The sequence below is a fragment of the Pollachius pollachius genome, assembly GCF_949987615.1.
Source record: "Pollachius pollachius genome assembly, chromosome: 8".
Classification (NCBI taxonomy): Eukaryota; Metazoa; Chordata; class Actinopteri; order Gadiformes; family Gadidae; genus Pollachius; species Pollachius pollachius.
This window is the reverse complement of record NC_136941.1, coordinates 21,882,893-22,016,323: the sequence shown is the minus strand read 5'-3', so window position 1 is coordinate 22,016,323 and position 133,431 is coordinate 21,882,893. Positions and strand designations below refer to the sequence as shown.

At 42.5% G+C, this 133,431-nt stretch overlaps 5 protein-coding genes across 14 annotated transcripts in view; 1 reads left to right on the top strand and 4 right to left on the bottom strand.

Moving 5' to 3' along the window:
- The window catches only part of p3h1 (prolyl 3-hydroxylase 1), a 25,480-nt gene extending 21,494 nt beyond the window's left edge, over positions 1-3,986 (bottom strand). The window contains exons 1-2 of the mRNA XM_079742411.1: positions 3,523-3,986; positions 1,867-2,019 (exon numbers count right to left, since the gene is read on the bottom strand). Coding sequence (XP_079598537.1) covers positions 1,867-2,019; positions 3,523-3,978 — 609 coding nt within the window. The 5' untranslated portion in view covers positions 3,979-3,986. The remainder of the gene's footprint in view (positions 1-1,866; positions 2,020-3,522) is intronic.
- A 21,448-nt stretch (positions 3,987-25,434) lies between these two features.
- LOC307079092 (C-C chemokine receptor type 3-like) lies at positions 25,435-27,116 on the bottom strand (the record flags this gene model as incomplete). Its single annotated transcript, XM_079741185.1, has 3 exons — positions 25,435-25,814; positions 25,998-26,242; positions 26,929-27,116. The coding sequence occupies 3 exons, from the start codon at positions 27,114-27,116 to the stop codon at positions 25,435-25,437; spliced, it is 813 nt and encodes a 270-aa protein (XP_079597311.1).
- Positions 27,117-31,529: 4,413 nt separating this feature from the next.
- On the bottom strand, positions 31,530-82,250 carry ift74 (intraflagellar transport 74). 2 transcript variants are annotated; one of them, XM_079741930.1, is made up of 20 exons: positions 82,182-82,250; positions 81,237-81,376; positions 77,556-77,697; positions 77,373-77,421; positions 68,052-68,150; positions 67,343-67,403; positions 67,026-67,085; positions 66,673-66,734; positions 66,418-66,556; positions 59,642-59,704; positions 58,740-58,883; positions 58,367-58,407; positions 50,871-50,950; positions 50,566-50,619; positions 41,158-41,255; positions 38,082-38,208; positions 37,590-37,753; positions 33,881-34,003; positions 33,024-33,084; positions 31,530-31,666 (listed from the first exon to the last, which is right to left on the bottom strand). In XM_079741930.1, the coding sequence occupies exons 2-20, from the start codon at positions 81,363-81,365 to the stop codon at positions 31,551-31,553; spliced, it is 1,812 nt and encodes a 603-aa protein (XP_079598056.1). In that variant the 5' UTR covers positions 81,366-81,376; positions 82,182-82,250; the 3' UTR covers positions 31,530-31,550. The 2 variants fall into 2 exon arrangements, with proteins under 2 accessions (XP_079598056.1, XP_079598055.1); XM_079741929.1 differs by having other exon boundaries at positions 82,096-82,232.
- A 12,438-nt stretch (positions 82,251-94,688) lies between these two features.
- On the top strand, positions 94,689-112,479 carry LOC307079530 (sodium- and chloride-dependent GABA transporter 2-like). Of its 5 annotated transcripts, XR_013812057.1 has the most exons (16): positions 104,226-104,274; positions 107,248-107,447; positions 107,716-107,850; positions 108,235-108,375; positions 108,542-108,623; positions 108,901-109,033; positions 109,121-109,255; positions 109,334-109,437; positions 110,061-110,185; positions 110,332-110,444; positions 110,530-110,667; positions 110,773-110,875; positions 110,981-111,081; positions 111,382-111,552; positions 111,959-112,074; positions 112,164-112,243. XR_013812057.1 is itself a non-coding variant. In XM_079741933.1 (15 exons), exons 2-15 carry the CDS (start codon positions 107,270-107,272, stop codon positions 112,296-112,298), a joined length of 1,794 nt encoding a protein of 597 aa, XP_079598059.1. In that variant the 5' UTR covers positions 94,689-94,764; positions 107,248-107,269; the 3' UTR covers positions 112,299-112,479. The 5 variants fall into 5 exon arrangements, 4 of the variants coding, with proteins under 4 accessions (XP_079598059.1, XP_079598057.1, XP_079598060.1 ...); XM_079741933.1 differs by lacking the exons at positions 104,226-104,274; positions 111,959-112,074 and adding an exon at positions 94,689-94,764 and having other exon boundaries at positions 112,164-112,479; XM_079741931.1 differs by lacking the exon at positions 111,959-112,074 and having other exon boundaries at positions 112,164-112,479.
- Positions 112,480-130,833: 18,354 nt separating this feature from the next.
- Positions 130,834-133,431, bottom strand: part of hemk2 (HemK methyltransferase 2, ETF1 glutamine and histone H4 lysine) — a 9,238-nt gene continuing 6,640 nt past the window's right edge. For 3 of the 5 annotated variants that reach the window (XM_079741946.1, XM_079741949.1, XM_079741948.1), the window contains 2 exons: positions 133,164-133,336; positions 131,071-131,198 (listed from right to left, as the gene is read on the bottom strand). In XM_079741946.1, coding sequence (XP_079598072.1) covers positions 133,179-133,336 — 158 coding nt within the window. In that variant the 3' untranslated portion in view covers positions 131,071-131,198; positions 133,164-133,178. Of the gene's footprint in view, positions 131,199-133,163; positions 133,337-133,431 lie in introns of all 5 variants that reach the window. The other 2 variants (XM_079741947.1, XM_079741950.1) reach the window with 1 other exon arrangement.

Sequence of the window (133,431 nt, the reverse complement as noted above, 5' to 3'; positions counted from 1 at the left end):
TCAAAATTCTATTGTAGCATGACAATTGCAGGTAACTGAGGTGGGAGAGAGGGGGGAGGTTGTAGGTGTTGTGCCATTAATGAATGCTACTACTGGTTATACTGCTGCTACATCTATGACATGTTTTTGATTTGAAATTCATTTAATTATATTATATAAGGTTCAATGCATTTGGGTTTGCCTTTCATATTCTTTTTTTAAATTCTTGCTATGTCAGCTGCCATTTGCCGCAATTTAAGTTCTGTCAGAAATAATTCACTTCATAGATTGAACCATTTATAGTTGTCTGGCCTTATGGTTACACTCTTTAAGGGTGCTACCTACTTTAGGAATCGAAGCATGGCATACCGATTTTGCAAACATTTGACAACAGGGAGCACAATATAATCCCCCCTAAAGGGTACATCAGATATGTCAACCCATTGGTGGTGGTGGGTGGAATCCAGCTCTGCACACTTAAAATGACAATCTCCAAAGACATTTTTTTAACCAACATGAATACGAATTGGTTGAGCCTATGGCCCCGATGAAAGCCCTAGCATAACTGAATGCTAAGTACTGGGTTTATCAGTCGAAAGTCCCTCCATGCAACAAATCAAAAGCGGTGCACGTTTAGTAATGCGTTTTCATCTTCCAGCAGTGGTGTTTCCACCAGAGAGGGTATGGCGGAGCTACTGCAACAGACTCTCTCTCTCGAGCTCAATTGTGTGTGTGCTGCCATACAGTGTTCACCATCGCTAGCGCCAGAGAGAACCAACAGAGATCTTCGAGACTGCCACTCTAACTTGGCAGAGAGTGTCAGTGTGAGGCGGACGGCCTTAAATCGACTGCTTATCAGTGTGTTTGAGGTGTCGCATGGCTAGAGTCTCCCGCCAGAACTAGCCACGCCCATTAAGTGAGCCTTTGCCAGTAATCAGCAATGCCTTCTTGAAATGTTAAAAACAATCAGCAAACAAAAACTTGCAAAAATTTGGGCTAATCTCAATGAAATAGTAAGCCTTTGAAACATCAATTAACATTGAATTATTAATTAATCCATAGACTTCTTTCTTACGTTTAAGGTTTGGCATATGCTCTAAAGCCCACATAAACTGCCCGACTCGGGCTGGGTGAGGCTGCACGCCTGTTGTGCATTGAGAAATCAGTGTGCACAGGTTCAACCAGCCATCACCACACATACTCAGGGAGAAATCCCCTGCATTGCAGTGGTCCCACCTCCTGCTCTGCATCACTATGCTCAACCCCTGCAATAAACCACTTCAAACATCCCCACCCTTGGTCCTGGGTCTGAAGGAGCCCTGTGAATGCCCCCTAGGGGGCGTGTAACAACAGAGGTGGTCTACTACTCAGAAGCAAAGGACAGGATAATAAGAGTTGTCTTTAGTTGTGGAAAAAGGTCAGTACACTGGTACAATTGGGCCGGGAGAAGGTAAAAGGGGGTTATTTAAAATGTATTTATTGTAATATAACTTATTTTACTTCATTTGACCTAATTTGATCCTTTTCTACTTATTGCACCGTGGGTCAGAGACAAACGCAATTTCAATTCCTCGATTTGTCTTGTAAATGGAATTGACAATAAAGCTGACTTTCACTTTGACTTTTGAAAAGGCATAATCAGGGAGAACAAGTAGGAATCCAAAACCAGGAACAGTAAATATCGCAAGTGGGAATGCTGGAACGTTTGACACAGAGGAATAAAGACAAACTGGCAAAGAAGGAGGGAACACACCAGGTGGCGTGTAGCAACAGACATTGTTGCAAGGAAATATAGGAAACCACATGCATCTTAAATGATCAAAGCAAACAACAGATTTTCATTTTGTCAATGTTGTGATTGGCCGGTGAGGGAGGGGTGGTCCGTACCATATGCGGCCTGGCTTCCAGGTCCTTGAAGTCCTCCTCTCGGACCCCCGCCATCATCTTGTAGTAGTCCAGGTTCTGCTTCATCTCCACGTGGTCTGGGTTGGCAAGGAAGAAGGTGTGGGCTGCCGCCACGGCCTTGTCCAGCTTGTTGATCTGTCACAGCAGGCAATGGACAGAGCTGTCACCTCCTTCATCATGCTGCCACCATTGAAAGAGAAACTTTTCTTTCATTTAAGGTGCCAGTGAAACATCAGCTTGTTGTGATTATTTGGTTATTGCTCGTTTAATGAAAACTGAATACAATTTTTATTTCCTATTGTTTTGATGCATATTTCTACATCACGTGTATAAGTGGGTCTACGTTATGAAGCATTATTATAAGTGGGTCTAATTTATAATGCATTATTATAAGTGAGTCGAAGTTATAAAGCATTATTATAAATGGGTCTGCGTTATGAAGTATTATTATAAGTGGGTCTAATGGTGTATTCCTGAATCCTCGGACGCCAGCCTTCCGAGTTGCATTTACGTCATTTCCGGTCTCTGAGCAATTATAACGACCCTGTTCGTCTTTGTGATTGTGTCATGAGATTGGCTTGTCGTTGTTTATTGTTAGCTACATTAGCCTCTTTAGCAAACCAGCCCGAAAACAGACAACACAACTTTACATTGTATTGCAAGCACAGCAAGACCGTGCAATGCATAAATTGATGACCGGAATAAAGTAGCAATGCAATCAAGTGTGTAAAAGCATTTAAAATCGACATTAAAATGACCAACGTGGTACAAAAACAAAGAAAATAAATATTTTTACGGGCGCAGCCATTTTCGTTGAGAGCGTCATCACTGCTCTCGGGCTACTCTCAGAATTCCGAGATGAAGACAAAAAGGGGGCGTGCCTCCGAGAAATGCCGCAAGAAAGCTGGGCGATATCCGACTTCCGACTCGGAAGGCTGGCGTCGGAGGATTCAGGAACACACCATAAGTTATAAGGGATTTTTATAAGTGGGTCTAAATTATAAAAAGTTGTTAGGCATTATTATACCCCTTCCAAAGCGATAACATGATATGTTGTGTTTGTCATGTTATTTATATTCATGTTATTTTCAAAGTAGTAGCAGTCAGTATGGCCATTGAAAAACACCCAATCATCCTTGCGGGAATAACAATACGCCTTTGATGACACTTTAAGACAACTCAAAGAAAACCAAAGACTATGACTTTTAGTGACGTGTCCCAAAATGTTGCTTCTTTGCGCACACAAGCACAGACAGAGACACAGACACACATACATGCACACGCACACACGCACACACAGTACGAGGGCCTTTGACTCCACCTTCAAGACGTGGCATGCTTCTCTACATTTGGGGGTTGTGGCATTTACAGTTCTACACACCACTTCTTAGAGCAATTGGGAGTTTGAATGAGATGACTGAAAGAACCAACAGAGGCATGATTAACGACTTTCTCCTCGTTTGGTTCATTGCACAAGACTTCTTGTTGGTATATTTATCCACTTTAAGCCCCTTAAACGTTAGGGATGCCCGTTATCCTGCAGTGATTTGATCTCAGTAAGTGAGGCTTGCTAAAATAGCAGGCAATGACTTCCACTATGTATATAATAACATTTGTACAGTACTTTAACAGGTCTACCTTAAAGTATGCGACTTGCAAATAGTTGTACGGCGTCCTTTTCTTGAACTCCAGTTTCACATCATCCCCGATTTTGTGCAGAGTCGCTGGGCCCAACTTCTCCGCCTCACAGGAATTCACGCAATCGGCTCGTTTTAAGATCTTCTGGAAGAAGACGAGGTCCTCCACGGATTCAGCTCCGGGTGTGGGATCACCCAGGCCCACCGTGGGTTCGCCGAAAGTGGTCTGGTTCGCACAGCTTATCCGACACTGTACTTTCGCCTTCCGGACAGCAGCGTTGTTCCTCAGCGCTTTCTCCATGTTGAGGATCACCGAGATCCAGTCGTTCTTGTAATATGCGTCCACCGCCGTGTCGAACAGAAAGTCATACGGCTCGGAGATAACCTGACTGCTGATCTCTGATATTATGCACAGTGGAATTAGACAACACGTTAAAAAGACATTGCGGCTCTCCATGGTGAGAGAGCGTGGAGCCTGGAAGCCGGTGGGGAGAGTAGTGGGCCGGCCCGGGACAGCAAACTGCTCTGGGTACAGGAGGTGGGGTTTAAACACGGAGGGCCTGGGGCCCCCTGCTCTGGGTACAGGAGTTGCGATTCAGACCGGGACGGAGGGCCTGGGGCCCCCTTATTAGGGGGGCCCTTATTATTAGGGAGTTTGTCTCCCATGAACCTTCTGCTGGACTGCTCGCAAGGGCGTAGGAACCGGGGGGGACGGAGGGGACGTGTCCCCTCCAATATTGGAGACAGGCGCATTTGTCCCACCTAAAAATTATACCGGGGGGAGAAAAATATTTTATTTTATTTTGAAAGCGCAACACAGCGTCTTGTCACTGCTTCTTAGTCTAAAAAACTGGATGATTGAGCGTGCAATTAAAGAATTGATTTGATATTTATCAGTTCATTACTGCCATTCAAAATGTGTTTTCCTTTACATTTACAAATGTATCTTTTTAGTAGAATAAAATATATTTGTGAATTTTTTCAGTGTAGTTAATTTATGACATATTTCTGTTCAAACCATTAACAGATCTGTCAGGTTTCCGATATGTGTCCCCCCCAATGTTAAACTCATTCCTAGGCCCCTGACTGCTCGCATTGGATTTATGTGATCCAAAACGAATAGATAGTTAAGGAATGGGTATTTTTAAATATTATATTATAAAATAAAAAATACATTTTAGTTAATATAAAGAAATATGTTTTTATATTAAAAATAAAATAATACTCATGGACTTCTGCAAAATATAACAAACTAATAACAATAATTACTAGAACTACAATAAATTACAGTTAGTTATTCATCTATTTTGTTTGTTTTATCAGAGCCATTTAGAGACCTCTAAACGGTGTTACCCTCTTGATTATCATTGATAGTATTAACTTGGTCCCTGTAGGTTTAAGTACACTAGTGGAAGGCTAATAATAATGTTATCTGTCTAAATGGCTCAGGTTTTAATTAATAAGAAAAAATCCAGAAAAAGTTAATCATACAAAGAAGCAGGTGCATGTATCTTGCTTCAGCGGAGAGGCAGTTTAATACACAAAACAGGATTATAAAGGCATTAATATGCTTTCTCCGGTTTTCTGTAAGCCTATACCATATCATGTCTTTGTTGAGTTTCCCAAAAGGAATGGCACATCCCGTTTTCAATGTCATTGTAAGACTTTTACTAACCTATTATAATTTATTTGTAGGCCTACTGATGATAGATCTATGGAAGCCCATTCCCGCCAGTAAAAAAAAAAAAATTAATAAATTAAAATAAAAAAAAATAAAAAAATCCCCATTGTAAGTCATAATTATGAGATAAAAAGTCGAAATTATGAGATAAAAAGTCGAAATTATGAGATAAAAAAGTCATAATAGTGAGATACTTTCTCACAGCAGACGTAGTAGCAGCTCTTAAGCCTAGGGAAATGGATTGTGAGTACATTGAGGACTTCTTTAAACGTGGCTTTACAACTGATGAAATACTTACTTTGCTTGCTGAATCACATGGGATTGTACTAAGCAAACGCACCCTTGAAAGGATTTTAAGCAAGAAGCAGCTCTGGCGGAGAAAGAATAAAACGGATGTGGCTGAGGTGGCAACCTTCATTGAACAGCAACTAGAAACATCTGTTCAGTGCCATGGTTACAGGTGGATGCATCAAAAATGTTGGTTACATGGAATTGTGACTGACAGAGAAACAGTTTGAATATTGCTACAGTTATTGGATGGTGAAGGTGTTGATCTGAGGTCAAGAAACAGACTGCGAAGACGTGTTTACCACAGCTGTGGTCCAAACTATGTTTGGCACATCGATGGCTATGACAAGCTTAAGCCATTTGGAATTGCTATCAGCGGAGGCATTGATGGGTTTTCCAGGAAGATGATATGGCTTGAAGCTTATAAAACAAACAGTGACCCAAAGATCATCGCTGGCTACTTTATGGATGCTGTGATCAATGCTGGTGGGTGCCCTGCCAGACTCAGACTGGATTTAGGAACAGAGAATGGCCATATGGCTGAAATGCAACGGTTTATGCATTTTCCTGCTAACCAATCTGAAACAGACAGTGTAACCTTTGGTCCAAGCACTGGAAACCAGCGAATTGAACGATGGTGGCTGACCTTGCGAAGTGAATGTGTCCAGTTTTGGATGGACCTATTTGACAAACTGAGAGCAGACGGCTACTTCTCAGACAACTTCTTGGACAAGTCTTTGATCCAGTTCTGCTTTCTTCAAACAATACAGGTAGTTCACACATTATGAGATAAAGAAGGGAGCTAATAATATTTTTAAGAGCCACAAATGATCATATGTATAAAAGTTATTGCCTATGTTCTGTGCAGAGAAAGAGTAATACTTATGTTATTGTTTCTGGTTAGCAATAATAATGTGGGTTGAGGTATTCCAAGTAGCAGTAGGCATAATTTTAATATGTAGGCCTACCTGTGTAAAAAATGGCATGACATAATGATGTAACAGCCCCTTTACATTTTGATAGCTGTGAAATATAAAATGTATTGCACTGCTGCAATTTTATTTTTGTGCCAACCCACCATGTTATGATCAGAAGACAAATCGCACTGTCAGGACTAATTGACTTAGACAGTAATCACCAATGCCTACTATTTATATAAACTGTATATGATTTGCCTATAGAAAGAGCTTAATGAGGTTGTATCGACCTGGAACAACCACAGAATCCGTCGAGTCCACAACTCACGATCACCCCATGGACGTCCCTCCATATTGCATGCTGTCCCTCACCTGTACGGTGGCAGAGACTGCTTGCACCATCTGGACCTGGCGAGGGTTCAAGTCTGCCTTGAAGAGTGTGCCTTCAAGGACTTCCCATGTGATGAAGATATGTTCCATAGCTGTGTTGAACTGATGTCAGAATATAATCTGACATTAACAAATGATGTGTTTGAAACAGTTAACCTGTATATTGAACTCAGACAGCTGATCAACAATGAACTAGATCTAGATCATTAACTTCTATTTCCCGTTTCATTCAAGGACGAACTGAAATACTGAATGTAAACAAACAAATCACTGTTTTCTTAACATTGAATGTCTAAGAATTGAGTAAAAATGCAAAATCCACACATGTAATAACTTAATACATTTATTCAAATGTTTAAACAAACACAGTATACAAAACTGCATGTTTCTGCTTCAACTGCAATTTAATTTAACAGCAGGGAGATTTGAAAGTAACCCATCTTTAGGCTGTTGTTTGAATGTTTTTGAAATGCCAAACTGTATTTTGGTGAATAAAAACAACAGAACCTGAATGGAGTAAGACAAAATATGCTTACAACGTAAAATTAAAAAGAGAAAACGTAAATGATTACAAGGTTGGACTACTATGTGACATGTACTTGTTTTGTTGTAAACAAAATAATCAAATACACTTTCAATCAACCTATGTTGAGATTAAGGTGCTGAAATAACATTCTGAACTTAAATTCAGTAAGAAAATTACTGACAGTTTATCTTTTTTGTTGCTTAGGTAAAGTTTTTCAAACTACTTAAACAATTACAGCGCATTTTTCAAAACAGCATTTTGAACATGACGGGTAAAGAAATACAATTTTAAAACAAATGCAAGTTAGCAGACTCAAAAGCAATTTATTTTGACCTTTGATCATTTAGTACTGTGCACTAAATATTGAGTGTATCTGATGTAAAGGGGTGTTTTCTTAGAAAGAACTGTGAAGCTGGTTGTTGTCTTTTAGATTCCAAAAGTCCTATACATTACAATGTGATCCATTTAATAACCATATGTTTGAAAAAAGATAATTTAGACTCAGGTTATTGGTGAAGTCTAGCAATATAAACAATAAAGTATTCACAGTAATTGTTCTGCATTTAAACATACCACTTAAAAACACATGTTGACCATCTAAAAAAATAAAGTCAACAAAACAAAAGTGGCAAAAGCAGCAGAAAAATGTGGACAGTACATTAAAGCTGTGACAGGTTAAACAGTTGTAGCTGTAGTACTTCCTTCATAAGCCAAAAGTCTAAAATCTTACAAAGCCTAAACATGAACATCTAATGGCAGTCCAGTTCCTTTTAGCTGAAATCTTTGTACCTTAGACAATGTCCATTACCCACACGTTGCTCTCTAATACTTTGTTCATTTCATGTCGAAAATCTGGGTAGTTGTCGTAACTGACTGGCAACTCCAAGTAACAGCCACATGTATGAGCAATTGGTCTTCTCTGAAATCCCTGAACTTGTGTGAAACTGACAGTGATGCTCTTTCCTGTGAACAAGTCTGACCCAGTGCAAAATCTGAGGAAAAATGAGAGGTGCTGGATGTCTGACTCCCTAAGGTATGCACTTACATACTTGACCATTTGTTTCTCCAGGGCATTCTGGGTACTAGGGTAGGTAATTGATTTTGCGATCTTTCGTGATGTTGGTTGTAGTTCTTCATACACTGCTGCAATCCCTTTCAGCTCTGACCTAACAGGTGCAAGGATGTTGCTTCACTGTTCAATGACAAAGGCGGGCTCTTGAATCAGTTTTTGGTGAGCAAGCTCCCTCAAGATTTGCTCAATGTTATCTGCTGCTGGAAGCCTCCGGCAGTTGTGGATATCCATGATGTCCAACAATTCTTCTTGGTCCACACTTTCAAAATCTGAACAACAAGACTCAAAGATCACTCGCTCAGACTCTGAGACATACTTGAGAAAGTTGTCCACAAGATCACTCTCCACAAAGCCCAAAACAGCTTGCTCCAGAAGTACAGGTGCAAGTTTTACAGGAAGGTACTTCTCTTTTTGCCAGCCAAATGTAATAATTCGGCCTACACTCTCCCATTCTTGTTGACCAAAATCATGACGTAGGTATGGCACTTTGAAGCAATTTCCCAGAGTGCACTGTTCATAAAAGTCATTCCAGAATTCTGACAGTACATCCCTCAAAACACCTCCATCATCCACTGCATTTTCAAACTTTCCATCGGGAAGAATAACTCTAAAGCTCTAGTCATCCTTCAGGATACTTTGCTCAGAAAACACTTGAATAAGTTCTCTAAGAATCTGTCCACGATGAAGAACAATAATTTTCTTCACTCTCTCTCTTTGATTGGCTTGTTCCTGCAACATGTTCATGGAAGGAGGCAGGAGTGATTCAGTAGACAGTGCCTGAGAGAGAGGCAAGGTGTCGTCAAGACTGGAGTACTCCATCCCAGAAAAGCTCTCTGTGTCGAAAGTTACAATGTCGCTGTCTTCTAACGCACAAACCTGAAGTAATGTTTCACCTTCTGGCAAACTACATGTATCAGTTTGGTCGACTGTGGTGGTGGAAAGAAGGGAAACACTTTGACTGCTTGCATTTGGAAATACTGTGCTGTTTCCAACAAAGATGATATCTGCAGTACTTATCTCTACAGCGTCTGTTGCAGACGTGTCTGGAGAGTAGCCATAGATATCAGGTCTGTCGTGTGTCGTTTCACCTTCAGTTGCATCACTGTTGTCATCCTCCAGATTTATGTCACTGGTATTTTTTCTTTTCTTGGTTGTTAAATAGAAACGTAAGACAGGTAACTTTGTCTTCTCATATAGTTCCCCGACTGTGATACCACCATCCAATGAATGCTTCTGGAAGTCTGTTAAATCAATGTCAAAATCAGCAAGGCTCCCCTCTGGATTTTTCCCATCTGGAAAAAACAACCTCAGAGCCTTTTCAATCAAGTTCTGTTTTTTACTGTCTTTTGTGACACTCTCTTTTCTGGTTCCCCCACCCTTTTTGCTGCGTACCTGCACAAATTCTCCTTCTCTGAAATGCATCCATCCCAACTCAATTTTTCTCTGACTTTTCTTAGCGTTCTTTGGAGGTGTTTGATGCTCTCTCTCAGACACGTGATCACCTTTGTTTTTTGAGAGCCTTCCTCTGAGACGCTCAAAGATTTTTGACTTGCGCCTGCTGGGTTCTTTTTCCTTTCGTCTGCAGAATCCAAAAACTGCCAGCCGATCACCATAGGATGGCAGATACTCTCCTAGCTGGTCATCTGTCATCAAGTGTATGACACTGGAATCAATCTAAAATAAAGTAAAATAAAGAAAATATTTCATGAATTTTTAGGAAATTAAAACAATGAACAACCTGCATATACAGCACCAGATATTATTTACAAAGCTCTTCCAAACGGTTTTTTAATGTTCATGTGTGATTTGTCAAAATTAAGTATTTCCTATATTTACTACCTTCTCCTGTTCCATTCGCTGTATGTCTTCCTCTGGCACATGCCGGGATCTTAAGTAATCACTTAGCTCATCCATTGTTTGACTGTTCAGAAAACCTCTGCTTCCCTGTTGAATATCTAATATTCAACAATATCTAATATAATCTAAACTTTAATATTACTTAAATAAATTAAATACAGCTGATCTGTACACAATAATCTTTCGTCACAGGCAATTTCATGTTTTAATAGAAAACAAAGACAAAACCTGTTAGTGTGCTCTAAATTCTTCACCTATGAAGAATGGCTCTTGGTTTTCTGATTTTCTAAAGCTACCCATACTGGTAATAATGGAAACAGAGCATTGAATTATTAGGTAGGCTACATTTCAAACTGTCTAAATATGTTTGAGACTGTAATAGAGTGGTCTTTTGTTGCCACCTTGTGAATGGTATAATTAGCTTGAATGAAGCTTTGTTGTTTTTTATTTAACCTGTATTTATACTTGTAATCTCATTGAGACAGGGGTCTCATTCTCAAGAGAGAACTATTTGACAACAGTACAACATTAAGTTACAGACAGACAGGACATTAAGGTTTGACAGTGTTTTGGGGGGGCTGACATTTTTGAATACATAACTACAGCGTCACCGTGTAAACTAGCAAAGCCTTACCCCGTGGAGACTATGACATAACGGCTCCCCACCACTGAATTTATTTTACAGTCTATGCTCAACACATGCGTATTATGAGTATTATTGTGAGTAGCAGATTACCAAACTGTGTCTCTGACAAGGTGCACAGTGTTTTCACTCCTCCATCACTGTGATCAGCGGAGATGGATTGTTTGTTTACATGTGTCAAATAGCAGCGGAAGAGCTACCCGCTAATTTTTTGATTGGCGGCAGGCTGCGTCCACAAAGACTACTCCCCCATACGTCAGACACGCCCTCGCCCATCCGTCGACGGAGGTAGTATGCAAGAGGCGTGACTACGGAGACCCATCGAGCATTCTCAGTTCTCCGTCGGGATGTCAGATACGCAATGCAATTCGCCTCCCGATCGATCTTATATGTTGACTATTAACCATGCAATTGAAATAATATTGTCTAATATTATTTGGTGTTTTATTAGTCCTTAATGTGCAAAGTAAACAATGTACAAAGTAAATAAGGTGCAAGTCAAACCGGGAAAAGTGATTCCGGAAATGATTTTGTTAGAGGACCAATCACAGCCCTTGCCGTCTCCGTCCGTCTCCGTTGCCTCGACGGATAGTCAAAAAATATTGGATTCGCACGTAGGCTCTACGTCAACGGAGAGGGCTCTGTGTCTACAGCACATTACGTAGTATAACCAGACGCATGCAGACCTGTACTGACACTGTTTTTAATATTGGTGTGAACGTAGCCTACTAAATAAATAGCTGGCCTACATTTTCAAAGCTACAGGAACAGCAGTGTGCGAAATACGGGGGGGTCTGGGGGGGGCTCGACCCCCCCGATTGACCCATGAGCCCCCCTGAAAGCCTCAAAAGCAAAATTTGAGGGGGGTCTCAAATTTTGTAAAAAAATAATATATATATATATATAATATATATATTAATGGTCACTTAAATGTTTTATGCTCACCATGTCCAGTATTCAGAATTCAAAACATTTTCTATTTTTTGCCGAGCGGAGCCAGCCAGTCCTGTGCTCTATGCAAATTAGCCATGCGCGCCAAACAGCGTAAAGACTAGTATAACTGTAGAGTTATACTAAAAATGGCTAGCAAGCAAAAGCGCTTGAATGTATCACCCACACAATTTGGATTCACATCCACGGTTAGACGAATGTGCTTTGTGTAGGCCTATGTGTTCAATACGTAGGCCTATCTGTCTGATCATATTTGCTGTAGATGGATGGTTAAATAATGTCATACGATCGGTTATACACTGCAGGCTCTCATTTGCAAGTGCACGGATTGCGTGCCAGTCTCCGATTAATTCAGCGGCATTTATTCAGTTGATTGCTCTGTAAATGCACCAGATTGGTGCCAATTATTGTCGTGTCTGCATTGTAATGCACAACTTTGCCTCTTGTTATAAAACAACGTGTATCCAAACAACTTTAGCCAATGCAACCTCCTATGTCAGTGTTGCTATGAATACTATGTTGGATTATGAAAAAGTGTTAGTGTGTGCGTGAGCGATGTCATGTAGACTATAGACTGATTGTCTTGGCTTGCATTCATGAAATATTGTACTGATAGGCCTACTGCATATTGACAACATTTAGATCGGTATTGCGCAAAAATCGGGAGATGGGGACCCCCCCGAATATGGACGGGTATTTCGCACACTGAGGAACAGAGATCTAATATGTTTAGTTGTAACGGTGTACTTATTGAAAGACTTTAACAAAAGTAACCATAGCTGTAATTCTTACCTTATTCAGGGTTGCTTGTCTTTTGCATGGTTGGGGATGCCAGCGATGATGGTGACGATGAAGGGACCCTTGAAAACAGCTCACCTAGAGCGCATGCGCACTTCCTATCTCATAATTTCGACTTTTTATCTCATAATTTTGACTGTTTTATCTCATTATTATGACTTTTTATCTCATTATTATGACTTTTTATCTCATAATTTCGATTTCGATTTATTTTTTTTACTGGCGGGAATGGGCTTCCATAAGAAAGTTCCATAAATAAGTTCATGGGCCCACGAAATAAAAAAAACATATACTATAGGTAACCAAAATTTGGGTTACCTAATAGGGTAACCAAATTAACCCTAATTGGGTAACCTATAGTTAATATACTTCAATATGGACTTCAATTAAAAAAATAATAATACTATTATTCAATGTTTTTTTTTATATATATATTTGCGCCCAGAAGTTGACCTTACTTCTTGTAAACGACTGTATTATGAAAGATGCCTGCACTGGCCTTAAAAAAAAAGTATTTTGTACAAATACATTGATCTATTTTCAACTGTAACTCATAGCACGGTGATTGAAAGCTAGCTTTGTTTTTTGACAGATTTAAATAGCAATCTGAAACACCCCAGCCACTGTGACAATCCCTCCTACCTTTTGAGAATATCCCAACCCAACCTCCAGTTTTATGGAGACTGATCGTGGCCTTAATCGGCCTTTAACTGTCCTGAGTGACAGTGATTAGACTCTTGGGCTGGGTGAGGCTGCACACTTGTTGTGCACATGGCACAAAGCCATCACCACACACACTCTGGGAGATCTCCTGCATGGCAGCATGGAATACCGCCTTCATGTATCATTCAGTACGCTGATGTGCACCGCTTAATCCGATTAAAGCCATAGTTCGCCTATCCTCCTCAATCGGACAACTGCAATTGACAGAGTATACATGGTGTTGAGAAAATTGATACATTGGCCGAAGCATTTCATGCAATAGGTGGCGCTGTACCCATTCCAACTAAAAGAGCAAACGGCTGACCTCTTAACGTCACTAGCAACAACAAACTGACTCACTTCTGGTCTATGTCATTTCTCCGACGCTCCGTTGTTCCGACCTCTCGGTCGTATGCGGCAGCCGCCGGAGGAGGCAACAATTTACAACAATTAAAAATATAAAAAATTGTTACAACAAACTACATTGGCACAACACCAGCTTCCTCCATCCTGTTTGCCACCTTTTTAAATAAATTGCCGTTTCTCGTTTCTGACGGCGACAACAACACAACTATCGTCTCCTTATACTTCCGGCTCACGGCCCCGGTAAAACATCTTGAGCATGTGCAGAACGCAAAATCCAATTTAAAGTATACATGCATGCTTAATGCGACTATCAATCGAATAATCTAGGGGTCTTAATACGACTATGAGTAACCCGATTCGATTCTAGTCAGACTAAGGTGCATACATGCATTTTAGTAATCCAATCATACTCGGATTAAGCCAATAACTTGATTTTGAATTATCAAATTAGTGTCATGTAAATGCACTGGTGACTTCTAACTCGACATGAACCGGTTTCAAACACCACCACCCTGTGTCCCTGTTCTGGAGGAGCGCAGTAAAAGCCACCTTAATGTAGTGGCGCAGACACCTTGGTTGACATGTAGCAGTGAATATTTTACATTAAACTTTAGGCCTTATGTCAACTCCAGCGATTGGGAGATGGCTTGGTAAATGGTCATCAACATGTCTTGCACTTTTGTCCTCAATAAGCAAAGTTTGGGGTATTTTGTTATTGCTATAGGGAACAATTCTGGTGACATGTTTATCATATTTTAACCGGTGAAACCTGTCCTTTCTGGACCCCCTGCTTTGGTTTTTCCAATGGATATTACAATTTTGGTTTGATTCTTGCAACGTATCTTTGTGTTTTTGATTTGCCTTTGTAGTTGTTGCCTTTTAACGCTTGTGGTATGATTAGGGGCTCGTGTGTGTTTCCCGGACAAACCAACTGTCTGGTCAAGCCAGGGAATCCAAAACTAACCCTCGGTAAATCCAGTGTCGTAAAAAAAACGAGCTATGCCCAACCGATCTCGGAGTTCGAGGACCCAAGGCCCAGTAGTCACCACAGAACCAGATAGATCCATCTGTCTTGTGAATGAGTACGATAAGACTAGAGCAGCCACTGTGCGACTCTTCTACTACCCAAATATCCAGCAGAGATTCAAGTTCTTCCTGAAAAGCATTGCATTTATGTTCCGGGAAAATTATGGAGGCTCCAGTTTCTATCCAGAGGTCCATAAGCGAGGTGTGTCCCGGAAGCAAAGAGAAAATGTCAGCAAACTGCTACTGCAACTCAGCGATCTCGGCTCTCTGACGAGGAGAAAGATGTCTCTCACAGTGGACCGTGGTCGGTTGCTTTGATTCTGTACCCTCCGGTCCAGCTCATTGTCCTGGATTACTGAGGTCACCAGTCGGGCACACACATCATTAACCCCCCCCCCCCGTCGGAACACGTAATCTCATAGTCAACATACCGACCCATCCAGACCACAAAGTCTGTCGTCATGTAGATCAGTGCCGGACAATAACAGCTTTTGTGAGACCAAACTTGAAGAGCCTATTGACCGTTATGTACAATTTACAGACAACAGACAATACTAAACAAAAAACAGACTAACATGTATAACTGATTGAGCCCAAAAAGGTCCCTCTGCTAAGAGTCTAGACCAAGGAGGAGTGGTTGGTGCGTACTTTCTAGATCTGTACAAGGCCTTTGATACTGTCAATGAAAACAAACTGTTTCACAAACTTGGTAAATACAATCATTCATCACACACCCAAAACTGGATAAAATCATACCTTATGACTGTCACCAATCTGTGTGTGTAAACAATACATTTTCTCAATTTAAAGCATGCCCACTGGGTGTACCAGAACGATAAATCTTGGGAGTGCAAAACTAATTCATAGACTGAATTAGTTTTGCACTCATTTATATCCGGCACCCCGGAACCTTTGTGCCTATACCTGTGTACGCCACCGGGGGGCTTTACAGTTCGCTCTGCACCGGAATGTATCGTTCTATACTTTGGCTGTTATGCCGTGAGATGGTTTTCAGTAAAGACCTAAGCTGAGTTCAACGTGTAAGTGCTTTATTGCCCTCGGGTTACCACACTTTTGGCGACGAGGATTAAAACATAGATGACTGCGTAACGTCTAGCTAGTGTTGGAGAAGAAGTTCCGTGTAGTTTTAGCTTGAAGCATGGCTACTGCTACGGTCGGAACGCTCAGTGAATTCGTCGAGCTGGATGGTGACTGGATTGAATATGTCGAGAGACTTGAGCACTTTTTCCTGGCGAATCCTGGCATTGAGGAGGAGGAAAGGCAAAGATCGAATCTCCTCAGTGTGTGCGGTGCCAAGACGTACAAGTTGATATGCAACTTAGCAACGCCATGAAAGCCAGGCGACTTAACATTCAAAGAGTTGGATACGCTGGTGAAAGAGCATCACAACCCCAAGCCGTCAGTGATTGTTCAGCGCTTCAAGTTCCACACACATTCACACAAAGCGGGAGTTTCAGTTGCTGCGTTCGTGGCGGAGCCGAGATAACTGTCGAATATTGTGAGTTTGGACCGGTGCTTGACGACATGCTACGGGACAGGTTAGTCTGTGGTATCAACGATGACAGCATACAGCGCCGATTGCTAGGTGAAGTCACACTAACTTTCAAGAAGGCGCTGGAGATTGCTCATGCAATGGAAACGGCAGCTATCAACTCTAGAGACATTCAAGCAGCTAACGCCAGTGTGCCACAGAGCGCCGTTCACCGAAGCCGACGTCAGTTGAGTGTTACCAGTGTGGGGGAGCGCATCTTGCTAATAACTGTGGTTTTAAAGATGCCGCTTGCCATAACTGCCAGAAAAAGGGGTACATAGCCAAGAAGTGCAGAGGTGCTAAAAAGCCATCGTTCAGTCAAAACCCCAAATTAAAACGCATCATCTGCAAAGTGAAGGACCAGAGGAGCAGTGTTCATTCATCATGTTTAATTTTGACCTCAGTAAACCCCGGGCAGCCCCGATCTGCGCAACGCTTCAAATAAATGGAAAAGAGATGACAATGGAGGTGGACACGGGTGCCTCAGTTTCGGTGATAAGTCATACCACCTACTGCAGGTTGTGGAAAAGCGCTTGCTTTAAGAAAGCCTGACATCAGACTGAGACAATACACTGGTGAGTGCATTCCTCTACTTGGAGCTATAGAAGTAGACGTGATGTATGAAGGCCAGTCGGCTAAAGTGAAGCTGATAGTGGTAGACGGGGAGGGACCGAGTCTGATTGGACGGGACCTCCTAAAGAAAATCTGCCTCAATTGGGGGGATATCATGCCCATGAGAGTGGTTGGAGACATCCTATCAAAGTATGCAGACATTTTTAGGGATGAGCTTGGCACCCTCCGCGGCACAACAGTGAAGTTGACCGTGGACCCCAACGCAAAGCAACGTTTTTGTAAACCACGCACTGCCACTGCCATGTGCCATATGCTATGAAGGCTAAGGTGGAAGCGGAGTTGGATAGGCTGCAGCGGTCAGGTGTTATTGAACCTGTGTTCTCTGACTGGGCAGCCCCGATTGTGCCTGTGCTGAAAGAGGATGGTGAGGTGCGGGTATGTGTTGATTACAAAATGACAATTAACCAAGCCTCACAACTTGACACTAGCCCCTGCCACGAGTTGAGGATTTGTTCGCCATACTGGCAGGAGGACAAACATTTACAAAACTGGACATGAGTCACGTGTACCAACAGCTGCTGCTGGACGAGGACTCTAAACAATAAGTGACCTTCAACACCCACAAGGGACTGTTCAAGTACAACCGCCTGGTTTTCGGCGTTGCGTCCAACCCGGCCATTTTTCAACGCACTATGAACAATCTCCTGCAGAACATTCCCCATGTTGCTGTCTACTTAGACGACATTTGGTGACAGGTAAAACAGAAGAGGAGCATCTGCAAAACCTCGACCAGGTGCTAAAGAGAATGAAGGAGGCCGGGCTGCGTTTAAAGTGCAGTAAATGCGTTTTCCAGGCTCCAAGCGTCACCTACCTGGGTCACAGGATTTCAGCTCAGGGTCTTTCCCCCATGACAGAGAAGAAGAGGGCGATAAAGGAGGCTCCTTCATGAGAATGGGAATTATGGGAAGTTCTTGCCTGAACTCGCCACTGTGCTCGCTCCCCTCTATCAGCTGCTGCACAAAGACTGTTCCATGAATTGGCAGCAAGCTCAAGAGACAGCTTTCCAGCAGGTAAAAGAGCTGTTGCACTCAGCAACACTACTCGTGCACTTTGACCCAGACAAGGAAGTTGTCCTTTCACATTGTATGGAGGACAGAGATGAAAAGCCTATTGGGTACGTGTCTCGCACTCTCACATCAGCAGAAAATGGTTACTCTTAGCAAGAGAAAGAGGGGCTAGCTGTAGTTTTTGTTGTGAAACGGTTCCGGCAGTACCTGTATGGTCGGCCATTAACCATTTTTACAGACCATAAGCCCTTGCTGGGCCTGTTTAGTGAGACTAAAGGTATTTCACCCATGGCGTAAGCGAGAGTGCAGCGCTGGGCATTAACTTTGTCAGCTATCAGTATCACATTGTGTATAAAGCAGGAAGTGAAAATGCAAATGCAGATGCGTTCAGCCGTCTTCCCCTCCCAGAGTCACTGAGCCAAACTAACCTACTTCCAGAGACTGTGTTTTTGTTAGCAAGACTGTCTGACTCTCCGGGGACAGCAAAGCAAATCAAACAGTGGACTGAAAGAGACCCGGCACTGTCACAAGTAAAGCTATGGCTGTTGCAGTGCTGGCCAGTAACAGCTGAGCAGGAGGAGCTCAAGCCCTATGTCAAGCGTCAGCTGGAGCTGAGTGTGCTGGATGGCTGTATCCTCTGGGGCTCAAGGGTGATTTTTCCACCTGCGGGACGGGCTCAGATAATTGAAGTACTGCATGAAGCTCACCCCGGGGTCTCAAGGATGAAGAGCCTCGCCAGGTCGTTTGTGTGGTGTCCTGGGATGGACGGTGTTTTGGAAGAAAAGGTAAAAGCATGTTCACAGTGTCCAAGTTTTCACAGTGGATGGAACCAAAAAGTGAGACGGGACCAACATGCTAGAGAGCGGCTTTTACAGCAGGGGGACTGTGTGTATGTCAAGAACTTTGCCAACGGCTCACCGTGGCTGCCAGGAGTTACCCACCGCCAGTCTGGTCCAGTTTCTTTTGTGGTTGACTTGTTGGATGGCAGGCAGGTTTGCAGGCACCAAGATCACGTGCGTGTCCGCACTGATGCAGAGGGGGAGGGGTCTCGGAGTGTCTCGGACAAGGACAGTGTGAGCAGCTCTATGGACTGTGTGTCACCTGTGGGCATTGATGGACTGTTGCTGCCCCCTGATGGACTGTCTGAACAAACTGCCTCACCTGCCCCTGCCACTGCCCTAATTCCTCACAGTGGAGCACAGTCTGTTACCCAGTCTGTGGACTCTAATTTTTCACTAAGAAGGTCAGAGAGGAAACAGAAGCCTCCAGAGAGACTGAACTGTTAAACTTAAAAAAATGTGTGTTGTGCTATACAGGTTGTTGTTGTTGCCTGATGTGAGAAAGAGAAATGTTGTGCAATACCGGATTTTGTGGATTGCCTGTTGCTAAAATTGTGAAGGTGAAATGTGAATTTAAGTTGGTTAAAGTGCAATATTATTTCTGTACTTTTATAAGGGGACATATATGCAAAGTCAGTTTGTTTGCTTAAACGTATTATAAGTGTTTACTTAAAGGGGAAGAAGTGTTATAGACTGAATTACTGTTGCACTGATTTATATTCGGCACCCCGGAACCCGGAATCATTCTATACTTTGGCTGTTATGCCGTGAGATGGTTTTCAGTAAAGACCCTAACAGAGTTCAACATGTGCGTACTTTATTGCCCTCGGGTTACCACATATATAAATAACCTGCCTTCAATGTCTGATGATATCAGCATAATAATGTATGCGGACGACACTGTTATATAGACTCATGGTAAGAGCGCTACAGAGGTTGCCAAGAAATTAACAAAGGCAATGCAAAAGGTTGCTGTCTGGTCAAACAACTCATGCCTCACCTTCAACTTAGAAAAAACTGTAAAATATTGCCCCGACATCTCAATAAATGGGCAAACAATTAACAATGTGGATAAATTTGCGTACTTAGGCGTTACCCTTGACCCAACTCTTAGCTTTAAAAACATTAATCTTGTTGTACAAGATTAATGTCTTATTGTGCACTGTCCCTGTCTTGAAATAAATAAATTACAATTACAATTCATAAAATCGAAATTCATTCAGAAAATACTAAATACAACTTTACAGCAACAATATACTTAAAACCTATTTCATCAGGTACATGCAGTAACCATTGAACTTACAAACACAAATAAACAGTTGGTCATTGCAAAACACTGCTTTTACGTATTATTTGGTGAATGATAAATGGACTGCATTTATATAGCGGTTTTATCCAACACGCTTTAAAATATTGCCTGACATTCACCAATTCATGCACACATACACACGCTGACGATGGAGTCAACCATTCAGCTTGCCGGGAGCAGTTAGGGTTAGGGGCCTTGCTCATGGACACCTCGACACCCAGCTAGGAGCCGTGGATCGAACTAGCAACCTTGTGGTTACCAGCAAACCCGCTCTACCTCCTGAGTTAGGGGTTTTCATTATTTGTAAAAAAAACCCTAACCTAATGGTTTAGTCCATAAAGTGTCACGCCTGATGCCTGTTTTCATCCCCACCCATGAGTGCGTACCCCCTTAAGACAAGCGTATTGGTAAGTATACTTCCGCAGGTTGTCTAATATCGCATACAGGGTAAATGCTGACATACACCGGATGCAGGATGTGAAGTTACAACAACAATAACATGGTCCTACAACAAGGCGAGCACGGTGGCCATGGCCTAATGGATGTATCATAGTAAATATTGTTTGATTTCGTATGCCATATCTCACAATAAGTTTGGTCGAGGTTAGACTCGAACCAGCGACCCTGTAACGTGAGCGTTTGGCTGAACCCAAGTGCACAGACTGGCGATGAGCGTGGAACAGTGTCAATCGTTTATTCGGATTCAGGATCGGCAGGCAGAATAGTCAGACAGGCGGGGAACAGGAGCAGGCAGGATAGTCAAACAGGCGAGGATCAGGAACCGGCAGAAGAGTCAGGCAGTCAGGAATCGCGGGAAGGCACTGTGAAACACAAGAGACAATCTGGCAGGGAATGTTTGGGAGGAAAGGACTGATATAGGGGAAACACAGGTGAAGGTGGTTGGGTTAATTGGGAGTGATCAGGGTGGCAGGCAGGTGAATGAGAAAACCAGGGGCGGATCATGACAGACCCCATGGTAAAGTGGCCGACGCTGTACTGCTACAATTCATGGAAGTAAGTATATTGCCATGGGCAGATTATCCTATATTTTGAGAATGAGTAGTCTTCCATACGTGGCAGATAAAGTGAGCTAGGTAGGTCTGGTAAAATGGCTTATTACCTGGTTTACCAGAAGTAAACATATAAAAAGCAGAATAGTGTCTTCAGGATCAGGACAAAGGCATGGAGAACCTCAACCAAGAGGTAGCCATGATGTTTGTGAGACACTGTAATGAACCTTCCTTGTGGGTTGCATTCAAAATCAAGCTAGCTGACAGCTAGACGGCTAAAGAGGTCCAAGAAAGATTGGCGAATACCACAGGCAGAGGAAGTCCAGGCCCAGCAAACCTGCAGCGGAACGCTCTGCCAGACAAGCAGTTGCTACAGTGAGCATTGGTACGCACAAGATAGATGGATAGTGGGTCAACCCCAGGGAAGTGCGGAACTTGCAGCATTGATGCGATGGCTGAGATGCTCAGTAAGGTATTGGGTTGTTTAACTGCCCCTGCAAGACCTCCTGCCTTTCGGGTTACAACCCCTCAAACCAGAGGAGATGAGTCTCAGCAGTTCTCATGGTACTATAGCCCATTGTCAGCTACAGCGCCTGTGTTTCCTTTGTCACCAGTCAGGACACATGAAACATGAGTGCCCTAACACAGCCTCCCCTACAGCATGGCCTGCCCCTTCCACCACTCCGCAAAAAAAAAATTGACGGCCGACATATTAAGATGTAGTTTAGTGTGGGCCTTAAAGGAAATCCCCTCAGTGATTTACTGTTGGTATAAGTCAGTCTGAGAGAGTCACTGCATTTGAAGAGAAGTTTGTTTTACACACATATTGTTGTTAATGGATATGAAACAGCGAACGGCATGTTAGAGACAGGTTCAATGGTATGTTCTGTGTGTGAGGCTGTAGAACAGAAGAACATTGTCACTGGCATCCTCGACAATGATGTTCAGCAAGACTTGGATATTGTTCTGATCGGATGTGGAGGGAAGAGAGTCCATCCAAAGAGACTTTGTGATCTGCAGCTTGAAGCGTATGGAAGTACAGTGAACGTGTGATGAACTTCTTGCCATGCTCGCTGACATCCATCGGTTGAAAGATGAGGCTGTGCCCAGCATCATAGGAACGGTCAAACTCAACCAAGTTGTGACACTCTTGAGAGGAAAACCTGGTTTGAGGAAAGCTCTTGGAGAAATCACGTGGTCCCCCGGGCTGCAATGTGGGGGTTGAGCCGACAAAGTCTAATTAAATCCCAAGAAGGGTTCTTGTTGGCAGAGTGGTGACTCCTCTGTGGTGAGATTGGTGGGTCCCTATGAAGGTCATAAACCCCACTGATAAGCAAAAGTGAAATGCTAAATTGGCAGATGTGTACCCATGTCTGGCTGTTGAGGAATTCCAGCCTGGTGAGCTTTCATGTTTTAAGTCCAAGAGGCAACATATCACAGAAGAACAAAAAACAGATCTGTCTGACATGGCAGAAGCCCTAAGAGAACGTGGCTTGAGTGACTTGGATCTAAATTTGTGTGAAGTGTCAGATCACAGTAAGAAAGACATGCACAAGCTTGCTCTAAAATACTCAAAATACGAGCACAAGCGAATACAAGCACAGACTCGACTTTGGGGTATTGAAATACTTGAGACCCTTGAAACTCCCTTACAGCGACGTTCTGCCAGCACATTACCAAAAGCTCTGGGTGGCGCTGAACCAAATGGAGAAAGGCATCATCACAAAGTCAACTAGTGAGTTTGCTTCAACACTTGACTTGGTATGGAAGAGAAATGGTGACCAACGCATCTGCACTGGCTGACTCGCTGGCTCAACACCAGAAAGATGTTGACCCTCTTCCACACCAGGCAGATTGTCTCACTGCTTTGGAAGGAAAGACGTTTTTCAGCACCATGGACCTTACATCCGGGTTCTATAATGTCCCTCTTCACAAAGACTGTGAGACGTTCACTGCCTTCTCTTTGCCTGTTGGCCTTCATGAGTATAACAGGCTCCCTCAAGGACTGTAACAGCCCAGCAAGATTTATGTGAAAGATGATGACAATTTTTGGGGATCTAAACTTCATGATCTTGCTCTGCTATCTAGATGATCTAATGGTTTTAACAACTAGTGAGGAGGAGGCCATCAAGAGACTTGACATTGTCTTTGAGCGGTTGCAGGTGCAGATCATGCTCATATCCCCCTCCCTGTCAGACATCTGTCTCTAATTATCAAAAGAACAACAGGGCTCCATCGCTTGGGAGACCCATCCCTCCCCACATCACACCCTGGTTGACCTTGTGGAACAGGTGCGGGAACACATGGCGTGGGTCTGGTCATTAGCGCGGGGACACCTCCAACAGGCCCAAGCTCAGGTTTACAACCAGTGCCCAACTTCGCATCTTCAGACCCCATGAGTTTGTCCTGGTCCTCTTACCGACTTTCAAGTATGAGTTCCTTGCCAAGTGACAGGTGCTGTATGAGGTGGTCGACCGGGTGCAGCAGCAAGCCCATCCAGTTGTACCATGTGAACCGGCCTTGGCACCCCCAACTTACCTGAAGGGTTCTACTGGTTCTGCAATGACTTCCGGAGGCTGAATGCAGCTTCGAGTTCGAGTTCGACGCCTACCCCATGCCTCGTGTTGACGAGCTGAAAGAGCGGCTCACCCGCTACCTCACCACCCTGGAACTCACCAAGGGATATTGGCAGACTCTCCTCACCAGGGCTGCCAGGGAGAAGATGGTGTTTGCAACACCAGGGGGCCTGTACACTTCGGCATCCATGGCCACCTACCACCCAGCAGCCTACCTCGATGACGTCATCATCCACTGTGCTACTGGGACATCCAACTATGGCACCTGCTGGCAGTCCTGGGGAGCTGAGGAAGGCCGGCCTCACCGTTTAGTACCGCCTGGGCCTAGAGGAGGCCTCCTACCCGGGCTACAGACGAGGGAACGTCAATGTCGCCGCCATCCTCGACTGGCCCGCCCCACCTCCAAGAAATATTTGAAGTCGTTCCTGGGTCTCGTTGGCTACTACCAGAGTTTTATCCCCCGGTCCCCAGGCTATGCCACCCTGGCAAGCCCACTCCATTATCTGATGTGGAATGCTCTACCCAACGATCACCAAACAGCTTTGGAGTAGCTACTTTGACGAGATTGACGTTTCACCACCCCACAACTTTGAGTTATGAACTGTTTATCCCCGGAGGAGACCGGTGATTCGGGAGCTTTATTTTAGGCTTCTCCATGGCCAAGATGCCAAACCTCTTTCTGTTTTCTGTTGGGCTGAGCCCAGGGCTTGTTCAATTTTGTTAATAAAAGTGCCACTTCAGCTTAAACTGACCATTGACTTAAACCGTAACTAATACTAGAAACATTACTAATAATGGCAATTTATAACGTTTTGTTTATTTTCATGATTGCATTTGTTAAAGACATAGATTTTTCTGTTACAACCAGAAATCAAAAAACAAATAAAATATAAATATCTTTTAGCAAATCTGCAAAATTGTGACGTATTAATCACCGCTGGAGTACAGTATAACTGGAGACCTGATAACAAGTTCTGGTCTGCAGAATCTGACATTATGTTGAACTGGGAGTAATCACCTTTTACAAAGAATATGTGAAGTAACATGGAAAAGTTGAGAACATAAATAAGGAAGTATAAGAAAGGTACAGAATGTGTAGGAATATGTTGACTTCCTCCTAACAAAGGGAAGAAATCAATCATGTTTTGATGACCAATAAAAAATGTCAAATAACTTACTGAAGTTATCCTTGTCTTTTGTTTTTCGACAAAACACAGCAGGAATGAAACATTGTAACTTCAGCAAAATACAAATTCAATATTTATAATGCTGAAACAACTATGTCGACATATGCTCCAATGCAACACACAGCCTGTACTTATTTTGAAAACATTCTTTTTGAAAACTAGTTCTCCAATGAATATAATACGGATTGAAATGTATATTTTGGAACTTCACAAAATGGCCTCCCGTCCATCCAATTGAAACATGCTCTGCCAGTGCAGCAGAGAAGCTTTAGTTTGAAATGTAGATTCCAGAATTTATTCATGGGAAAAATAATAAAATAACATTAAATGACAATGACAACTGATGAAAACAAAAATTCTTCATGCTTATACTAACATGTTCATTTGAATCCCAAAATACATTTCTTATAATTTACTAGCAATTGTATTCCTTGCTTTTAAATCAGAAAAAACATTAATAATTTTCCGCTATTTACTTTATTATTTATGTATATATTTGCCAACACATTGTTTACTGCAGAATAATTTGCATTCACTCTCAAGACAGGAATCACAATCCCTGGATATAACTGAAAGCAGCATGCTACTTTATACATGGAAGGCTTTTCACCAGCAGCTGTCTCAAATGGTTCTGGAACTTTCTGCCAACAAATGAATAAAGGATGGGACTAATACAAAAGTAAAGATAAGCAATGTTACGTGTGACTTGAAGTGCATAACCAAGCCTTTGCATTTTCTCACAGGATGTGGACCCACCCAAATAATAGTGCATTAGTAAAACAACATTATATGGGGTCCAACACAGAAAGAATATCAAAACAATGAAAAATATCATCCTCACTGTCCTGAACTTGGCGTTAATTCTTGATGATACTACAGTGATAGTGACCCTGATGTAGCAGTAAACAATGGCAGCCAAAGGGAAGAGAAAGAAAAAAAATAGCTGAAGGTATATCCAGAAAGCTTTCAAAACAGACATGTCAACAAAGGTGTTGACCACAACATTGCTGGGATATTCTTCACAGAACTGCTTGTTGTTCAAGTCAGTGAAGACATTATACAAAATAATTGGTTTAACGCAAGCCAAACAACTAAGAAGCCAAACCCCAGTACAACAGGCAATTGCATAGGTCTGTCTTCTCAGACGTGATGCAACAAGGGAATAAACAACTGCCAGATGTTGGTCAAAGGTCAGCAGGGTTAGAAAAAGGATGGAACTGTAGAAGCCCAGGAAGTAGGCACTGCCCACAATCTTGCACATGGATGTGCCAAAGACCCAGGTGGAGAGTTGCTGGTAGATGCCCCAGAAGGGAAGACAGCTCATGAAAATTAAATCAGACACCACCAGGTTTAGCAGGAATATGTTGGTCACGGTTGTCAACTTTTCAAACCTAAGAAACAAAGGAACAATGTTACAACTTTGTGTAGCACTGGACACTGATTCAGTGTACCGATACGTCTGAAGAACGAATACCTGAAACCCAGTATCACGCTTTTTCGTGCTCATAGTCACATTCTAGGGTTTTAAAACCTATACCATGTTGACCCATTCACTTTGGAAAAGTATTAGAAATGTTTAAGTATGCTAATTTATGATAGAGTTGGGAACGGCTGTTTTTGGTTACCTATGACTAAGTAACAATGGAATTATTTGTATTAATTATGGTTTGGAAAAGCCATAGCCAGCAATGAGCTTATTGAGTGAAATACTGTGAAAATATTTGTCCTATTTGACGGCGCCTGCAAAACATAACCTGTCTTCCCTAATGAATCAGGAATGACATACCAATCTTGCCTTATTAATCACAAGCTGTGTGTCACATGGTGTAATTATGGCTCCACCCCAGGTGAGTGAATTCAAAACTTTCCAATGGCAGTGAAACTATTAGCAGATCTATCTTTCTCTTTCTAGCTGTTTCTCAAATTCTTTCTAAAATGCCTATTCACAAAAATATGCTCATCAAATGTATATACATTTGACAATAATAACCAAACTAAATAAATAAACCCTTTCGTTCAGTGTCATTATATACACCGAGCGCCACAGATGCCCCATGAACAAATTCAGCTGACCTACCGGTAGATAATTACCAACACCAAACCATTCCCAACAAGACTGAGGACAAACATGACGAAGTAGAGCACAGAGAGCTGGGCCCCGAGGGAGTTGTCATCCTCTCTTTCACACATGTGCACCGGTCCCACACTGTAGTCGTCTGTATTGAGGCTATAAATCCATTCGTAGAAGGGAGTCGTGGTGTTCATATTTAATGTCACTAGAAGAACCTGTAAACACCATTTGGTTTGTCATTAACCTGGTACTTTTACGGAGGATCAAAAATAATCAAGTCATTGTACATACAGTGAACAATCAATTGATGAAAATAGTTACTGACATTCTAAGTACACTTTAAAATAAATGTCATTATTAATGAGGCTTCAAACAAGCTGTTTGTTCAACATGCATGACTGATTTAAAAGCAAGGAATACAATTGCTAGTAAATTATAAGAAATGTATTTTGGGATTCAAATGAACATGTTAGTATTAGCATGAAGAATTTTTGTTTTCATCAGTTGTCATTGTCATTTAATGTTATTTTATTATTTTTTCCATGAATAAATTCTGGAATCTACATTTCAAACTAAAGCTTCTCTGCTGCACTGGCAGAGCATGTTTCAATTGGATGGACGGGAGGCCATTTTGTGAAGTTCCAAAATATACATCAGTGTTTTAGAAGCTTCCTCCTGACCAACATTTTCACAAAGTTGTGGCCTACCTTCAACATGATTTTCTTGGTCATTTTGTTCCATGGTGCAAAAAGTATATGTGCGTAAACAATTTATAAAATGTTTACGTATTATTTTATTGTATACATTTGAAGAACTGAACATATGAACTCCTACTACGCATTCTTTGCATTAACATTGTGTATGATATTTATGTTAGGGTATTACATTTTTATTTTTATATTTTTTTCCGTCGTTGAATATTAAATCAAATCAATAATAAAAGGGCATACATCTTACATACATCCGACAAGCACTCCAATTGTCCTCTGTGTTAAACATGTGTTGATCTTTTCTAACAAAAGTGTAGCAGGATTAATGTCATTGCATTGTTGATTTTCATTGTTGATCCTGGTCGCAGCCAATGAGTTATTAACTAAGATTATATTTATTAATATATGTAAAGCTCACTCACAGCATAGTAACACATCTAACAACAAAAATAATAAACAATATAGTATGCTCATATAATAAGTTGTTTGTTGGTATTCAAACACATTTGTAATAAATGACTATCATCATTGTTCATTGTTCCTCAAATGTATTTCTGCATTTTTTTTTACCAGATCTAATACTCAGTACTAATACAGTATATTATCTAACCGGATTCCTTGCTTACTATTCATTCAATCATGTTGAAATAAAGTCAGTGAATGTTTTTTTGTAAATAACCGATGGTCTTCAGGTCACAAATTAAAGTTATACTATAGCGTTAAATCTAATAGTGTTACCAAATTTCTTTATGAACTTACCTCAAAAAATGAATCTGGGTAGGCTGCCGTCTGAGAATAATGTTAAAACTCCAAGATCAGCAGCAGAACATAGGCCTCAAGCGGAAGTAGGAAGATATGAATTGTGTGGGTGTGTATGAATGTCTATATCGGAGTTGGAAGGAATGCAACAGAGGCAACACCATCTATATTAGTCATATCTTCCCCAGACACTTCAATCCTGCTTCTGTGCCTCAAGGTAAAAGCTTCACAGATAGTTTATGTTTAAGGCAAAGTTTAACCCTGATGTGTCTATCCCCATGACACATCCTTTGTCAAGACATCCATGTAAATTCTCTACATCAACAATTCACAATGGCCCTGTTACAAGAGAGAAATATGTTGAGCTGTTTTAAAAGTCCCTGGTCACCCAAATCCGTCATTCGCCTCAGTTTAGGTTTGCTTGCGTATGGTTTCAATCCATTTTGCATAGTCAAAGTGATACAAAAAATCCTAGTAAATCTGTTTGTCTAAACGTAAAAGCCTAGCTGTAACTGGATGGTATTAAGGTGTAATATCTACAATAATTAGCTACCTGTCCTGGCCCTTTGCACCACATTCTGGCTCTGCTCTTGTTATGTACCAGGAAAGCACAGGTAGTAGACTAAACGATTGAAGAGAAGTCTACTACCCGTGCCCTAGTATGTAAATGTACTAGTGTTCAGTGTATAGAATAATAAAATGAGCAAAATGTTTGAGGTTTCCGTCCTGTTTTGGTTGGACACATTCAGAATCACTTTAATGATGCTGTTACAGGCAAACTGCTTCATGCATGCACTTGGAAAAATTAGAGTTGAGTAAGTGATACGAAAGACGGCAAAAAATCCACTTTCCTTGACAGCAGTCATTTTATGCTTAGCAACGGTGAATTATCAAATATAATTCACAGCCAGAAGTTGTGAAGGGCCCATGCAAGTGAACGGAGCATTCCCCGGTATTGAGAAGAGCTGTGTAATAAGACCAATATAATTGCTTTCCCAGAGGTTAGACCCGGTTTGACCTAGTAGATGTCAATCAATGCATCGTATCATAGTAGATCATTTCCTTTAATTTCTTCAAACTTTGATGGAAGGCTTATAACAGCATTTTGAATTTAGGAACAAGTTTCCCTGTTTGGATTTTAGTTGGTGTGGACCAACCCATATTTGAATAAAGGGGTTGACCTTATTTTGCATCCATCTTCCACATATGTTGCACACATTGGTTGGTAAATTGGTTAGGGCTAGGGTTGGCCTGCTGAATCCATCCTCTTTTTATAGGAACACTATGACTCAGAACATAGGAACAGGAAGTTAAGAATAGGGTGAAAATATTTATTTTTTTTCTTTGTTGTTGAGAGAGGAAGAACAATAGGAAAACTACAAGGTTGTGTTCTTATGTAAGAACATAAGAACACAACCTTAGGGTTGGCCAGCTGAATCCATCCTCTTTTTATAGGAACACTATGACTCAGAACATAGGAACAGGAAGTTAAGAAAAGGGTAAAAAAAAAAAAAGGTTTTTTTCTTTGTTGTTGAGAGAGGAAGAACAATAGGAAAACCTCAAGGTTGTGTTCTAATGTAAGAAAACAATAGTTTGTCCTGTCTGAATACCTGAAAGGATCAGCAAGCACTCGATGGGGAGCTCCGACTCAAGAGTTTAATAAATAGGGTTAGGGTTCTTTAATTTAAGAAATCAACCATCATTGTAGTTGTTTTCAATAAATTAAGACCCTGGTCCCCTCCCATTATTAATTGTATTAATAAAATTCCCAAAGCAACCGTTAAAACATTTATTAGAATGGCAACCTGTACCAATTCAGAAATAACTTCTAAATATAAGCACCTTGTAAGCTAACATAAAACAACTTACAATTTACAATTACAACTTACAAAACAATTTACGTTTTTTAAAAGCTCATAAAACCTTTATAAACTAAAGCACCTTTTTGTGGCATAACCAAAAATATATTAAATGCCTAAGAAAATGTGAATTATAATCACATGTTTTAGAATGGCAATATATAGACCAGTAGTAGTCTCCAAGAAATGCATCCATATTAAAGTTTCATTCCTTTCCTGCAAAAACTTCTGTAAAAAGTGACTTTCACAACAACCTCACCCAGGAATAACCACAATCGCAGGCAGGGAAACTGCATCACAAAACTGCATTACATAGTAGCATACTACATCTGTCTTTGGAAACATAAATCGTCTAAACAACTGTTACCAAAGATGTTTTGAATGAACCCCTCCTTGTATGAATATGTGAAGAGACAACAAGGTCATAATTCAGCATAGGCAGTGTTAAGTAAATTTGTGTCAGGGAGGATTTTCCATGAAAGGAAATGCCTCAGACCACTTCAATTATATGACTGAGAATACCAACCTGTTACCATTTAAGAGATAACCATTAAACATTACTAACATTTGACATATGTTTGCATCATCTTGTTTTGAGCTTTGCCCAGCAGCCGCTGGTTGTGATGTCACAAGGACCCTTTGTTAGATGCCTCATCATTTAGCTACCTTTACTAACTTCACTAACGAGCATTCTGCCACTGAAAAAGCGAAGACGTGGTCCTGCAAGGGCATGGAACTGCTGAAAAACATGATTGGTGCTCCCTCTGCATACATTATTATACACTATTGTGTGCTACTTTGTTTGGAAGTCGTATCAATCCTAGACACAATATCTCAAAGAAATAGCAACAACACAGCACAAAAGGAAAATGCCTGTGCGACTGTCAACCTCAACAAAACGTGTTCCCTGCCACACAGAATACCAGCAAATCTGACGCAAAATAAAACCTATTGCCGTCTTTATATATATATTGATATTATATTTATTACACATTTGCTGCACCTAAGTATGGCTCATGTCAGGAGTATACTCTGTTTGGATTGCTCAATATTGTGTCCGAGGGGGGCGTGACAAATTTAGATTTTATTAATGTTTGTCACCGCTGTGTCCTACATATAAGTCTGCACATTAGGTGCACACACAAACACATAATATATTCTTCCTCAGGTAAATGTAAAAAGTTTAGGACCACAAAATCCACCCAATTACTCTCCAAAGCAAAAAAAACAAAACAATGTACGATTTATATTGTTTATTTTTTACACATTAGAGAGCTACACAAGGTTAGTTTGTGGATCTTCAACTCCTGTTGTTCTGCTGTACGTCTGTGAGGCCGCGGTTATACTCGTTCAACTGCCCAATGACAGTCTTAGACACCAAGCCATAGTTGCTCTCCTGGGCTTTCGACGCAATGACTAACATGGACACTGTCAAGGAAAGATATCCACACACAGAAGCTTACCGACTGGATAATAACAATCATACATAATAATCATTAATGCTGAAGCAAGTATTAAAGCTGGTAGTTAAGAATCAAGGGTTGTTTAGATAGACGGTGTAAATGAGCAGAAGAGGAAGATTTTGAAATGTAACCCAAATGACACCCTTCCATCTCTCCTCCCTGCGTCACTACGTTTCTTTAACATTAGACGGAGGAAGTCATGAATTTTAGCATTATTGTCACATTTAAGCACCTGTGATTGACAGGCAAGATTCCCAGGACCAATCAGGGAAGACATGCCCGGATTGGTCAGAAATAAGTCGTCTGTAAACGTTTTTACCCTGCCAAATATGCTGTGTAAAAACAGCACAACTTTTTCCCGGCATGGTCCGCACATTCACACTGACCGAGGTTATAAACCGGCTTCATCTCGCACCCCAATGTACCCTCCCGGACCCTACAAATATTGGCTGTTTCATTTTGATGTAAATGCAATTAGACGGCTTCGCGGTTCCAGGGGCAGGACTTGGGTAGAGGTGTTGCTGCGTTGTCTCTACAACAGAGACAATGCAGCGATATCAACATGAGTAGTTCTAACTGGAGAGACATTGAAATCCGCAAGCTGCTGATCATTTGAGAGAAGGTGATGCAGTCGCATTTAACGAAGACGTTGAAAGATGCGATCTACAAGAAAGATGCAGAGGAACTTTCCTTACGAGGCTTTTCAAGAAAAAAGAAAAAAAAACATGTGGACAGCAAAATAAAGAATATGTTGTCGTTTTTTCACTTGTAAATAGTTAATCGCGTTTGTAGCCTACACTCAGATGTATACTCATTCTTGCACACGAGTGGCTTGAAAGATAAAAAAATGAAATTCAGAGTATGCAAATTATTTTAAAGAGTTCGACCCTCCGTGCGTAACCCTGCCTTCTCCAGTGAACCAAGAAATGTGGCTCCCTGATGAAGGGGGATTTTACCCCCTCGGTTTTACACAGGCTAGACAGTGAAATTGCAGGACTTGCCAAGCCGGCTTGGCATTGTACAAATGCATCATCTTCCTAGGCTTAGCATTTATGACATTTACACTCAAATAAAGAGCTTATAAATGTTGCCTACAGCACTTTTATGTATAAAGTGAGACCACATAGATTTGGCAACAATATGAATGTATCATTACCTATTCAAATACAAGAGAGAAGGGGCGTGACTCTCAGTGCCCGATTAGAAGACTAGTGAAAGATGCAGTCTAATTACTAATCCCTAACTCCATGACAACCTAGCAGTAGCTGGACATGCAGAGGAAGAGGAACGAGTGTAATGAACAAGGATACAGTCCTTCATGACGAAGTTGTTCTGCTCCAAGTGCTGCAACTTTCTCTCCATGTTTGCCAACTGAAAAAGAAATGTCAAAACCAACATAAATGAAAAAAACACAAAAGATGAATCAATAATACATTAAATATATTCAATACACTTAGTCAATAGGCCCATTATTAGACATGTACATACACCAATCTCATACTGGGTATAGGTTGTCCCAGGGCCTGAGTTTAATTTCAATGCTATATTGCGATCGTTGCGCATCATTTGATAGATTACCACAAATCTAGCATTTTTAACGAGGGAAATCCAGCAAACATTAAGAGCGCAAACATTATTTGACATCACTCTAAATTGCCCCGGTGTAGAATGCAGGACTGGCCGTAACGCTGCATTAGACGGAACCACTTCCTGGAACACACCTGGTGCTCACACCTTTCTCCTTCTCTCTTTGACTCCCTCCCTCTCAGTATCCCTCCTCCTCCCCTCATCATTCCCTCTTCCCTCCCCTGTCTCCCTCTCCCTCATCATTCCCTCTTCCCTCCCCTGTCTCCCTCCCTCTCTATCTCCCTCCCCTCATCATTCCCTCTCCTCGCCCTTGACTGCCCCCCACTCTGTCGCCCCTTCCCCTCATCATTCCCTCTTCCTTCCCCTGACTCCTTCTGACTCATGCTCCCGACTCGGAAACAGACCCCCTTCTCTCTACTTAACCCTCTTCTCTCTACCTTGGATTCCTGGCTGGAGTGCTGACAGAATCACCCAGCAGATGGCATTTCTATGAATATATTATGTGTATGATCACTCCAGCAAATCACTAGATAAATGTTATTGTTGATAAATGTTTGTGTGAAATACAAAATGAGCTTACTTGAGCATTTGTCTCGTTCTCTTTGAGTTTTATTTTCAATACTTCATAGTTCTTGTTTAATTGTAAAAGCTGTCTCAAATAATCACGTTGTTGAGTCATTGAGACACTGTCGTCTTGCAGTGTCTGGAAATGGAACACAACACAGAACCATAAACATACACAATATTTCTCATATAATGTTAGAACAGTTAACAACACTGACAGCTTGGCTAATAGCAGCATATAGAAAGTTTATGCAAACAAAAAGCTAGGGCCTGCTTTATAACATAAAATATTCAATGGAACGCATAGATCAGCAGTAAATGGCAAAATGAAGTCAAAAAGCAGTTCCTTAAACTAAATGGGACAACTTGAAGCGATTAGTCCATCAATATATGAATCGGTGTGTGACTTTGTATCTCCCTGTCGGCCGTAATGAGCCTTTACAATAAGGTAGTTCTGTATCTTTAGATGTCCAACTGTCAGCGCTAGTGAAGGCTCTTCTTTGAACTCCATGTCAATTAGTTTTTATTTGATAAGGCAATTATTGCTGTCTGGGCAAAGTGATAGCAGGAAGTAGTAGTGTTACGTGGGGGAAATAACCTGCAATCTGTGAACCCCGTATTCTCTACCCCAGAGAAGGCTCTCTATGGTGGAGAATACAGAGGCGTCTTGTAAAAGGGTTTATTTTAAAAGGGGTTAACACTACGAAATCTAAAATCCATCCTTAACATCTTACTACAATATAATAGCACACTGCATACACATACACACACACACGCGCAAGAAGTCAAAGTCAAAGGCGGCGCAGGACACCGCATACACAAACACCGCACACACATGCACACGCGCGTGTTGAAAGACAACAGCAAGATCGATCCCGCATCCCGCAATGTCTTGCAAAATTGTTATCTCCCTTTCTCCTCTTCAATCTGTTTTAATGAAGTCGCGGTCAACAAAATCTCCAAGGTAAGACGTTCCTTCTATAGACTGTAGAAATTGCGATAAAATGAGTGAAGAGACAATTTCTCACGTCGACAAGCAACAGCAGGTCGTTCATTTTGTCAAATAAAAAAGCTAAATTCAAACATCGCGCCGACCGTCATATCAACAAAAGTCACGTGATCTTAAAGAGACAGCGTCCTTATAACACAGAACGAAAAAAAATCAATAATACAGTATGGTGAATTATGTTTATAGAGTCCACCACAAGACTACACTTTGTTGCTCAAATGTAATATAACTCTCCTCATTGAGCCTCCCGAAATGTCTTGCGATATTGATATCCCCCTTCCCCCCTACGGACTGTATTAGTTGTTTTAGTTTTCTTATTTACTTATTACTTTTTAAATTTTCTAATATGGCAACATGTTGGACAAATAAAGCTTTTGAACTTTTTCTTTTTTTTATGTTTTGTGTGTATGCTATGTGTGACTGTAGGCTACTGCTGCCTGTCTTGGCCAGGACACTTGAGGAGATGTTTAATCTCAATGACGATTATTATTTTAAACTAACCAATAGTAGTTGCCATGCATTTTAAAATGTCAATGCACTTTTCAGCCCTGAATAGCAGTAAATTGATTTGCATGCATAGTATACTACACTTTCCATTGAACAATTACCCCCGTTACCCATAAATTGACTCATTTTATAATGTAATTAAATGCTCACACACTAGCTGCTTACAGACAAAAGTGTAAGTCCTGATATTCTCCTGATATTCTCCTGGGCAGTATGTGTGAACAACATATCCTGACATTTCTACCCTGAAAATCCTGAATAATACTACCCCTGAGATAGTATTTTCTCTGTAGGAAATGTAAATTACCTAATCTGTGAATTAGAAGTAGAGAATCTGTATTTCTTACACCACTTCAGTGGGCGTGTTGATGACGCTTCTGCATGTCATTGAGGTGCCCCCTAAATGATAATCAGCCTGTTGCATTTTGTTTGCTGAATGGTTAAAAAATATTTAAATGTTGGCACTGCTTTAAAGGGGTTAGGGGGTTGAAAACAACACCGTCCGGCAGCTCCGGCGGTGCCGCTGAAGCTTCAGCAGCAGTCCGGCGCGGGGAGCTCGGAATATCACCTCCCACTTCCCCGCCCACCTCCAAAAGAATGTCTAATTTGTCAGTTTGCCATGTGACTGCCTGGCAGGGAGTCCGGCATTCCTCGCTGGATCTGCCGGTTTTCAGTCCGGCAGCTCAGCTCCGGGAGTACAATCCCTTTCTCCTCTATGTCGCGGTTCAATCTGGACTTCAGAGCGTCAAAGCCAAACTTCCTTTCCCTCAATTCTTCTCAACCATGGCCGAGATAACACCCACTACGAGACTTTACTTGTTGTGGAAGTACCAGAGACGTCAGACGTCCGAAGAGCACATAGCTTTTGGCCGTGAAATTGGATATTATATAGATACCTATAAATTATATTATTATTATTATTATTATTATTATATAATATTATTGAATATGATATAGAGCTCCGGGAGTCCGCAAACGGCAACATCACTTCTAATCTATGCTGTGGTTCACTCCTACAGCTCATTTGTCAATGAGCAGCAGCTCATTTGCATTAAAGCTACAGACACCTGAAAACAGCGCACTCTGAAGGGACTGAAACAGAGAGGAATAGCAGTAGTTGAGATTTTCTTTCCTAAAGGCTATTTTCAGCATACAGCTTCAAAAACATGTTTTCTGGAACTCATTTACTATGTTTACTTGTTGGGAAAGCACCATAATATGTCTCCTTTAAGAGTAATTTGTGGTGAACGCTAAAAGATAGGTCTTATCATAACCCTAAAAATCATACAATAAAATGCAATAAATGATATATATTAAATGATAAATATTATTATTACTGACAACATTCATCTGAATATTAGAGGGTCCCGTCCTTCAACTCCCTGTTTTCTCAGTTAAACACAGAAACCCACTACATTTGTCCAAGTGTTAGTTATATGTGAAATGAAGCAAAAAAATAAGCTCTCTTTCTCCGGTAACGCAGTCGTTTGCGACGCGGTAACGCGTCGCAAACGACTGCGTTTTTTAAGGACAATTACTTTTAAGGAAAGTTACTTCTATTTGTCCTTAACTCATGCTCCAATCTTTCATCGATCGATGCTTCGGATTTTGTGGATGCAATGGAATATATGATGCATTCATTGATGCATCATTTTAGCAACATTTAAGATGATCGCGATGAGTTCTGCCCGTTCTGCCTCAATTTTGTCTATGGTCAAATCAAAACAAACTACAGTGACAGCGGCCACACTTATCCTGCCTCTTGCGAACTTAGACCCTACGTCATATCCCGCCCCTTGCAAGCCCACCCCCCTAAACCCCCCGTTGACTCTACTGATGTCTAAACGACATCGATGTCCGCATATAAAGCATCAAGTGTGAATCATCCTCAGGTTCGAATCTCCTAATACACACATGCGGCAAAAATGTGTGAAAACAGCTTATAAATAGAAAAAGATTATGCTTGCTTCATAACGTAAGGATGAAATTATTATGCTTGCTTTATTACATCATAGGTGAACCAAAATGTTATACGTTGTAACATTATAGCCTAAATGTTTATATTATGCGCACAGAAATTTGTTACATTATCGACTGGGTTTTCCACATTATTATTATGGGTTTTCATAACAACTAGAGGTTGAGCGAGCGCAAATCGCACGGGCGGAAACTCTAGTTTCAATAAACACTAACTAACAATAACCCATACCTTCTTCCTGCTCTCGGTTGTACTTTTCAGGGTGTCCAGGTCCCCGAAGGTGACTAGTTCAGCCTTCATGGAGACAATCTTCTCCTTGAGGGTGCCCAGCTCCCCGGTTATCTTGCCCTCTAGCTGTTGAACCTTCTCCAGGTCCTGCTGAAGCCTGTGGGACTCTGCACGTCGATAGAGGAGAGCAGGGAACAAGTGGCAGTGTTTATATATGGTCCTGGGTTGCAAAGGAATCACACGTTATTTGCGACTGACTGAAAATGTTAAACTCCAGATTATTCAATCTGGAGGGTTTATTTTGTGCTCTGATGCACATGAGATTTAACATCCTACCTCATCAGCAGGCAGTGCCACTGGCAAACATGCAGTAGTTTAATATAAAGTGTTATAAAGATTTTGAAATATATCCAGTGTGCTTATTTAAACCAAAAACAAAGTCTTTGGTTGAAGCCCAATTCTATCAAAGGCCTAGATTTTGTAGATTTTACTGACCAGTTGTTAGTCCCCTCGCAGTCGTCTGGGATTGGACGACCTCCTTCTCCTTGTGGGACAGCACCTCGTGCAGGCTCTTCAATTGACCCACTGTCACCATTGCTATCTGATGTAGGCTTGAAAGGTTCTGCCAGGCACAAAGAAGAAAAACACACACAGCAAAAAAAAATGATATCAAAATTAATTATAAAACATACACTTAACATGTTCTCGTATTCTACATCCATGAGTCTACATGTACTACTAATGGATGTTTTATGAATGTCTTAAAGGTCCCATGGAATGCTACTTTATGGATGCTTTAATATAGATATTAGTGGGCCCCTAACACAGCATCTGAAGACGTTCCCGAAATTCAGCTGTGGTGCAGAATTGCAGCCACATTGAGCTTTCCCAAAATGCGCCGTTTCGGTGTCTGTAGCTTTAATGCAAATGAGGAGGAGAGAGGCGGGTCAAGGAGGAGGGTGGGGGTGTGGCCCTGAGTAGCTTGCGGCCACGGTACCATGCGCTCTGTTTACAGTGGATGTATCGCAATGGCGAGGCGCACACAGCCTTTCGCAGTGTTCTGTAAATATTCTAGAACACACTGGGTATTGGAGTGCGGGAGTCCTGGAGATCTAAATAATATCATATTATACATAGATATCTATATCATATAATATATTTTATCAAGGCTAAAAGCTGTGTGCGCCTCCAGACGATATTATAAATCTCAAACGACTGCGTCAGGTTCTGCTACCTCGCTGGCTCTTCCACATCAATCTGAAGTAGACTGAACCGTGACATGGAGGAGAAAGGGATTGTTGCCCGCAATTGTCTCCCGCCGGAGCCCCGCTTCCAAGGCAGTGGTGCCTCGCAGCAGCAGGCAGCGGGGCTCCGTTGGGAGACAATCGCGGGCAATAATCCCTTTCTCCTTCATTTCAAGGTTCATGTTATTCAGGGAGGCAAAGCCAATGTACCTTTCCCCCAATTCCTTCTCAACCATGGCTGCGATAACCCCCAGTACGAGTCTTGTTGTGGAAATACCAGAGATGTCAGAGAACCTGATGTATTATGCACCATAACACCAACAGCAGAACGGTTATCCAAATAACAAAGAAGTGTACAACACTTGCGCTACAGTGTGTTTATATACACACACACACACACACACACACACACACACACACACACACACACACGTGGCGCTCGCATGGTCGTAGCTCATTGTCTCTATTGCAATGGCGAGGCGCACACAGCTTTTGGCCGAGTTCTGTAAATATTCTAGAACACTCCGGGTGCTCCGGCGGGAGTCCGGGAGCTCTATATCTAAATAATATCATATTATACATAGATATCTATATCATATAATTTATATTATCACGGCCAAAAGCTGTGCGCACCTTCAGACGATATTATGAATCTCGACTGCGTCGGGTTCTCTGACGTCTCTGGTTCTTCCACTCCCACATCAATCTGAACTTTTGAACATTGTCTCTATCGCAATGGCGAGGCGCACACAGCTTTTGGCCGTGTTCTGTAAATATTCTAGAACACTCCGGGTGCTCTGGTGGGAGTCCCGGAGCTCTATATCTTACTACTACAATAGCAGGCCTGTCGCACCAGTTACTCAAGTTGGTCATGTGCGCATGTGCCAAGCAGCCTGCAGCTCACACACACAGACACAGCACACGCAAACCTTGTTAGTAAAGTTGTTTTTTATGAGTTATTATGAGCGATGTTGCATATGAAATACACCATAGACCGTAGCGTTATATTATAGGTGTCCGGGAAGCCTAAAGGACTTGGTCCCACGTTCACGCAACGCAAGGGGGTTACAGACCCGTTACATCCTTGCGGACCCTCATTGCGTCCACCGCAAGGTCCTGACGTGCGCCTCCCAAAAATTGTAACCTCCCCTCAAGGCGACGCAGCAGCAAGGGCTGTGATTGGTCCGCTCACTAAAACCCGACGCAGAACCAAAACAGTTTCACGACTGCGTCGAAGCGTCTGCATGGTCCTCGGTTGCGTGAACGTGGGACCATAATCAGCCTTTAACCCTCACTCAGCCGCAGACATTAAATAACCCGCTGCTAAGATGGAGCTCCACCATCCAAACACACTGTGGAGTTATACTATAAGTATCCGAAAAGCTCAATCTTCTCTCGGCCTGGTCAACCGCTGAGCAGACTGAACTCCATACGTCCACACACACCGCACTGCCGGTGCCCCTTGGTCGTGACGATGCAGCAGAGTGGAACGTTCACGGTTTTCGGTTCACTGACTCTTTAACCAAATCTTCCACAACTGGGCCTTTTTTTCTGCCTCCACATCTTCCATTTGGAAATCCTTGTCTCGGCCTAAGTGATTCTGCCGCTCATATAATCTCTTCTTATCAATTGACTGGTTGCCATTTTTTGATGGTTGCAACATCCCCGTCTAGTGAAAGTTTTGTTCTTTGATTTTGATTTTAGTTAAATGATGCATCTGATTAATAAATGTGGTGTTTTTAGATAAGTAATTTGCCACGAGAAGTATGGAAATTATTATTAGGTACTATTCCCAAAGTATCTGTGGGTCGTTAAAAACAGCTCCCCATACCAAAAGTTAATCGGTCGCTACTGGCTGTCTTAATTAGGTCCCTTATTTAGGATTGCGCCTTGGTTGAATTATGTTGCTTCTTCAATCTCTTCCTTCAAATTTATGTTGCGCCTTGGTTGAAGCAAAATGTGCATTTGCATTTTGTTTTTTCCTGCTTACCCGGGGCATGGTAATAGGTACAAGACAAATATAAAGAACTGTTATCTAGCCTTCTAGCCATCTATCTTGGGTTTTGTGAAAGAGTAGATCAGGTGAAAGTGGTATTAACAAATAATCCTGCATAATCTAATAATACCGCAGAAGATGGGTCAGTGTTTCTGTCACAGTTTCACAATTCTTTTGCTTCTTTAATCTCTTCCTTCACATTTTCAGCCTCCTCTATGCATCGTTATTTGACATGCCCTTTCGGCACCTATCTGACAACACGTTCCTTCAGGCATACAATCCTTCTTCTGATCGAAGATACACTAAACCCACAACCTTATCGTTGTCTCACCTTGCTGGACTGTTCAAGGAGGATCACAATATTACTTTGCTGCTGTGTTGTCTTTGATGTTTCCTGGATCCTTGTCTCTTCAAACAACTCCAGGAACCCTGCAGATGAAATTCAGATCCAGTCAATGAATTTGGGAAGCACATTTAAAGACTACAACAGTGAACCAAAGTACTTTACAATTTTGGCTGCAAGACAACAGTTAACCTTTTCTAAAGCAGGCGTCGCAGGAGTGCAGGTTTACTAGAAGACTAACCACGAAATCTATAGCAGTCTAAACTATTACTGATTTGAAGTATTTGCATTTCGACCAATATAACAAATGGTATTATGAAGTCTGTATTATATAACCTTTATTTAATGTAGGTACTTACACCCAGTGATGTACTACTACTGCATGTAAATCTAAAAATATAAGTATTTTATATAGTATTAAACAGGCGGGTTCTGTCCACATGGGCAGGTGGGGCAGCAAACTACTTGCAGAGGCATACTTCCAAAAAAATGGTCTATTTTTAATAATGTGATTGTCACATTAACTATCTATAGTTTCTGTAGGCTTTCCGACTATTTTTGGTCTATTGACATCAAATTGTGGATGATGCTAGCGATTCTAGTTGAGTTTAACGTGTCATGCAATGTTAGGGCAGGGCAGCTCAGAGACCACGTTCCTCTGTATGTTTATCGCATAACCCTGCAGGCAGCAATAGGAATTGTATCCGTGCTAAAAGACGCCAATATAGGCGTAAAGTAGTCTGCCCATGGTCATATTCTAGAACTGTTGTTTTAACTTTAGTATCTTTCATCGTTTCTATATCAGATGCAGATATGGCGAGTGGTGTTGCACCTGTGATTAACAGTGTTGTAGTTTCTGTTAAAAAAAAACATTTGAGAAATTAAAATTGGAAGAGAAGTTAGCCATAATCAGGGTTGGGGTTAGGGTTACTTGGCCCAGAGAGACCGGACATAAACATTATCCAACAAACGAATGATAGGGGGAAAAAATTGAACAGAACTCCTCCCGAGCATGGTAAGAAAAAAAAAATGGCTATGTTGTTGCTCAAAGAGAATCACTGTTTTTTGTTTCCCATACCTACTTTTTCGAGCAAGTGTGTGCACACAGGACAAGGGGATTCATGGACCACAGGTCGGAGTGATGCGAAGCATATATATGTAAGGGATAATGCCAGACGAGGTGTCCATTATCAGGAATTAATGGACGACGCGGAGGCCTTCGAACCGATGCGCAACGGAGGACGGTTGCCTCCGTCAAGTCCATTAATTCCTGACAATTGACACCTTGAAGGGCAATGTCCCGCTTATACCATGGTCACTTGCCAAAGAAAATAAATTAAGACTAACTTAAGTTTTTCACAAGCTATAACTTAGTTTCCCTGGTAACGCCTGAGGGTTTGACTAATACCTGGAACAATCATTACCCTCCCGTAAGGTTCTTATGCAACGGAAACATTGTTCACTGCTCCAGTAAATAGGACGGACCTTAGCTACGACTTGGCAATGGGAGGTATTCTAGTCCGCTTAGCTATGAGCCAGAGAGCTAATGTTATGCATTGTACATACACTAGGGTCTATAGCATATAACCGTGTTGTCTTATTACAGTTTAATTCATTTTTCACAATTTACCAGCTCTCGTTTTGAAGACCGAATCACCTCGCCATTCATTTCAATGGGAATGGCGACAGTCTATACTTTCAACATAAATTGTACATATTTATAATTTGAAATTCGTCCCAGCATTTATACCAAAGAGACTATAGGGTCTATAGCCTATAACCGCTTTTTCTGATTACAGTTCAGTGTTCCCCCTAGGATGGAGTTGCAGCAGCGGAGGTGAAATGTTTCTTTTTCCGCTCCCAATTTTTTTTCTCGCAAAGCGCACCATGCAGGGAGGTTTCAATGTGTCTGCCGGCACCAGAAGGATGTACATACAGTACATTTTGCACAGTAATGAGCAGGGGAAATATGGAGAGATTGAACGTATACAAGTATAATCTTTAAAACAATTATTTACATTTATTTAACAAACATCACATAACACAAATACAACAACAATCGAAAAGATCTGTGCCTCCAACCAATGCATCTTCCCACTTCCTCCCCTCTCCCCATCACAAAGGTTGTAGTAGGACCATAAAGAGGCCATGCTTCTATTGAACAAGTTTTAGGGCTCTAGAGTCAACAATGGCGACGCTACTGAAATTGTTGCTAAAAAAAAATGTATATTGAAATTTTTGCTAAAAAGAAATTCCTTCAAAATAAGTAGAGATATATTTTTCAAAACTAAAGGTTGCAGTTAGACCATAAAGAGCCCATGCCTATAGTGAAAACGTTTTGGGGCTCTAGAGTCAATAATGGCAACGCTATTGAAATTGTTCCAAAATAAAAAATCCTCAAAAATAAGAAGTGATATATTTTTCAAAACTGAAAGTTGTAGTAGGACAATAAAGAGGCCATACCTCTATGGAACAAGTTTTGGGGCTCTAGAGTCAATAATGGCGACGCTATTGAAATTTTACCATTGTGGTCGTTTTCAGTTTTGCACTTTGCAGACGGTCCCTAAACCCGCGGCTGAAAGCCGACAGCTCATAGAAGCCAATGCCTTTCACCGTTCGCTAAAGACGGCTTGTTTTGATGAAAACAATGTTGTAGCTGGTTTTTTAGGTTACTACATTTAGCTAGAGGTGTCAATTGTGTCGCAACGATGTTTCACTGATGATCTATTGAACCGCAAAGTCAGAATCTGCCAATTTATTTACAACTTTACGGAAGTTCCTCTCCGTTTATATGCTTTACTCACAGGTGTGTGAATTGACCTGAATATTGATGGCCAAAATAACCTAACAAGCACACCACATATACAGTATAGATAGAGGCACACGTTAAGGCCCATGGTGAAGACATGTCCCAACGATAGGGGCCGTCAGATGCTCACACAATGCAGATACTCATTCGAATCTATCTGCTGGTAACACTCGGCCACAGCCCGGGGTGCTCAAGGCCAGGCAGGTGCTCTCGAGAAACCCCCACACCAGCCTTGACACACACAACTCGCAACACACAATTCGCTAGAAGAAAACACATAAGACTAATACACCCAGAAGGACATTATGCTAATTTGAAGCAGAACCTCTACAGAGGCGAAGCTCCGGACGACCTCAGCGCTGTTAGGGACTTAGACATTTTCGCTCGATCGATCTCTTACGCTCTATAGCTCAGTATAACCTTTTTCACCATACTAAATAAATCCGAGGCCCTCGTGCCGACAATTTTATCTCCTCTCCGTCTCAGTTTATCTGTTCAAGTTACTAGGCAGACTATTTTTCCCAACAGTATGAAGCGTCGGTAGCGCAAACTAATATAACGTTAGTTTTTTAAAGAGATAAGACGGAGCTCTCCTCTCCTTTTATATGCTTTACTCACAAGTGTGTGAATTGACCTGGATATGAAGCGCATATCCAGCGTCCGTAGTGCACGGAATGCTATATTATTTTGGTTAGCGCAAAATAATATAACATTCGTATTTTAAAGAGATAAGCTGAAGCTCTCCTTCTTGTTAAGAAATTCAGCAGCTGCGGTCATATTTCAGCATCAGCATACCGCCGCTGCTAGGTGCATATAGGGGAAACACTGCAGTTTAATGCATTTCACAATTTGCCAGCTCTCGTTTTGAAGGCTGAAGACAATTTGACTGGAACTACTTAGCAGGTGTCCGTATATCAAGGGTTAATGCACACCCTGCAGCCAATCAGAATCAAGTGTTCCCCCAGACCATGATATAAATCATAATATATAATACAATATAATATATCTTACTACTATATAATAGCAGGCCTGTCACACAAGTTACTTAAGTTGGTCAGTGCGCATGTGCCTGCAGCTCACACACACACAGCACGCGCAAAAGCACACATACACCGCACGCACGCACACACATACACAACGCATAAACACACACACACACACGTGCGCACTGACGCAGACATTTCAAGACAATGGCAGCGCAGGAATCCGCCTACACACAAACCGCACACACATGCACACACGCAGAGACGCACGCATTGAAAGACAACGCAAGATCGATCCCGCATCCCGCAATGTCTTGCAATATTGATATCCCCCCCTCCCCCTTCCGTCTGTTTTAACAGCGTCGCCGTCGACAGACTCTCCGAAGGTAAGACGTTCTGTCTATAGACTGTAGAAATTGCGAAAGTTTAAAATACTTTTTATATTTTAAGACCCTTATTATACTACCAAAGAAGTGTCAGGCTACTCCTAGCCTTCTAAGTGGTTTAAATAGCGATTTAGTTTTTACCATAACACATGCCCCCATCATTCCAAGTTTATAGCGTTTTGGTAGAATCGGCTAAAAACAGCTAATTTAAGAATGCGTCTACATGCACTTTTTTGCTCCCAAACGAACATCCCAACTCGTTATCATATTAAACATATTTCATATTCATTTTACACTGGTTTTCTCCTTTAAGTTTGAATCACACTCAGGGTAGAATCTCCTGATATCGGATGTCTCAAATGCGGTAAAAATATGTGAAAACGGCTTATAGGTAGAAAATGATTATTCTTGCCTCATAACGTAAGGAGGAAATGGTTATGCTTGCTTCATTACGTAATAGGTGAACCAAAATGTTATACGTTGTAACATTATACGCTTAATGTTAATATGTTATGCGCTCATAAATTTGTTACATTATGGACTGGGGTATCCACATTATTGCTATGGGTTCAATTAGGACTAGAGGTTGAGCGCTCGCAACCCGCGCGCGGAAACTCTAGTGTTTATAATATGTACATAAAAAAAAACATAAATTGTTGATGTGGTCACACACCAGTAGTTTCTGCCCCACTGAAATTTAGGGTCACCGCATGCTACTGGTATTAAAAATATAAATATAAAATACAATGCAAATAAGTATGTAATGTATTTGACATTTAGACTACTGCCTTGTAGCCTACCGTCATTTTAAAAGCAGAATGTCTCACATCATTCACATGCATGTAGGATATGAATAAAGCAACGTTGCACTTTATTCATCGTTATAGAAAAACTTTGGTATTTTTATTTACTTTAAACCACACCTAGGCCCAGGGCTAAAACAAGGGTTTGGAAAATAGTGTGGTCTAGGGGGCAGGGGGACGCAACAAATAGATGATAGTGAGTCCCATTGATAAGAACGGTCTTTGGCTGGCCAACACTGAAGAACAACGTACTGACTATCATGTATGTCATTTCCTCACAGAACCCCGATGGCCCCTATACATTAAATAGCCTAGGCCCTCCCGTACTTCGGAGAAGACCGTGCTGATTAAACAAGTGGCTCTGGTTTCAGCAAAGCCCACATTAGTGTCGGTCGTTCATGTTTGGGTCAGACAACTCATTTGAGAAATGGACGAAACAACTACAATTTAAACAGAATTGAGAATATAATAATTTCAAATAAAAATTAACATGACTACATGATTTATGCTCCTGTATGCTTTATGTTTTTGCAATTGGCAAATAAACAGTGTTGGGACTAACGCGTTATTAAGTAACGCGTTACAGTAACTACGTTACTTTTGCGGTAACGAGCACTGTAACAAATTACTTTGTCAAAATCAGTATCGCGTTTATCGTTACTGCGATTTAAACAGGCTCGTTACTCGTTACTTCACATGCATAACCCAATAGTACAGTTTCCGTGGTGGACGTGATGCACGTGACGCAGCGACGCACAAGTAAATGAATTAAAACAATGGCGGCAGTCGACGACAGTCCAGGCTTTGTATTTCTTTCATGGAAATATGCACATTATTTTTCCTTTCGGACGGTAAAAGACATAAGGAATATTTTGGTGACCTGTCATCTATGTGGAGGTTCAAAAACTAGCAATTCTAATCTGATGAAACATCTTCAGAAACAACACGCATCTACCAAGCTTGTTGAAAAAGACCCTGAAGGTAACACAGGTGATGCTGCTGCTAACGTCAGCTCCGCCGACGCTAAAGGAGAAGCCACTCCAGCCAAACAACGAAAGCTTGATTTTACAAAGCCTGTTGCACAGTCTATAACCTAGACACAGCTAAACAAATGATGGAGATGTATGGACAAAGACTGATATAGACATAGACATACTAACATAGACTAATAAAGCACATTATCCTCCATTATTGATTTCATCAGTTGTTTTATTTATCTAAACGGCCAGAGTGGAGGAAATATTATTTTTGTTAAACATTAACTATGTGAGGCTGAAAGTACTTTTTATTTATTTAGTTTCTCTTTGTGAGGCTGAAAATACTTTTAAGTTTGCCAATCATTATTGATGATGAGGTCTCCAGTTGGTGGAGTTTAGCTGTTTTGAGTTAAGGTTAACTTACAAAGAACGGATAAACCTCACTGTGTTTACATTGTAAACATCTATTGTATCAGTTTTGCACTATTATTGATTACTACAGTTGCTAAATGGTCTGAGGCAGTTTCATTTTTGCACTGCCAAAACTATACTTTGTACCTGTTTCAATGGCTACAAAAAATATGCCTATCAAAAGTTTCAAAACATACTGTATGTTGTGTTTTGTTGATCCACTGCTTCATCGTAGTGATACTGGGTACAATGATCAAATTTTACAGTTGTTTTGTCGAACACTATGCCACATCAATCCCAAAATAATGTGTGTGCATTTGTAGAGGGTTGGAAACAGTTGGAAACAATGGAAATATTTAATTTATTTGCACTCACACTACTACACTGCTATGGCACGTTCAGGTCACTAGGTGGCGCATAGCGCTTGTGGTAGGATAGGACTTACATGTAAGCAAGCCAGAGGACTGGCAGCCTCCCTAGCTATCCAATTAGGGAGGTCCTTTGCCACATTAACACATTATTAAGATAATTTAGAAGAAAAAAAAAGTTACTTTCCCTAGTAACTAATTACCTTGAAAGCAACGAGTAACTTAAAGTAACTGAGTAACTTTTGAAAGAAGTAACTAGTAACTGTAACTAAGTTACTAATTGAAAGTAACTTGCCCAACACTGCAAATAAATGATCACGCTTTCATTCCTTTTATTAAATCTAACATTAAATGATTTGAAATACTAAAGACACTCGGTATAGTCACAGTAGCCTATGCAATGATTACAAATAGGTCAAAAAGACAACAGGCCCTATCTCGCATACAGCGCAATTGACTTTCTACACAACACATGGATCTTTGCAAGTTTGCATCCGGCGCAAGGCCGACTTTCCCCACAGCAAACCTGCGCCACTAAACTTGCGCCCTGAGAGGCGTGTCAGTGAAAAGCAGAGGTGTGTTCCGGCGCAAATGATACATGGTGCTATCTTACAGATCGATAAAGCACTTGCGCAACTAACCGACAAATACCTGGTCTAAGTGCAATAGCGGATAGCGCAGTTGGTTTTGCTATTTTGATGTACCATGGCAGGTCGGAACTGCAACATAAGCTTACACACCAGTAGGTTCTACATGCAAACATACATGCAAACGATTTGCCTAATTGAAACATTATGATGATGATGATGTGGATTCATGCAGCCCCTGGGCAATGAACACTGTAGTAGGCTATGCCATGCGTTAAAATATTAATAATAACAATAATAAACTCGAGCAAAGTAGGCTATATCCCAGCCTTCCAAAACAAAATCTCGTTTTACGGTAAATGGTAGCATAGGTTAAATTATTTGGGAAAGAACAGCTGATACAGCAGTAATAAGTCGTATTTAAATCAATGCATCTGCGAACACCATACAGAAAAAACATATTTTCTTGACACAGACATCGTGGACAAGCCCATAACTTTTAGGATTTATGAGTATTTGATTGTGAGAAAACAACGTTTTACCGCGAGTGAGTCTTAAAAAGAATGAATTAATTGCCGGCGCGAGTGTGTGCCTCCATCTGTTTAAACACACGCAAACTAAACACGTAACACATAATACAGTCCATGGCAATGTACATTAACGGGGGAACACATGCATATTAGGAACATTAGGAATATTAGGAAGTCAATAACGATAATGTATACAATACTGCTAAGAAACGATGTGTGTTAATGTAATGCCGCATATCATTTAATGGACCAACAGTTGCAGCCACAGGGCCGCATATCATATGTTTGTTAAGTTTTCTTCGCCGAAATTGACATGACGACTCAGTGTTTCGGAAGTTGTAGAAGAAAACACTATTCCATGTGTGAATTAGCCCATATTATTTGGCCGTAAACTGAGCCATTTGAAGTTTGAAATTAATTTGGTCATGAATCTGTCTCATCGGAGAATGCAAACGCGCTGTCAAAATATCAACTCATCAGGTTCAAATGCGCTCATGGCTCTTAAAGGGGATGGGAGATGGCACTCTCATTGGTTTATTGCATGTTACGCCCAAACCACACATACGGGTAATTAGGCTACTTCAGGGCAACCCTTTTTAGATTTGTGTCAGGCGCAAGAGTAATTTATCTGCTGGTATAATAGCAACAGCGGCAGAGACTGGCCAACAAAGCTTCTTCCATTTTGCGCTTCTCATCTTGCGTTTCAGACCGTTAAAATAGGGCCCAACGCCAGTAATGGTCAAAGTCAATTTAATAATTTGTCTGGCGGATGGAAACCAATCTGTTCAAACGCCCCATTTAGTTTAAGGAGGGAAAAACCTCTGAACGTTTTATCGGCTTTAACAATTTATTATTTATATTTTATATGCAGAAGAGGTGAGTGTGAATAAGCAGAATATAAACAGTGGGCGTTAGACAAGATTCAAAGCCCCATGATCTGCTAGTTGCAAAGGTAACTTCATAGACCACTCCTATTTTCACAAGGCTGTAGCAAAACAGAGTCAAGGTAAGGTAGCACTTTTAAACTGCATAAATGAGATGGAGAGACACGAGGGGAAGGAAGGAGATGAGGTAGTGAGGGTGGGAGGAGGTATGGGGGAGAGTTGGGTTAGAGTTTGTTGTTTTTGGAGCCATTTTTCTATTGGTGCTTTGAAAATGATGGTCTTGTGAAAAAGCTTCACAAAACCCATAAGACGCTCTCACAAGTGAATATTGGATTTTATAAATGGGGTAAACACAAATTTTTAGTAAGTCAGGTCCCAAGCCAAGCTTTGTGCATGGAGTTTCATCAACTTTAGCATGATATACTGTATATATTTTTGATTATAAATGGTAAAAAACAAGAGGATTATTCATCGATTTCTTTTAAATAAGGTCAAATTGACTCATTTCTATACTGTACGCAGGCCGATCATGCCTACTGTGGTGTGTAGTCTCCTTCTAAAGGCCCACTGTGAGTGGGGTTCTGTGAGGAAAGGGTCAACGTGGACTTCTGTGTTTTAACGTTACATTTCCCTTGAGGAAATGCTGAAGGATACTCACGGTCTATTTCCTCCTCCCTCCTCTTCAGCTCCTTGTACTTCTGACCACATTCCACTTTAAGAAAGAAAACATTGTCAAGGCATTATAGCGATTCAGGAATATATACTGTATATAACGACATTACTTGGCAAAATATAAAGATTACATTATTTGAATACAAGTAAAAAAGTCATTCATGAAATACATTTAATACAAGAAAATGGATCAACCTATATAAAAATCAATTTATGACATTTAAATCAGATCAAGTAATTCACTATGGTGATTGGTCACAATTCTAACAATAGAAACAGCCAGGTAAATACCTTGGGCCTCATCTGTGTGGTGTTCTAGTTGACTGATCTCCTCTGTAATCTGCTCTCCTCTTTCACTAATTTCCCCCAACCTACAGACACAGTCACATGCAGACTGTCAAAGGGATCAAATACAACCTAAAGAGACCCAGTCACAAACTTTAAGCTTTAAAAATTATCTGGTTATTGGAATATAGAAAAAGCATTTCAAATTCTTATAATAGACACGGGTAACACTATAAATCAGAGAGTAGCAGAACCTATGGTAGTGTCAACAATAAGCTGGCTTTGATCGTAGTTATTGCTCAAATATTATAATTAGTGCTGTCAAGCGATTAAAATATTTAATCGCGAGTTAATAGTTAACTCGCGATTAATCGCACATTTCTTTCTATTCTAAATATCCCTTGATTTCGTGCTGCTAGCCTTTTAGTGAGATCAGAGAGTGTTGAGAAGGACAGTAAGAAGAGAGACCCGCAGTGAATTCAACCCGGTCCTTGACATCGGGTAGGTGCATGACAGCGGTAGGCCTACAGTAAAACTTCAATAGCCCAGGCTTTTATTTGTTTAAATCACTCAACTTTCGAACAAAATTCTTGCTCAGCAAAGATGGGAAATACTACAACATTTATTATTTAAACCAGTATGAATATTCCTACCGTATGTAGGCCTATACACATTACCAGGCTATCGGATAACGCCCACACACACACACACACACACACACACACACACACACACACACACACACACACACACACACAGAGTGTGAGAGTGGTAATCGGGAGGGTCGGGAGAATTCCCGGTGGGCCGTTAACTTTTCGAGGCTGTCGGGCTGATTACTGCGGGATAACAATATTGCGTTTATAAAAGTTCCTTGCAGCGCCGTCCGGCAGCCTGAGCTGTGCGCCCGCAACCTCTCACTCACTCAACAGGCGCAACACACAAACTGTCAACATCGCAACCAAGTCGATTTTGTCCAGAGGGGAGTAACTGAGCGGCCCCTCCCGATGTGGTACAGCCCAGGTGGGCCTTGAACTGCGATTGGTCAGAAAGACGTAACAGCTAATGAAAACATTGAACTCTCGTGCAGGCTCGAACAGAGTGACACACAAACACACACACACTTTTAAGGAGTTTTTCACCCGCTCCGTAACATTGCTTGCCCCAACAAGTTTGTGCGGCGTGCTTGTTGTTTTGTTTCCGGTGTAGATCCGGTATGGTGTTGTAGTTTTTCTAAAGTGACTAGTTGTTGCTAGACAGCTGGTGAAAAAACTACAACGTTTGCCAAGCCAAAAGAGCGTTAATCGCGCTATAAAAAAATTAGAACCGTTAAAATTGGTTTGCGTTAATGCTGTTAATAACGCGTTAAACTGACAGCACTAATTATGATAATATTTAAATAGTTCACACTGATCGCCAGGCTTGGATGGTTTTATTTAGATTATTAAGTTTGATTTATCCCAGTTAATTAAAGGTCCTACCAGAATAACCAATACGTCACAGACATGCAGAGATCTGATTTTTAGTAATAAATGTGACAGAATTCAGAAAACATAATATGTTTACAGGTCTATCAGACCACAACCTTATTCTTTTCTCTAGAAAACTGTCAAAACATAGACATACTTGTCCACCTAGACAAAAACCTGAGAAACTGGGAATTTTTCCCAGTTTCTGGGAATACCAAAGGGTGAGATTGAAAATTGTAAACTTGCCCTAAACAACATCAACTGGGACACCCATCTTACAAATGAGGATGTCAATGAAAACTGCAGGGTACTTACGGATGTTCTGCAAGAAACTATGGGACAGTTTATGAGGAAAATTAAAACTAAACCAACGGAAAAAAACAAACTTAACCTGGTTCAATGACACCATATGGTCATTAATGAAACAACAAGATTATGCTCTCAAGACCTCATTAAAAACTAACACTGGGATGGAAAGACAGATCTTTACCTCCTTGCGTAATAAGGTCATTAAAGCACTTTAAATTAAGCAAACTTTTTTATTAGAATAACAAACAGTGCTAGAAGGAACACAAAAGAAATCTGGACAAACATTAAAAAGCTGACATCAAATAGTACCATATGCAGGGAAATGAAAGAGTTGAAGCTGCCTGACAGGGTAATCAATGATCCTAGGGACATTGCAATAGCTCTTAATGTTTATTTTGTTGACTGAAAAATATGAACCAAAACTCAGGTCATGAAGTACATCAACTACCTCCAATGCCCCTTAACACTGAAGCCCCAATTTTTGATATCCATGCAGTACCTCAATCACAAGTTGATAAGGTTATCTGCGGCCTTAAAAATAACGGAGCCAAAGATACCTTTGACATGGACTCATTATTTCTTAAAACTCAATAACAGTCTTTCATTCCTCCGCTAACAAACATCATCAATGATTCCATAAACGTAGATGTGTTTCAAGACTCCTGGAAAGATTATATTATTACACCAATCCTTAAGTCTGGAAACACTACACTGACTAGTAACTATAGACCGATCAGTATACTGCCCTCAATATCAAAGATAGCGGAGAAACTGGTTGCTGAACAACTCATATACCATCTAAACACAAGTCTGTTAAATGTTAAATGACCTCCAATTTGGCTTCAGAATACCCCACTCCACAGAGACAGCTGTCTGCTACTTCTTGGAAACCGTAAAATCCAAGCTTGATACAGGTGGGGTTGTTGGAGCTGTGTTCCTTGACCTGAGTATGGTCTTTGACACAGTCAACCACAAGTTATTAATAACCAAGTTGACTCATTTTAATTTATCTGAGTAATCCCTTAAATGGATGGAATCATATCTTTCAAGACTTCAATTAGGAAGGTTAAATTTTAGGACCTCTTTTATTTAGCTTATTCATAAATGACTTGGCAAGTTGCTACCCACCAACAGTGACCTGCCAACTGTATGCGGATGATGCTGTACTATATGTTCACACGAAAGACAAAGCGCAAGCTGCAAAAAAAATTACAACTGTAATGAGTAATGTGTGCAACTGGTTAGAGAGCTCTCACCTGCACTTAAATATGGCCAAGACTGTTTCCATTTATTTCTCAAAAAGGGTAAATAAGTGTCACAGACCCTAGTATTTTTGTAAGAGCGAAAAGGCTTGAGGTAGTTCAAGAGTTGAATTACCTAGGTGTGATCTTGGTCTCACGACTGAGTTTCAAGAAGCACACAAAAAAAACTGTCAACAAAATGAAATATAACTTGTCCAACTTTAGATATATAAGAAACAATCTTACTTCTGAAGCAGCAAGGCTATACTTGGATGCAATGATCATGTCTCACATGACCTATTGCATAACAAGTTGGGCCTCAGCTTGTAAGACGACTATAAAGTCTCTAGAGTCAACACATAAACAAGCTATAAAGGTTTTAGATAGAAAACCTAAACTGTATCATCACTGTCAGATTTTAAAGAAACTTGAGTTGCTACGTATGGAAAACACTATGCTGACACCATATTATAGTAAGGTTCACTATGTAATGTCGCCAGATTTTTGTGGAGAGTATCAAAACTATACATTTTTGGAAACGTTATTGTATAAGCAATAAGCAGAAGAGATGCCATCGTAGTTGGTCTTGATGTAGATGCCTTTGGGGGAGTAGGCTGCACAGATGAAGCTAGCCAGAGTGGCCAACATAGTTTCGGTCACTCCACCCTGTTGAAAGCATCTGCAGAGAACTGATTACATCTTTATCTGCCGAAGTTCATGTAGACTTGCAGCCAGGTTGCTTCGCCTATACGTGAGAACCTTCCAGGGTTGTCAGTGCCAGTGAACGCATGGAAGGCTGGCAAAGCCTTTGCTCTTTCTGACCCTATTGCTCTCCATATTGGCTCTATCCCCATAACCCCAGAGGCCATTGAAATGGACGTGTTCTTCAGCATGAGGTCATAGTTTGCTATGACTAAGGATGAACCTGAGGCTAAAGAGGGCAACAAAGGACCTGGCAGAGGGAGCTTTTGGCTCTGGCTGAGGAGGAAGGATAGGTCTTGGGTAAAGAACACCTAACCCCAGACAACAGCAACAGGGGAGAACAACTATCAGCGGCAGGGGGTGACAGGGAGACGTCCCTGTCACTTCTCCGCCACCAGGAGACGTTCCTAAATTAAAGGAGCGAAACGTTGGTGAATGGTGGTTTCTGACTGATGACCCTGCAGCTGACCCTTGGGCCCCGGAGGAGGTGCAACAGGCAGGGTGGGTCGGTGGGTTTTGCTGGGATGCCAGGACAGCCTGGTAGATCAACAGTGTGTCTGCTTCTTCATTGTTTGTTGTCAGGATTGTTGTCCTGAAACACCAAGTCTTTGTTGCTCCTGCTATGCCCTGAAGAAGAGGTGAGGACCAGTTTGGTTGATGTACTGTTGTACTCTAGAGTCTTTGCAGCAGTTGGTCAGGTCAGCCTTCGTCTTGTCATGTGAAAGGAACCTGCTCATTGGGATGTGTTTTATGTTTGTGTGATCTCGGACCTGATACTGGATCGGTGCTCTTCCTTGCCTTCTTTTATCCCTGGTAGCACTCTTCAGAGAATCATCCCTGTATGTGTCAAACACAAGGATGATTTCATCATAATCTTGTGTGAGGGACATCAGCCTGTCGTTGAAGCATTCACTGAGATGTTTGACTGTCACTATGGTTGCTGGTTTCTTGGCCATCTTCTGCAGAAGAACCATTGCATCTACAAGGGCTATCTTCCGACTTGGAGCATCTGGTGTGGTGTCCATCCCATCTTCTTGCTGCTGATCTTCTTGTGGAGTTTCTGCTGTAACCAACTTGTTGAGGAGGTGGATCAACTTTGATTTGTCCAGGCATGGCAGGATTGTACCATCTTGAGCAAAAAGGGCTCTTAGTTTCAAAGTGAATTTGTAGTTCCCAATGGCCTCTTTCTGGTTGATGTCTCTGCTGGACCTGGCCAGTACCATCAGTCTGCCATACAAGTCCTTGGTCTCCTTTAGATCCACATTCTTTCGTCCGAGTTTTACTGTGATTTTCTTGTTTGCAGACATGAACATCTTGTTGTTCTCCTTCTTTACTGGTGCCCATAAGCTGACATCTCCATTGAGTCACTCTGAAACGTAGTCTTCATACAGCTTTGACCAGTCAAATCTGCATTTAAGTTCTTTGGTACATACTCTTCAGGGATGTAGGCATGAGTGATCACATTGTGCAGCTTGTCACCTTCAACAGCAAATGGGTTTCATTGTTTCAGTATGGCAGCCTTGATCTTGTCAATAACCTCATGCACCTTCTTGACAGCACGTGGCCCAAGGTTCTGATGCTCTCTGGTTTTGTCAGGTTCCAAGACAAACTGACTCTTGAACTGTTTTGCAATACGGGAGAGTTCTGGTGTGACCAAGAAGAACCTCTGTCTAGCATTGGCATTGGTCGAGATGCCGACGAGTCCAGAATGAATTTTTATCAGCTTGTTCAGATGCTCACATGCACGGTCCACCCCGATGGATACAAAGGGAATGTCAATGAGGGGCAATAGTGTCGGAAAGATCAAAGGCTTTGCCAGCCTCCCATGCATTCACTGGCGCTGACAACACTGGAAGGTTCTCGCGTATAGGCAAAGCAACCTGGCGGCGGGTCTACAATGTCAATGAGGGGCAATAGTGTCGGAAAGAGCAAAGGCTTTGCCAGCCTTCCATGCATTCACTGGCGCTGACAACACTGGAAGGTTCTCGCGTATAGGCAAAGCAACCTGGCGGCAAGTCTACATGCAGGCAGATAAAGATGTAATCAGCTCTCTGCAGATGCCTTCAACAGAGGAAGAAGTGACCGAAACTATGTTGGCCACTCGGGTTAGCTTTGTCTGTGAAGCCTACTCCCCCAAAGGCATCTACATCAAGACCATCTCCGAACTACAATGGCATCTCTTCTGCAAGAATATCGCAGAAAGTGATAAGCTACCTCCTACCCTTGGAGCTCTGAGACAACATGCCCTGAGAGTCCATATCCAAACCAGAGTGTGGGGACGGGTCAGCATTGCTCTGCAAGATTCTCAGATGGATCTCCGGCAGAATGGCTACCACAAGGAGTCCGATAGCCAGCTGAAACCAACAATGACAGATGCCCTTCCACCTCCAAAGGCCATCATTGAGATGGTTAGCTGTCAATGCAAAAGAGACTGTTCTTCTGCCAGATGTTCTTGCAGAAAAAATTACTTATCCTACACCGATCTTTGCCAGTGGAGCAGTGCGTGTCGGAATGATGAGGACACACAGAAGTATGAAACTGATGATATCTAAAGACTCCTTGATTGCCTTAAACATTAAACACTTTTCTGTCATGAGGAGCATGTTGGCTCTTAATGGACATTAACTTAGTGGAACGTTCATGATTGATCACTTGTAAAACATTTAATAAAACAAATTTCATTCAATTTCAGTCAAGTCAGTTTTAGGTTGAATCTAGCTTATTTATTTTGTTACCATTGGATTCATTGGCCCTGAAAATGGTTGTTAACTGTCAAAATAAAAGCTCTAGGTTATTTAGAAGCTGAGATATCGACAAAAACCTTTTTCACGGCAGCCATTTTGTAAAATCCAAGATGGCGGCCATATAGGATTCGGGGCAAATGGAAACATTGTTTTTCTGATTGCTTATACTATAAGGTTCACAAAAATGTTAGTATAGTTTTCATACTCTCCACAAAAAGCCAACGGAAGTTCAAATCCAACCATAATGAACCTGACTATTAGTTCTTAAAATCACTCACGGTTTAGCTCCACCTCCTTTACAGGAATATATCAAAAGGAACACAAATGGCACAACCAGAGCAGGCTCCAGAGGTAATTGCACTGTTCCCTTTAGGAGAAGTGCCTTTGGCCAGGCATTTTTTTCCTATAGAGCAACCAATACCTGGAACTCCATGCCTAGTGCAATACGCGAACTACCAACTCTGTCATTTTCCAAAAATCTTAAAAAATGGCTTCTGGAAATCAGACATGTTGTCACTAGCTGGGATAATTTATAATTTATCAACTGCTGCTGATCTGTTAACCCTGTCTTTTATGTATATTATGATGTTTTACTCAGTGTGTGTCTGTTTTACTGTATACTATGATTTGTTTTATTTCATTTTATTTAGGGACCATCTTCCAGTCAGGGTCTAAGGATGGAAATAAGCCCACAGAAATAATCCTGTATATTTACATTGCTACTTTTTTTTTAAATGTTCATCAATATATTTTTGTCTCTTTGTAAAATAAAATAAATCTCAATCTCAAGATAAGTCTCCAAATACTAATTCATCCATTTCGATGTGTCTAGCCTTACATTCTAGAACACTAGTACCTACCAGCCCCAGTCTGACCAGATAATACATTCCAAAGGTACGAAATTAGGTCATAGCTAATAAACAAAGAATACAAAAATGAATCCTTTCTCAAGCTTTGAAATTCTCAGAAGAGAGAAGTAGCTACCTACAGCAAAATAACATATGAGCTCAGAATTGTGAAAAAATATGTTGATGACTTACTGTCTATCCATGCTGGCAATTTCTTGGTTGTCTTCCTTTACCTGAATTAGGAAATAAAGTCTGAGTTTGAGTTTCACTCAAAAATACGTTAAAGTTAATGAAAAGAAACCTCAAACAAATATCCCAGAATAATGTATCCAGTACACAGCCACAAAATGTATTGTATCTTAAGAAAACATGAGATCAAAGTCAGTCAACAATATCCCTCTTGAAAGAACAAGACAGATTGCTTTCTGTATCTAACTAGCCATGAAATACAAATTGGTATTTCTGAAAGCATCAAATACTAACCTAACATATATTTTTAAATTTTGTAAAATTTGAGTTCTTTAGTCGCAGGCCATACAGACACATATGGAGACGTTAAGCCAACCTGTTTAAACAGTCTCTCCCTCTCTTCCTGGGGCGAGTCAAAGCTCTTGCTCTCAGCCACCATGGAGTCACGTCTTGCTTCTAGCATCAAGAGCTTCTCTTGGATGCACATTGCCTCTTGTTTCATAGGTGAGTGGGACAGCTCCTAATATTGGGATACACAACGTAACTTTTTATCTTTCTGGTAATACATTCATGAGTACTCACATGGCGTAGTAAAGAAAATTTTCAAATCAAAACCAATGTACGAGTACGTTGGTAAATAAAGGAAGGGACAGTTTGTTAAAAACTTAAAATTACCACAAAACAGTTGCGTATCAACTATACACCAACCAAATATATTAGCAAGACAATTTTAAAAAGTATATGAATATTCATCTCAAAGTTAGCTAATACAACATTCACCTTTATCATCAACATCACTTACGTTTAATAGAGCTTTGGCATTGCTGAGATTGTCTTTAATACAAATATGTGGCATGTGTAGCTAACACCTCTACCTAACTTAAATCATCAAATATCATTCATATTTAATAATTAGCAGTTAGATGGCAAATTATGTTCATGTATTTAATGGTCGGGTCAAAACCAATTATAAGAACACCATCTTCCCCATGATGACAAACCAGATTGTCTTGCATTTTGCAGACCTACTGGTCCAAGGTCAGTCCTGGTAACTCGATGTTGTTCCATGTACCATTGGCAAAACCACTAACACTTTTCTATTGCACAAGAGAATGTAGCAAGATACAGAACATATCACAATCAGGATGCAGCACATATTACATCTTACCAGAACAATGTTGTTCCAAAGCCTAAACAGTGTTTGTGACGTAGCTTTCGTTTTACCCTTTCTCCTCCAACCTTATTTTTGCAATTTCTGACAAATTTCTTTCAACTCACCATGTCTAAAGTCACTTTTCTTGTCAGCATGGCTTCCAGCTCCTCCTGACAGACAGATTGCTCCTGAAGAAAAGAACAGAGAAAAGACAAGTAAATAACAGAGAAATGACTGAATATATGTATGTACCAAACTATACCAAAATAAAACTAGAAAATGCATTTGCAGCAGAAAATAAAGTGAGTGCTGTAGTGTATAATGATTTTAAACATATGTTAATGAAAGCTTTAAGGTCAAGACATATATAAAGGTTGATTAACTGAACCCAAGTGAAACGATTTTAACATAGTTTAATACTTTAAAGTCTGAATAGGGTAATTGTAACAGTATAAACATAAACCATTTAAATAATGTCAAACCGTTGGAAAAAAGTCTAATAGTTAAACAAATAGCTGAAATAAGTGATAAAGTTTGAATTAAGGTGTAGAAGTATGATGAGTAGCAGAGTTAGTATAAGCATGAACAGTAGTATAAGTATTATTAGCATGATAAGTAGCTATACCAATAGTATAAGTAGAATGATAAGTAGTAGAGATACTACTAGTATGATACATAGTAGTATTGGTGTGATATCTTATAAGTAGTGGTATTAGTATTACAAGAGTTTCCGCACGCAACCTCTAGTTGTAATTAAATCTATAGCTATAATGTGGCAACCCTAGTCGATAATGTAAAAATTTCTGTGCACATAATATAATAACATTTTGCCTATAATGTTACAACGTATAACATTTTCATTCACCTATTATGTAATGAAGCAAGCATAATAATTTTCGCCTTACATTATGAAGCAAGCACAATCATTTTCTACTTATAAGCCGTTTTCGCACATGTCCTCCGCATTTTTGCCCCATTTGTATATGAGGAGATTCGACCCTGAGGGTGATTCACACCTGATGCTTTATATGAGGACATCGATGTCGTTCAGAAATGAGTAGAATCAACGGGGGATGTAGTGGGGTGGGCTTGCAAGGGGCGGGAAATGACGTAGGGTCTAAGTTCGCAAGAGGCGGGATAAGTGCGGCCGCTGTCACTGTAGTTTGTTTTGGTTTTACCACAGACAAAATGGAGGCAGAACGGGCAGACCTCATCGCGATCATCTTAAATGTTGCTAAAATGATGCATCATATATTCGTTTGCATCCACAAAATCCGAAGCATCGATCGATGAGTTGGAGACTAATAGAAGGAACGGCGAAGAAGAAAGCCGTCGAGAACGAGAAAGGCTCGTTCTCAACGAGAACGGCTCGTTCTCAACGAGAACGGCTCGAAAAGGCCCGAAGCTTCGGCGGCAGTTCAGCTCCAGAGTACGCCCGCCAGAGCTGCCGCTGGCGGCTCCTCCATGCTGCCACCTTGGGCGGTATTCCGACAGGGGAAGCCCGGCGGCAGTTCGGTAGCTCAGCTCCGGGAGTACAATCCCTTTCACCTCCATGTCTCCTCCTCCGGACTGCCGCTGAGCTCCCCCCGCCGGAGCTGCCGGGCTACTGAAGCTTCCACCCATAGTTCCGTGGTTGAATTATGTTAACCACCACACAAGCCCCCCCAGAATTCACCCATAGTCAAAGTCCTTTTGACGGAAAGGGGCGACGACCCGACCCCGTCGCGAGCGGATGACAGGGGCCGAGGCAGAGGAAGCAGCAGGCACGTCGGTGCCGTCCACCAACTCGGATGTCCTGGGGGTCAACGAGGTGGAGGGAGTCTCAATGGCCAGCGTGGGGCGCGGCGCAGGCGGACGTCCCCGGCGTGGGGGTTGCGCCACCTCCACCTGTCTGGAAACGTCCACGTTAGCTGGCTTAATCCTATCCCAGGAAATGGTCTCAGGCCTATCCCCGACGTCTACCACCAGGCACTTGTCGCCGCGGCGTAAAACCCTGAACGTGCCATCGTAAGGAGGGCGTAGGGGACCACGGTGGGCGTCGTGGCGAATAAAGACATAGTCCACCGCGCGCAGATCGGGGGGCATGCGGAAAGTAGGGGTGCCGTGTTGCGACGTGGTAACGGGCGCGAAAACCTTGGCGGTTTCCAGGAGGGAGGAACGTTGTTTGGCCGCCGACCATGGAACCAAGCGTCAGGAATAAAATCCCCTGGCACTCGTAGGGCCTGCCCGTAGACCGAGCATTACCCATGGCAGCCTATCCACCCAGTCGCCGTCCTTCACGCCTTCATGGAACGGTGGAAACGTTCGCACAAGCCGTTTGCCTGGGGGTGATAGGCGGTAGTGCGGTGCAGCTTGACCCCCAACCCCTCAGCCACCGCGTTCCAAAGTTTCGAGGTGAACTGCGAGCCACGGCCTGAGGAGAGGTCTGAAGGAGTCCCAAAGTGCGCGACCCACGTGCCGATGAATGAGCGCGCCACGTCAGAAGCCGACGTCGAGGAGAGGGGAACAGCTTCAGGCCAGCGGGTCGTCCTGTCGACCATGGTGAAGAGGTAGGTAAACCTGTGAGAGGAGGGAAGCGGTCCAACCAGGTCGACGTTGACGTGGTCGAACCTCCTCTTGGGAACAATTAATATGGCAGTGCACCTTGGACCGTTGACAGTCAACGCATGAGCTGACCCAAGCACTAACGTCCTTTCTAAGCCCCTGCCACACAAACCTCTGAAAAACCAATTTCACCGACGGCTTCCTGCCGGGGTGGGAAAGGCCATGCAACGCCTCAAAAACGGGCCGGCGCCAGGTCACCGGGACCAGCTGTCGAGGCTGGCCCGTGGAGACGTCGCACCATAGCCTCATTTCTGAGCTGCCCACCGCAACCACCTCCAGGCGCAAACCCGTATCCGAATTCCTCAGGGTGTGGACACCATGGTCGGAGGCCTGGTCCACGCTCATACCGACGTAATCCAGGCCCAGTTGGACGGCTCCGATGACTGTTCTTGAGAGGCAGTCTGCGACCACGTTGGACTTGCCAGCAATGTGTAGGATGTCCGTGGTGTACTCTGAGATGTACAAAAGCTGGCGCTGCTGGCGGGCAAACCACGGTTCCGCCACCTTGGACATGCAGAATTTTAGTGGCTTGTGGTCCACGAAAGCCGCAAACTCTCGGCCTTCCAGGAGGAACCGGAAGTGGCGGATCACCAGCCAGAGTCCAAGGATTTCCCTATCGAACACGCTGTATTTGCACTCCCTGGGGGTCAACTGGCGACTGAAAAAGGCGAGCGGCTGCCAGGCACCATCGACCCATTGTTCGTGCACCGCGCCAACGGCGTAGTCAGACGCGTCGGTGGTGATGGCGATGGGGGCATTATGTGACGGATGGGCCAGCATGGCGGCTTGGCCCAAGGTGGCCTTCGTGGCCTCGAATGCCTTCTCCCTCTCTGCCGTCCAGTCGACAGCCTGGCAAGGGGACTTGTCCTTGAGAGCCCCGTACAGCAGGTGCATGACGTGAGCCGCCTGGCGGATGAACCCGTGGTAAAACGTCACCATCCCCAGGAATTCTCGGAGCGCCCGAGCTGTGTTCAGGCGGGGGAAAGCAGAAATCGCCTCCACTTTCGACGGAAGAGGGGCGGCCCCATCTTTGTTGATGAGATGCCCCAGGAAGTAGATGGAGGACAACCCGAACAGGCACTTCGCCGGGTTGATGATCAGTCCGTGCTGGTCGAGCCTCATGAAGAGGTCGCGTAGGTGACCCTGGTGCTCCTTTTCGGAGGAGCTGGCGACCAGGATGTCGTCCAAATATACGAAGACAAAGGGCATCCCCCTGAGCGCCGAGTCCATTAACCGCTGGAAGGTCTGAGCGGCGTTTTTGAGTCCGAACGGCATACGCAGGAACTCAAATAACCCGAAAGGTGTCACTACCGCCGTCTTGGCGATATCCGAGGGATGCACTGGCACCTGGTGGTAACCGCGCACAAGGTCCACCTTCGAGAAGATCCGCTTGCCTGCCAGGTGTGCTGAGAAGTCCTGGATGTGCGGGATTGGGTAGCGGTCAGGCGTGGTACGTCGTTCAGGCGGCGGTAATCCCCACAAGGTCGCCACCCACCGTCTGGCTTGGGAACGATGTGAAGGGATGAGGCCCAGGGGCTGTCTGAGCAGCGGATGATGCCCATGCACTCCATGTTGGCGACCTCCGACCTAGCGACCTTCAGCATGTCGGGGTTAAGTCGTCGGGCCCTAGCATAGACGGGTGGGACTTTGGTGTCTATATGATGCTCTCGGCCATGTTTCGCAGTGACCACGGAAAAGGTAGGTCGGGTTATACCGGGGAACTCCCTGAGCAGGCGTTGATATTCGTCCCCCTCTGAGAGGGAGCTGGAGAGCCCGCCGTAAGCTGCTTGACCGCGGGCACATGCAAACGAGGAGAACGTCCGTGCGTCCACCAGGCGGTTGTTTTTGACGTCTACTAGCAGATTGTACGCAGAAAGGAAATCCGCGCCGTGGAGGGGAAAGGAGACGCTTCTGAGCGCCGGTGTCGCAAAAAAACCTTGTTGCCTTAGCACCGAAACACGCGTGTAAATAGCACATACCTGTGCTGGCGCGGCCTTTGGCGGCCACTGGGGCTCTGTTGGCTAGTCCGTCATTGTCTGGGGGGTAGACACTGCGTGTTGGGGCTAGCACCTCGGGTACGAAAATCCGAGCAGCCTGGAAAAAACAGTCGGCTTCTTCTGCCAACACGCGTGGCTCGGTAATCCTCGTGCCCACGAGCGCCGTCCGGACCTGCGGTGGCATGTGTTGGAGGAACAGCTCTATGAAGAGAAAGTTAGGCTCTTCCGCACCCAGCAGGTTGAGCATCATCTCCATATGCTCAGAGGGTTTGCTGTCCCCGAGGCCCCGAATAGCCAACAACCGTTGGGCACGCTCTGACTGCGACAGCTCAAAAGTCTTCAAGAGGAAGGCTTTGAGGTCTCAGAACTTGCCCTGGTTCGGGGGATTCGCTATGAAATTCGCCGCCCGGGTCGCAGTGGATCTCCACAGTGCCGTGGTAATAGCGTGCGGTGACATCCGAACTCCGGCAACTTGATAAAAGCGTTATTCGCCATGTTCGTTTTGGTCCCTGAAGCTTCAGCGAGACCTACATCGGGGTCACCAGTGTAGTGCCGAGGGACGGGAGTCGGAGTATCCAACACTGAGTTTTAATTAACACAACTTGAAAACCAGTACATTCCAAAAACCAACAGGACTGAACGTTCCGTCTGCTAAAAGAGTCTGTGCTAAACACGCCCCCCACCCATAGTTCCGTGGTTGAATTATGTTAACCACCACAATCTTGCCGTTGTCTAACAACATCTGCATCCACACGCGCGTGTGTGTGTGTGTATGCAGGTGCATGCGTGTGCATGTGTGTGTGTGCGTGCATGTGTGTGTGTGTGTGAATGCGGTGTTTGTGTATGATAAATTATTATTATTCAAGAATAGCTAAAAAGGCATGGTTGAGGTGGTTACTTTCAAAATGTAACATAATTCATAATACCCATTTATGCCATTTGAAAGTAGTACATTACTCCAAAATATTTGTTTTGGTTTGAAGTTTGTTTTGAATTACTTTTACCAAAATAGAGTCAACGACCATCCTCTATCTGACCTTGGCCTTCAGAGAGTGCAAAGCGTCTACAGCAAAGTGACCTAAAAAAGGTTATACTGCAATTTTACTTAAACACAGATTTTTACTATGAACACGAAAGGTTCCTAGTGTGACGAATCGTTCTCTTTACGAATGTAATTTCACTAAATCTTTCCTTTAATCTACATTCAGATTCAATATATTTCCACATGTTATGCTACAGGTTCTTTATTTGAATAGAGAAGTTATAACAGCTGTCCAGTTTGAATTGCAATTTTAGTTTTTTGGTGCTTTCAAAAGCACAAAGACAGAGCACCTCTTTTTTGTGCCCTAACATTAGCATTCACTTTTACTTTGTTTTCATGGTCAAATGGCCTGGTCAGACACAATCAAATTTACGAACGAAAGGATTCAGAAGGAACACAAGATGTCTGTGCCTAATTAAAGAACAATATCTAAAGATTCAGAGCAATAGATACTAATACTGTATAAAACAAATACTTATTATAATATCAACAAAATCTATATCAAAGAACCTAAAATAAGATAATACATCTCCTTTAACCAAAGGACTGTTGACGAGAAACATAAATGCAAGCTAATCGTACACATATCAATATAAAGGCATGTTGAAGAAATGAAAGTGACTCTTGTTGTCAGGTAACTTACATCTGTATAAAATCCGGTAAAGGAGAAAACTGACGTCAACAATGGGTTCAACTATATAAAGTTTACGCTAGTACCATACCTTACAGTTAAAGGAAGTAAAGCTAAAATAAAGCAAAAAATGTATGTAATAAGCTTTCATCCTACAATTACGATAAAAATATTATCATTTATTAATTGGTAGGTTGCAAAGAGCCCTATTCACGTTAGAGTTGGTCTGAACATTACCTGAAAGGTTAACCCTCTTGAACACTCCTAATGGAGCTCCATACACAAAAACACCAGACACCATGTGTGTCTGGTGCTTACTGCTTAGGGGTTCATACAACGTTTATGGTTGGTTTACCCTCCAGAACACAAATTAGGAAATTTTAAATGTATTCCCGGTTCATGTAAATTAAAATACTATTACCATATTACTGCCACGCCTAGTCAACCCTAGGAAAAATCTCTGATATGCAGATGTAGCCATTTCCTCAAATTATAGTACATTTTACCATAGTAAATAAAGGTTTTTCTTCATCAAACTTTTTATAATGACTAATAACATCAATTCCAACATCAACCACTTTTCCTTCGTGGAGGAGATGGGGCATTCAACTGAAGTTTTGGTTGTACCTGAAGCAGTTCTTCGTTTGTCAGCATCATGGCAGCATATTTGTCATGCTCGGCAGGTGGAAGGGCCTTAATAACCTCATTAGCAATATGTCTTTCTTTCTGGATCGCTTCCCCTGTTACTCCGATGGCCTCCTCCCTCCTACAGAGACAAAAGAAATTACCACACAGGTTGTAGACTCTCTCTTACACACACACACACACACACACACACACTAAGCTAAGCTAAGCTAAGCTAGAAGGTGACTCCATACTTACTCTCGTCTCTCAGTGAATATTACATCCATACCCTCAGCTTCTCTGTCATTTCTCACTTTAAGCTTGGGAAAAATGGAAGCATTAGAATCCGTCAATTCAGTTTCTCCAAATGGACAAGACAAGGTCATGATAAAAAAAAGTATCAGCATATAATCATGTGATATACGTCACCTTAATTGTCACAATGTTATCAAAAATTAGATCTATGCAGTAAAGTCATTTGTGGTTGTGTAAGGGAGAAATATTTGAAACAATTGATAAAACTCCAATAATCATGTGCGACCAATTCATTGAATCTACATATACAATAGTAATACTCAGTGGGTAGATAAAAAGCTCATTTCAGTACTCACAATGTTGTGGTCATTTATCACTTCTTCCATGTCAGTGTTGGTGTTAAGCTTGTCAACCAGCTAGAGAGACATGGAAAAAAAAAATAAGTGGCAGATAAATGGACTTGCTCTCAATTGAAAGATTATTATTATTTAGAATTGTTGGTTCGATAGCACTGACTAAACAGAGCTCTGCTGTCAAACCACCATTCATAATCATGTTTGGTTGCTATTTCTTGAGAATTGGCATTGGCCATATTAGACATTTACCATTTTGATTGACAGCTCTATCTTAATAACCATTTCAATGTAAAGTGACAACTTGGGAGAAGATTTACCATGTTATAGTCAGCAAGCTGGCCTTGTAAATCCCTGATCTCTCCAGCAAGTCCTTCAGCTCTAGATTCAACAAAATAAAAGAACATTTTAAGATCAAGGTAAAAGTTTCATATTTTGTGAACAAGGTAATAGTCAGATTTCACCACCTCCTCCAAAAGACATGCAAGGATGGTAATTGATAACTGAGTTTGACCATCTGACACTGATGTCGAACGGTCTGTTAATTACGCTTCGAGACAGTGTTAAATTAAATGGACGGTATACTGTCAGAAAAAAAAAGATCAAATTAAATTTTCAATGAGATATTTTGTTTTGCAAGCAAACAACTGGTTAAAATTATCAAAATAAAAGCTTCTCTCTGCATCTCGCAGTCATTGTCCTACACAGAAAAAAGACAACTGGGTGGGATGTCTCTTTGACATCGGGCTCATTGACTTTATCAGTGCAAAGTTTGACTTTGTGGCCAATTTATTTAGAATAGATGAAGGCTTGTGTCATTTGTCTGACAAAGGGGCCCTTAGCCGTGAGTCATTTAGGAGCATCATACATTTTGAACTTTATTATTAGTCACAACTCCAGTAACTGGACTGGCCCGAGGGGGCAGACATGTAAATAAAGCAGTTACATAGTACAGGTTGAACCAAAGCTTGGAAATAAAACATAAAGAACACTCAGACTTGTTTATTAATTTTAATAAACAACACTTACCTTTTCTCATAGGACAGGTAGACGGAGTTCTCCTGGTTAAAGTTGTCAATTTCTTTGTGCAATTTGCTGGTCTCTGTTGTCAACTCATTGATTTTACTCCTACAAGAAGTAAGGCACAGAGGCATCACTTTAAAACATGTTAACATTTTTTAAAAAAAGTTACAATTGTTGTCTTTATCCTTCAAACAGGGTTTATACAGAAATTCTTAAGATGAATTTACTACCTTTTAATACCTTTTTAAATACCTTCACCATATTTTTTAATACCGGCATGACTTCTAGAGGTGTCTTGCTTCGCCCTGAAGGGTATTATTTTCAATAATGACCGGTGACGTTCTATACATTATTACACTGCTCCTTGCCAAAACAGCAGAGAAATAGTCTGCCAAAGACGTTGACGTCGCTTAGAAATCTGACACGCTGGGGTTGATAAGTTACCGGACTACTTACGGAGTGACAAGAAAGACGTGAATCAGGCAAAAAAAAAACACTTTCCTTGACAGCGGTCAAGTTCGGTATGCATTAAAGTACCGACTGACCAATTGCGAAATACTGCAGCTGCTGATGCCATCCCTCTAAGTTATAAAGGTAGCCGCACACACCCCAAACCAATCGGAATAAGTGTATGTATGTCGATTATAGCGGACTACACCACCTCTTCTATTCCGCATGGAATTATATTCCGATCAAAGAATTGTATTACAATTGAGCCGTATACAGTGGGGCAAAAAAGTATTTAGTCAGCCACCAATTGTGCAAGTTCTCCCACTTAAAAAGACAAGAGAGGCCTGTAATTTTCATCATAGGTAAACCTCAGCTATGAGAGACAAAATGAAAAAAAAATCCAGAAAATCACATTGTCTGATTTTTTAAGAATTTGTTTGCAAAATATGGTGGAAAATAAGTATTTGGTCACCTACAAACCAGCAAGATTTCTGGCTGTCACAGACCTGTAACTTCTTCTTCTTTAAGAGGCTGTTTACCTGTATTAATGGCACATGTTTGAACTCCTTATCAGTATAAAAGACACCTGTCCACAACCTCAAACAGTCACACTCCAAACTCCACTATGGCCAAGACCAAAGAGCTGTCAAAGGACACCAGAAACACAATTGTAGACCTGCACCAGCCTGGGAAGTCTGAATCTGCAATAGGTAAGCAGCTTGGTGTGAAGAAATCAACTGTGGGAGCAATTATTAGGAAATGGAATACATACAAGACCACTGATAATCTCCCTCGATCTGGGGCTCCACGCAAGATCTCATCCTGTGGGGTCAAAATGATCACAAGAACGGTGAACAAAAATCCCAGAACCACACGGGGGGACCTAGTGAATGACCTCCAGAGAGCTGGGACCAAAGTAACAAAGGCTACCATCACTACGCCGCCAGGGACTCAAATCCTGCAGTGCCAGACGTGTCCCCCTGCTAAAGCCAGTGCATGTCCGGGCCCGTTTGAAGTTTGCTAGAGAGCATTTGGATGATCCAGAACAGGATTGGGAGAATGTCATATGGTCAGATGAAACCAAAATATAACTTTTTGGTAAAAACTCAACTCGTCGTGTTTGGAGGAGAAAGAATGCTGAGTTGCATCCAAAGAACACCATACCTACAGTGAAGCATGGGGGTGGATACATCATGCTTTGGGGCTGTTTTTCTGCCAAGGGACCAGGACGTCTGATCCGTGTGACGGAAAGAATGAATGGGGCCATGTATCGTGAGATTTTGAGTGAAAACCTCCTTCCATCAGCAAGGGCACTGAAGATGAAATGTGGCTGGGTCTTTCAGCATGACAATGACCCCAAACACACCGCCCGGGCAACGAAGGAGTGGCTTCGTAAGAAGCATTTCAAAGTCCTGGAGTGGCCTAGCCAGTCTCCAGATCTCAACCCCATAGAAAATCTTTGGAGGGAGTTGAAAGTCCGTGTTGCCCAGCGAAGGCCCAAAAACATCATTGCTCTAGAGGAGATCTGCATGGAGGAATGGGCCAAAATACCAGCAGCAGTGTGTGAAAACCTTGTAAAGACTTACAGAAACCGTTTGACCTCTGTCATTGCCAACAAAGGGCATGTAACAAAGTATTGAGATGACCTTTTGTTATTGACCAAATACTTATATTCCACCATAATTTGCAAATAAACTCTTTAAAAATCAGACAATGTGATTTTCTAGATTTGTTTTTTCATTTTGTCTCTCATAGCTGAGGTATACCTATGATGAAAATTACAGGCCTCTCTCATCTTTGTAAGTGGGAGAACTTGCACAATTGGTGGCTGACTAAATACTTTTTTGCCCCACTGTATATGATCATTTTTTATTCCGATTGAGCTGTTGTTCCACCTCTAATCGGATCAGAAGTGTCCATGTAAACACGGCTGTCTACCGGTCACACCAGTCTCACGGTAACATCAAAATACATACCGTAGCGCAAATTCACACCAGTGTACTTTCTATAGAGGGATTATCAGTCTACGTCACTCCCCGCTCTACGAGCATGTCATATGCAGAAAGAGACGAGAGCGACAACAGCCGCAATCATGTCTTGTTGTGCGTGTTGTGTGTGTTGGTTGCACAAACCGTTTTATTAAGACTGATTATCCCATTTATTCTACTTCTTGCTTGCCAACATAATAAAACAATTCAAATACTTAAATAATTATGCTTTTTCTTATTCGTATTGCATGCTTATTAAATGTATACTCTGTTTGAGGTCATCTCCCGCTAAAAGAAGTCCCCTTTAATTACAATCGATCAAACATGTTTTTGACACCTCGAAGGGCATTATCCCGCTTATACCATGGTCAGTGGCAATGAAAAGAAATTAAGATCATTCATCTATATTTTCATGCGTTTTACAATCCAAATATAAAGTTTTTCACATAAATAGGACGGACCTTAGCTAAGACTTGGCCCCCCAAAAATAATGTTCTAAATCCCTGTGTTTTGAAAGATCTTTTAATTATTTTACACATCTGATCATATTTTAAAACATCTCTGATCATATTTTACACATTTTAAACATCTTTGATCATATTTTTTTGAAACATTTTAAACATTTTTGAAACATTTTAAACATTTTTTTGAAACATTCTAGACATCTTTGTGCGTTTTTAAACACATTTTAACATCTTTATCGAAGCATGTTTTTGGATAACGTTTTTGAAATACATTTGAACATCTTAATCTGTAAACTACCAGTTTAGCCTCCTTTTTAGCTCACCTCAACTTTAGTGGGAGCAATGAGTTTGCGTAGCTGTGTTCGAAATCGTTCCCCATCACGGATATAGTGCCCTATATAGGGTGCTCGCCATTTTGTAGCGGTGTTCGAATTCTCAGTGGTAAATTTCACGCACTATAAAGTAGACTTAAAATACCCAAAACTTTTGAACATACGATGTTCCCTACATGTTACTCACGTATACCACAATGCAATGCGGTCGTGAAGAAGCTGAAGAAACGTAATAATAATGAAAACGTATTCATTGAATGATGGAGTCTCCGGCTCAACAATTTGTTTTGGATTTAACATAGAAAATATAACATTCGAAATTAATTAAAAAAAACCTTGATCAAGGAAATGTAACATTCAACATCAATACAACCTCCAGCTTTCCTCGTGGGTGCCTGGTTTGTTTACATGATGTGGGCGCATCTGTCTGCGTCACACAAGTACCCGGCGCATTTACTGACGCAAAAGACGTTTAGAAATGTTCAGCGTAGTGTCCGAATTCTCGTTTGTTCGTTCCCTATATAGTGCACTATATCATAAACACTATATAGGGAATAGTGAGTGAGTGAATAGGGAATGATTTCGAACACAGCGCGTCTTCGCTGTGAAGACGTGCTGTGTCTGTTTTTTGCGTTACTTTTTCTGGTTTATTTTTTTCTCACGTTGCGCCCCCCCCTGAAGAACTCTGGCGCCCCCCAGGGGAGGCACGCCTCACAGTTTGAAAACCACTGGTCTATAAAATATAACCGCGTTGTCTGATTAGTTTAATTCATTTTTCACCATTTACCAGCTCTCGTTTTGAAGAATAATCACCGCACCATTAGTTTCAATGGGAATCGCGACGGCCTATACTTTCAACATAAAGTGTACAGTATATTTATAGATTGAAATTCGTCCCCGCCTTTATACAGCATATACTATAGGGTCTTTAGCATATAACCGCGTTTGATGATTACAGTTTAATGTAACAGTAAGCTGACAACATCGCTAATTAACACCGCAACTGCAAATTAACCACACAGAGATAACCATGGCAACCGGTCAAACAAATGTTCTTTTTGCGATCATTCTGCGCGCACATCCGCCGTGTTGATAAACAAATAATCCCCCTATATGTTTATACCGTACAAGTCTTTAAATATCGATTCCTCCAGCCAGAGGTCCGAAAATGTGCATTTCCCTTTATTGTCTTTCAATTGACTAACAGAAGCGAACTCGCAAAGTGGTTTGGCAGCAAGCCAGCCGGGTATATCCAGTTTGTTTCAGCGCACGCACCGCGTGACATCATTGATATCACTCAGGTCCTACTTGCAACATAAAAATAAATCCACGCAGGTTTAAGTAATTTTAGGAGATAGGCCTGCACGTAAATTACACAAATTGAAAAACTCATAGGCCTTGTTGGAAATTTAACACCTCGTCAGATGACGTTTATTACTTTTTAATGGCCTTAATTTGGGATACTTTCATTTACTACCTTTTAATACCTTTAACAACCCTGCGGAAACCCTGTCAAAGGTAATAAAGAATACTCATAACAATGTTATGAAATTGAGACAAAATTTTAATGATCCCGTACAGTGGGGTCCTTAAATCCAATAAAAATAAGCAATAGTCAAAAAAGTAATGTTTCCTTACTTAATGTTCTTGCACATTTAACCTACATGAATGGGCTTTGATCTTCTTAGAAGGATGGTGAAGAAGGTATGTGCATATTAATCTCAGGTAGGCAAGGAAAAAGGTGGAATAATTTTTCGATCTGGTGGCCCATTTTGTTATTCCTTCAATTAAAAGTTGGTATAAGCATATGCTCAGTCACGCCCTTTGATTAATAGCAAAATTCTTAAAGAGCACCTATTATGCTTTTTCAACGTTTATGACCTATAAATGTTGTTATAATGATTTATAGTCATGTTTAACCATACTAAAGTGTCAAATAATGACGTACATGCATTTAGACATATTCCCTGCTGACAGTCTGGGGTGGCTGTGCAGAGCGCTAAACACTAGGGACGCCGGTCGCGATTCACTTGTTAAAATTTCCGGGATTTAGCTAGGTAGAACAATCCGGATTTTCCATGTATGGTAATGCTGCAACATGCTCTTCCGGAAGGTAACCAATAACAACGGAGTGGGGTAGGCAGGAGGGGGGCGAGGAGGCGGAGAAGGACGAAGCCGAGTATTGACAGAGAATGCTGAAAGCGCCCAGATGAGAGGAAGAGTTTCCTGAAAATCTACATAGTTTTTTGTGCTGTGATTTGTGTCAGGTTGCTCTATAAGAGTCATTAATAAGAAATTAAGACCACAAAAGTAGTATAATAGGAGATCTTTAAGGTATACGACCTGAATTCTGGTTGAATGGGCCATTTCACTTTCTTATGCTTCCTATTTGTTTCAACCAATCATGTTGCTGGAGGCAAGGATCAGTGACCATTTAATTGGCATTAGGGGTGCAACGGATCACAAAACTCATGGAATGGATCGTGTCACGGTTTTTGAGTAACAGATCGGATCGTTTTTTGGATCAACAACAATAAAAAGATAACAAGACAAATGTGACTTAGCTTTCAAAAGATTTTTTGAAAGATCACGGATCATCTGTGATCCGTTGAAACACTCATTGGCATACACAAACTCAACCAGCAGCAGTCAATTGGAAAAACAAACTCTGTAAAGGTTTCAAATCAACACGGTGTAGACCGGCCACTATAGGAATACAACTATTAAAACCCATTCTGAAAGCTTCACCCACTCACATGAATGAGTTTTCTTTTTTAAACTGCAGTCCTGGTTTGCGGCCCAGGCCCTCTTTCATCAAGCCCAGGAAAAATAGTATAGGAATGATGGTCAGCTAGAATGTGATGCCCTGTCCACACGGAAATTATTTTGATGTAAAATCACAAAAGTCTTGTGCGTTTGGGCCGACAGTCCAGATGGACCCGGCGTTTTTGGTAAAAAAGCACTTTTTTGAAACCAGGTCCCATGGTGAAAAAGAGAAAATGTCCCCCTGCGTTTTCGTGTTAGGATTCATGTGGACCCCAGATACGCAAACAAAGACATCATTGACCCCCGATCAGGTGGGCAACATTAGATTGCTGTCTAGTTTGTTTTGTTTGATTTGTAATATTGTGTTAGCTTTAAATACAGCCTCTTGGTACATTTAATTACTAAGTGTACATTAAAAAGTATTTTCTGCCCAATCTACAACTGCTTTCTCCTCCTCGACTGTATGTTTGTATATAGCGTGCAGGCTTGATACACATGCTCCGCCTCGTCTTCTTCTTTTTCATAGAGAACCAGTGCCACATATAGGCCTTGAATATGTACTAAAACGTGTGAAATTCCTGAAACGCTGCCAAGGAAAACGGAGGGGGAAAATACGTTTTCCGCTCCATTTGCGGACTCCCGGAGCTATATATCTATATAACACTATATAATATTATATAATAATAATAATAATAATAGTAATAAATATAGCTGCGAGCAGCAATGTGGGTGTCAAGCAGAATGGGACTCGATAAACTAATTCTGCTGGACAGACGTAATCGGCTGGGTGGCTACATGATCACCGTCTCAGTAATTAGTAATAACGACAGCTGGTGGAATGAACTACAGCATTATGCGAGTACGCGTCAATGTTTACCAAATGGAAAAATGACCCCACCTAGAGGTAAGGGCGCATTATAGTGTGCCTGACAGAACAAATGACACAAATACATAGGGGTATTCGGAACAATATCCCTAACAGAGACACAATGTAAAGAAGCATCCGTTCTGGAGGTGGTTCATGAAGCATCTAATCCAATAAGAATTGCAGTTCATATTGTAAGTGGGCGGAATGGTAAATATAGTCATTGTTGCATTATACATTAAGTACCGCTTGTCGCCACACGAGTGCAGTGTCTACCCTTTAATGAGCGCTGTTCAGCGCAACTAACATTGATATGAACGCGGTAGTGTTCTGATTGTATGCTGTATGACAGATTGACATGATGATTTAATATGATTGATATGTTATCAGTTTTATATAACACAGTATATGATGACCATGATAAAATGCATATGATTAGATATAATTTACTGACAATGAAAGCTTTTGGCAAATGGTTATGACAACAAAAATGCATTGAAGTTGCTGGAATAGGACTGCTGCTAACAACGCACCCCTGAAAGTCAAATGTCACCAAATTATTTGGGAATCATCAGGATAGGGTCATAAGACTATGAGACAAGTTTGGTTTAGATGCATGAAGGCCTTGCAGAGAAATTAGCTCACTTCCTGTTTGATGTCCCCCTGAGGTCAAAGGTCACCAAATTGTTTGGATGTCCCCAGAATGATGTCATGAGTCTATGTAGCAAATTTGTCTATGATATGTTAAAGAGATGCTGAAAACAGGCTTACTTCCTGTTTGGCGGCTTTACCGTCAACTTTGATTGGCTGTCACGGCCAAACGAATTAGAAAAAGCTGTTTGGCACATTTGTTCAGCTTGGTCTGAAGATCATATATGGCAAGTTTCATGATGATTGGACATAATCTGTGGCCTGTGGATATGTAAAATTGACATTGACAACTTTCAACATGGCGGCCAATTTCTGATGTTGCCATGGGAAATATTTTATTAGCTATATGGGGCGGTCTGACAGTATCACCAGACATTGAAAATAAGTTTGAAATATACTCATGTGAAGAGAGAGGAGTTAAAAGACATCTTCATTAATTATAGCGCCCTCTAGAGGTCAATGGTCACCGAATTCATTGAGTGTCCCAATGATGATGTCATGGGTATATGTACTAAGTATGGTTATGATATGTCAAAGGGCTGCTGAGATAATGGCGTACTTCCTGTTTGGCGGCTTCGAATTTGATTGGTTGTCGCGGATATTTCCGTGATAAATAATTTACTAGCTACATGGGGAGGTCTGATAGTATGACCAGACATTGAACATTTGTTTGAAATATACTCATGTGAAGAGAGAGGAGTTAAAACACATCTACATTAATAACAGCGCCCCCTAGAGGTCAAAGGTCACCAGATTCATTGGGTGTCCCCATGATGATGTCTATGTAGGATGATGTCTATATCTATGTACCAAGTTTGGTTATGATATGTCAAAGGGCTGCTGAGATATTGGCTTACTTCCTGTTTTGCGACTTCGCAGTCGAATTTGATTGGCTGTAGCGGCAAAACGGTTTTGAATTTGAAAAAGCTTTCGATGTTTTTTATCAAGCATGGCCTGAAGATCATGTGTGCCAAGTTTCGAGATGATTGGACAAGATTTGTGATAGGAGATGCATTTTGAAGGTTTTTGACATTAAACCAAGATGGCGGAAAATCCATCATGGCGCAAAATAACGACATAGGGTGCCAAGCCAGGTTGAACTCGGCTTGGCCCAAGGAATCCAATGGTACCTTGTTTGTGAATATTGGATGAATGGGTCAAAAGTAATAAACATGAATCCATGTCCAACCTTGACCTGTTGGTGGCGCTAGAGCTGATGAGCTAGCGACCTCAAATTTGCTTCATGGGCTAATGGGACTGTCCTGAACCAGTGTGCCAAATTTCACAACTTTTCACCAAGGCGTTCTATGGGCTGCCATAGGCTCCCATGGCAGCATAATAATAAGAAGAAAACGTACAAAAACAATAGGTTGTCTCGCAGCTTCGCTGCTTGACCCCCATAATATATTATACAATATATCGGTTTCTATATAATATAATATCTAATATCACGGCCAAAAGCTATGTGCGCCTCAGATGATATTATGAATCATAAAGACTTCATCTGACGTCTCTGGTACCACAACAAGTATAAAGACACGTAGTGGGGGTTATCTCGGCCGTGGTTGAGAAGAATTGGGGGAAAGGAACTTCGGCTTTGACTCTCTGAAGTCCAGATTGAACAAGAAAATCCCAGGAAAAGTGTTGTTTTTATAATATGTCCCCTTTAAAGAACAGAATCACCCAGCCCCGGCTTTGCAATCTTTCTTATTGGTCTTGGACTCAACCACTAGATATTCATCATACATTATCATGTATAATATGACATCAGGTTTGAATCCATTTTAAAAGAAAATGTTCATATTTCTTACCTTAGTTGTCCAAGGTAGTAGGACTTATCCAAGATCTGTCTCTGTGGTCCTGAAAGACAAATAGAAGGAAATCCGAAGACAGAAAATATTACAGTCTATAAGAAGACGGGCTAAGAGGTGAATCACACAACATTACTTATTTAACATTTATAGATAACACAGCTTTTAATACTTCAAGCTCACGTTTGATGCCTGTGGTCATCCCACTGAGTCCCTGCTGGGTTACAGGTCTTTCAGTCACTTGTATGTGGGCTGACAGCACTCCAGGGATGGCAACCGGCCGGCTTCCCCTTGTGCCAGGACGGCTTGCTGTACTGGGAACCATCTGAGTACACAAGATTTACACATCCTGTTAAAATCAACTTTAAAACAGACTATCTTTGGCCAAATTATTTAATTACATAAACATATATAACAGGCAGTGCTTATCACAGGATCTTTGGCTACTGTATATATTATAATTAATATTTTGCAGATTTAGCCAGTAGCCTGATTGTGAAGTGTTTGAAAAGGTTTCAATTTCTATGAGATACTCAAGAGGGATGGGTAGTGCATTGTTGAGTGGGTAAAAGAACAAGGCAGGGTCAGGTTAACACAGTGCAGTAATGGCAAATTATTGACCCAGTCATGTTCAAATTAAAAAGACGCTAATACCATCAATGAAGGTGGTAGCAATGTGATGTTGTAGGTTTTGTATATCCCATTTTATGAAATGAAGAATCCAAAAAACTGTCAAATTTGATCAACAAATAAACTTGATTGAAGCACCCAATTCTAGAAATGTATTTGTTTATTTGTAAGGGACAAGTCCAAGAAACATAGAATCGAAAAAGCAGTCTCCTATATATTGTACACATCTGTACTATTTTAAAACAGTCTCATAATTTGAAATGCTATTTAAATCATTCATTCAAGTGACCTGTTAAAAGTATAAAATCACTGTATATATTAATTACACATCAAAACATGAAGTAGCCTATGAAGTAGTCTACACAAATAATGACTAGTTGATGTAATGATTACAGTTCTGGTCACAATTTAACTAGAGCCTGACCACTTTAGAAAGTGTATTAAATCCTGAATCTACTTAAGACTGGTATGTAGGGAAGGAGGACTTTGCCTTTAATTGAAATTGCAATTCCTGCAAACAAGGATTTTCTATAGTTTCCTTTAAATGTTGTGGGTCGCCTATATGCCAAAGACCGTCCACCAGGGGAAAAGGGGAATAATACCAGGGACAACAGCCTTTCCCCAAAAGACAAGCACTTGGAGAAGTCGTAGACAAATCAGTATTTTCCAGCAAACCTGCTGCATGATTGCCAACTTTGGGGAACACCTGCCGGCCATGAGGCCAGAAGAGTTGGCCCACTACTAAGGGAGAGAGAACCTCTCCCCTCTATGAAGGAATGTGGCAACGTCCCACAGTACGGTAAGCGGCCCTGTAGAGGAACCCAGTAAAAGAGTGGAGACGCTAGGAAAGAGCGTGACTTGTTGTATGTGGCATTTCTCAAACCTGTTTCCATTGTCGTCCACCCAGGCTCCAGTGTACCACTGAATGCCCCACAGGGAACCTACCCTGGTCCAGAAAAACCTTAGGTTGCAGGCCTCGACATTATCGGTTGCCCGCTTGACCGGGGCAACTAAAAGTAATATTTGGGCAGTTGAGATTGATTTCTGGTTGCCCGAACGGGCAAGTGGATTTTGGTTGGATGTTAATATTTAGGGCCATTTATTCAAGTGTCTTTAGAAACTGCAGAACAACCTTTTGTTCCGCAAAATCACACAAAATATAAGTATTTGCAATTGATCAGCGCGCTGTCTTCTCTTCTCTGGGAGAGCGAGTTAACAGACACGCATCGCTTCAGCGCGAATATAGCCCCGCCTTCTGTCACTCACTCGCAGTGCGGTCTCTGGCAGTGATTCGACGGTGTTAGCTAAAGGTTAGCCAACACAGCTAGCATCTCAAGTGCAGCACCTCCGCGAACGATTTAGGTAGAAGGAAAATGGAGTAGTGATGGAGGAGTGCGGTTTGGAAGTACTTTGGATTGAGGCAAATTACCAAGGAAAGTCATATGCAAGAACACGGTTTTGGGTTTCATAACTGTGCACATGCACAGCAATAGTGATCTTTTTCACGAAATTGGACCCTCACAAACTATATATTATATGAAAGCTGAGCTTCCACTTATTCCAACAGTCCAAACCATATCATTCTGTGACTAAAACTTGCAAATAACAACTTAAGAAGAAACGTCCCCTTTCTTTTAACAACCAAAAATTAAGTTTTACCTTGTGATTTTTGTCCACAAAGTTGATTCAGATCGCATAAAACCACCATAAACAGATAATCCAGTGTCTGGGCCAAATTGTGCAACTAAACATGTTGTTTACAATCAATGACTAAGAGAAGGTTTCTTAGGAAAAAGGTAAATTGACTTCAATCAGAAAAGTGTTTGGCTTGGTGCATTCGATTATATTTGCCCTGAACGTGAGGTGTCAAGTGTCAAAATTGTAAGATATCTACCTTTATTTGTGTCTCATAGTAAGACAGCGCTCCCAACTGATAACGACCAACTGATAATTATTTCAGGTGGAAATGTTATCTTCCACTTATGCTGTGTTCCATGGCTTTATTCACTTTAACCAAGTATTATCCCCATTGAATATTTCACTTGCACAACAATCTTTCTTTTGGCACAAAGATGTCATTATCACCCTTGCAGTTGTGGAGATATACTCTATTTACTTTGGGTACGTTCTTCCCTGAAAAAAACTTTTCCACTGATATCGAAAATGGTATAGAATATCGATATTTTTCCAGGTATATTATCGAAGTTAGAAAATCCAGAATCGTGACTGACAACACTACTAGAAACGTGATTGTGATTATTCAGTTAGAGCTACAAGAAACGTGAAAGTTAAAAAAGACATATCTTTGCTACTACCTCTGACATTTAGTTATGTACATTTGCATAAAATCATGCAGGTCTACATATAACTGGGCGATAGCTTTAATAGGTTGCAACGGTGGACTGAAATCACTTCATGGCACGATGTGACCGTTCGATAAATAAGTAAACAAAGAGAAGTTTGTTATTTTTTAACCACAACATGTGTGGAAGCTAACATTCAGCTTCAGTCTGAGCTAGGATGAATTTTCTGAGCCCCCAAAACCAGGCCGGGTGCCTGGCAAAAAGAGGCCCGTTCACGATTCTGATTATAATTTGGGCAAGTGAACATCACATTAGGGCAAGTTGAACATGACCTGTACTTGCCCGATGGGCAAGTGCTTTTGAAACCTAAGTGTCAACCCCTGGGTTGGACTCTCAGCCTCCCGCTTCCCCTCACCTTTTTGAATATACCCCCCTCTTACTTTAACCCACAACCTGAAGTCCGTTTTTGCAACCAAGTCAACCACACCTCAATCAAACTGACTAAATGTGTTTTAGGTTTTAACCCATTTGTACCGGCTGCTGCGTGGCGCAACAGCCGGTACAAATGGGTTAACTGGAGTAAAGTGAAGTCCAGTTATGAAAACGTTGAATCTGAGTGGAGCTAGATGGTGACGACTCATTTATTTTATTTATTTAAAAGGGACAGTGTGCATTAATCAACATGGCCATTGTATCGTCCATATAAATGCACCAGATTTGGTTAAAAAACCATTTTTCATCTGTAGTCCCTAAATATAGGTGTGAGGTTTGAGGAAAATTATACTAGTAATTATAATCTCTTGGCTAGTAGCATCTCTTTCAATACGCATCTGCTTGATGCATTAACCCATTGTTTCCGTAAATCATGTGGTAGATGCTGCAGAAAACGATGGTGCTGAAAAATAACATTCCCTAGTATTATCTTACATACCCCAGTGGCAGCTCTGCTAGATGTTGGAGGAGGCTTGATGGCAGAGAGGGGTCTCAAGGCACTCGATATCTGAGACCCTCCACGGCTCGCTGGCCGACCAACAGAAGAAGGGGTCCAGTGGCTTGCCATTACAAAGAATCCTGTAAAATAGGAAATATGTTAGTTGAAGTATAATACACAACTTCAATCAGTTTGGCAATGTTGAATTTAAGTTCACATTTATTGCTCACTGTTGGTCCAATCTTGGTTTCAATAGTTTTGTATGCAATAAATACTGCACAGCTTTATGGAAAGCAATGTCAGACGATGACACCGAAAGGTCAAAAATCTGTATCCTGAAATAAACTGACGACTGAATGATGTTTGTTTAGACATCTGTCACTATAATAATAAAATATTAACCATAAACTACATGGAAAAACTTGGTTTGATTAGAAAAGAATATGTTACTAATGCTCACACAATCTGTTAGAAACTGAAATATTGCCCTTTATTTTGCATCGTCTGCATTGTATCAAAATAATAATAATCTATAAAACCAGAATTAACGTATTACTTGAGGTAGTATGCCATCAATGTAAGAAAGAGTCTGGAATAAAGTATTAATTAATTCACTGCAGCAGCAGATATGCGTCTGTCTCACTGTAGCAGCAGACATTGCTCTGTCTCACTGCAGCAGGGTCATCTTTCGTGATAAGAAGATGCGATTAAGTGGCGGACACAAATCTTGCAAAACTGTAGGACGGTCATCAATCGTCATCACACTTCTCTATGTTCATGGCCCTAGATGTGTTGACGCAGCCGCTGAATCCCGTCACTGTCATTAGTTTGACGTTAATCACTAACGATGTGGACTTACCTCGGCCGTATTCCTTACTGGCTTTAAATATATAAAACCTGCGTTTAAATACAGGTTATCCCATTAAGACAATAACCATTTTTTACCTTAATATGTAACACAACTAGGAAAAGCAAACATGGGAGGTTGGTAGGAACTCTGGTTTCCCTGGAAACGATGTGCCCTTTATAATGACGTCAGTCAACTTCCGCTCTTCAGCGAGGCAGCTGAACATTCTGTACTTCCGGGTACATTCGCAGCGGAGATCTGGGAAATGTCGTTTTTTTATGTCAAACTGGTAATACCAATGGGACTGTGGCAGAGCCTGTGAGTTGACGTTGGAGGACATTTCCATTTTGAGGATATTGTCCACCAGTTTGCATATTCAAAGTCAAGAAAGAGGCCATTGTAAGATCGTTTATTTTTGTGTGTATTTCGGCAGATTGTACTGATGAAGTATTTTCAAACGTGTTACTGGCATTTGTGCATCTGTTAATCATACATTGTCATTTAAAAACCACTTGACTATTCACGTGGTTAAACCTGCAGTATGAATATGATCATCAGAAGCGATACTAAAAGTTGTAAACCTCTGTACCAATAGCTTTAATCCTGAGCAGTTAATTACGCAAAACTATTGTCTGAAACACAATATTAAGCCCACCCCGAACTGCAGAAAAATATGCGTCTCAACCGTCAACCATTAAACTGTTCCATCATTAGTTTGCTTGTTGATTTAGCAAGTGCGTCCACTACAGGACGCAGTATAGCTTGTTTTGCGACAATTTTCCAGAGGGATCAGTGAAACGAAGGCGTTAGCACTGTTGGAATCTTGGCCTGGATTCTAGCTGTTATCGATGAAGTGATTGGTGACAAATGTTTCGCCTCATCCAGAAGTTCCTCTTTCGTATACATCAACTCTTTTGGAGGATCTTCAGAAGGCTGAGATTGCTCCAATCGACCGCTCAGCCCAGCTATACATCATGTGAGTTATATGGATAGATGGAGGATATATGACAGGTCAAGGGACTTTTTAAAAGATTTTCCTTTTCGTTTTTTTTTTACACAAATTCTAATTTGAGCTGTGTTCAGGAGCTGGCAAAGCCCATTAAGCAGCTCGTAAAATAAGCCCCCATTAGGACGGCGGGGGCAGTATATGCGGGAATGACCCTGTTGTCCGCAATACAGGCAGGCAACTGTCCGCAACCATTGTCGCGCTCCTCCCCGGAGAGGCGGGAACGCTCCATGTGCATAAACTCCAGATCGAACCAGGATGGATTCGCGGGACGGCATCCGGTACCCGTGGTGGAGTGCACACTGCGGTGGGGCGTGTGGAGGTGGCCTCTGCCATGCCCGGGGACGATTGTCGATCCGCATCACCATGGTGATGAGTGCTTCCAGGTCAGCTGGCTCGTCCTGCAGTACGATAGTGCCTGTTGAAAAGCGTCTGTAGTGGCGAAAAACAGTTTGGGCTTTTTCCTTTAGCCTTAAATCCAATATCTCTAACTTGTTTTACCACACAGAGAAAGCAGTGTCACATGCAGTGTCAGACTTGCAGTTTGTGTCCAAAAATCTAATGAGAGAGAATTTGACCGTCCAATGTTGCCGGTATTTATTGTAAATAAGAAAAGATTACAAAATCGTACTATTATTTAATAGCAGGCCTGTCGGACAAGTTACTCAAGTTGGTCAATGCGCATGTGCCAAGCAGCCTGCAGCTCACACACACAGCACGCGCGAACGCACACATACACCGCATGCACGCACATACACCCCGCATTCACATGCATACAAACACACGCGTGCACTGACGCAAACGTTTCAAGACAAAGGCAGCACAGGACAACGCATACACACACACCCCACACATGCACGCTCACACATGCATGCCAAGCGGCCTGCAGCTCCCACACACACACAAAGAATGCGCGAACGCACACACCGCACTCATGTACGCACATACACACAAACACGCACGAACACACGCGCTGACGCAGACGTTTCAAGACAAAGGCAGCGCAGGACACCGCCCACACACACAGGCACGCGTTGAAAGAGAACACCAAGATTGATCCCGCATCCCGCAATGTCTTGCGATATTGACATCTTCCCATCCCCCCCCTGTCTGTTTTAACGGCGTCGCCGTCGACAAACTCTCCCAGGTACGACGTTCTGTCTATAGACTAGAAATTACAATAAAATAAGTGATGAGAATTTCAACAAGCAACGGCAGTCGTTTATTTTGTCATATAAAAAAAACTTTTAGTTCAAACATCGCACCGACCGGCATATCAACACACAAGTCACGTGATCTTAAAGAGACAGAACAAAAACATGTCAATAAAACAGTATGGTGAATTATGTCTATAGAGTCCACCACAAGACTACACTTTGTTGCTCAAATGTAATATTACGCTCCTCCTTGAGCCTCCCGAAATGTCTTTACACTTTGTTGCTCATACTTAAAGTATGCTATGTGTGACTGTAGGCTACTGCTGCCTGTTATGGCCAGGACACTTGAAGAGATGTTTAATCTGAACGATGATTATTATTTTTAACTAACCAATATTAGTTGCCATGCATTTAAAAATGTCATTGCACTTTTCAGCCGTGAATAACAATAAAAGCTATTGAATAATTGATTTGCATGCATAGCATACTACACTTTCAATTGAACAATTACCTCTGCTACCCATAAATTGACTCATTTTATAATGTAATCAAATGCTCACACACTAGCTGCTTTCAGACACACGTGTAAGTCCTGATATTCTGCTGCTATTCTCCTGATGGGCCGTATGTGTGAACAACATATCCTGACATTTTTACCCTTAAAATCTCCAGAATAATACTACCCCTGAGGTAGTATTTACTCCGTAGGAAAAGTAAATTACCTTATATGTGAATGAGGAGTAGAAAGTCGGTATTTCTCACACCACTTCCGTGGTGTGTTGATGCACGTCATTGAGTAGCCCCCTAAATGATAATAAGCCTGTTGCCTTTGTTCGCTGAATGGTTAAAAAATATTTAAATGTTGGGACTTCTTTAAAGAGTCATTTGTGGTGAACGCTAAAAGATAGGTATTATCATAACCGTAAAAGTACACATCATACAATAAATTACAATAAATGAGTTCACAGCTGCATGTGTATAGAAAATGATTTTCTTTATTATTTTTACTGATAACAGTCAGCTAAACATTATAGGGTCCCGTCCTTCCACTCCCTGTTTTCTCATTTAAACACAGAAATCAACTACATTTGTCCAAGTGTTGGTTATATGTGAAATTAAGCAAAAAATACACTCTCTTCTCCGGTAACGCAGTCGTTCGCGGCGCCTTTCTTCTTCGTTGTTTCTTCTATTTATCTCTAACTCATGCTCCAATCTTTTATCGATCAATGCTCCGGATTTTGTGGATGCAACGGAATATATGATTCATCATTTTAGCAACATTTAAGGTGATCGTGATGAGTTTGGCCCTGCCTCCATTTTGTCTATGTTCAAATCCAAACAAACTACAGTGACAGCGGCCACACTTATCCCGCCTCTTGCGAACTTAGACCCTCCGTCACATTTACATTTAGTGAGAACAATTGAACATTGCCATGTGACATTTTGTTTGTCTTTCCCCCTGGTAGTCATTTATAATCCAAAAGCTTGAAACATTGAACATATTCCCAGTTTATGTTTAAAGAAAGAAAAACCCTCCCAAAGGTCCGGAGGATCATGATGTCTAACTGTTTAGTTTGATATATATTTAAATAGCCTAGTAGTTGTATCAACATCTGTATGTAATCAATACTTCACTGTCAAATCCAATGAAAATCAATGATTCAAAACTGTTAAGACAATTTATATTAACATAGAACTGAGCATACAGCATATGTATGACTGCAGATATAAAATACAATTATAAAATGTGAAAATTGTGCATTCCAATAAAGTAGTGCACTATCTATTTGACAGCTTTTTGTGTTCACCCGGAATCCAAGCCCCTCTTAAACACTCATGAGCACGTTGTTGGGCAGTGAATGTGTGGCTCAGGGTCCTGGTGGACTGGTCATACTCTAGGCTCCCTTAATGCACGGTCTTACCTGGGCTGAAGCCCCAGGACCTGCGACGATCAAGGGGCCTATCACGAGCTGCTGTAAATGTTTTTTTTTTTATTTTTTTATACTGGCTCATGATAGGCCCCCTGATCGGCGTAGGCCCAAGACAATGTGATTTTTTGTTTGGGGCTTACAAAGATCAGAGGCCTATCATGAGCCAAGAAAAAAGGGGGCCACTAGGGGTTGCCGTGGCCCAGTGGCCACTTGACACCACAGCCCCAAAATGTCGGAAAATAATTTACATATGTTCATTGTAAGATCCACTCTCAGGGGGCCTACGAAACCTCTAAGCCCCAGGGCCCAATGGCAGGTTTATGCAGGCCTGGTCATACTGGGTCTGAGGCTACTTATTTTCAATGATCTCACTTCAGATTTGAGTGGGTATGTTTGTTCAAAAACTTTATGTTTTGTATCAAAATGGGGTTTCACATTGGCACTTTTTATAGTCTCTCGTCTATATCTCTCCCTTTCTCCGCCTCACTCGTCTGTATCTCTCCCTTTCTCCGTGTCTCATGTCTGTATCTCTCCCTTTCTCTGTGTTTTATATCCTTTCCCGCTGTAGGTCCGCGATGCGGAAGGCTTCTGGGCAGGGACGTTGTTTGGCCTATTTTGGGGGGGCTATGCCCCCCCTACAAATTTTTTTATTTTTTTTTTGTCAAGGAAATCGTAACATGCTTGCACTTAACATAATAAACCAGACTATGAGTTGAAATGAATACTAATACAATTAGAAGTTGTCTTTTGGATTAAAATTGTTTCCGAGAGCGCTGGCAGGAAGGGCTAGGGGTGAGGGGTCATTTAACGTTACATTTTCTGAAGGGTCGGTGTCGGGCAGAGTAAGAAAAGTAAGAGGAGACAAAAATAAGACAAAAGAGGATTTGCAGATCACAGAGTGAAATTGTAAGTAGGTTCTAATGTGAAATTGCCTGAGGTCTACTTAAGGGAGAGAAAAGGCTATATCTACTGTATTTTTAGAGTAGCCCCCCTAGACTAAGTTCAACAACGTAGCTGCTAGCCTATGACAGCTATCAGTCCCTGCAGATTTCTGTTATAATGTGCAATATTGTGAGAGAGACAAATTACAACGAATGGCTTGGTGTCCCTAATGGTATATCATTCAACTCATTCACCAGATGGATATACAAAGGTATTTGACGAGTGTGAGGGAGAAGAAGCAGAGCATGGTGAGTGGCAGAGGAGCTGATGCCGACGGAGCCTGCAAAGTCAGTCAAGATCAGGTCGAGTTTTTTTTACGTTCTCCCAACGAGTGGTCTTCTTGTGTCCATGAACTAACGACCAGCCAAAACTACTGTTTATTATTTGCGTGTGTGCGAGGGTGTTTGTGTGTGTGTGTGTGTGTGTGTGTGTGCGCACGCGCTCGCGTGTGCGTTTGCGTGTCCCCCTTCCTCCTGTGTCCGGGAGGGAATAATGAGGTATTTAGAAAGGTCAAAGATTGATAAAGGGTGGTATTACAATAGGGGATTAATAAGGACGTTTGATAAATTGAGTAAGATATGATGATAAATACATGTGAGTGAGATGTGTTGTAGTTTTGTGAAGGTCAATGTGTGATAGTGAGAGATTTATTATTAGTGGGTTTGTTATTTGTATAGTGGACACCTCCTGCTGCCCAGTTCCTATTCCTGTAAAGAGTTCATGCTAAGCATAACATTTTACACAGGAATTCCCCTCTAACTACTGGCTGCAGCCTTATAAATTAAATATAAATAATTTGGATGAATATTATTGATGTTGCCTTTGATATAGGCTAGACTACATTTAATAGAGCATAGGCCTACACACAAACTTATAATCGAGTCATAAGCTACATGTTGTCACAGGCTACATGTTGTAGGCATTTGCACATTGCCCCTAGTTTAGTGCATTTATTTGAGTGATAGTATTAACCCCCTCCCCCAACCTGATGTGACCCATCTTGGAAGATATTAAAGTTATTTACTTCAGGGTTTCAATTAGTAAAAACATACAAGTAAATGTATGTTTGACATGAGTGGGCCCACGGGAGGTGTACAAGCGCATTTCAGGAGACTCCACCCTGAAGCCATCTATGTCCACTGCCACACTTGTAGGGCTGTTTCAGAGGCTGTGGAGTTTTTTTACTTTTTGAAGAGTGTATTCTTTTTTTCCACCTCCCTGGTGAACCACGACAGGTTTAAAGACACTCAATCCAAGCTTGGGTTGACAGCAGTTGAGCTTGTACAGCTATCACAGACTCGTTGGGCATGCCGGCTGCGTTCGATCAATGCAGTTGTTGCAACATTACCTGCTATTCTTGAGTGTCTGTCTGCCATTAAATCTCCCTTAGCTATTGGCATTAAAGCAAAGCTCTCCAAGTTCTCAACAGTCTATGCCCTCCTGATGTTTCAGTCACTTCTGTCTATTACTGAATCATTCCACAAAGCCCTTCAGAAGGAGACTTTAGACCTGGCAGAAGCTTTAATTTGGAAAGATGCTCTCTGCGACACTCTGAAGGATAAACACACAGATGCATTTGCCATAGAAGTGTATGTATGAAAGAACTAAGGCTCTCTGCCTAACACATAGTGTCACAGAACCACAAGTCAACAAAAGGCATAAGCAGAAAAGAATGGAGGATTTTGTGTTTGAGACAACCTTGGGTTCACACACTGAGTTGGGCAGCTCACAGAACTTCCAAACAGGGTTGCTTTTCCCTTGTGTGGACAGGATGGTTAGTGAGCTTACACTACGATTTTCTAGTGTAGATGCAGATCTCCTAAAAGGCATCCAGGCATGCAGCACTGAGTCTGAGAACTTTTTGAATGTATCCCACTTGGATGAACTTGCCAGGCACTACAGCATAGATCTAAAAACAGAGGAGGTCCTTGTAGCCAAAAACTATCTTGCTCGCAAAACATAAGCTGGATGTCCAGCCCAAGATATGTGAGCACAACCTACTACACCCAGACATGTTTCCCTCTCTGAGGGAAATAATCCAAGTTGCCCCAAGTTGCCTGTAAGCAGCTGCTCTTGTGAAAGGTCCTTTAGTGTACTGCGTCGGCTGCACTCCTGGCTGCGTCAAACAATGGATCAGAGTAGGCTTCACAACCTTGCAGTCCTGTCAATTGAAAATTACATAGCAGTGAAGCTGAGCCGTGACAGAATAATTGATCGTTTTGCCACCCTTAAAAACAGGAGGTATACTTTGACACTTCCACACACAAAGTAGACATTAAGCTGTGAGCCATTGAAATACATACTATAGCATTTTTCTAGTCACAAATTTCTCCGGTCCTTCTCTATGACAAGCCGGCCCCTACTAAACCCATTAATAAGCCATCACAGTCACACTTGTAAAAACAGGAAATAAAGTAAACGCCGGCAGTAGTTGATCCAGTTGAATGGATAGTTTTGTATATTGCTGCCTTCATGTCTTTTTTGTTGTTTTTTTTTGTTTCTATTTTTTCAAATACCGTCTTATTTGGCAGAATAAATATTTGTCTCAACATTCAGACTTCAATTGTTCTGTGTTGTCAAATTTCATTAGTGACTAAACTAATTCAGGGATGCACCACACCATTATGTTACCCTCTGTTCAATGTATAGACTGTTTTCAGACACAATAGAGAAATATCAGTGGCAGGCAGAAATGGGCCTAAACTTTATTTGGAAAGAGTGAGTTTATGAAACTAGCCTATATATTTTTTCATTTGCATTGATGGATATATTTTCTAACCTATTTTCCTTGAACTCACCCAATATGTAGACTTAAATCATACCAACTCTTACATTTGTTTAGCTTATTTATATTTTTTTAAAAAGAGGACATCCTGAAGACTCAGGAGAGGGAAGCAGGAGGTCTTAAGGCAAGTAAAGAAAAGAGAGTGAGCCAGAAAACAGGCCCTGATAGATGCTCTGCTGTACTCTCTACTGTAATATGAATTAAAGAACCGCTTTAAAGATGTGATGAAAACATTTCGCAAGCACTTCAGGCACTGCTAGGGGCTAAGCCCCCCTAGCCTCTAAATCCTAGTGACGTCCCTGCTTCTGGGTCCAGACCGCGGCCGGCCTGTTATTGACCTCTGCTGTAGAGGGCCCTTCACTAGTGATGAAAGATAATATTCCACACACACTGGTAATTCAACTCTTAAGCATCTTCGATAGTATGTTTTTGGGATACAAATAAAGGCTTTTGTAAAAAAAAAAATGAAGGATGTAGGCTACATGTAAACCAGTTTGTGCAAACGACTAAAATATCTTTCCAAAATAAAAATACAAAACTGCCTCCATCTCGTCCACATAGACATGATTCGCCTCAAACTTAAAATAGCTAATATAAATAACTGATATACAGGTGTATAGCCCTACATTTCACGTAGTTATATTCCTGAAAAGCGCAGCAATGAGCCACGACGCTTACGAAGCTGCCGCGGCTATCGCCATCCGGCTTAAACCCCGACAAACCATAAGGGTACTGCCGGCGGTAGAAACGTGAGCCGTAACCGAGCCGGTGAGATATATATATATACAGTGGCGATTTTAGCCTGAAATTTCTGGTGGGGCAAATTTATATGACGTCATATTACGTCACAAAAATAGAGGTAGCTGATTATTATAACAGTAGGCCTACGTATATAGACCAGTCAGGTATACTATGGGCTGCATTTTGAGTGCCAGCAGGGAGCAGACATCCTATTTCAAATACATTTCACATGCTTTAGCGCTCAGTACGACACAAAGATGTTGCCTATAATAATAATAATAATATTGCATTATATTTTAAACGCACTATTCGTTCCAAAGAATCTCAGAGCGCCAACATGGTACGCACTATAATATAGCATTAAAGTAAAACAATTAGACAGACACATAGCTTCAATAACTTCCATAATTTATTAAACAAAAAAGACGATCTCCTTCAGCTCAAAATAAAAAAAAAAAAGGTTTTGACTCACCAATGCCGATCACTTAAAAAGGAAGTTGGCTCGACGGTTCTTTGCTTGAGCAAACCTCTCGATTACTTTGTCGTTAAAATCCAGCAGTCCATTAATGAAGGTGTTTTCAATAGAAAGCATGGAGAGGGCGTTCAGTCTCTTCTGTCCCATCGTGTTCCTAGTGAAAGTCTTTATCCTTTTCAGCGTTGAAAAGTTCCTCTCAGACTCCGCAGACGTCATGGGGGTTGTGATGATGATGCTGAGTAGAGTGCAGGTTTCAGACAAGGCCTCTTGCAGGTTGTTGTCGTCGTGAATGGCCTTGAGCAGCAACAGTGCAGATTTCCCTGTGTGCAGCTCAGTGTGTCCGTAAAAAAGAGTCAGCTCAGTTTGCAGCTTCCCCTCGTTCATCAGAGCTGTGGGCCAGAGCTTGATAGCACAGGCGAGTTGGGCCTCCGGGAATGACTTAACAAACTTTGGGAACAGTGTGTAGTCCACCAGTTGTGCGGCAATAAGATGGTCACTCTGTGAGAACCGGTCCTCCACTTGCGCAATCATCGTATCACAGGCCTCCTTCATCACGGCAGGCGTATTTGTTTTCCTGCGCTTTGATGTGCCCGGCTCCTCACTGGCTTGGTTACCAATCTCATCTGCTTTCTCTCTGATTTCTTTCACGTGCACTTTGAAATTCTCCACTGCACGATTCACCCCAGATGCGTCAATCTCTCTTTTCTGTAGTATGCCATACAAAACATCCACTTCTGGCATAACTCTGGCAAAGAACTCCAGCAGCTGGAGAAACGTACGGTCCCGCAGGTGAATGGAGAGGCCGAATGCCTCGCTGATGGACACCTTGTCCCATCCTGGTTTAGTGCGAATGTTATCCAGACACTCCAGTATATCTTCGCGAGTTTCCCATACCACATTCACGGTCCTGCTTTTAAAATTCCATCGGGTGCCGGGTGGCCGCGGGATCCGCCTGTCCGATGTCTCTGCCAGAGCAGCCGTTCTTTTCGGTGAGGTGGAGAAGAACGTGGCAAATCCAGACAGATCAGCAAAGAACACCTTCAGCTCACTGATCCTGGATGCACATACTTGCTGCAGAGTTAGGTTCAGCTGGTGTGCGTAGCAATGTACAAATATTGCGTTTTTGTAGCTTTCCTTAATAAGTACTTGCACGCCGCCTACACTGCCACGCATAACCGCTGCCCCGTCATAGGTTTGGGCTATGAGCTTGTCAGTCAGTCCCAGTGGGTCGAGGACATGTTTCATAGCAGTAGAAAGGCCAATGGCAGTTTTGTCCTTCACTTCAATGAACTCAAGAAACCGCTCTGTGACGCTGCTGTCCACCATGTATCTCAGGACTATGACCATTTGCGATTTGCATGAGGCATCAGTGGTCTCATCCGCCTGGACAGCTACAAACTGGGTGTCCCGCAATTGCTTGGTCACCTCACACCTGTAGACCTCAAACATGCAATCCAGGAGTTCGTTCTGAATGGTGCTTGATGTCCCCTTGAACGTAGGCTCCGAATCGTAGTGACGTCTCAGCCTGGTGTCGCCCTCGCACATCGTTTCAAAAATGCACCTAAAAATGCCTGGGTTTACAGAGTCGGCTGACTCATCGTGACCACGCAGACCCAGTTCACACTTCCCACACAGCTTTAGGCACGTTATCAGTCTCCCCAGTACATATCGGTTTTCCTCCGCCTGCTTGTTGTGCTCTAAAATGCTCCGCTGATAAGCACTGTCCAGCTGTGCCATGATGTTGACCCGTCCCAATAGTCCCAATAGTAATATTGATATGAGCTTTGCTACTTTCATGCTTTACCGTTCTTTCCGCCAGATGCTTCAGGTCTTTAAAGCCATCAGTGGTCCAAACTGAGTCTGCGTTAGTGGTATTTCCAAAAAGAAGGCATGGAAAGCAAAACAGTGCTCTTTTGTTGTGCTCGCAGTTAGCCATGTCTTTATTTCAAACCACTCCATCTTGAAATTTCGGTTCGTTTTCTCACCAGGCTGGTTCAGAATGAAGTCGTCTGGTCTGTGTGGTCCCAAACGTTTTATTTCTAGATTTTCTTCCTGCGGCAATGTGCTGAATTGCACCCTCAGCAAATAATCTACGTTATTCATTGTTATTCATTAATTTAAAAACTCTTTCAAAATTGTGTAAAATCTATCGATAGCGAACTCTTCTGTAAGTCTCCTGTAACTCCTGATATCACTCTCACTGTATGTTTTTTTTGCTTAGTCTCGGGGTAGAGAGTTCTCGCGGGTTTCGCATTATCCCAGTCTACATTACGTAGAATACGTAGATTACGCAGTTAACGTCTAGGGGCAAATTTGAAATTGCCCCTAGCCTCAATGTTAACTTTGGCCGGTGTGGTTCGCGCTCATTGGTGTTTCTATGGTAACGGTGGGGCAGCGTAGGTCTTCGCCCCTCCGGAAACAGGAAACGGAAATATAGACATAACGTTCATTCAAGCAAGCACACAGGCAGTAGAACACACGAATCAAATTACTCCAAAACAAGGCAATAATGCTTGTGAGTCAAGTTTATTCACACAAATATGTACGCTACTTTGCATATTAAAATATATATATAGTTTGCCACGAAGTAGGAATGGATTGAGCCTTCTGCTCAACAGCGCCATCTCGTGGGTCTGGTGGGGCACTGCCCCACCTGCCCCTAATGTAGAAACGCCACTGTATATATATATATATATATATATATATATATATATATATATATATATATATATATATATATATATATATATATATATATATATACCGATAATAACAGCTTCTACTCACATTTCAACCGTTCAACGGTTACTGTCCTGTAACAACTTTTCTTTGTTCGAGACTTGGTTGGGCACAATAACACACACCATGATCAAGCCAAAGGTAAAGAAACCATTTTTATTTCTCTGAAGGGATATCCATTTCGTCAAAGCAGCATACAATCAAACAGAGATGGGACACATTGCACATTTCGTTAGATTTAATTTGCAGTTTTCTCAAAGATTTAACTTTTGGCAGTAAAGGCTTTCCTTGGAAGTCTGAAATATTTTTTGTAGCCGCAAATAATACTCAATTTAGAAATAATGATGTCACCCAAACATCATCAACTAATAGTGTGCTTGATTTTGCATTGGAACCTGCTGGAGTCGTCGCATTCCTTTTAAAAAAGGCTCTGAAATGTGTAAGAAAACAATTTAGATCATATTGTAATTTTTTAATTCGTATGGATGCATGGAATGAATTTAATGAGTTGCAATAAACTTGAAACAGTGATTGCTACTTTATTCCTCTTGCATTTCATTCATTTCGTCTGTACTTAAAAAAAAAGCAAGTATGACACACCCCTTATTGAACTGCTAATAACTATCTGCTATAAATGTATCAGTTTTAAACAACTATTTACATAATGTGCATCAAATTATTTGAATTTATGCAATACTCGAATATTTAAAAATAAATTTAAAAATGAAGCAATCTGATGGTACAGCCCTTGAATCTGTGTGAGAGAGAGAGAGCGAGAGGGAGGGAGGGAGAGTGAGAGGACAGGTTTTGCTAGTTCCATGAGAGGAAAGGTTTCGCTGGCTTAAGTAGCCTCTGGGACCAGATTCAAGGTTTCATTCAACCCAAGCTGTGCTGAGGAGCAACAGGTAAGTTTTAATTTATTTTTCTTTATCGCTAAGAAGAAATGTGTATATTGCCATCTTTGAAAATGTTTATATATATATATATATATATATATATATATGCGTCTAGATTAAGTAACATAGTACAAAACTATTATCATTGTATGTATTGATGCATTTTTCTGTTCGCTCTCCACCTTGTTGACATTTGTGGGAAATTGGCTCTGCGTCCACATATATTGTGGACTCCAGCTGTAGACTGTCTAATCTTGCTTCAGCAATGTAGCACCCAGTGACATAAGGACCCCATTATTATTCACATGAATACAGGGCACGGTCCAGTCCGATCGCTCTACATTCATTGAAATGTTTTGGAAATATTACATGACATGCCATTATACCAATCTACAAAAATTCACATTAGACATAAATACCTAAATTACATGTTATTGAAACCTTTTCCAATTGATAAAAGATTGCAAAGTTTTCAGTTTCACTCTAGGTCTTTGTAGAGTAGGCTTGCATAGTACAGACCGGTTTTGTTTAAAGAACAATGAAGCTTAAGAGAAACCGAACCATTGAGTGTCAACAAAGTGACACCTGACACCTGGGCCTCGTTAACCGAGAACGATGGATCTTGGATCATCAAATCGATCATCAAACTTCATCAAACGCTCGTACGATCATTCTCACAATCATTCTTGCGAACCATCGTGAATTTCTTTGGAGCGTTTCCCGAAACTCCTCTTAACATGAACGCGCGTTCGCTGCACTCACGGCGTTCGTAGGATTGTACCTGTCCACTGACACGGTGTTGAAACGGGCTACGAAGCAGGGGGAGACACAGGAATGTCGCAGGAAAATGGGCTTCAAAAGGGTTAAAATAAATCCCCATCAAGGCCATTAGCAGATTAGCCTACGAAAAGAATAGACTGCAATAATATGAATGTTAATGATATTGTAATGACCACAGGCGAGGTAGTGAGCGAAGTAAGTCCATAGGAGCTTTATTAGATTCCTCAAAAGGACGGACAGGCGCAGCTCAACCGGAACACTCAACAACCGGAAACCCCCGGGACCCCCCTCTCAGAAGGCCCGCCCCTTCCTCCCAAACCCTGTGACGCTACATTACCCCCCCTTCACAAAGTTCCTCGCCCCGAGGAATCACTGAAAAAACAGCCCCCAGAATAAACGTAACTTCCCTTAAACATGACGTGCTTAAACCCCCCCCCCCCCCCCCCCCACATAACAACAGGCACAACGCTGAACAAAATTACTAAACTCATCCTACAGATAGCAAACAAAGTCTTTTAAGTGCCCTGGTGGCCCCCTGGGCCGTCGAGAACCCCCTCCCCGGGCCTCGGGTACAAAGGGAATGGTTCTTCAGCACCTGGGAGGGGGCGGGGGGGCGGGGGGCAAAGGGTATCGGATACAGGGGAGGGCCGGTTATCCCCGCCAGCTGGGGTAAAGGCGTCCGACCGAGGCCCCGCCGGTGTCGCCGGGGGGGTGGGCTTTGAGGCGGCAGGGCGGCAGCGAGGGGCAACGGGACCCCCCTGGGCCAGTGGGGAGGCACCCCCTTGGTACGGAGCCAGTCTGTCTCTGTGTAGTGCCACCCTTCTTCCTTTAGGTGGTAGGTGCAACCGGTACACCACTTCACCCAGCCTCTCCAGAACTCGACAGGGGCCCACCCAAGGACTGTCCAGTTTAGGGCATCTCCCCTTCTTCCTTTGGGGATTGAACACCCAAACTAGCTCTCCCGCCTGGAAATGCCGGCCTTTGCTTTTTATGTCGTAATTCCTTTTCTGCCTCACCCCTGCCCTCTGCTGTTGCTCCTGGGCAAATAGGTGGGCCGACTCCAGGCGATCTTGGAGTCTCCTGGCATACTCAGGGCCAGGGGAACAGTCTGGGGCATCCGGCAGACGACCGAATGCCAACTCCGCCGGGGTACGAAGCTCCCTTCCTAGCATGAGAAGGGAAGGCGTGCATGACGTAGACTCCTGCACAGCGGTGCGGCAAGCCATGAGAACCAGAGGAAGGTGGTTATCCCAGTCTCTCTGGTGCTGGGAGGTGAGGATGGCCAGCTGTTGGCCCATGGTGCGGTGGAAGCGCTCCACCAGTCCATCACTCTGCGGCCTCTGGGGAGTGGTGCGGGTCTTATGGATGCCCAGGCGCTCACACATAGCGGAGAACACCCGGGACTCAAAATTTCTCCCCTGGTCGCTATGCAATGTCTCTGGCACCCCAAAACGGCTGAACATGCCTTCCAACAGGGCGTCGGCCACGGTCTCAGCTTCCTGATAGGGGATGGCATAGGCTTCGGGCCACTTGGAGAAGTAGTCGACGGCAGTGAGAACGAAGCGGTTGCCACGGTCCGAGCGGGGCAGCGGCCCCACCACATCCACCGCCACCCTCTCCATAGGCGCGCCCACCAGAAACTGCTGAAGGGGAGCATGTGAGCGCCCGGTGGGGCCCTTCCGTGCGGTGAAGGGGTCACACCGACGGCAAAAGTCCTCGACATCCCTCCGGGACCGGCCCCAGTCAAAACCCTGGCGTAGGCGTCGGAGTGTCTTAGCAACCACAAAGTGCCCTGACCCTGCGGCTCCATGCATGGCCTCGAGCACAGCCCCCTGTAGGCCCTTGGGAACCACAACCTGCCACCTTTCTTCGCCCGTTGCCGGCTCCTTCCAGGCCTGCTGCAGCACGCCCCGGCAGAGGCGCAGAGCCCCGAACTTGGTCCACAGTCCCTTGACATCTCTGGAGAGGGCGGCCACCTCCTCCCACGGTGGTTTTCGCTGCACCTCCACCCACTGCAACACCGGCTGAAGGTCGGTATCCTGCTCCTGCTGCTTTCTCCAATCGCCTCCATCTATGGTCTCCAACCCTCGGCAGATGACCTCCAACTGCCGCACCGCGGCGCATCCCTCCTCCTCTGCCCGCAGCTCTCTCTCGCGGGCCTCCTTCCTCTCGCAGCAGCGACACCCCTCGGCAGCGCAGGGCCGCCGAGAGAGTGCGTCGGCGTTGGTGTGTCGGGCTCCAGCCCGGTGTTCCACTCGGAAGACGTAGGCCTGGAGTTCCTCCAACCACCTGGCCACCTGCCCTTCCGGCTCTTTGAAGGTCATGAGCCACTGGAGAGCAGAGTGGTCAGTCCTCACTGTAAAAGGCAGGCCGCAGAGGTAGTACCTGAAGTGACGGATGGAGAGCACTACGGCCAAGAGCTCTCTGCGGGTAACGCAGTAACGCCGCTCCCCCTTGTTAAAGGCCCGGCTAAAGTACGCCACCACTCTCTCTCCATCGGGCCCCACTTGGGAGAGCACCCCTCCCACCCCGACGCCACTAGCATCGGTGTCTGGCATGAACGGCAGCGAGGGGTCAGCTGGGGCCAGCACGGGGGACTCGCTCAGGGCACGCTGAAGGCTGGTGAACGCCCCCTGGCACTGCTCAGTCCACAGGAAAACACTGTCCTTTTGTAGCCGCCTGTACAGAGGAGCAGCCAAGCATGAAAAACCCTGCACAAACTTCCGGTAATACGGTCACCCCATTCACCGGCCTGTAGTCCGGGCAGAGCCGCCAGGTGCCGTTCTTTTTGGGGACCATAACGACAGCGGACGCCCAAGGACTGTCACAAGGCTCAATTACGCCTGCCTGCAGCATGTCCTCCACCGCTTGGTCACACGCCTCCTGACGTGCCAAAGGGAGACGACGCGGTCGACACTTGATAGGCCTGGCCTCCCCAGTGTCGATCTCGTGTAGCACCAAGGGAGTCCGGCCCACGTCATCCTCCCCCATAGCAAAACTGTCCTGGAACTCCAGCAGCAACTGCCACAACCGCTCCTGCTGCTGGTCGTCCAGCCCCTCCCGGTTCTTTAGCCATATCTCCCTCATGGTCGGCGGCGACGCCCCCCCCCTTCAGTCGTCGTGACTGGGCCTGGGCTGCTTGGGGCACATACAGTGGGGCAAAAAAGTATTTAGTCAGCCACCAATTGTGCAAGTTCTCCCACTTAAAAAGACGAGAGAGGCCTGTAATTTTCATCATAGGTAAACCTCAGCTATGAGAGACAAAATGAAAAAAGAAAATCTAAAAAATGACATTGTCTGATTTTTAAAGAATTTATTTGCAAATTATGGTGGAAAATAAGTATTTGGTCAATAACAAAAGGTCATCTCAATACTTTGTTACATGCCCTTTGTTGGCAATGACAGAGGTCAAACGTTTTCTGTAAGTCTTTACAAGGTTTTCATACACTGCTGCTGGTATTTTGGCCCATTCCTCCATGCAGATCTCCTCTAGAGCAGTGATGTTTTTGGGCCTTCGCTGGGCAACACAGACTTTAAACTTCCTCCAAAGATTTTCTATGGGGTTGAGATCTGGAGACTGGTTAGGCCACTCAAGGACCTTGAAATGCTTCTTACGAAGCCACTCCTTCGTTGCCCGGGCGGTGTGTTCGGGGTCATTGTCATGCTGAAAGACCCAGCCACGTTTCATCTTCAGGGCCCTTGCTGATGGAAGGAGGTTTTCACTCAAAATCTCACGATACATGGCCCCATTCATTCTTTCCGTCACACGGATCAGACGTCCTGGTCCCTTGGCAGAAAAACAGCCCTAAAGCATGATGTTTCCACCCCCATGCTTCACTGTAGGTATGGTGTTCTTTGGATGCAACTCAGCATTCTTTCTCCTCCAAACACGACGAGTTGAGTTTTTACCAAAAAGTTATATTTTGGTTTCATCTGACCATATGACATTCTCCCAATCCTGTTCTGGATCATCCAAATGCTCTCTAGCAAACTTCAAACGGGCCCGGACATGCACTGGCTTTAGCAGGGGGACACGTCTGGCACTGCAGGATTTGAGTCCCTGGCGGCGTAGTGTGTTAGTGATGGTAGCCTTTGTTACTTTGGTCCCAGCTCTCTGGAGGTTATTCACTAGGTCCCCCCGTGTGGTTCTGGGATTTTTGTTCACCGTTCTTGTGATCGTTTTGACCCCACAGGATGAGATCTTGCGTGGAGCCCCAGATCGAGGGAGATTATCAGTGGTCTTGTATGTATTCCATTTCCTAATAATTGCTCCCACAGTTGATTTCTTCACACCAAGCTGCTTACCTATTGCAGATTCAGACTTCCCAGGCTGGTGCAGGTCTACAATTGTGTTTCTGGTGTCCTTTGACAGCTCTTTGGTCTTGGCCATAGTGGAGTTTGGAGTGTGACTGTTTGAGGTTGTGGACAGGTGTCTTTTATACTGATAAGGAGTTCAAACATGTGCCATTAATACAGGTAAACAGCCTCTTAAAGAAGAAGAAATTACAGGTCTGTGACAGCCAGAAATCTTGCTGGTTTGTAGGTGACCAAATACTTATTTTCCACCATAATTTGCAAATAAATTCTTAAAAAATCAGACAATGTGATTTTCTGGATTTTTTTTTTCATTTTGTCTCTGATAGCTGAGGTTTACCTATGATGAAAATAACAGGCCTCTCTCGTCTTTTTAAGTGAGAGAACTTGCACAATTGGTGGCTGACTAAATACTTTTTTGCCCCACTGTAAGTCCTGGGAAAAGTTACGGACACCACGGGTAGGGGATCGCTGACTTCGGGCTCTACTGCACACACTGCCGCCGAGATGGAACCCACGGGCGGCCCCGAACCTGAGCCAGTGGGCAACAAAGCGATCACAGGCCCCCCTCGGAAGCTCACCGTGCCCCCGTCCAGATCGAGTCGGCAACCTGTGGCCTTCAAAAAGTCACAGCCCAGAATACATGGGTCCTGCACCGCTGCTACCCACACTGGCTGACGTACGTCCTTTCCCCCCACAGTCAATGTAAGTAGCCCCGTACCTTTCATCGGGGCCAGCCCCCCTGTGGCCGTGCGCAGCTGCACGTCAGTGGGCTCCAACCGAATCCACTCCGGGCACACGTCTGGTCTGAGCACCTTCACTGATGAACCGGTATCCACCAGGGCCGAACACGGCACCCCCTCCACGGCCACAGAAACATAGCATGAATCCCCGTCACCGAGTCGACCCACCACCATCGCCGTCCTTGAAGCTTCGATGACGTCTGCTTCTGGGGGAAGTGGGTCTTGGCTCCCCCGCCTGTGCTGACGTGGCCCCTCCGTTTCTGGAACAGCTGGGGCGGGGGGAGCGGGGGAAGAACTGTTTAAGGTCCGCACATCCCCCCCTGTGCGGGCCCTGTTGCGTTTCCCGGACCCGCGCGTGTGGGGCAATCTCTGACCAAATGTCCGGGTTGGCCACAGCCCCAACAGGCTCTTTGGTCGGGACGCTGTCGAATGCGTGACGGCTGCAGTGATATGGCCCTTATCAGTTCCGTAATTTCTGTCGCCCACGCCGGCTTTTCCTCCGCCACCGGGCCCTGGGCTGCTCCCCCTGCCGGATAACTCCCTCTCGGGCCCCCCTCAGTGACTGCGCCCCACACGATTTCCCTCTCCACGGCCATCTCCAAAGCCGACTGAAGAGAAATTGGGTGCTGTAATTGCACTTGAACCCGCAGCTCCAGAGGAAGGAGGGCTCTGATGAACTGGTCCCGTGCCAACTCGCTCTGCACGCTGGGGGGCATGTGTGCATATGCCCTACGTGTCAGGCTCTCAATGTCATTAGCCAACACCCTCAGCGACTCCCCCGGCTTCCTGCAGCGGTTACCAAGCTCATTACGAAGGAGCTCCGGCTTCACACATTGTCCAAACCGCCTCTGCAAGGCCCCCACTAAGGCTCCGTAATCCCGTCTCTCCCCCGGTGAAAGCAGCAGCAGGCACGACAACGCGTCGTCTGTGAGGCACAAAGCCAGCTGCAATGCTTTAGCCTCTACTGTCCATCCCCCAGCGTCAGCCAGCAGTTCAAATTGAGCATGAAACGCCTCCCAGTCAGACCTACCGGAGTACTTAGGCGTCTTAACCGAAACGGCGGCAACTGGGACATGGGGGGCGGCAACTGGAACATGGGCGCCGCCATGTCTGTTTACCTCCCGAGCCGCGTGCTCCCGCTCCGGGCGCGCGGGAAGAGAAGACAACCCTGCGTCGGCCGCCAGCTTCCTTGCAGCTTCTCTCAACCCCTCTCTGGCCTCTTGGGAAGCTCTGCGAAACTCCCCATATGCGTCCTCTGTCCATCCGAACGCACCAGTCTCCTGCTCCACCTCCTCCTCTTTCACTTTCGGAAAAGACATGACCGACGCAAACTAACCGACACACTGAAACTAACGCTGTAGCCCGACCGCGACGTAAATCCAAAGTAGCCCTCCGCTTGGACGCACAACTCTCCACCCACTCCCGTCGTTTGTTCACTTCTGACACCAATGTAATGACTACAGGCGAGGTAGTGAGCGAAGTAAGTCCATAGGAGCTTTATTAGATTCCTCAAAAGGACAGACAGGCGCAGCTCAACCGGAACACTCAACAACCGGAAACCCCCGGGACCCCCCTCTCAGAAGGCCCGCCCCTTCCTCCCAAACCCTGTGACGCTACAATATTAAAACACAATTGATTAGGCCTAGGCCGACATATGCTATATCAGTCCTAATCCTGAACGCACTGTGCATACATTTTCTCACAGCATTTCCCCCCACCCCCCCGAAATAATTTCCATATTGCAAAAATCCAAAATAGCTTGTGTGACAACTACATTTATCTTAATGTGCTGATTTCTGACACATACTTTGCGCAGCAAAGAGAGCCGACTTTATCTGATTCCACATAAGGTTTCATTGATTGGCTCTCTCGTCTAGAATATTTGTAGACATTAAAAATGCAACGTTCCATTCATTCATTATCATTCAAACGCAGAGGCTAGGCATTGACACACGGCTATTTCTGACCTGATTAAGAGACCTTGGTCTAGATCCTGCCCCTATTGTTGGGCAGGATGAAGTAGGCTATAGGCAGGGTTCGAGTTCTGATTCCATCTCTGTGGGGGTCTCTTAAAGTTGTTGGAGGGGGGGGATATAGGACGTAAATATAGGCTATTATGACACGGCTCTTCTAAATGCCGTGGAACGCTCCGTTCACTTGCATGGGACCTTCACAACAACGCCAGCGTCTTCGGTTGCTAAGCGACGTCAACGTCTTTGGCTAACTGTCTCTCTGCTGATCAACCCTACGAATAGTAACAAATAAATTGTCAAAAGACACCTTGTGAAGTTATTTTTTCGTTTGGCAAGTAGCCGCTCATTATCGAAAATAAGCCCCTTCAGGTCGAAGCAAGACACCTCCGTTTCGCGTCGGTGTCCGGTTCGCCCTGTTTCGGCTTATTTACCCGATAATGACCGGCGTTCTATTACCCCTTACTTAACGTCAATATTACTCTGCATGTGGAACGGAAAATAGCTTATTTGTAATTACAATATTATGCTGCTGTATTTTAAGAGACCCCCACAGATATTTGAGTTTGCCGCTTTCATGGGAGCCAGACCACTGGCTCCCATGAAAACTGACGTTCGTTACCAACGATGCTTTCGGGAAACGTTATGAAAACTGTACGATGCTCGTACAACGCACTTCACGATCCACTTAGACTAACGATGCTTTCGGGAAACTGGGCCCTGGAGCATAATGACCATTAGCCATGTGAACATCGTGATAACGTGACCTCACACTCTGTTCCGCTTCACGGGTCAGTCTGGACCGGAGCCATCCACATAGATTTCAATTGGCAGTTGATTGGCCCGGTTACATCATCTACACAGTCCCTGATTGGCCCGGTTACATCATCTACACAGTCCCTGATTGGCCCGGTTACATCATCAACACAGTCCCTGATTGACCCAGTTACATCGTCAACACAGTCCCTGATTGGCCCAGTTACATTGTCATTTCAGGAAATTTATGATCGGTGACTAGAGGTCTAAATCGATCGGTGTAGCAAAACAGAATGCCAAATAGCATTCTGTTAGAATAGAATGTCCCCATGCTAAATAGCAAGGGGCTAGGAGTAGCACAAGTTTAACAGATAACTTTCTGGATAACAATATTACTATCTTAAAGCCATGATTTCTGTTCAAATCATCCCAACTGTAACATTTTGATTAACCTGTGCTGTGTTCCGATAACCATACTTCCATGAGTACACTTAAACGTAGTACACTATCCGCACCTAAGTGCGCAGATTTTCAGATGTCAGTGTTGTTCCAAATCGAATACTCTGTGGTGCACAAACTGGAAATTACGTTAGCGACTGCCGCCGCGGCTCGTCACCTGCCCAAAACATCCCGCTTTGAACGATGAACCCTTTGTGCCTAGCCAGGGTCGGCCCTGTACACCTGGGGGCCCTAAGCAGGATAATTTTGGGGCCCTGCTTTGTGATTGATACAGTAGTTTTGCCACAGAGAACAACCAACTGTATGCATGATTAGCCGCCATTATTTTACTACTTATTAAGTATACTCATTGAAACAGTCAAAGTAAAGCTTACATACTGCATAATTGTCAAACTTGACATACATAATATTGATTCTCAAAATGAAGAGGTCTAACCCCTCTGGTGTGCAGGGATGAAAATGCAAAAAAGAAGAAGAAAAGAAAGCCCAGTATAGAGGTAAGTGACCTCAACCATTGTAGTGTCAAACTAAATAGTATTGTGCATCACCTAATATTGCTACCACTCAGCTATCGCTTGCGACTGTTAACCTACTTTGCTAAATTGCTACATATTACTAGCTAACATAACTGATAACCTACATGATTGTAAATGTGAAATGACCAGCGTTTTTTTAATTGGCCAGATGCACTCAGGCAATATTTGCAGAGCCCAGCACCTGCAGGAGAAATTACACCTGATCCTTCATGTTCACCTCTCTCTGAACTTTGCAAGTACAACTAGTACTTTTGTTGCTGTTTTTGCCATTAGGAAGTCTAAACGAGCGTAATTCTAATGCTGCGTCAATTTGGTGAAAAGAAATGCCAGCTACAATTGTTCAGCTATAATTTGAGATAGGCAAAGAACTTTTCTCTTTTAATTTTGTAGTGGTACGTACAGCACTTTTGTTTGTAGTTTGAGTGTATAGTTAATCCAGTTTATGGGTCATAAACTGGCACACATAAAAGTGTCCATAGAGTGTGCTTAAGAGCTTTTGCACAGTTTATGGAGTTCAGCCATTGTCATAATTTGTAAAATATCCTTGAACAATCTTTGTAGCATTTTTCTATGTGCATTTATTAGACTTGATCCATTTTGCTTATTTCTTAATATTTAATTTCATGTCAAATATTCTTGAGCATCATAAATGTATGTATGGAGATTGTTTATGTATGTTTATGTATGTATATAAGTTATTTAAAATAATGAAAAAGAAAATGTTCTGAAACGTTCTGTTGTTTTCTGTCCATGCATCATACGTCGTAGTATAGCAGAGCTATAAGTGGGTGAAAAACTGCCAAGCAAAGTAAAGGTAAATCAGTTAGCATGTGTCTTCAGTGTTGTTTAGTATAGTATTGTGAATTAACAGGGCAAAGCTTCGCTCGCTATGGGAACGGGGGGCGCAAAACTCAATCTCGCCTAGGGCTACCACAGGGCTAGAACCGGCCCTGGGGGAGAGAGCGGGAGAGAGGCGATGTCGGACAAAGGTAGCGAGCTTCATTTAGCTTCGTCATGTACTGTATCGTCATCATCGGTGTTGCCGGTTTGGGATCAGTCAAACGAGCGCCTGCGTTGAATCAAACATCATGTTCCTTGCTTGTTGCCCTCTCAGCAACACCGAGCATTACATTAACATTACATTAACAAACAGGGTTGCCAGGTCAGTCAGAAGCAGGTAATTTTAGGTTATCATGATCAGACCTCTATACAGTCTATGGGACAGAGACAGTTGAAATTCTTAATTCCACCATTGTTTTCTTATACTAATATGAGCTGTATGTTTATGTTTCCTTTCTTGTTAAGTAAATTGCTTTGTGTTGTCGTGTTCTTGAAGAAAGTAGTTCAATCCGGGTCGCTTTCAACTTACTTTATTTGTTTAAGTATTTCGGTGTGGTAACTATGAAGCAAAAGGAGGGAATTGTATTTAACACGCTTGGAGAGAAATACCGCAGAGCTATCTTCGAGACCCGGGGGGCTTTCCCCGGGGCTCTCAACGGGGCTGCCATATGTCTCTGACCTCATGTGACTCCCGCTCCCCGTTTGTATCAAGTACGCGTGGCCTATGTGAAGTAGGAGTGGCCTATGTGACGTATTGGCTCTGACTTCCTCACCTGTCTAAAGGTGCTGCCATCTGTGGCTGGAGTAGTTATTGCAGCTTATATGTTGGTCCTGCTCCCCTTGTGGCTATTTATAGTAATGCAGCTTGTGTGTTCGATCCTGCTTCTCTGTGGCTATGTGGGGGCAGCTTATGTGCTTAAAATATGCAACAGGGTATATATAAAAATAATAATAATAATATATATATATATATATATATATATATACATAAAAAATTACAGCGCCCTTGGGGACCCCCTGGCGGTCGGGGGCCCTAAGCGGCCGCTTAGTTTGTGTATAGGAAGGGCCGGCTCTGCGCCTAGCAGCTTAAAAAGCTATAAAACCTACAAATTAACTCCATTAATGCAGTTAATTCCACTATGTGGAAAATGCGCCGATGTTGGCTCAGCCTGGCTCCGCCTCTTCCGCTAGAGAGAGAGAGAGAGAGAGAGACCCCAAATGTATTTAAGGGATATTTATTGCATGACAGACATAAGGCAAAAATAAAAGCCAACAGGAATCTAACTTGTTTGAGTCAGTATTTGAAGCTTGGTTCTGTCCAATACAAAATGGCTATGGCTATGTAGCTTAGCTCTCCAACTTTTGATTTTGTGGTTACACCCGCACTGTGCATGTGATCTGACTTTTGTGCGTTTCAGGCAGTGTGATAATTCTGTATTCGGAGTGCAGAACCAGATTTGCAGAGCTCTTTGAGGTGTAGGAAGGTGTGTTTTTTAACTGATAGGAACACAGCATTCTAAATTAATGGATTGTTCATATGTGGGCACTATTGATAAAGGCAAGGCAGTTCCAGCCTGCTCTCAAACAGACGAGGAACCAGCTGCATTCTCATTGGTTCTTACCTAGAAAGTTGCTGCCTTTGTTGGTGGAAGCAAGAAAGCCCCCTGCACCAAAATGCATTTACTAAGGATCTCATCGTTTGATACAGCTTTTAACCAAATAAATACATCATAACAATATTAGGCACTTTTAGACTGAAACAAAACATTTCTATAGTAAAGAAAAAGTCAAAAGATCTGTTTTTTTTTAAATATTTATAAATAAAGGAACACTTACGTGATACCATTCGATTATACAAAGTATGATGAGCATAACTGGCTGAATACTTTTTACTTTTTACATCTCGACATACACAATGCAAAATGTCAACAATTAATTTGGGGTCGGATCAAAACAGGCAAATCATTTAACAACACATCTATTCATAATATGAATATAGTACATCTTAAATCACAAAAATGAGCCGAGATTTATACCTTGTTGTGTGACGTCCTTAAAACGTAGGATACCAAACCCCATGTACATGTGATCCAGGTGGAGCGCTGGGGAGGTTGACATGGAGCAGGGCTACGAGTCGCCAGGGAATGCAGTACAGAGTGGGGACTCTCCAACCAGACCCCCGGAGAGGGAGCAGTGGGCCAATAAAGTACAGTACTTTCTGGCAGTGGCTGGAAACATTGTTGGTCTTGGAAATGTCTGGAGGTTTCCATACCTTTGCTACAAAAACGGTGGTGGTAAGTGTTTATTTGGCTGTTTCACTCAACCTAAGTGGCATTACTGATATGTGCTGAAGATCAAGAAAATCTACTCGTATAACTATTAATTTGCTCACACACTCGCAAAAAAAAGACACACTGAATTTGTGTAGGGGTTAGGCATCTTGCTCTAGGATTGCAATAGCCACAATACTACCCTGCCATAGAAAATATAATAGTATTTGAGATTAAGACCGATCAGATCATTACATTGATGAATGTCATATTTTGTTTCCATCTTTCACAGGGGCCTTCTTCATACCTTACATCTTGTTCCTGATCACCTGCGGGATCCCCCTCTTCTTCCTGGAGACGTCCTTGGGCCAGTTCACTAGCCAGGGGGGAATCACCTGTTGGAAAAAGATATGTCCACTATTTCAAGGTACATTTGGTCTCACGCTCTTGGCGTGTGAGCTGTTAATCCTAATCAAAGTGATGAGTATTTATCGAATGCATACAAGAGTCTCGTCTCTAGCAGAATGGGCCCCCAATCATACTGTCAGAGTTTTTCAACACATTTTCACACAGGAACATTATTTCTTTCCTCAAGGACAGCAGTTGTGCTAGTTAGTGAGATAATAAAGGAAGCATTGAACAAGGGTCCTTAAGAAAAAGCCAACAATATATAAAAACAATATATAACTCACAAGCCATGCTTTCCGAAACAAAACCAGAGGAAGAAAAGGATAAAGCAGCTGGATCTACAAGCTGAAATCCAGCTAAATATTTCTGTAATATCTGTGTGGTTGTGACCATTTCCTGACAGGCCTGGGCTTCGGTAATCAAGTGGTGGTCTTGTACACTGGTGTGTACTACATTGTCATCCTGGCGTGGGCCATTCTCTTTCTCTTCTTCTCCTTCCATGCGGAGCTTCCCTGGGCGACTTGTGGAAACAGTTGGAACACAGGTTCACTTTTATGTTGTCTTTATTATTTATGTACTTTTTTTTAATTGAATTTGTTCTATCAGACACCTGTATTACATGCCATACATATACACATATACACACATACATTGATATAAGTTATTTAAGGGACAATGTAGTACCCCTCCTTTCCTTTTTTACTAACCAGAAACCTGTTTTGAGCATGGTCATAATGGAACCTCGGACGGAGACATCTTGATGGACACATCTTCTGTCATAGAGTTTTGGGAGTAAGTTGAAGGAGTTATAATTCAGTTAAATGCATTTGCAGTGGCGTGCACAAGGAAGGCACAAGGGTTCCTGGGGGTCAACACCCAAATCATGTTCTTTTAGAAAATATGGGTGCAATACACTGTAGAATGCCCTCGAGGTAGAGAAAGCTTAAGTGTAAAGTACTTTTTAGGGTGCCTCTATGAAGGAGAAAATGTTTTAGATTTTCTTCTCTTCCCCTCAAATGGTCTATGCATGCCACATTTTGGCTTTGTCTAATTTATGTTTGTTTAACAGGAGAAGAATATTAGGTTTGTCAGGTGGAATTGAGGAACCTGGCAATGTGCATTGGGATCTTGCCCTTTGTCTACTGCTTGCCTGGGTCATCTGTTACTTTTGTGTCTGGAATGGGGTGAAGACGACAGGAAAGGTATGGTTGAATCTCCAATGATGTCATATAGCAGAATATATGGTTTATTATAATATATTTACATATACACTTGGTTTTCTTTCTCAGATAGTGTATTTCACTGCAACTTTTCCGTATCTGATGCTGTTTGTGTTGCTGGTTCGCGGCCTGACGTTACCAGGGGCTAAAGACGGGATCATCTTCTACCTCTACCCTGACCCGTCCAGACTCATGGATCCACAAGTAGGACCATGATAACACAAGCAATGGTTCCACAAAACTAAAAATTGACCTTTAGCTTTTTCCTTTAATCATTTTCAGGTATGGTTGGATGCTGGCAGCCAGATATTTTATTCCTATGGAATATGCACTGGTGTTTTGACCGCTTTAGGAAGTTACAACAATTACAACAACAACTGCTACAGGTGACTTTAATTAATTATTTATCAATTAACCAATTGTGTATCCAGTGACATTGTTTGCAAAAGATAATTGGACTTCCAATGGCGAATTGAACGGCAGCGTTAGAAGAGTTTTCACCATCTGAACAAGAGGGAACGGTTGTCTGAGAGATGCACCAACCGTAGTAAAACCACCTTCAGAAGCGGGGTACTTTTCATGGATGAGAGATGGGTTCTCGTCTAGAACGAATCCCTTGTGGACACATTCTCATATGCTTAGTTTTTTGTCAACCAATATGAAGCAATGTGGTGTTGAATGTATCTGAAAGATTGGCATACTGTGCCTGCTTTACCGAAAATGTATATTATTAAACATGATATGCAGCATTATCTAAATCATTTTAAACTGGTCTCCATCCATACTCGTATATTTTAAAAACCATTGATGTGTTACAAAAGTTGAACCTGTATGTACAGGTACTTTCACATATCATGTAGGGATCTCTCGACTCTCAACAGTTCCAAAACTGTTGTCAAATGTGGATAATTATATTATATACCAGACCCGTTGTTTGTGTTTTTCCAAAGCATATACTTGCCTCTATTAGAGTTGATTTCAAACTGACACTTGTATTTTAACTTCACAGAGACTGTATCTATCTTTGCCTGTTGAACAGCCTGACCAGCTTTGTAGCTGGCTTTGCCATCTTCTCTGTGCTTGGTTTCATGGCATACGAGCAGGGCGTGGATATTTCCATGGTAGCCGAATCAGGTTAAAAAACACTCAATAAATGTGATATCTGTCATCTTGTCTGCCGCCCAGGGCGTTCTGCTAATGTAAATCAAAGGCTGACTGTGAACTTCTACTGTATGCCTGAGCCTATTGAATGAGTTTCTTACTTACTGAACCACCTCCAGGTCCTGGGCTGGTGTTCATAGCATACCCCCGTGCAGTGTCCATGATGCCTGTACCTCAGCTCTGGGCCGTCTTCTTCTTCATTATGATCATCTTCCTGGGTTTGGACAGTGAGGTAACATCTTTGAACCGTCGATTAATTTAACGTGCAAAATATATCTCTGAAAAAGTAATCCATCATGACTTTCTTTTGATTTCAGTTTGTTAACCAAGAGTCTTTGGTGACGGCGTTATCCGACCTGTATCCCTCAATCTTTAGAACTGGTGTTCGGCGTAAACTCCTTTTGCTTGCCCTCTGTGTTGGAAGCTTCCTCGTTGGTCTTTTGATGGTCACAGATGTGAGGGACATTTTTTTTCAAATACATATTTGTTTTAGGAATATGACCCTGATAGGTTCATCGCGAAAGTCGTGTTTGCATTAATGTTTTTTCTTTTTTATGCAGGGCGGACTGTATGTTTTTCTGCTATTCGACCACTATGCCTGCAGTGGAATGACACTCCTTTTTTTTGCAATTCTCCAGTCTGCATGCGTGGGTTGGGTATATGGTGAGATGTCATGAAGTGTACTGCATATTGAGAGAATGTTCTTCAGGATACATGTACATAATGTAGCTGAATGGATGGCTTACATAAGTCATTCTATTCTTCTAGGTTCAGATCGTCATTATGTCAATATACAGGATATGATTGGCTACCGGCCCTGGCCTTTCATGAAATACTGTTGGCAGTACCTTACTCCAGCGGTCTGCACTGTAAGTAAATTAAAAATGATTACATTAAAGTAAATTAAGATAATAATAATATGTATATTCTTATATGCACTTTATCACTGGTTATTTAACAACCTTCTGGGGTTTTAGTACTCATTGTAGTTTCATCGTGGGAAATCAACACCTCGTTTACATTCTGAACAATTGCACCTTATTCAAAGGTGGAATCCCAAGAATGTTGCAGAATGACCAACAAATAAGCAAGCGTGAATAACACTGAAATAGAAGTACCATCAGCACTTTTAAAGCCTTCATCTTAACCTGTCTCTGATTTCATTTTAGTGCACTCTGGTCTTTTCTTTGGTGAAATATACGCCTCTGAAGTTTAACAACGAATATGAATACCCCTGGTGGGGCTACGTCATCGGCGGGTTCTTGACTCTCTCATCAACCATGTTTGTTCCGCTCTGGATGCTCTACGCCTTGATGGTTACTCCTGGCTCACTAAGCGAGGTATGACGATGCTGTAGAACATTCGGCTAACAGGATAAAATTAAGAGTTGTCATGCATCAGAGCAAGTTATATAATGGAGCATTAAGAACAAAAATATTTAACTAATAGTCTAAATATTGTTGAATTATCTTGGACACCATTAGCCTGGTCCTACCAGACTCTCGTACTTTATTTAATTTGCACAGAGAGTCTGGACCTACTCAATTGACAAACGTTAACTCACTTGAAGGCGGGTGTGTGTTGAAGTTTAAAACTATTGGATCTGCCCATTGCCACTCTGGATCTGCCATAACCAATCGCTAACGTTTGGCCAGGAATCAAGTTGCACACAGGCTGTAAACAAACCAAACACTCTGCGTGATGATGTTCGTCAACGAGAGCTAACTTTAACGTCATTGTTCTCAGCCACTCCCTCTGTTCGCTGATTGGACGCAGAAAATTTGGACAGAGAAAACCCACTGACATACCGCAGACCCAGATGTAGTACTGAAGGGAAATTTATATTGAGCGGAAGTACTTAGGTGGGCGGAGCCAGGCTAAGACACCATAGCCAAATTTTAGAACTATGGATAGGTTGCTTAGGAATGTTTGTTGGCATGCTTTCCACCAGAGAGTCACAGCGCTGTGCATGCCAGCGAAGGACCTGCCATCCCCGCCAACCAAGAAGGCCTCCAAGCATGAGGTGTTCCAGACCTTCACAGAGCTACACACACTGCGCACCAGTTCCAGCCGATCCAACCGCTGAATCATACTAGAAATGAGTAGATAGAGATACCATTTTTAACATTTTTTACCATTTTTTTTTATGTTGTACAATGGCAATGCCTTTATTTTAAAACTGTTGAATAAATTGTGATATACTGTTGTGGTAAAGGTTAAATACGTTTTTTATTCAGAGAAACAAGGTAAACTGCCATTAAAGTGTAATTCCGGCAAAAATTGAACCCAGGGTCTTTGTTTTGACACGTAAACCCATAAAATAAGATTCTTTTTTCATAGAAAATCGAGTATAGAGTTTGCCCGTCGCAATGTTTGGCTTCTATGTTATTAGCTTGGGGCGGTGAGTTTCGCGGTATAGGCATTTTTTAACCACTAATTTTGCTAAAAATAGCACCAAACCTTTGCAGTAGCATGACTAGGGTTCCAACACATAAAAGGAAGCACCAACAACTTATGCCGTAATCCATTTGGATGGTACGCCGGTACGCGCAAGTTGTAAGTTGCAATTCTCCCAGCTTTCTTGCGGCATTTCACTGAGGCACGCCTCCTTTGGTCGTAGTATCTCGTTGCTTTGAAAGTAGAGCGAGTTCAGTGAGGCCGAACATAGTACTCAACAAAAATGGCTGCGCCCATAAAGAGATTTATTTTTTTTGTAATTGTATCACGTTGGTCATTTTAATGTAGATTTGAAATGTTTTACACACTTGATTACTTTGTGACTTTATGCCGGTCACCAATTTATGCATTGCACGGTCATGCTGTGCGTGCAATACAATGTAAAATTGTTTTGTTTTTTTTCGAGCTTGTTTGCTAAAGAGGCTAATGTAGCTAACAATAAAAATGACTAGCCAGAGACTATGAGAAACGGGAAGCTACTACGACCAAAAGGGGACGTGCCTCCGCAAATGCCACAAGAAAGCTGGGAGATTTGCAACTTATGACTTGCACGTACCAGTGAACCATCCAAATGGATTACAGTATTAGTTTGCAAACCCAGAGTTTATAAATAAAATACTGTTTTACAAACATTACCGGTAGGTCCATGTTTACAGGAAGTTCAACACAAGTCGGAATGCAACGGAGTTCAGTTCAAGGAGGAAAATTTTATAATTTATAATTTATATTTATAAATAATATATAATGAGTGTACATGTAAATTAAAGGACTTGCATATGTAAGTTTTAATTACAAAATATTTGATCGCTGCAATCAAGGATGGCACGTTGTTGACGGAAGACGCACTGCACATGTGATTGACGCATAGAGTGAAGGACAGCTCCAGCACTGGAGAAGACGACCCGCCTACAGCTTGAAGTCAAGAGAGAGAGATGGTACGTGTTTGTGCTTTCCCCGTCTGCGAAAAAGAAAAAAAAGTTACAACCCAGAAACTTTCCGTAGACGGTTGTGGTACAATGACCGATCTCTGTTAAACCAGTGGCTTATTGTTTTGAATATGGATATTGAGACACCAATCGAGATGCTGATGCAGAAGGATCACTGTGTCTGCAGTGCTTATTTCGATAAGGACAACTTCGTCATTCCTTAAAGAGCTGCTGACCAAAAGAACCCAAAGATAGTATAATTGAAGAAGAATGCTATTCCACGTGTGCAGCAAGTTGCTAAGGATAGACTTGAGGTAAAGTTCTTTGCTTATTTGTGGTGTTATATATGATTTTTCACAATTGGTGTTGGGGAGGATGCATCACGAAACAAAGTTATAAGTCCTTGAAGCCCTAACTTCATTCGAGAAAGTGAAAGATGATCTTGTAAATTGTCCAGGTAAGCTAACCTGGATTTATTGTGTATAAGGATTTGTGGTGGGAATTCAGCCACCATCCCTCACCCATCTCAGCAAGACAGCCACAACCCCCCCTTTTTTGACACCTTGAGGAGCTTCAATCGATAGATTACCATTTGGTTAAAGGGGACATATTATACCACCAGGTGTGAGTGTGATTAGCCTTACAAGCCGTTTAGAAAATCTGCCCCATATGAAATCACTAGTGGGCGTGTCCATCTAGATCTGTGCTGGATAGATCACTCTAGCAGCCTATCCAGTGGACTGAAGTAAACGTTGCTCATCTATCCAGCTGTTCAGTCTACTTCAGATTGATGTAGAAGTGGAAGAATCAGAGACGTCGGAGAACCCAACGCAGTCGTTTGCGATTCATAATATCGTCTGGAGACGCACACAGCTTTTGGCTGTGATAATATGTATTATATGATAGATATCTATGTATTATATGATATTATTTAGATATAGAGCTCCAGGACTGTAACGCAAGTGTTGTACACTTTTTTGTTATTTGGATAACCGTTCTGCTGTTGGTGTTATGGCGCATAACACGTCAGACTCTCATCTATGGTATTTCCACAACGAGACTCTTAGTGGGGTTTATCTCAGCCATGGGTGAGAAGGAATTGGGGGAAAGGAAGTTTGGCTTTGACTCCCTGAAGTATATGAACCACGACATGGAGGAGAAAGTGATTGTTACCCGCGATTGTCTCCCGCTTGAGCCACGCTTCCCGCTGCCCGCTGCCAAGGCAGTAAGGCTCCAGTGGGAGACAATCGCGGGTAACAATCCCTTTCTCCTCCATGTCGTGGTTCAGTCTACTTCAGATTGATGTGGACGTGGAAGAACCAGAGACGTCGGAGAACCTGACGCAGTAGTTTGAGATTCATAATATCGTCTGGAGGCGCGCACAGCTTTTTGCCGTGATAATATATATTATATGATATAGATATCTATGTATAATATGATATTATTTAGATATAGAGCTCCAGGACTCCCGCCGGAGCACCCGGAGTGTTCTAGAATATTTACAGAACACGGCCAAAGGCTGTGTGTGCCTCGCCATTGCGATACATCCACTGTAAACAGAGCGCATGGTACCGTGGCCGCAAGCTGCTCAGGGCCACACCCCTACCCTCCTCCTTGACCCGCCTCACTCCTCCTCATTTGAATTAAAGCTACAGACACCGAAACGGCACGTTTGGGGAATGCTCAATGGGTAATTCTGCACCAGGGCTGAATTTCAGGAACGTCTTCAAATACTGTGTTAGGGGCCCACTAATATCTATATTAAAGCAACCATAAAGTAGCATGCCATGGGACCTTTAACAGAGTTACAAAGTTTTTTGGTTAAAATATCCTTTCCTTTTTAAGTAATTTAACTTGGTAACCGTATTTCTCAGCTTACAATAAAGACTTCTATCTAAAGAGCTGCCTGATTTCTGAGCAGCCACCTTTGCTTTGTCCCTTTGAAGCATTAAAGATCTCAACTCATCGTCGATCCACGATGGATTTTTTCCGTCACAGACCTTTTTCTAAGTGGAGCATGCAAATCCACTAACCTCACAAACTGATCCATGAAAATCTTCAAAGCAATGGTAGCATAATTTTCCTGACATACATCAGACCAATTTAAATGCAGAGGCGGACAGAGTACACAGCTTCCTTACTTGAGTAAAAGTACAGATACCCCTTGCTAAATTTTACTCAAGTACAAGTAAAAGTACTACAGTCAGATGTCTACTTAAGTAAAAGTACTGAAGTACTTATTTTTAAAAGTACATGAGTATCAAGAGTACAAGAGAACATTTTCTAAATATTGCATTACTACTGCCACAGTGCTTACATTTATGTATAGAAACGCCTACATGGAGTTATGAAAAATGTTAATACCTTGGAGAATGTAAAAGGAATTGAAAGTAAAATCAAGTCATTTTTATCTTTTTACCATGTTGCTTTATTTAACATTTCTCACTTACCCACAAGGCAATAGCACAATAGTATACACTATAACAGTATACTCAAGAACATAAAAACAAATGCTCAGCTTACATAAAAATGTAATATCAGAAAAGAAAATTCAGCTAAAAATTGTATGTATGTGTGAGTTTCTCTGTGTGTATTTTCATCAATCAAATCAATAAACCTAAACCAGCAAAGAAGGCAATATAGCAATGTTCTGACACACCTCTGAACCTGACCGTGTTATACACGCAGCATGGCAAAGAAGAGAAAATAATAATGATTAAAGAAAATCAGTTAATCAGCTGTGTTTAGGTCAGCGTACAAAAAGGGAAAAAAAAATTCAGACAGTATTAAGCCCCTTCCTCTCACATTGACATACAGGCAAAGGCAGGAGAAAATACTTTCAGCTGAATAACAATATTCTCACACATCTGTGTGTGTGTGTGTGTGTGTGTGTGTGTGTGTGTGTGTGTGTGTGTGTGTGTGTGTGTGTGTGTGTCTGTGTGTGTGTGTGTGTGTGTGTGTCTGTGTACTGTACTTCAATTCAATTAAATGTCATGAAGTCCTTGTTCAACTTGAGGAGAAGTTGGTTCTCAAAATTGTGAATGAATTGATCCCCTTCTTGGGGTGAAAAGCAAACCTGCTAGTTATCCATCAAGTTGCTTACTTATCTCATGGGAATGCGTCTGCTTGACATTGGAGAAGAAGTCATCTTCATCAGAAGAGGTTGATGTGGTATCAGGAGACCGAAGACCTTCATCGTGTTCTGGCAGATGTGTCTTGATGTAACTAAGGCCTTGATTAGAAACACAGAATCACACCAAGAAACGCATATTTTTGTTATTATTACTCTGTAAGTGAACAACTGCATAGAATCATTGTTGGATGTAAAGGTTTTTGAAAAAAAACAAGCAAACAAAAACAAACAATTTCAAACATTTCAAACAAACATTTTCCTTACCAAGCTGTAGGACTGTGTCATTGCTGGTCCAGGAGATTTTGAACCTTGGAACGAGAATGGCTGCTGCAATTAGCTCTGGCTCTGACATCATGCTCTCAAACCGCTTCCTCAAACCTTCAAGAAGAGCATCAACAAGTGGCTTGCAAAATCTGAGTGAAGGTCTGGACTTTTCAAGCTTGGTTGTGAGGGTGGTGACTGTCGGAGCCAGCCAGCCCATCTGAATGTTGACTTCTCCTTGTAGTATGTTCAAGGACTTCGCAACTGGACTCATGGTGGTGACATATTCCCCTAAAAAGGCTATGTCAGCCGGACTGTACCTAATAGAAACAGAAGAAAATAAACAAACACACATTTCAACAAGATGTATACAGAACCACTGTGCAATGCTGGACATTTATTTGTTTATGTACCTACAGCAGATAATGTGGTAAGCATTACTCTAACAAAATAAGAACAGAATTATACATTAATATAAGTTACTTACATTGGAACATTGAGTGCAGCACAGACCGTTCTCACAGACCCCTCTCCTTGGTCTCTAATGATTCTGACCACACGTTCCACGGCCATGAAAGAGGAGTTCCATCGAGTTGAATTAGGCTGTACCAAGTGAAGCTTACAGTGTTCCTCTATAAGCTCTGCATTTTGAGGAGACCTTGATGCTTTATTCCAGAGTGCCTGACACTTAGGAAAGGCTGATCTGGACAATTTCTTGTAAGCTTCTGTCTTATTAGCCCGATCAACATCGACTGAGGAAACTAAATTTAGTAAATGGCATGCACACCGATGATGTTTCGGCAGCTGATACTTAAGCCCATCATCCTCCTCCAGAATGGCTTCCACATCCATGAATTCCACTTCCTCTTCACCATCAGATGCATCACAATCTTCTCCTACTTCGCCTTCTGCAACTAACTCTTCATTGTTATTTTCATCCTGCTGACCAAAGACACAAAACGCTTTCACGAAATTCGACCCGTTATCTGTTGTAGTTCTAACAACCTTTTGACTTATTTCATACCCTGCATGAATGTCGGTCAAAACAGCTGCCAAGGCATCGAATGTGTGGGAGCCCCTTAGTTGACGGCAAGCAAGGGCAACTGAACGGCGTTCAAAACTGCAAGGATCGAGCCAGTGGGCTGTTACACCTATAAAGCTCCTTCTCCTTGCCGTCCAACAATCAGTAGTGGTGGCAATGTATGGTACCTTTTTCATTTCGTTCTTGAGACGTTCTTTCATTTTAGATGTAGCTGAATCAATATTGCGCTTCACAGTTGTGCGGGACATGACAGCACTACTCGGTTGTAATTCTACAATAAGGTCTTGGAAGGATGGTTTCTCCACCAGGGAAAAGGGTTGGAGACCTTGAACGATGAAGCGGAGGATAGCCCTGTCTTCTGAGACACCTGCTTGGTCTCCAGCAGTTTCAGTTGCTTCGCCTTGAAGCCTGTTCCACCTTCTGATGGCCTCTTGCAGGCTGTTGAAGTCAGTTGACAGTATTCCTCCAGATGTGTCTCATGCCTTCTCTGTAAAACACAGCATAATATTTCAGTTTACACTATAATAAACTAATAAATATTAGAAAAGATACCCATCATGTAGTCTACATAGCAGTATTATTAATTATGAAGTGCTGGTTGTTCATAATTTTCCAATGGCTCCAGACTAACTTTTAAATTGGTTTTACTGGTGCAACTTACTTTAATTTATGTGGACCAGCAAAGTATTTAAGTGCTTCTGAAGTTCTAACAAGTGCTGCAATATTAGGTCAGGCAAATACAAGATTTCGGGTAGAATATCTCTCATGTATTTAAATACAATTGTAGGCTACAGCAAGTTTTCATTGTATAATAAGACAGGTATAAGTACACTCAAGAGCGTTCCCCCACTTAAATAGGCATTTAAGCCTTACAGTTCAACAAACACTATTGTAAATTGCTGTCTAGGCCAGCTGAACTGTTATTTAAAAAAAAAGAAGCCAAATAGCCCCTTAGACTAAACTGTAGGGCTAGCTCTAGTTATTCGCGCTAGTGAAATAAGTGAGCTGAAATGCCCTGCTTGCAACTAGCATAGCCTACGACCTAATAAGCTTTTGCATTTTTTTTGTATGGTAAAAAAGACGTTTCGTACTCGAGCTCACACTAGAAACGATACATTGTATGCTCTCCCTATTTGTCAGGGGTATGTCAAAACATGAATCTGAAAGGTCTTCAGTTGATTATCTATGTTACACGATTAGCTTGCCTCGGCTTATGCTAACTAATTGAGTACATTTACTTGAGTATTGACTGTACTCAAGTAAATGTACTCCGTTACTGTCCGGCTCTGTTTAAATGTTGAACATCATTAACAAATAAATCAGCATTAAATGTTTTGTATGAATGCCGACAAACAATCCTTACCCCAGTCTTAGGCATTTTAGTTTTTCTTGTTAAAGCAACCAAATTGTGGTCACTGCATCCCATTGCCATTGAGACAGGTTTTGAACACTTTTCATTTATATTGGTGAAAATATGGTCAATACAGGTTGAAATATTACCACCACCAATAGAAGAAATTATTGTGGGTTGGCTTACAACCTGGGTAAGATTGCAAGCATCAGCAATAGGAATCAACTTCTTGGGTAAAGGACTTTTTTTAGAAAATCGATCAATATTTAGGTCACCAAGAAGGAAGCTATCATTACTTTCATCTGACACTCCATCTACATTTTCACATATGCCATTAAATTATTTCACACTCGAGCTGGGTAGCCTATAACAACAACCAACTAAAATGGGCTTACAAAATGGAAGGTGAATCTGTAGTCAAATTATTTCAATGTCAGTGCATGTGATGTCTTCTCGCACCACAACTGGAATGTGTTCCTGAACATAGAATGCAACTCCACCGCCATATATGTCCCTGTCTCTTCTATCTAACCTTTACCCTTTAACAGCCAGCTCAGAATCATTAAAAGTAGTGTCTAGGTGTGTTTCTGTCAGAGCTAAAACATGAATATTGTTTGATTAGCAGATCGTGGCAATCTCATGGACCTAGGTTCTTAGGCTGCAAATGTTTAAATGAGCAAATATCAAACCCTTTTTTGGCAAATTTAATGGAAAATAAAAAAAAAATTTCTTTGTACCCATAAAATAAATTAAAATGATGGTTTAAAATCAGAGACATAATCAGAATAATTGAGCGTTGAACCGTTTTAAGCCATTGATTGGCTTTATCCACCTTTAGGGGGGATGACTAGCTTGTCATTCTTCAGGTTGGCTTTGTCACCTCTTTCTTTGGCAGATTTCAACTTGGGCCACAGCTCTTTCCTCCTCAGTTGCATTGCTTCTGAGAAGTCCACATTTATGTAGATTTTTGTGCCCTTTAATATGTCGGGAGAAGAGAGAATACTGTCTGTATCTTTAATGCGCAGAAGATTTATGACAATTTTCCTTGGCCTCCCCCCTCCTGGAACTGACCATTTCTCTGGGCACGCTCAATGTCCATCTTGGAGCCGTCCAGGCCCAGGTTGCTTGAAAACATTTGTCGTACCTTCCTCTCCGATTCATTCCAATTCTCTCTGTAACGGGTTCGAAGGAATACGAGCAGGATGAGTTGTCGTTCTCTCAGCGGGAGATCGGTTTATTTGCTTTTAACGGAAAACACGAATACTCAAACTATAACAAAAAGGTCCTTTCAGAGCCGTGGATCTCGTGGTCTGTTCGCTCCTGGGTTTTTACATTTACATTTACATTTAGGGCATTTAGCAGACGCTTTTATCCAAAGCGACTTACAATAAGTGCATTTGTTACAATAAGTACATTTGTCATAAGAAGTGAAACAATATATCGCTGTCGGTACAGTAAAGACGTTCATAGAACCAAGTGCAAGTATTACAATCGCTAGGCTAACCCATTCCCCGTGTAAAGCAGCGATAGCAGCTACTGTAGATGCTACACAATTAAGTACCTTGAATAAGTGTAATGTACAAGTGCCAGGACGTACAACATTCAATGGTGGCTGTGCATTGGTTTCTATGCAGAGTCGAGATGAACTCTGAACAGGTGAGTTTTGAGTCTTTTGCGGAAGCTGGTGAGCGACTCTGCGGTCCTGACTTCGGTAGGGAGCTCGTTCCACCACTGAGGTCCCAAAACAGAGAAAAGTTGTGACTTTGCTGAGCGACCTTTGGTTGCTCTTAGCGATGGCGGTACCAGACGTCCAGCTGAGGTAGTTGAGCGGAGGGATCGAGCTGGGGTGTGTGACTTTACTAATGCTTGGAGGTAGGCAGGGGCAGTTCCATCGACTGCCTTGTATGCCAGTACCATCATCTTGAATCTGATGCGAGCTATTACAGGGAGCCAGTGGAGGTCTCGGAAGAGGGGGGTTACATGTGAGAACTTTGGTAGGTTGAACACGAGGCGCGCTGCCGCATTCTGGATGCGCTGCAAGGGTTTAATCGCAGAGGCAGGGAGTACAGCCAGGGGCGAGTTGCAGTAGTCGAGGCAGGAGATGACCAGTGATTGGACTAGAAGCTGAGCTGCTTCCCTTGTGAGGAAGGGCCGGATCCTGCGGATGTTGTAAAGTGCAAATCTGCAGGACCGGGCCACCGCAGTGATGTTTGCGGTGCAGCACAACTGATTGTCCAACACTACACCAAGGTTTTTGGCAGTTGGAGAAGGAGATACAGTGATGTTGTCAACAGTGACCAGTAAGTCCATGTGTGGGCAATCTTTCCCTGGTATTAGGAGGAGCTCAGTCTTGTTGAGGTTAAGCCTCAGGTGATGGGCAGTTGTCCAGGTGCTGACTTCTGCCAGACATTCAGATATGCGTGTTGCAATCAGGGCTTTGTCAGACGAGGGAAAGGAGAGAAATAGCTGAGTGTCGTCAGCATAGCAGTGATAGGAAAAGCCGTGGGATGTAATTACAGAGCCCAGAGATCTGGTGTAGAGGGAGAACAGAAGAGGCCCCAGTACCGAGCCTTGAGGGACACCTGTATCAAGCGTGCAAGGTTTGGACAAGGAGCCATTCCATGTTACCTGATAGGTGCGATTCATCAGGTAGGACGTGAACCAGGAAAGGGCAGATTCAGCTATGCCAAGCTCGAGATTGTGAGAGTTTTTCCTATTCTCACTACAACACAAAGCAGGCACATAAGTACACACTCCCTGATTGGCCTGAGTGCGGACACCTGCCCGCAATCAGGTCCAATCCCCCCAGCCGATCCCGTGCGCTCCCAACCTGCCCATACTCCCCCTGCAGGCCAGACACTGCACGTCCCCCCCACACTCTCCTTTCTCATCCGCAATGCCGTCAATTAGAATGTTTGTCCTCCTGCACTGATTTTCAATGTAGTCCAGCTTGGTTGACATTAACCATCAATTTCCTGCTTGGGGTCTGTTATGTTGTTTTCAAATGACTTTATCTTTGTTTCAATCTCAACAATGGATAGACACACACACACACACACACACACACACACACACACACACACACACACACACCTAACCTGAAGAGAAGGTTATGTAACATCCTGTAACATGAAAACATAAAAACACTGGTAACACTTTATAATAAGGTGCCATAATAAATAGCAAACTAGTCATTACCTAACCCTTTGTTAATATTTGTTAATTGTTACTAAAATATGTATTTGCCACAAGTTAATCATTATTTTCACGTTTGCATTGAAAGGAACAGAAATATCAACTTTTCTAGTGTTTATGTGAGCAAAATGCTTTTCAGAGCGGGAGAATCACTTTTTGACCAACAATGTGATTCTGACCTTACAATGTTGATATTGCTTAAAACTAATGGACTTCACTTCCAAATGGTGGTGTATTGCTTAAATAACCCTTTTGTAAGCATAATAACACGTTTGCATTGAAAGGAAGAGAAATATCAACTTTTCTAGTTTTTATGTGTGTAAAATGCTTTTCAGAGCAAGAGAATCACTTTTTGACCAACAATGTGATTCGGACAATGCGTTTAGAGCGAGAAATGCTTCTCTCCTCAGCAGGTAACATCCAATTACATGACACAACAGACCAGCAGCATACCTTGAAGGGAGTACTTCCATCTGCCCCAATTGTCACAACGCCAGACTTTCATGTTCCCTTTAAAGTGCATACAGATGCCTCCATGGATGCTGTGTGTGATGAACTAGATAAACTAAATGAACTAGTTCAGTTAAACGTTCATAATTCAAAATTATCAACTAAGTTCAGAGTTCCAAAAAATGAACTAGTTCATGGTTCTTTTTTTCAATATGTTGCTGTGAGCTATTCGTTTTTTCCGGTATTTTGAACATTGAGCCACCTTTGTGGTTTGTATAGGATGAAATAGAGTGGTTGATCCAAGTATCCTAGCGAAATACCGTTTCTATCGTGTTTTATTGCACATTTAGCGCATTTTATAAATCCCATTGATTTCTGTTGGAAGACTCATTGCTCGTTGGCCGGAAACGGAAAGGGGGGGTGTTCACGTTTGGTTGTAGTCTTTTCGCTCAGTTCTAGCCCTACTGGTGAGATGGAAAACCGAGCGAAAAGACTACAACCAAACGTGAACAGCCCCCTTTTCCGTTTCCGGCCAACAAGCAATGATTCTATGAGGTATTCTAGTCCGCTGAACTATGAGCCAGAGAGCTAACGTTATGGATTGTACATATTTATAATTCGAAATTCGTCTCAGCCTTTATACCACAGATACTCTAGAGTCTCTAGCATATAACCGTGTTGTCTGATTACAGTTTAATTCATTTTCCACAATTTAACAGCTCTCGTTTCGAAGAATAATCACCACGCCATTCGTTTCAATGGGAATCGCGCCGTCTATACTTTCAAAATAAACTGTACATATTTATAATTTGAAATTTGTCCCAGCCTTTATACGACAGATACTATAGGGTCTATAGCATATAACCACCTCTTCTGATTACAGTTTAATGTAACAGAAAGCTGGCAACACCGCAACTGCAAATTAACCACACAGAGATTACCATGGCAACCGGTCAAACAACACTGCGATCTGCGCGCGCATCCGCCGTGTTGATAAAAAAATAACCCCCATATTGAACAAAGTTAAACCAAGTGAGGGTGTCGTTCACAGACACCAGAAAGAACGAGTTCACAGTAACATTTATCAGGTAGTAATACAGTACGTTCAGTTCACGTTCGCCCAAAATATGAACGAGTTCATGAACTATCGTTCAATGAACGCGTTCAGGCACAACACTGGGTGTGGGCTGTACGCCAGTTCAGACACTACATTGGATCAGCCGCCTTCACCATTATAACTGACCATAAGCCTCTGCTGGGTCTTCACAGCATGTCAATTGACAAGGACCCCACAGGAAGGAGAGCGAGATGAGTGTTTGAACTCAACCCTTTTAACTGGGTCATGCAGCACAAAGAGGGTCAGCAGCATGTCAATGCTGATGCTCTCTCAAGGCTGCCTCAAAACCCAGGGTCTGGTGTGGTGAATAACACCCATTGGAGACAGCTGCTCAGGTGAATTATGTTGGCTCAGACAAGGAGCCATTGGTTCCCCGGTCAGACATTTTGTCATCTCCGCCATCTGCTGTGGACCCCTGCACCTCTGACCAGGGCAGCAAGTGGACACAGACAGTGAGTCTGACATGTCTTTCATGCATGCACTTCTCATGAAGGGACTGGAATAAGAGAGCTGCAAAAGACCGATCCTGACACAAGTGCAGTGTTGCAATGGATTGAGAGGAGTGGTTCTCGACCGCCGCGAGGGCACATGAAAGGTAGCTCTCGGCAATTTTGGAAATTATGGACTGAATATCCCCGCCTTTCTGTAAAAAATGGACTGCTCTGCCGGACAGTGAAATCTTCCCGCACGGGGGGTGACATGTGTCAGGTGGTCGTTCCCTCATTGCTGGTCCCTGATGTGCTGCAGCACCTACACGGGGGTCCTGCCTTGGCACACTTTTCTGCGGAGCGAGTATGGGAACGGGCAAGGCAAACTTGTTATTGGCCCTCTATGTTTAAAGATATTCAACAGTGGTGCGAGCAGTGCATCCCATGCCAAACCCGCAGAGCCCCAGCGCCCAAGCATAGGGCGCCGATGGGGGGTTCTCAAGCTACTCTACCATTTCAGAACACTGATATCTGGAACAACACTAATATCTGAAAATCTGCGCACTTAGTGAGTGCGGATAATGTACTACATTTAAGTGTACACATGGAAGTATGGATATGAAAGGGAGTGTCCGGGATGGTAGAACAAGCTATAAACACATTTAAAACGCAATGGAATATGAAAAAGTAGGTTCTATTTTAGCGGTTTGCAATTGATTCCTTTCCCCCACAATGCATTGCATTAGGTCACATTGGGGAGACAACAGACCAAAGCTCACCTTGAGACCCTTAAGGAGAGACTAGTGACAGAGTGTAAAGCAGATTATACAGATAAATAGATAAATACAAAGATATATAGATAGCCTAGATAGATAGATAGATAGATAGATAGATAGATAGATAGATAGATAGATAGATATACAGTGGTGCAAAAAAGTATTTAGTCAGCCACCAATTGTGCAAGTTCTCCCACTTAAAAAGATGAGAGAGGCCTGTAATTTTCATCATAGGTATACCTCAGCTATGAGAGACAAAATGAAAAAAAAAATCTAGAAAATCACATTGTCTGATTTTTAAAGAATTTATTTGCAAATTATGGTGGAAGATAAGTATTTGGTCAATAACAAAACACAATCTCAATACTTTGTTACATGCCCTTTGTTGGCAATGACAGAGGTCAAACGTTTTCTGTAAGTCTTTACAAGGTTTTCACACACTGCTGCTGCTCCCATTCCTCCATGCAGATCTCCTCTAGAGCAGTGATGTTTTTGGGCCTTCGCTGGGCAACACGGACTTTCAACTCCCTCCAAAGATTTTCTATGGGGTTGAGATCTGGAAACTGGCTAGGCCACTCCAGGACCTTGAAATGCTTCTTACGAAGCCACTCCTTCATTGCCCGGGCGGTTTGTTTGGGGTCATTGTCATGCCGAAAGACCCAGCCACGTTTCATCTTCAGTGCCCTTGCTGATGGAAGGAGGTTTTCACTCAAAATCTCACGATACATGGCCCCATTCATTCTTTCCGTCATACGGATCAGACGTCCTGGTCCCTTGGCAGAAAAACAACCCCAAAGCATGATGTTTCCACCCTCATGCTTCACTGTAGGTATGGTGTTCTTTGGATGCAACTCAGCATTCTTTCTCCTCCAAACACGACGAGTTGAGTTTTTACCAAAAAGTTCTATTTTGGTTTCATCTGACCATATGACATTCTCCCAATCCTGTTCTGGATCATCCAAATGCTCTCTAGCAAACTTCAAACGGGCCCGGACATGCACTGGCTTTAGCAGGGGGACACGTCTGGCACTGCAGGATTTGAGTCCCTGGCGGCGTAGTGTGTTAGTGATGGTAGCCTTTGTTACTTTGGCCCCAGCTCTCTGGAGGTCATTCACTAGGTCCCCCCGTGTGGTTCTGGGATTTTTGTTCACCGTTCTTGTGATCATTTTGACCCCACAGGGTGAGATCTTGCGTGGAGCCCCAGATCGAGGGAGATTATCAGTGGTCTTGTATGTATTCCATTTCCTAATAATTGCTCCCACAGTTGATTTCTTCACACCAAGCTGCTTACCTATTGCAGATTCAGACTTCCCAGCCTGGTGCAGGTCTACAATTGTGTTTCTGGTGTCCTTTGACAGCTCTTTGGTCTTGGCCATAGTGGAGTTTGGAGTATGACTGTTTGAGGTTGTGGACAGGTGTCTTTTATACTGATAAGGAGTTCAAACAGGTGCCATTAATACAGGTAACGAGTGGAGGACAGAGGAGCCTCTTAAAGAAGAAGTTACAGGTCTGTGACAGCCAGAAATCTTGCTGGTTTGTAGGTGACCAAATACTTATTTTCCACCATAATTTGCAAATAAATTCTTGAAAAATCAGACAATGTGATTTTCTGGATTTTTTTTTTCATTTTGTCTCTCAAAGCTGAGGTTTACCTATGATGAAAATTACAGGCCTCTCTCGTCTTTTTAAGTGGGAGAACTTGCACAATTAGTGGCTTACTAAATACTTTTTTGCCCCACTGTATATATATAGAGAGAGAGAGACAGAGAGAGAGAGAGGGAGAGGGAGAGAGAGAGAGATAGGCAGACAGCCAGATAGCATAGCATAGATTGCAGATAGATAAATAGAAATATATACAAATTGTTAAACTTCAATAATTGTTCGTAGTCAACTTATATAGTCCATTTATTTAAGCTCTCAACAGCAAAACCATATGGCATCGCGACATCGGTGGAAAAACATGGCACACGCAAAGTACATCCATGGAATCAGCCATTCAAAGCTATTCTGCTTGAATCGTCCGACAACTGGATGGCAAGGGATGCGGACAAGGAATACACTGCAGGAGGGAACATGAGAGCCCCAGCTTGCCACATACTTGTAGCCTGGGTACTGGAACAAGCGTGGAACAAGCTGGATACGGGGCGGGTGAAAAACTCCTTCAAGGTGTCCCTGTGTGTGTGTGTGTGTCACCTTCTTCGCGCCTGCACGAGAGTTCAATGTCTATATAATAGCTGTTACTTCTTTCTGATCTATCGCAGTACAATGCCCACCTGGGCTGTACCAATTGGGGAGGGGCCGCTCATTTATTCCCCTCTGCACATTTCGACTTGGTTGCGACGTTGACAGTTTGTGAGTATTGCGTGTCTTGAGCAAGTGAGAGGCTGCGGGCGCACAGCTCAGGCTGCCGGACGGCGCAGCAAGGAACTTTCATAAACGCAATATTGTTATCCCGTAGTAATCAGCCCGGCAGCCCCGAAACGTTAACGGCCCACCGGGAATTTCAGAGTCGGCGCCAGAGCACATCTACTGGAGGGCCACGGGACACCAGTAGGGGGGGCACTGTCGTTTGAGAAATATTTTAACGCAGTGGAGTCAAACACAGCAGAAATGCACACGTTTTTCTTTAATAGTATTAGGCTTTTATTATTAATTATTTATTATTATCATTATAACTGTTATTATTAGTAGTAGCATTTGTATTATTATCTACAATATATTGTTCTTGTTGTTGAGGCTATGGATGCAGCCAGTTTACACATTCACACGCACAAAGACAATAGGCCTTATATAAGGCGGAGGGCCCTAAACGCGTTAATAAATGCAATAGTTACACAGGTATGATAAGTCAGAGATGAGAACTGACACAACGCCATACTGCAGTCACGTAGCCTACCAAACACAAATGCAAATAGACCCAGCAAACATCAATCAACAATCCACCTGCTTAGTAAGCCTTATAATGAAAGCCAGGGCTGGCAAGAAGTGAAATAAACCAAATGCTTACCGGCAGAAGAGTTGCAGGTGACGAGTAGGCATACTGCTGTAACGTCTGAGTATTCTGTCCTTCCAGTCGTTTGCGCATTTGCGTGTCAAGTCTTTCTCGAATGCAAGTTGCACCAACCTGGCCTTTCTCTCGTGTAGCATTGTGCGTCTGTGAAAAAACATTTCTCAGAGTGGAGAATGAATTCTCACACATTGCTGTGGATGCACCAAACGTTAATGCATGTTTGAAAGCAGTCAGCACACTGGGCATGGCACTCAGTTGGATGCGATACGTTGAGATGATGTGCTGTATGGTCCAGGATCCCTCCATCACTTGCTTTTTTGACATTAAAAACTCTTTAGCAACTTCGAACTGAGAGTCCACTACAATCGAATGCGACAGGTCGAGAATATGCCTCACAGCTTTCACATCAAGGAAGTTATCGGGCTCTGGATTAAGTGCTGCAAGTGCACTTGCCAGTTGTGAGTTGCGCTCGCTGAATCTACGCTCCATTTCCCCGACTACCAAATCAAGTGTTGTAGTACAATTTCCTAAGTTCAGTTTTCATTTCATCATCACTTGTGGCTCTGTGTGCTCCTGTAGGCTCCATAACAACGAAACCATCCATTTGTGTGCTCTCTATGCGTCTCCGTTTGGGCCTGGGTCTCTCGCTGCTGGTGGCCGTAAAAGTATCCAGCACCTTCCTAAATTCTTCATCGCAACGGAGATTTTTAATGCATACTGTTGCACTCGCCACAACACTTAAACCCCTCAGCAGGTCAGTGTCCTCTCTCTGGAGAAGCTTGTTCGTTGGGTCCAATAGAGCAAGGACTTTGTGAGTTAAGTTGGCAAGGAACATGAAGCTTGGCTCAGATACTTCCCGCAGCAGTCCTGTAGCTTCCATTCTCGTCTCTGCGCCATAGTCCAGCACAGTGTCAGCATCGGTCAGAATCGAATCGGAAAGATGCCCTCTCCATCTCTGCTCCAAAAGACGTGTCAGGTGTCTCCCTTTATAGTGCATAGCAACTGTTGGCTTCCTAAAGAATTTGTAGAGGGAATTGCACACCTCAAAAAAATCCGAAACCGCGGCCTCTGCAGACATGACATAAACAACAATCAAATGCAACTGATGGTTGAGGCAGTGCAAATATGGAATCTCACGTCCAAGTCTCTCTTGAAGAATTTGCTGAACACCACCACGTCTCCTTGACATAACGGAGGCTCCATCATATACCTGACTCAGAATTTTTGAGCAATCCAGGCCAACCTTGTTAAGCTCAGACAGAACGGTGTCAGTTAATGTCTGTGCGTCACCTTTCTGGGCCGTAGCGATGCACAGTAAACGCTCTGTAATTTCGTAAGACTCGTTCACAAATCGTAGCACAATAGATATGTTTTCACATCCAGTGGGGTCCAAAGAGTAATAGGAGTCACCAACTTCCTCCAATATAGCCTCTGTCACCACATCACTCAGTGTTCTTATAAGTTCATTCTGCATGTCATGACAGGTGTAAGTGGCATTGCGAGGGATAGTCTTCACCACATTAGCCAATTCAGGATCCTTATTGATGGTGTAATAACGCATGGAAAGGAAAAGTCCAGACCCCCCCTCTGACATTTCATCAAAAGCGTCAAGCTTCCCCCGTAGTGGCAACTGATTTTCAACCAAGAACACAACCACATCTATTAGTGAGCCTACATAATAGCGGTTTCTTGTAAGTTGCTCTTCATTAACAAGGGTTGACACTTCATTCCCTGTAACGCGATGCATCTCCCAAGCACAGGCAAGCAAACCAAGCAATTGCTTGGGGCCCCGAGCTGGCCTGGGGCCCCAAGACAACGACTGGTTATGGATAAAATGCAACGACAAACTGATCGGCGATCGGCATAGGCGACCTAGTACTAGAGCGGCAAATGTGTTTAGGGCGCCCTCTGGTGGCGCCCTTAATTAATTAAATTATATGAAACAAGCGAAATAAAACATGTTTACCAAACATCTTCCCAAATGGAACGGACAAGGGAGGGGACAGGCGCCCCCCATACCCCCACTTGGAAGCTTTGCTTGGGGCCCCAAAATTCCTTGAAACGGCCCTGTGCATTAGGATATGGTAGTCTCAGGCGTATTTCTTTTTTAACTTTGGTTTGCCTTTAGCCGACCCTGGCCACAACTTTGAAGAGCAAGTCTGAACTTTTAATCAAAATAACATTTAGTATGGAGTGCAGTTCTCAGAATTCAAAATAAGGTCCCATAGATCGGTGATCAGGTATCATTCATAAAGAATTCCTTCTCCTCTTGCAGAGAAGAAAAAACACCTAGAGACAGAGAGAGACCTAGATAGAGACTGAGACTGAAACACACGCAGACATACCAGGACCCACTAGGATCTCTTGTGGTCCCCGGTCGGGTGTGGACAGACTGGTCTGAGGCAGTGCCGTAGCCGGGGTTTAACCATTTTTTCTTTTAATAGAGCTTATTTATTGCATTTATGGACTAGCAAAATGAATACCAAAATGACACAGGCCAAGCTATACACTACACAGAAACTCATTATCTAAAATTAAATAGATACAGAGCGACTTGTTGGCAAAAACTTTTATTAAAATATTATCATATTTTGTGTGTGTGTTCCATGTGCATAATGTTTTATATTGCCAATTTGTATATATATAAAAAAGTATGATAAAAACAAAATTTAAAGTCTATAAAAAAGATTTTTTATAGATAAATTATTTTTAGCTGGCTAGAGCTCTGGACAGAGGAGTCCTGTGGAAGCGCAGCACAGACAGCCTCTCGTTGTGGGCCCTCCTGGACAGACAGGGCCCCCCGGTCAGGCCCCCTTCACCCAGCAGTCTGATGATCTCCTCTGTGGAGGGAGAGAGTAGGGGCCAAAGAGAAGCTCATTGATGAATAATGATAAGTTTAAAAAAAATTGCTTAAAAACAATTAATAATTATTATTATTTTATTTACAAGGTTTATAAAAGGTGCAACTCAAATAAGAATATTGTGAAAAGAAATAATTAAATTTAAAAAGTGAAACTCCTATATAATATAGATTCATTACACCCTAAATGTAATATTGCAAGCCTGTGTTTTAATCTGGAAGATTTTGGCTTGCAGCTCCTTAATATAAGAGTTTCACTTTAATTATTGAAATTAATTAACTTTTCCACAATAGTCACATTATTGAGATGCATCCGTTATCGCGTTGTCCTGCGTATTGCAGTGAGAGTTTCAATACGCACTAACAATTAATCCCCCATCCCCTCCCTTGTCCGTTCCATTTGTGAACATGTTTTGTAAGCATGTTTTATTTCGCTTGTTCCATGTAATTGTATTAATTAAGGGCGCCATCGTCGATCAGTTTGTCATTGCATTTTATTCATAACCAGTCGTTGTCTTGGGGCGCCAGGCCAGCTCGGGCCCCCGAGCAATTGCTTGCCTTCTCGCAACGGGCCTGAGTCTTTGGACCGTGCACATGATTTTATAATTTTAAGTTTTCACAACATTTAAAAGAAAGTTATCTCGTCTTGTCGCTCGTGTTGCGAATGCTGTGTGAGTCCTACTCCGACAAGTGGTACACTGACCGAAAAGAAGAATTAAACGAAGTGCAACTACAGAGAGATTTCATCATGATGATCACACTATAGGAAATATTGTTGCGCTTGAGAGAATGTAATTCTATTCTATATTTTCAGATGTATTTTCCACTGCTTGGATGCTAAAAAGACGGCTAGTGGTTCACAGTTAACCATTTAATTTATCTGGAGAATGAATCACTAGCCTCATAGCATAATTGTCATATTTTAAGGTTCATCTTGTATTAAGCGTCAAAAATAGATTGTGATTATTATATTCGGATATAGCCAATGAGCCGCTGTGACTAAGCAGTATTAGAGTAAAGTAAGGCCCAACATCACAATTTGGCTATCCTACGAGGCTAACAAATTGGATTAATGTTACCACACTGGCCACCATATGTCGATCTACTTTATGGCTGTGATTTAAAATACATATTTAAAGGGGACATATTATGAAAACAAAACATTTCCTGGGATTTGGGGTGTTGTTTTAGGTCTCTGGCGCTCCCACACGCATACAAACTTTAAAAAAAGTATGTACATGATTTTTTGAGTGAGATATGCATTCTGAGAGTACCCAGCCTAAATTTACCAAACGAGCGAGTCAGTTTCGGCGCCCCCTCCTACGTAGGAAGGGGGCACATTTGAATATTACCTCCCACTTCCCCCCCCTCCCATAGCTAAGATTTTGTGGACCAGCGGCCGAGCACTGGGGCGAGATGTTCGCACATTTCAGAAGCAGGGATATTCCATAAAAAAAAAAATGTCTAATTTGTCAGTTTGCCATGTGACTGCCTGGCAGGGAGTCCGGCGGAGCTGCTGGACTGCTACTGAAGCTCTGACGGCAGTCTGGCAGCTCCGGCGGGGGAGCTCGGCAGCAGTCGGACTGCCGCCGAGCTCCCCCCACTGGAGCTGCCGGACTGCCGCCGAAGCTTCGGCAATCCAGCAGTTGTACTCCCAGAGCTGAGCTTCCGGCAGGGGGAGCTCGGCGGCAGTCTGGCAGCTCAGCTCCGGGAGTACAATCCCTTTCTCCTCCATATCACGGTTCAATATGGACTTCAGAGAGTCAAAGCCCAAGTTCCTTTCCCCCAATTCTTCTCAACCATGGCCGAGATAACCTCCACTACGAGCCTTTACTTATTGTGGAAGTACCAGAGAATCGTCAGACGCAGTCTTTATGATTCATAATATCATCCGAGGCGCACATAGCTTTTGGCTGTGATATTCGATATAATATTATATACATACCTTTATACATAATAATTAAAAAAATATTATAATATAGACATAGAGCTCCAGGAGTCTGCAAACGTCAACAATCACTTCTCCACGCTGTGGTTCACTGACAGCTGATTGGTCAATGGGTAGCAGCTCATTTGCATTAAAGCTACAGACACCAGAAACAGCGCAGTCTGAAGGGGCTGAAACAGAGCGGAATAGCGGCCGGCGAGATTTTTTTTCCCCTAAAAGCTATTTCCAGCAAACAGCTTCCAAAACATGTTTTCTGAACTCATAT

Bases quoted from the DNA above. Each gene is read 5' to 3' on its own strand.
- ift74 (XM_079741930.1), bottom strand. From the start codon at position 81,365: ATGGCAAGCCACTGGACCCCTTCTTCTGTTGGTCGGCCAGCGAGCCGT. The intron at 67,404-68,051 runs GTAAGTGTTGTT...TGTTGAATCTAG, and splicing joins TACCTGTCCTATGAGAAAAG to AGCTGAAGGACTTGCTGGAG. The intron at 59,705-66,417 runs GTACAACCAAAA...TCTTTTCTTCAG, and splicing joins CAAACGAAGAACTGCTTCAG to GAGCAATCTGTCTGTCAGGA.
- LOC307079530 (XM_079741933.1), top strand. From the start codon at position 107,270: ATGGAGCAGGGCTACGAGTCGCCAGGGAATGCAGTACAGAGTGGGGAC. The intron at 109,438-110,060 runs GTGACTTTAATT...TTAACTTCACAG, and splicing joins TACAACAACAACTGCTACAG to AGACTGTATCTATCTTTGCC. The intron at 110,668-110,772 runs GTGAGGGACATT...TTTTTTATGCAG, and splicing joins GTCTTTTGATGGTCACAGAT to GGCGGACTGTATGTTTTTCT.